We start from the raw sequence: 142063 nt of genomic DNA, 5'->3' as shown, positions 1-142063 counted from the left end.
ACAGGTTCAACCCGGAGTAGCTGAAACAGAGTCCTATGCCTCATTTTAGGAGTTATATGCAAGATACTGGGATGCTGCCTTCTTCCACTCTGAAATTCAAATGAAAGTTAACCAATTAGATCTCGATAAACATCAAGTTGATTAAGTTTTTTTTTTTTTTTTAACTTTTCTTCCGTTTTCTAACATATGTTAAGTAAAGACAGGTTAAGTTACATGTTCAGGTTCAGTAATACGCTATGGATTGGATAGGATTGATGTATATTTTCTTTAAAAAAAGTTTGGTCCTCATTTCTTTTTACGTTTTTATTTTGTTCGGCAATAATATTTTGTCCTCCATAAAATTTTAGTTTTGTTTTCATTTTTGTTGATTTTTTATTTTATTTTAAGTGATAACTTATATGTTAAGTGATCACGTTAGTGTATTAGTAATATTAAATGATCATATTAGTATGTAAGTAACATGTATATTTAAAATTACTTTGTTTAACTCTGAAATAGTTCATTAATATGAAAAAGGTAATGTTTAGTTCTTTCAATTAGGGTTTGCGGTTTTTTTCAGCGTTTTTTTTACATAAAAAGGGAATTCAAAGAAATAATGCATGAAGAAACCTTGTTTAAAGAAAATAACATTGTTTTTACTATATTAATTAATTCTTTAAACCAAATTATTTTTTAAAAGGTTTAATCCTTTTCGACATCCCTATTTATGTACGAATGTCTCAATTGGGTCCTCGTTTTCTAAAGTGTATCAAAATGGTCCCTAATTTTGAAAATTGATAGCAATTGAGTCCTTTCCGTTAAGTTGGCTGAACGGCGTCAAAAAAATTGCTGAGTGGATACTGAGATGACGAACGAACGCTCGTCCACCAGCGAACGAACGCTCGTCCACCAGCGAACGAACGCTCGTCGACCACCGAACGAACGGTCGTCCAACAGTAAGAGGTCGACGAGCGTTCGTTCTCTGGTGGACGAGCGTTCGTTCTCTGGTGGACGAGCGTTCGTTCGCTGGTGGACGAGCGTTCGTTCGCTGGTGGACGAGCGTTCGTTCGTCATCTCAGCATCCACTCAGCAATTTTTTTAACGCTGTTCAGCCAACTTAACGGAAAGGACTCAATTGTTATCAATTTTCAAAATTAGGGACCATTTTGATACACTTTAGAAAACGAGGACCCAATTGAGACATTCGTACATAAATAGGGATGTCGAAAAGGATTAAACCTTTTTAAAAAGTACAAAGGTTATCTTACTGAAAATAAATTATTTTTCTTAAGGATCATTAAAAATTTATTCGAGTGTAAAAGTAAATGTGCTAGATTTTCTTCTAACATATGTTACGAACGCCATTTCCAAACAACAGGCCGAACACTATTTGGACGAACGTCACCAAAACGATATGGACGAACGCTATCTGTCGACAGATGTATTGCCGAACGCTATACTATTTGGACGGACGCTATGAGATCAAAGGTATCATCCCGAACGCTACAAACCGAGCACTTATGCTGGACGCTAAATCTCCAAACACTAATAGACAGAATACTATTTGGTCGAACGCCATTGAACGAACGTTAAGTTCGAGCACTTAGTCTTAACGGTAAAACAGCGAACTCTGTTAAACTGAATACTACTATCCGGAGACTATTTGGACGATCACTCAAAGATCAAACATCACTAATATCGGACACTAAGTTTTGACGAGCACTACCTGCGGGCAAACATCATAGAGGACGAACGTTCTCTATGGACAATCACTAACAGTATGAACCTCCTCAAAACCGAACGCCTAAGATTGAAGCTTGAGACTATCTGATCAAGATCTACACCAAAACCGAACGCTTACAATCTAAACACCAGAATACCTGATCCAGGTCGAACGCTATAAATCGCTATTAAGACCGAACGCTCAAGATTCCATACTTAAGATTATCGAATTCGGACCGAACGCTCAAGATTACTACCCGAGAATACCAAGTTAAGAACGAACGCTTATACTCACTAATAGACCAAGGCCGAACGTTTAAGATTCGAACATAGAATATCAAATGATGACCAAGCGCTTGCTTACACATCAAAACCGAACGTTCAAGATTTTAAACCTAAGAATATTAGATGAAGGCCGAACGCTACATTCACTAATTCACCAAAACGGACGTTCAAGATTCAAGCCTTAGAATTCGAATTAAGACCGAACGCTCACTTTCTGAACCTGCGAATATCTCATCAAACCGAACGCTTATAATTTCTAATACAGAACCCAGACCGAACGCTAAATATCACTTTCTGAGGATACCATTTGGCGGGCGAACGCCTACGATCACTATTTCACCAACACCGAACGTTCAATATATAAACATAAGTACATCAGATTTAAGACCGAACGCTATGATAACTAATTTACCAAAACGCACGTTCAAGCTCTTAAACTAAGAATATCAAATTATACTAATACACCCAAAAACGAACGTTCCAGATTTAAACCTAAGAATATCAAATTTAGATCGAACGGTTAAATCACTGAAACATCAAAACCGAACGTTCAAGATTTAAGCCTATTCATACTAAATTTAGTCAAACACTACAGTCGCCCATACACGAAGACTGATCTACGAACGCTCACCAACACAAGCATAGAACGAACGATAACGCTCGTTATTGGAGGACACAAGACCAAACGGTTATTTGGCCGACCACTGCTGGTCGAGCACTGCACGGACGAACGTTCCAATTTGGCTGATTTGGGCGAACGATCAGAAGAAATACCGAACGTTCAGAAATTGGCCGACCACTATTTGGTCGAACACCGTTTGGACGAGCGCGCGTTTCTGGAGAATTCTGCAGAATCGCATCAGGTTTTCCAGAAACCCAGAAACTCCATTTTTCATCCCCAAATTCCCAGATTTGCATCAAATACAGTATATTTCAACAATCAAACAAAAGATCTAGCTCCCCTTACCTCTTGAAGACTTCCTTGGATCTTAAAATGCAGTGTCTTGATCTCCTTCCAAATCCAAAAGCTCTCCCCTTCTCCTCTCCCAGAACTTGCAGCAAGCTTTCACTCCTCCAGAAATTCAGAACCCAGCCCCCCTTGAATTCATGGAGTCTTCTCTTAAATTTCTTGTTTCTGCGGAATTGGACCGGGGAAGTTTCCAGCCGCCTCCGTCCTGAAACACTCCTTCTCCTGCGTTCTGAGCTCCTTCCCTCGCCTCTGTGCTCCTCCTCCTGCTACCGGCATCGGTGAAATGGGGGGTGGAGCTGCAATAAACACTCCGACGCTCAAGTCAGAATGGTTTTTCAGCAGTGTATCATTATATCAGAAAAGATGTCATACCTTCGTCGTTTACCCCTTATTTATACTAGTTTAAGGAATATTCCCCAATCATTTCTGAAAGATGAAAGTAAAGACGAGATTTCCCGTAATAGCTGGAGAAATAAAGGTGAAGGGTCCCTCCACTGTCTCCTTCAATTATTTGCTAATTACACATTCATTGTGCATTAACTGTCAAGACCGACCGCAGAAGACCGACCGCGGAGGCTATGTCGAGACCGACCGCGGAAGCTGTCGAGACCGATCGGAAGCTGTCGGGACCGATCGGAAGCTGTCGGGATCGATCGGCGGACTGTTTAGAATGTATTCCGGTCGGTTGTCCAAGCATGCTGGGTATTCCGGGCGGTTGTTCGTCCATGGTAGTAACATAAGCCCCCCAAGCCCTAGCAAAATTATGATATTGCGTTGGGTTTGTAATGTTATATCAATCGGTAGTAGATTTTACCTGAGTTTAATACGCTAGCATGCGTTCCTTATCACCTGAGCGGGTTTTGCGCTAATAGTTCCCTGGCGAGAGTTCATAAAAGAGCTTGCTTGAGCTTGCTTTGCTGCATGATTTAGGTCTTAGAAGCTCTCGAGGAGCGTGTTCTAAGCCAAGGTGAGAGCTCACGAAGAGACTGCCTCACCTGCTCGGTGTGAGAGCTCACGAAGAGACTGCCTCACCCGCTCGGTTTAGGTCTTAGAAGCTATTCGTGGATCGTGCTCTAAGACCAAGGTGGGAGCTCACGAAGAGACTGCCCCACCCGCTCGGTTTAGGTCTTAGAAGCTATTCGTGGATCGTGCTCTAAGACCAAGGTGGGAGCTCACGAAGAGACTGCCCCACCCGCTCGGTTTAGGTCTTAGAAGCTATTCGTGGATCGTGCTCTAAGACCAAGGTGGGAGCTCACGAAGAGACTGCCCCACCCGCTTGGTTGCTCAAGGAGTGCCAAGTTTGTATACAGTTGTCATCTGCATCAAAGAAAAAATAACGCACAGATTTTGAACGGTTAGAAATATGTAGCTAAATTTAGTTGAGGGGTTTTATCAAACAAGTGAGACCGTTCGGTCTTCAATTGAATGTTTATGCCACTGCCTTAGTGCCTTGTGACCTATAAGATAATATGAGCTTGTTGAGGCCGAACAGCCGAGAATAAATTGAGGCCGAGCGGCCAAGAAGTCATTGAGGCCGAGCGGCCGACAATAAGCTGAGGCCGAGCGGCCAATAATATGTTGAGGCCGAACAGCCAATAATATGTTGAGGCCGAACGACCAAATAAGCTGTTGAGGCCGAACGGCCAAATAAGATGTTGAGGCCGAACGACCAATAATAGTTTGAGGCCGAGCGGCCAATAATATGTTGAGGCCGAACGACCAATAATACGTTGAGGCCGAACGGCCAAATAAGATGTTGAGGTTGAGCGGCCAATAATATGTTGAGGCCGAACGGCCAATAATATGTTGAGGCCGAACGGCCAATAATACGTTGAGGCCGAACGGCCAAATAAGATGTTGAGGCCGAGCGGCCAATAATATGTTGAGGCCGAACGGCCATAATCAAGATGAGGCCGAACGGCCAGTAATATGTTGAGGCCGAACGACAGAATAAGCTGTTGAGGCCGAACGACCGAGAATAAATTGAGGCCGAACGACCAAGAATCCATTGAGGCCGAGCGGCCGAGAATACGCTGAGGCCGAGCGGCCAATAATACGCTGAGGCCGAACGGCCCATAATATGTTGAGGCCGACAACTCTTTACTCATGTCAAGGTAACCCTCTTATAGAGACTGCCTGGGATATTCAGGAGTTGAAGACCTTCACCTGTCATTGTGATACGCTGGAATGCTCCGAACGGGTGAGTTGGAAGATCCGACAAGCGTTATATTTTCTGGAACCCTCCAATACTACTGTAGCGCTGCCTCCGAGGTCAACCAAGGTACACTCCAGCATCGTCAGCACCTGTACGGGCGAGAAGCTTCTGGACCCTGCCCTCGGCGATAATCGTGAAGGACTAAAGATCTAAGACCACGCTCTAACAGCGGAGCCGAACGATGAACACAGCGGCCTGGCCATGGATGGATGTCTTCCTCCGGCAGAAGCTGTAAAACCCGTAATTTTAGGCATGGTGGGGACATGGTGGTCACCCACCTCTTGCATTATTAGGAAGCATTTATTGGAGGTATTGGGTTACGGGGGAAAGGCTCAGCAAAGGAGAGCTTTCATTTTGGCATGTGAGAAGGAGAGAGAGGCTTATCTTTGGAATAAGGGAGAGCTTCCAGAAGAAGGGAACCCTTCCTCCCTTTCGTTTCCAGCCGTTCTAGGAGCTTCCATGGGAAGCTGTTCCAACTTCTGAAGGCCTGAGAGGAGGATCTGGTTGAGCATCTGGTGAGAGGGGAGTCCTTGCAGCAAGATCTGGGAGAAGAAGTGAAGAATTGTTGAGGTTGCAAGGAGATCTTGATCTGCACATCTGGGAGGAGATAGATCCCAAAATTTTCAAGGAAGTCTTCAAGAGGTAAGGGGAGTTTGATTTATTTCATTAATTGTTGGTATAATCTGTATTTTGATGCAAATTTGGGAAGAAGGGGTTGAAAATGGGGTTTTCTGGGTTTCTCTGGAATCTGCGCGATTCTGCAGAATTCTGCAGAATGCGCGTTCGTCCAATTTTGGTGAGTCAAAATTGGACGTTCGTCCCAACAGTGCTCGACCAATTAGTGGTCGGCCTAACATTCGTCCAATTCTGGTGAAATTGGACGTTCGTCCAAATTGCTCAGTGGTGAACGTTCAGTTCTAAACGAACGTCTGGGTTCGTTCGTCCTTGGTGTAGTGAGCGTTCGTCCTTGGTGTAGTGAGCGTTCGTCCTTGATGTAGTGAGCGTTCGTCCTTGGTGTAGTGAGCGTTCGTCCTTGGCGTAGTGAGCGTTCGTCCTTGGTGTAGTGAGCGTTCGTCCTTGTAGTGAGCGTTCGTCCTTGTAGTGGGCGTTCGTCCTTGTAGTGAGCGTTCGTCCTTGGTGTAGTGAGCGTTCGTCCTTGGTGTAGTGAGCGTTCGTCCTTGGTATTGTGAGCGTTCGTCCTTAGTGTTGTGAGCGTTCGTCCTTGGTGTTGTGAGCGTTCGGCCTTGGTTTGTGAGCGTTCGGCCTGTGATGAGGATTGATTTCAGAACGTTCGTTCAGACAGCATCAGAGTTGGAAATAACGTTCGGCAATAATGCATAAATCCATGGGTGTATTTTGATGTAATTATTGAGAATTGTTGGTTATTTCCTTGATCCAATATTGGTTTAGTTATACATATTATTGAGAATATGTATGACTTCGTGATTGAGCACGTTTATTCTATTGGTTTAGTTATACATATTGTTGAGAATATGTATGACTTCGTGATTGAGCACGTTTATTCTGTTAGAGGTGGTACATACACTATGTTATTTACTTGTAACTTTGTCTGTCTTTTAAGCATTTTTGCTAGTCTCACGCGTGAGACTGAGATTCGAGTGTCACCTTCTTCTGCGCGAGGAGGTGAATGTCTCGCCCAATGACTTCAGCTCGTGTTGAGTATAGTGCATCATTACGCGTAGTATCGATGTTTTTACTCGTTAGTCCTTGAGGAGTCGGGGAGATAGGTCTGAAGTCGCGATGGATGACGGCTCGGGTCGCCTGTTATTGAGAGCAGGTTATGACGACGAATTACAAGTAAACGACATCAGTTTATGAAAGACTAGTCTGCAGTGTCATGTGAGTCGATTTATCGTGGGAATTGTTATAGTATTTGTAGTGGGTTTATAGTGTGATAATTCTGGTTATTCATCTTGCATGTTGTGGCTGTGGTTTCTAACCGTGATGGTCGTACGGATACGAGAGAGATGGTAGTGTAGATAAAGTTGGATTTGGAATACTTCGAGAGAGAGACGGGAAGTAAAACTTGTTGAGTCTATAGGTAGTAACGAGCGTTCTTACTAGTGACGTTCGGTCTTGGTGTTAATTATTTTCAGGTAGCGAGCGTTATTAGATAACAGTTGATCTTGATGCTAGTGGATCTGAGGTAGCTAGCGTCCGATCTTAATTTGGTAACCTGAGGTTTAGTTTGATTACGTTCGGTCAATACTGAGGTGTTCAGCAGAGTACTCTAGGCGTTTAACCCAGACTCAAGCGTTCCTTATTATAGTGTTCTGTCTAGTAGCGATGGTTCTTAGGGAATGATCTTTATTGGTGATGTTGCTCTGAGGTTGTAATCATTTATAGGAAGTGACCGGCTTTGATAGTCGTTGAGGTATCGATCGATTGATAAATAGTGATTAGTCGTGATGATACATGATTCAGGGAGTGATCATTCATAGGTAGTGCTCGGGTCGGATGATGCCTGTCTCAGGTAAGGATCATTAATAGTTAGTGGTTGTACGTATGGAACATCCGGTCTCGATGAGGTTACTCTCTGATAGAATTAAATTCAGCAAAGTGATCAATTAAGTGTTCGTCCGAATGTTACTTAATCTGTGGTGTGCGAGATTTGATCTTTGAGCAATCGTTCGAATAGTGTTCGAAATAATAGTAATTGTCTAGTAGAGTACACTGTCTTAACGTGAAGTCTAAGTACTTGATCTTAATTAGCGTTTGATCTTTTGGTATTCGACCTAATGGTATTCGGTATAATGGCGTTTGATGCCCAGTTTCTAGCTTAAGTGATCAATCTTAATGTTCGTGTAAACAGTGTCCGATGTAATATAAGTTCGTTGATTTATCGTTTGATTCAGTAATGTTTTGATATCTGGGTATGTATTGAGGTTGAGGGTACTGTAGTAGGATGTCTTGATCTGTGGTTGATTGTGGACATATTGAGGAGACTAAGAATGAAATCACAAGTGGGGCACCTTCCGTTGATTTGCTCATCAGCGTATCATCCGGATGAGAGTTTATTGTGTATTGGGTTGATTATTAGGTACTATGGAATGAGTGTCCAACAGGAATTGTGGTACGTTGGTTTGAGGATGTCGGATTTTATTATTATATGATATTTGTATTGAAATAACTATGCATGTTTTTTTAAATGATGTGTTTCAGGTTAGCTCACCCTTACTTTGCTTGTTTGTGCATGTGAATGCGATGATCGTATAATGTGTGATGTTATACGGGAGCAGTTGAAGGATTGTCACGTAATCCTGTGCAAATGGAGGAAGAGATGGAAGATCGAATTAGAAGGTTTCAAGGTTATCTTTGCTGTTGCGTTTGAGCTTAAGACTGATGTATCGATTTTAGTTTTTGTTCGGGATGTATGTATTATTACAACATTTAAGTTTTGAAAAAAAAAATTTTTTAGGGTGAATTTTTGGGATGTTACAGAAGCTATCAGACTGGCCTTCTCGGCCACTTACTGAGAGGACGAGGCCGTATTTGTCAGTCATGAAATAATGGGGTCAAAACTTCTCAAGTTTGAATTGTCTGCCAACGGGTGAGGGATGGTTGCCCTCATTGTCTGTGAACATCTATGTGCAATTAGTAAGATACATGATACTCCGAGAATAAATGCCAGATTTTCATCTTCTCTGTTGTAGCTACCATATTCTGGAAACCAGGTGAATGCTTCGTTTCGTGTCAACCTAGTAATCAAAAATGTCTATTGTTGTTTGGCATCGTGTGAGGGAAATGATGAAACCAGATGCCAAGATAATTGTCACAGTTCTTCTGATCTTGAGTGTAGAAAAGAGAAAGTAATTATTTATTTTATTTTGGGTTCCTGCTTCTTCCCGTATATTACCCACGGGTTCCACCTTTACCTTTTCTCCCTGCCGCCAGCATGGGAAGATGGATAGACCAGACCGAACGTCCGAGTTCCCAATGAGGCCGAACGGCCGAGATCACTCTAAGACCGAGCGGCTGAGAGAAATGATGAGGCCGAGCGGTCGAGCAGATATTTGAGGCCGAACGGCCGAAAAGATGTTTGAGGCCGAACGGCTAAACAGATATTTGAGGCCGAACGGCTGAGAATTAAATAAGGCCGAGCATGACCGCTCGGGCAAAATGTACCTCGTTTAGAGTCTTATGACCTGCATAAAATATGACCTATAAGATAATATCAGCATATATGCTAGTCCATTCGGTCTTTTGGTAGACCCTTCGACCTATCTTTGGTCATTTGAAGTATTCATGAGGATATGTCAACTATAGTGCCGTCTTGTGACCTGCAAAATATTGTATAATATTACTGGGAAATGATAAAGGAGACCAGGCCGAACGGCCTGTTGGGTAAACGTTAAATGGATGGGACCCACTTGTTGAATAAGGAAGCCAATGTTCCCCACTTTCTAAAGTTGAGGATTTTGAGGAAAGTGTCTTTCCTTTGTATGCGGAAAATCTGCACCAATGCTTCTTGGAGTTTAGCTCTTTTATTGGTTATAAAAGGAGAGTAAGGTGTGCAAAGAAAAACACTACCACCGAGAAAGAAGTGGGCATCCTTGCAAAGAGAAGAAAGAGAGGAATATTGAGTGTGTGAAAGAGAGAAAGCTAGAAGAGTGTGGTGTGTGTAGCGTGAAATTCCAGAGAAGGAAAAAGAGTGGGATTGTACTTTGTGTGTTGGGTTAAGTTATTGTGAGTTGTGATGATTGTGTGCAACACTGTGAGAGAAAAGAGTGATTGTTGTATTTCTGAAAGCTTTTATTTTCAATAAAAGTATATTTGGTACCAACAAATTGGTATCAGAACTGTGAGAACTTGAGTGTCCGAGAAATAAAAAAAAAGAGTGAGAAATGGCAAACTTTGCAAACAGTGTGTCCCTTCCTCAATTGACAAAGAAAGTCAACTTTGATAATTGGAGTGTGCAGATGAGAGCTCTTCTTGAATCCCAAGACGTATGGGATGTAGTGGAGAGTGGGTACGAAGAACCCACAGACGACGAAGGACAGACGGTTGCCCAACTTGCAGCGTTGAAGAAAACGCGTGTGAAGGATAAATCAGCTCTATACATATTGTACCGAGCTGTGGATGAATCTGGCTTTGAGAAGATAGTAAATGCAAAATCTACAAAAGAAGCATGGCAGATTCTGGAGAAAGTATACAAAGGTGACAACCGAGTCAAGCAAATCAGGCTCCAAACTCTTAGAGGCGAGTTTGAAAGTTTGAGAATGGAGGAAAAAGAAAGAGTAACCGAGTATATATCTCGGGTGGAAGCAGTGGCAAATCAAATCTGTAGAAACGGAGAGGAGTTACCAGCCAGTCGGGTTGTGGAGAAAATTCTGAGATCGTTAACAGATGATTTTGAGAGCATTGTGTGTGCCATTGAAGAGTCAAAGGACTTGTCAAAACTCTCGGTTGAAGAGCTTGCAGGATCTTTGGAGGCGCACGAACAACGGAGAAGAAAGTTGTATCAACCACTTGATCAGGCACTTCAGACAAAGTTTGATCTGAGGAGAGGAGCTCGGAACACTCAAGGCCGAGGTGATCCTGGAGGAAGAGGCCAAGGACGAAGTGGTCAAGGACAAAGTGATTATGAAGATGAGGAAGAGCAAACCGGTCGACAGAATTGGCGTGCGAGGACAATGGAAAGGCCGAGGAGATCGGTCAAGTGTAGAGTGCTTTAGATGTGGTAAGCACGGCCATTATGCATATGACTGTAGATCGGCTGAGTGCTATAATTGTGGTAAGCCCGGTCATATAGCAAAATATTGTAGGGCTGAGAAAAAGGAGGAGATGAATCTCCATACAGAGGAAGCGGAGAAAGAAAGTGAAGAGTTAGGAATTTTGTTGATGGCAAGGAGCCCAGACGCAACGTTGCCGAGAAAGAGCCCGGACACTGCATTGAGGAGTTGGAGATCGAATGCTGAACTGTGTCCAAGTTGCGTGAAGATGTGGAAACCGGATGCCGAGATGCGTCCGAGGTGTGAAGAGTTGTGGAGATCGGATGTCGAGACGCATCCAGATTATGCAAAGTCATGGAGATCAGACAGTCCAGAAAGGTGTTTGGTCAGTTTGTATAGCTCGAAGGAGCTTGTAGAGAGCGTGGTGGATAGCTCAACAGAAAGCACAATGGAGAGTTTGCTGATGATTTTGCCAGATAGCGTAGAGGAGCAGGTGGAGAGTCCGGAAAGTCCATCAGAGAAAGTGGGAAACTCAGATTATGTTTCTGTAGAGAAATTTCAAAAGGTTCTTGCAGAGCTGGATCGAGAGCGTCGAGCCCGTGTTGCCGCGGAAAATACGATGTCCGAATTGCATGATTCATTAAAGCAATTAAAGATGATGGATCAGGATGCCACAAAGAAGCGTGATAAAATTGACCACTTAGGAGATGATATTTTTCGTGAGAAGAAAGAAATGACGAAGCAACTAGAAGAAAGTGCAACGGAAAGTGTCACACTGCGATCGGAGGCTGAAAACTTCAGCAGTATGGCGAATAAAATAGATGAAAGTGTAGAGATGAATCCAATTAGTGAAAAATCAGTTATGGTCAAGAAGAAGAGAGTCAAGGTCAAGAAGAAGACTACCGAAGCAAAAGAGATGTTCGACAGGAAGAATCCAAGTAATAATGGAATGAGTAAATTTGGTGTAGGATGAGAAAAACTCAAGACCCATTTACGTTTACGGGGGAATTTTGTTGGGTAAACGTTAAATGGATGGGACCCACTTGTTGAATAAGGAAGCCAATGTTCCCTACTTTCTAAAGTTGAGGATTTTGAGGAAAGTGTCTTTCCTTTGTATGCGGAAAATCTGCACCAATGCTTCTTGGAGTTTAGCTCTTTTATTGGTTATAAAAGGAGAGTAAGGTGTGCAAAGAAAAACACTACCACCGAGAAAGAAGTGGGCATCCTTGCAAAGAGAAGAAAGAGAGGAATATTGAGTGTGTGAAAGAGAGAAAGCTAGAAGAGTGTGGTGTGTGTAGCGTGAAATTCCAGAGAAGGAAAAAGAGTGGGATTGTACTTTGTGTGTTGGGTTAAGTTATTGTGAGTTGTGATGATTGTGTGCAACACTGTGAGAGAAAAGAGTGATTGTTGTATTTCTGAAAGCTTTTATTTTCAATAAAAGTATATTTGGTACCAACAAATTGGTATCAGAACTGTGAGAACTTGAGTGTCCGAGAAATAAAAAAAAAAAGAGTGAGAAATGGCAAACTTTGCAAACAGTGTGTCCCTTCCTCAATTGATAAGCAAAATAAGAAATAACTGTTGGAACAATCGGTACCGTTATAGAGTCGCGCAGCGGAATAAAATATAGATAGCGGAAAGCGTGTAACGATCACAACACAAGTTAAAATAATCGGTTTCAAAAATTGATTTTCTTAGTGAACTTTTATCGAACGGTTGATGTGCTAAGAGTTTAGGGATAAAGAAAATCAACACAGAATTTTTATCCTGGTTCGAATCAAAAGATTCTACGTCCAGTCGTTAATCACTATAAATAGTGATTAACCTTTTTCACTAAAAATATGGTTTGCAGATTACAATCAGATAATCAAAATAAGCAAGGAATAGAAAACACCTTCCTTCGACAAACGAACAGAAGAACCTGCTCAGCCAACTTGAAGAGAACCGCTCCGACCTTTGACACACAAAACGCGAGCTTCTCCTATTCACAAGACCAGGCAAGAGCACTCTATCACTTTGAGAACTTCCTCAGACAAACTGTATTCTCAAAATGGCATAGATCCTTTTCACTCACAGAGAGCTTCCCTTAGGCACAACAAAGCTCTAATACTCTCAATTGAAAAGTTCTTTCTAAGAGCTTTGAAGACCTCTATTTATAAGCCTAGTTTCGTGCAGGGTCAAAAACTGAAAAGACATCTCCCAACTGCCACTGATAATTGATTATCAAAAGTGATAATCGATTATTTGTGTCCGTTATGGGGTTTACAAAAAAGTGATAATCGATTATATGATGTGATAATCGATTATTCCTGTATGACTCTGTGATAATCGATTATTGTCATTCCATAATCGATTATTGCAGTTAAAAATGCAAGTTTACAAAGTTTACAAGAATTTCCTACTACATTTAATCTCTACAAATTGCTTTTAACAAATTCTAATATCTTCTTCAACTAAAACTTCTTGCAGCATCATCAAAACAAATTTCTTCAAGATTTACCAATACTCCTTATTGGTAACAATAACCACCTTACCTAAAAATGTGGTTAGTGGCTTTATAAATATCTTAGATATTTTATGTGATAAATATAATATTTAAGATAAAATATCTTACTACATAACATGCCCCCCAAGTCCTAGTTAACCGTTCCGTTTTACGAACGTGGTAACTATAGGACTTATGAGTTTGATGGAGGTTGTATTCGCTGTATTAGAGAGCGTGAACCAAGGAGGACCGAGCAGTAGAGGCTGTATAGCCGAAGGTCACAGAAGCTGAATGCTTGAGGCCACGGACGGTAGAGGTCGAGTGGCATGTGAGGCCGAATGATTGAAGCCAAGCGGACGAACGTCAATGAGGCCGAATGGACAACATTAATGGCGTCGAACGGCCGAATACTTGAATGCAATACTTGAACGCTCGTACACAGGAATTGTCGAGCGGTTGAAATCAAAAGGAGGCCGAACGGTCGACTGCTAGAGCGCTCGTACAGAGATTGTCGAGCGGTTGAAAGCAAAGGGCAAACATCTTTGAGGCCGAACGGCCGAATGTTGAACGCTCGTCCGGATGGATTGTCGAGCGGTTGAAATCAAAGGTCGAACATCTTTGAGGCCGAACGGCCGAATGTTGAACGCTCGTCCGGATGGATTGTCGAGCGGTTGAAATCAAAGGTCGAGCACCTTTAAGGCCGAACGGCCGACTTTGTGAGCGTTCGTTGACATTGATGGTCGAGCGTTGAGGCCGAATGACGAACGCTTTCGATGTCGAACGACAGAATCTTTGAAAATTTTATGTTCTAGGGCGAACATAAGCTAGGCTAGAGGATGGTCCCCTAGGTTTGATGGTCTGGGTGTTCTAGGGCGAACATCTACCAGCGGGAGTGTGTCCCTTTGTTCAATGCGCCTGGGTGTTCTAGGGCGAACATCTACCAGGTCTAGGAGTGCTTCAGGATGAACGGCTTTCAGGTATCCGCTTTTATGTACAAGATATGCTTATCTGCACTGTAAGAAATAATATTAAGCATATAGGTGAGACCGTTTGGTCTAGTTGCAAACCTGGTGTCCGAACGCCAGTGAGTCCGAATGACCGAACGCTTCCTCCGTGAATTGCCGAACGTTAATAAGCGATTGGCCGAACGGTTGAAGCCAAGATGCCGAACGTCAGGAGGTCGAACAAGAGTTAGGCCGAGTGTTGGAGCGTTCGTGTTGAAGTATGGTCGACTTGGAAAGTGGCGAACGGCAATGGGGAGGAATGATGGACGCTGTGGGCCACGGAAAGCCGGACCATTGAGGCGGGTTGGCCGAACGTCAGGGAGAGTGAGTGTTGGGCGCTTCGAATCCGAAGGATGAGGCCGAACGGCCGACTGTTTGGCATCGATGTTGAGCGAAGCGACGAACGCTCCAAGTCGAGCGTCCGTGAGATCTAATGACCGAACGATTTATCCCAAGAGAACGAACGTCGTTGGCGTCGAGTGGCCGAAGGTTGGAGCGCTCGTAGCCGTGAATTGTCGAGCGGTTGAAATCAAAAGGAGGCCGAACGGTCGAATGTTTTAACGCTCGACACAGTGATTGTCGAGGGGTTGAAACCAAAAGGAGGCCGAACGGTCGACTGCTAGAACGCTCGTACAGAGATTGTCGAGCGGTTGAAAGCAAAGGTCAAACATCTTTGAGGCCGATCGGCCGACTGCTTGAATGCTCGTACAGAGATTGTCGAGCGGTTGAAAGCAAAGGTCGAACATCTTTGAGGCCAAACGGCCGAATGTTGAACGCTCGTCCGCATGGATTGTCGAGCGTTCGAATCCGATGGTCGAGGACGGTCTTTTGTTTGAACGCTCGTCCACATTAAGTGTCGAGCGTTCAAATCCAAAGACGAGGACGAACGGCTGATTGCTTGAACGCTCGTCCACAGGAATTGTAGAGCGTTCGAATCCGAGGGTCGAGGACGCACGGTCTTTTATTTGAACGCTCGTCCACATTATGTGTCGAGCGTTCGAATCCAAAGACGAGGACGAACGGCTGATTGCTTGAACGCTCGTCCACAAGCATTGTCGAGCGTTCGAGTCCAAAGGGCAAGGACGCACGGTCTTTTGTTTGAACGCTCGTCCAAATTAAGTGTCGAGCGTTCGAATCCAAAGACGAGGACGAACGGCTGATCGATTGAACGCTCGTCCAAAGGCATTGTCGAGCGTTCGAGTCCAAAGGGCAAGGACGCACGGTCTTTTGTTTGAACGCTCGTCCAAATTAAGTGTCGAGCGTTCGAATCCAAAGACGAGGACGAACGGCTGATTGCTTGAACGCTCGTCCACAGGCATTGTTGAGCGTTCGAGTCCAAAGGGCGAGGACGAACGGCTGATTGCTTGAACGCTCGTCCACAGGCGTTGTCGAGCGTTCGAATCGAGGACGAACGACTTATTTCTTGAACGCTCGTCCACAGGCATTGTCGAGCGTTCGAATCCGATGGTCGAGGACGCACGGTCTTTTGTTTGAACGCTCGTCCACATTAAGTGTCGAGCGTTCGAATCCAAAGACGAGGACGAACGGCTGATTGCTTGAACGCTCGTCCACAGGCATTGTCGAGCGTTCGTGTCGGGCGAGGACGAACGGATGATTGCTTGAACGCTCGTCCACAGGCGTTGTCGAGCGTTCGAGTCCAAAGGTCGAGGACGCACGGTCGATTACTTCAACGCTCGTCCACAGGGATTGTCGAGCGTTCGACTCCTTGAACGTTCGTGTGGTACGTGAGGTCGATTGTTCGAGCGTCCTCGTAGCCGAAAGGCAGAACGTTTGGCGAGGCTGATTGCTGGACGCTTGAAGCCGCACGTCCGTTAGGTGAAATTGCCGATCATGTGGAGGCAGAACCAAACGAGGCGTGGATGGAGCGAGTCTTGCGGAAGACGTGGAGAATGGGTCTGACAATGCAGCAGACCTGGAGGCGCCGAAAGGGCTTGTCTCTGATTTGGGAATTTAGGGTTTTCGGTTTTGCGGATTGTGCGATCCTGGTCAGAGTTTTTCTCGTTGGGGATTTTGGGGTCCTTCCGTTCTCATTCTTGATTCTGATTTTAGGGTTCCGATTCGCAATTTTGAATGCATGAAGATGGCGAGGGCAGCGACGCAGTGATTTGAAAAAGTGGCGGCGCCATTGAGCTTTGGGTTTAGGGTTCCTGCTGTTCTCCGATTTTGGGGTTTGGGATTTTGTGGAAATTGGAAAATTAGGGATTTCTGTTGTAATTGGGTTTTCATTGATTGGAATTGTGGTTTTGATCTTCGCAGCGGCGATGATGAAGGCGGCAGCCCTCTCCGACGAAGATTTCCCACGTTTACCGACAAAGGAGACGGTGAAGCCAGATACAGTTCCGATGCGTCACAGTCCCTGCACCAGTCTTCCACCCGTTCTTGAATAATTGGATTGGGACATTGTTGTTTCCTCCAAATGGAAGGGAAAACTGGGGTGACGGCGTCGAGATTAAAAGAGGCAGTGAAAGAAGTTTTCTCTCCCGCAAAGGGTGTGATTTAGCGGAGGTGCTCACTGGCGCGATTTCGCAGAGGTGCTCGCGGTGGCGTCAATGGCTCGCGGGGGAGATTCCTGGCAGTGATGCGGCAGTAGCTTTATCTGAAGAAGGGATTCGTCAAGGCCGAGGCTCCTCTTGCGGTTTTTGTGAGATGACACTCGGCCCCACGGTGGGCGCCAAAATGTTTCGGTATAGATATTTTCCGGTGTGTCTTTGTTGCTCCTGACTGTCTGGGACGCTTGCTCTTCTCCAATTGTTGTTGTTCATACTCGCTAAAGGAGGGGGAGGTACCTGCAAAGATACTCCGACGCTCAAGTCAGATGTGAGTTATGGAGCTTTAGCTCTCAAGAGAGTAATTGGATACTGCTCTGAAATAATATTTAGGATCTCTAGAGCATAAAGAGAACGTACCTGGACCTTGGCCATGTTACTGTATTTATAAGCAAAATAAGAAATAACCACCTTACCTAAAAATGTGGTTAGTGGCTTTATAAATATCTTAGATATTTTATGTGATAAATATAATATTTAAGATAAAATATCTTACTACATAACAGTATTGATTCTAACTCTTATATAATACATGATTTTTAAGTATTATTAGGACCATTACGTTCTAGATATTACTAACATTTAAATTTAGATTTCGATATATACCTAAATATTGCTTAAATGATTATTTGTTTCATTAAGAAAATGATGAATAGAAACTTGTTTTAAATGTTGACTTTTATGTTAGAATAGATTTTGAATATTTACAATATATAATATATTGAATTAATTTTATAAAAAAATATTAATTGCTTGAACCATGTTTGGTATGTTATCCTAGTTATACTTTTTTTTAATGTTTTTATATGTGTTGTAAATAATAGACATGATAGAAAATATTTCTAATATTGTCATAGTAATTAGGAAAAAATATCTTTAAAGTTTTTAATTGTTAGAAATTTAAATGTGACTTAAATCTGACATAGACTAAATATGATGATGTTGAGTAAAAAATCATAATGAACACCCACAAATTTTATTTTAAATTAAAGGTTGTATCAATTTTTATGTGGTTTTGATTTGTTTTGTTGTTATAAAATCTTCTCGAAAAACCTAATAATGGTATTAAAATTAATGACTGACTTAAAGAATGAGTATATAATATTATTTTTTATGGATTCCTTGAATTAAAAGTCTTTTTGATTAGGATTGACGAATTCAAATTCTTTATTAAGTTTTTGGTGTTATCTCTCTATTGAGCCTTCAAAATATATTATTGTCAGTATATTAAAAAAATTAATATATTTCAAAATATCAATAAAAAAAGTTAGTAGTATCCAAGGAGATTATTTCTATTTTTAAATTTAACGGAAAATCCACTTTTTTAATTATCTGAAAATGAGTTTTAGGTAACCAATTCTTCTCAGATCAGTCTCATTTCATTTTCATATACAAGTTGTGTTCACTTAAGGAAGTTTAGAGAAAATGATTTAAGAAAAAATGATCAAATGGATTTGAGGAGATTTGAGGGTAAATATTTTGTGTTTATTTAAGTGAATTTGGAAGTAAGTGAATTTAGAGGTAAAGTTTGATTGATGTGACAATTTTAAAAAATCTGTTTAATTGATAGAAATTAAATATTATCAAAATGCCCCTACTTATTAAAGTAATATAAAATTATAATTGTTAATGTTATATTTAATTGTAAAAATGTTTATAAAGAGTAAAAAATTTAAAAATAATTATTAAAATTAAAAATATTTATAAGATTAATGAGGTGTATAAACAACTAGGTATCGGTAATAAACATAAAAGGACCCAGCCAATATGGAGGTGCAAAGCATTAGTTGGGATGTGTAAAAATCAAATATGACCCAGGCCTAAATACAACAAGCTCATTCTTCATCCAGACCGCCCCCCTCTCTTCTCCATTTATTGGTTTTCACGCATCTCCATCTCTCCGGTAGCTGCTTACCACTTCTTCCGAGCATCTCCTCCACCTGGCCGTTGCCACGCCATTGATCGAAGCTCGCCACGCTGTCGCAAGAGGCATCACGCACCTCCACTTCCATCTCCTTTGGCCTCACGAAACCCCAACACCAGCTTCCAGGGGCAACCATCGTGCCTTACCCAGTTCGCTAGAGTCATCGGCGGCGACACCAATCGCCTCTGAAAAATCTTGTTGGCGTCGTCTAGAAACGGATTCGCGCTGCAACGTCCCCAACACAGTAGCTCGTAATCGAATACACCCGCTGCTACCCGAATACACCTCTTGGGAATCGAATATGCTGGACGGGAACCGAATACGGTTTCGCATGCTTTTCTTCAGACGCCTATAATCGGATATGCCGTCTTCGAACCGAATACAGTTTCAACGTTCTTCGTCTTCTCCAGCTTCGCAGAGTCCTCTTCTTCATCAACCACTTTCTTCTTCATCTCCTCCAGCCATCCACCTTATCTTCTTCATCTACCACCAACCCTACAACGTAAAAAAAAAAAACAAATACGGTCTAAAACAACTACAATCATACCTGACCAAACACACCTGCAGCTCCTTGGTTCACTTGCACAAGACAATTAAACATGCTTACGAGGTAGAATCAATTATATTAAACATGCAAAACCTGGACGTGGAATTATGAAATTGTAGAGGGACATATCAGACTTTTACACTATTATCTCTCCAAATCGTCTCTACTTAGCGCGTGATGAAAAAACAGCAAATCCCGCAATTCAATTGCATTCCTTCTTCGCAATTCCCTTCAAGCGAACATGAGTTTCTCTTGTATTCTTCGCTCGGTGTTATATGTAAACAGTAAATCAACCCTAAGTGAACACAACCTAAGAGAAGTGATATTCTAATTTCTCTTTACCTCATTTTAAGTCAAATAATTTGTAGTAATTTTATGAGATTTAGAAATATAATTAATTTTTTAATATTTATAATATGTAATCATATTTTATTATTGTAATAGTTGTTGCTTATTTGGCTCCTTTTTAACAATCAACATAGGGAAAAGTAATTAATCAAATTTTTAACATAAATTAGTCAAACACAAAATTATAATAGTATAACACAAGATGAATTATACTAAAATGTTTATGTGAAAAGAGATAAATGCGATAGAACATGGTTCTGAAAATTTCAAAATAACAGTACGAGTGCATCTACTATGAGTGTGATAACGTTTTGAAGTAAAGAAAATGGCACCAAAATCTAAAAGCTTGTTGGGGAACAAACAAAATAAAAGTATTGATTATTGCATAATCGAAAAGTGTAAGCCGACAAATTACATAAAAATTCGCAGGTAATAATGGAACACACGGAAACGAAAAAAAGAAACCTTATTTTTGTGCAAGTTGAAAATTAATGAGCAATCACATAAATGCTCCAAACTCTTGTAGCATTGTTGCTTTCAGTTTCAGTATTGGGAGACACTCTTGGATGCATCAATATGAGATCAATTTATGAATTCTGCATTACCAATAGATTTATGTACTGACATTGAATGATTTACATTGGAGAGGAAAAGATTCTTATCAACTTAAATATGAATTTCATGATTCACATTCTAGTAGAAAATCGTTAGAAAGTTAGATAATAAAACTATTGGAAACATCTGGATAATACAATTTTATAATATATAAATAGATATAATAACTATTATAAGTTAATAAGTTAATTTTATGAAATTAAATTTAAAATTTAATTTTTAATATAATATCATAATCATAAATTAAAATCTATCTTAATAAAGTTTGTAATATATTAAATTTATTATTTCATCTAATATCAAATTATTGTTGAATTATTTATTAATATTTAGTCTTAAGATGTATATAATTTTACATAAAATATTTATATTGAAAATCTCATCTCCATTAAAGATAAAACAATTTCACAATAAATAAATATATACTTTATTTTATAAGTTAATTTTATAAAATTGGATTACTTAAAATTTAAATTCAAGTCTAAATTTTATATAAATTAGAAATAAGAAAATTTTATAACATATTTTATAAAATTGAAAATAGTATCAATTTTTATATAAATTTAAATGATTTAGTATCTATAAATCTTTTATATATAAGTTTTGATATTATAATTAACCATTTGGTACCCTAACTCTAATAATGTTTCTTTTAAAGACTTAATTATTATATACAATTGTGCGTGTGTTTATATTCCTTTTGTTCCTATCATTCCACACTTCTTATTCCTAACTCCACTGATGGGACAAACCACATTCCTATAATGTCTTATATATCATATATTATACATAATATATATATATATATATATATATATATATATATATATATATATATATATTCACATAGAAATTCCATTAATATAAAAAATTTAAATCACATCAGATCCATGGCTTCTATAATTGAGAATGCAAAGCATCAATATCGATGATGGCCTGCAACATTAGCGTTCCAAAATTGAAGAGCTTCTGCAACATGTTCTCTTATACGAGTCATATAATATATTATATATATATTTATTGTTTCTTATGACAATAATTATTGCAAAGGTTCTCAAGAAGGAAGAAGGACAAATAAAAAAATGAGATGTGTAAATTATAATTTTATATAAAGAGCAAGATGAAAATCAAATATAAGAATTATTATTTGAATTATGTGGTTAAAATTTGTATATTAATTGAACAACTGAATTATTTGGTGGAATACTATATTATTTTAACTGAGTATCTAGAGTCATCAACATATGTTATTGTGTTAAATGATTGAAAATAAATAAATAAAAAGTATTAAATTGCTTTAAGAAAAGAGTTTATTAAATCAGTGCATATGTAAAATATGCTTATTTTTTAATCTAGCAAGAAATACTTATTTTTTTACACTTACTTAGCTTTCTCATGAGAATTAAAGCCTAAGATATTGATTAAGATCAGAATCCCTTTTGTCTGTCTTTACAATTGCTACCTAACATTTCAAACTTTTCCGACATCATGCGCATAAAGCTGATAAAAATGGTGAAAAAATCTTAACCGATTAGGGCATGTCTATTGTAAATGATAGATATTCTAACTTATCTAATAAGACATAATAGTTGTTTTATATATATATATATATATATATATATATATATATATATATATATATATATATATATATATATATATATATATATATATATATATATATAAATCTTTAATAATATTGCTTGATCTGATTGGGTGGATTATTCATGAAAATAGAATTTGAGAAAAGTGGGGTTATCTGATTCTGTGATATGATTGTGAAAGAGAGGTATAGGTTCCCTATCACTCCATCAACAACAATATTGCTACTTTTCATCTACAAATCCTTATCTTACATCCTAAAAATCTTCATTTTTTATTGTACACTATAATCAAAAACGAAAAGTGATAGCTAAAATATGCATAGTGGAAGATGCAAAATGCTTAGTGAGAGTATTTTATTTTCTCTTTTGGAACATGGGATGAAACAACAACACAAATTTTATGGTTTTTTGTGTATCTCGTATCTCGTAAGATCTTGATTGATTGGTGTGTTTATAATTATTATTATTATTATTGATTGTGGAGTAATTTTGAACCAATAACAAAATAACATGTAGATAATGTTAAAATGTTGTTAAAAAAATGTTGTCAAAGTATCATTATTCTTTATAAAATATGTTGGTTATGTCAAATGGCTTGTTTCTTCTAGAAAAAAGGTTTGAAATAGTAAATAAATAATGAGGGCATTCTTCTCTTTTGCTATAATTTTGTTTTGATTGGCTTCAAATTGTAAAATAAATGAAAAAAGAGAGTGTAAATTAATTGAAACAAAAAAGAAAATCAGTTTTTCAAATATAACCAATTCAGCACATTAGCTGCATCTATTTTAACAAATTTAACTTATACTTAATTAGTTTTTAACCATTGGAATCTTAATGGTTAGAATGTGATTGGAAAAATGATGAAAATTCACTTTAAAAAGCCATGAAGGTAGATAAAATCCCCAAAAAAAAAATGTTATAAAAATAGTAACTTATAAACAAATAATTAACTAATTAAAATTCTAACTTATATCCTTAAAAGATACATATATAAGTTAAAATTTTAATTATTTAATTATGAAATTTACTGTTTTATATATGTAAGTTAAAATTGTTTACATTTTATCATTCTAAAATAATAATTTCTAAAGAGTAAAATACTTTGATTTTTCTAAAGTTTTGTAAAAGTTAATCTTAATATAGTAAACTAAAAATATTATGTTTATGGTCTGGATGTGCTAGCACAGAATAGTTTTTACAATTTTTTGTACTAGTTGTAATTATAATAGGTATAGAAAGTGAGTGTGATAACATTTTTATAATATAAAAAATTATATCAATTTTAGTTATAACTATCATAGAAATTGACGCAGTGACATTTTTATAATAAATAAGAAAACTTTCTATATTTATAACCGATTTAGAAAGTAAATGTGATGATATTTTTATAATAAATAAGAAAAAATTTCTATATTGGTTATAATTATAATTGATATATAGAGTGGATGTGGTGACAATTTTTGTAATTAATAAGAAATCTTTATATATTATTTCTAATTATAGCCCGTATAGAAAGTGGATGCGGTGACATTTTTATAATAAATGAGAAAGTTTTTTATACCGATCTAATTATAACCAGGATAAAAATATTTTTCTACACTAATATATATATATATATATATATATATATATATATATATATATATATATATATATATATGATTTGAATAAAATTACCATTTGTTATTTATTGTAAATTGGGCTTAACATCGATTTACATAGTTATTATTAAGCGCAAATTAGCTCTTGAAAGTTTATTAATGACTTAATGTTAATTTTACATACTAATAAAGTCACAAGAATACATAAAAGTATGATATAATTAACACTTCATAAGAGTTGAAAAAAATATGAAGTTTTTTTATACAATTAATTTCAGTTCAATATTAACTATATGTTTATTTATATAAAATTTCATATTCTCATCTCTATATATCTATTGATATTTTTATATACACTTAAGATATTTTCAATACTTCATTGTTTTATTTATGTATTAATTATTACTGATAAAAAATAATTATATATCTACACTGTGACAGTAATCTTACTTTGTTGTCTAATCATAAGCTTAGAGTAACTATTGTAGAAATAATAACTATTTTATATTGTTATTGATATTTTTCTTAATCGTGCTCTAAGCCAATAGTTAAATAGAATAAGATAGACAGAAAGAAAAAAAAATGAAAATGAAGAATTAATATATATATTTGACATTATTAAGTGGTAGACTTGGTTGAAGTTTGATTGAAAGCAATGTTGAAACTTGGCTTAAGATCACACACGTATGAAGAAAAAGTGTGGTTAGAGTTTAAAAAGTTGGTCAACTGTCCGTACACTACCATGTATTATTTATTCTATAAAAATCAACATCAAAAGTCTTTGTTTTCTTCAAATACAAACGTTTTTCATTGTTTGAGATTATCACAATAATTGACTTCACATAATGTTCCAATGTCAACTCTCTCACACCTCATGTGCCATGTGAATGCCTAATGACTCTCAAATCAATTCAGTCAAATCTCACAATTTCAATCTTACATTCATGGCTTAATTAGGGTTTCAACAAACCTTAGTTTAATATTGAAATCAAGATCATTCAAAGGAAAAAAAACAAATATCTTATGTATATATTGTTTTAACTTTTTTTGTTTGTTTTAGATTTAGTTTTTTATTACTTTCTGAAATTTAGGATAAAATGGGTTTTGATATGTGAAATTAGAAAAAAAAAATAACATTTTAGCTCTTCATTTTTTTTCAAAATAGCAAATACATTCAATTTCTCAAATTTAGTGTTTAAGAACTGAAATATATATTTTTTTTCTGATTTGAGGGAATGAAGTGTTTTTTCTTTTTCAAAAATATTTTATTTTTAATTTTTAAAACTTGATTTACCACATATTTTAAAGACTTAAAAACATAGTTATTATTAATTGAAATCCATTGAAACACTAAAAAAAATATATTATATATGTTAAAACAATTTATCAATAAAAATTTAAATGTTTGTGTTACTGTTAAAAAGGAAAAAAATTGCTAAATATTAAAATTGTAAATCTTAATTAATGATTACATTTTTCTTTTAGTTTTTCTTAATAAACTTTGATTAATAATACTAACTCTCTTACTTTGAAGAAAAGGTATATATAAGACTTCAGTGTTTGAAGTTGTTGAATCTTTGGGAGAAATTATATAGTATTGATGTTGGTTAAGATGTGAACAAAACTATTGTCTTTGACTAAAAAATAATGTATTATTATTATTTGGTAAAAGCCAACTCAGTGAAGAATTTTCAAGTATTACACTGAATCAGTATTCCGACAATTTGGGAGGAATCTATTATGAGTGTAAAGAAGACAGTTTAATGTGAAACAAAGAATATGAATACACTCATTATGGTCAGTAATATTCAAGATTCAAGAATTGGTAAAGTTTACTTTTTTAAAAAATTATAAGAAAAATAATTGAAAAAGTAGGGTCATTTGAGTATGTAAAACAAGTAATATAAAAAGGGTTGAACTTTAATAGTTGAAAAACTCTCAGATAAAGACACTGCTAAAAAAAATTGCATATTTCTTGCCAATTTATTTTAGAATTTTTGTACCCAGTAAATACCTATAGATTTAGCTATGAATATTAATTTGCAAGAAATTATTATTCTTTTTTTTTTTGCAAAAATGTTTTGCTTGCCAAATTTACTGTAGTTTTACTTATTACTTATTTATTTATTTTATTTTATTTTGTGGATTAAAAAATGCGAATAAGTTGCATTCATGAATATTTTCTTGGAAAAAGAAATAGGCAAATAAACGTTATAATATCTTAAAATTGACAAGAAATCTACAGTATATTTTATATGCAGTTCTCTTATGGATATTTTTCCGAAGAAAAATATACTACTAGAAAAATGCTTAATACTTACAAATATTTTTACGAAAATATTTTAGCAAAATTTCTTGCATATATATATATATATATATATATATATATATATATATATATATATATGTATGTATTTAAATATTTTAACATGAAATTCATTTGGTTTTAAATATAAAATTTATCTTTCAGGAAATATTTAGGAATTTTATAGTGCAATTTTTTTTGTATGAAATACTTGTAAATTTTTATGTAAAATTTCGTTATGTAACATATTTGTAAATTCTATAATAGTTTATATTTAGTTTGGTCCAATATTATTACGGAATGAATTGATTTAATTATGGTTTAAAGGGAAAAATATTAATTTAGTTTGAAATAATTCGATAAAATTGTCGGTTCCAAAACTATCGAAAAGTTTATATAGCATAGATAGAAAAAAAATAAAAATAAAAGGGTCATTTGGATCCTATAACAAGTCAAGTTTAACATAACTAGCTTTAAAAATTTAGATAAGACTATGTATATTAAATGACTTTTCAACTTTATCTATATATATTAAGCTGCCTTAATTGATAACTATAAGTATTAAGTTTCCTTATTTGATAACTCTAAGTTTCTAGTCAATAAATATAAAATCTTAGGTATATTTAATGCCACAAAATTTAGTGATAAGACTTTGTGGATTTTTCCTTTAGGTACTAAATCTCAAGGATTTGAAAGATTTATATCTCTCACTAATCAAGTTCAAACACAATTTTTGTGAAAAGTTAAATGTTTTCAATGTGATAATAGACGTGAGTACAAAATGCATTGTTTCATCAATTTTGTGATGATAATGGTCTTCGATTTTGGTACATTTTTCCCACACGTCTTTTCAAAATGGTAAAGTAGAACACAAAATATGAACCATTAAAAACATGATGATTCTCACTTTCCTCGCTCATTTGTTTGTTCCCCTTCATTTTGGCATTGCACCATTCAAATGACCACTTATATCCATAATATACTTCCTCATAAGGCCTTGTCTAATCGGTCTCTCACTTAATTTTTGTATCAAACATATATATATATATATATATATATATATATATATATATATATATATTATCCTACTTTTTAATTAGATATTATGAATGTATTTTTGTGCGTCTCCATTATTCTGATCTTAAATCACTAAAAACATCTTTAATTTATTTATTATCATTTTGAAACAAATACACTTACAATTCCTTCCATCTATTATTTGAAATTAAAAAAAAAGGTATGTTGTTATTCTACATTAAAATCTTTTATAATATTTTATTTCTTTTGTTTTATAAAGAAATGTGTTATAAAACTTGGGCTACGTATAGGTGTGCATATTTGACAAAGAAAAAAAATAGAGATGAAATAAAACACTCTTACTCATTAAACATTGGATATAAAAATGAATTGTTTTAATGAAGAATGAAAATGGGTATAATTACCTCTATTATCCATTTTATACAATACGTATAGAAATACACAATTTGATCCAAATCTTTTGTCGTACATGATGAGTCATAAGATCCTGGTTTTGAGAAGCCATTCCTTCTTACATTGCTTGCGGCGATGGCAACGATGTTGTTGTTGATGTTGTAGATTTCTCCAATTACAAAGAAATCATAGTCTAGGTCTTACCAATTCAACAACCTTATTTGTCTTTTTATCAAAGGGGGCTTTTTCGCATTCAATTTCCCTAAAATATCAAATCTTTCACACACCAACTAGCCAAACCAGCACGAGATTCATGTGTTCACTAAAAATATATATACTAATTACAAACACAAAAATAAAAAATTGGTGAGTCAAGGTTTGACCACTGTTTACATTACTATTCCTATTAACTCTATAATTAATTAATTAATTAATTAATTAATTAATAATCCTTGTTCGTAATTAGTAGCTGTGGAATTTTTGACCTTTTATCAGAAGATCAAAAGGATAATTTTGTGGTTGTGGATTGATGCTAGCTGGAGGCTTTAGAACTCCTTTGACTTTTCATTTGAATGCATTTTAATTCAATTAAAAAGGAAGAAAGTTGCAGCTTATTATTATTCACACCAGTGAAAACATAGTTTCTTTTAATGCAAACTCCATCACTTTTAATTATGGTCCTACCACAAAATAAATTTTACAAAACAAAATATATATATATATATATATATATATATATATATATATATATATATATATATATATATATATTTATAATATTGTGTAAGATGTGATATGATACTATAGGATATACTGGTTGAGGCTAAGTTTAAACTATGTTAAAATTCACACAAAGGATTAATATGATTTAGATGATAAAAGCATATATAAGAGATTTTTATTTTTTATTTTATAAAAGATATTAAATATATTTCAAGTATTTATCAAATTAAAAATGGTAATCATCAAGGTCACATGTAACTATGAAGTTTAATAAATTTATTTTGAAATTTGATATTTTTACTGGTTGTATTTTCGTGAAATTTTGTGTTAAAAAGTAAAATAAATTTCAATAAGTAATTTTACTTTATTGAATTATCTTTTGAGATAATAATAGTCAAACCACCGTCGAACAATCACTTTTTAAGAAAGTTAAAATTCAGAAGAAGAAAATTGTGTATCCCATTAAAAGTTATAACTCTGAAAAAAAAGCTATAGTTAGTCTTACATAAAAAAGTAATTAAGATGATACCAAAAGAATATCTTTATAAATATCTCTTTCACCATTCTTTACAAAATATCCGTATTTTTAAATAAAATAAAATAAAATAAAATAAAATAATATTATAAATTGAATTTATCTTTAGTTAATATAAAACTAAATATTAATACATAAAGTGAAACACAAATCAACACCAATAAATTTAATTAAAACAAATAGTAATTTATAATTCTCACATCAGAGATTAAAGAACAAGCTTAAGTCTAATCTAACCTTAAAAATGAATATAATTTATGATTTGATTTTAGCTATATTCCATGTAACAATTCTTACCGAAAAAAATCAAAATTATTTTATATTAAAAAGTATAAAAAAAATTGAATGTTGAATAAACCAAAATATTTTATTAAAAACTGACTTAAGAATATTTAAAGTTATAAAAAATTTATAAAATAATATTTTGTTAGACGTAAGAAATTGTGTGAGAGTTCCTTAGTTTTGTGTTTGAATAGCTAAACAGTGGGCTGAAAGCTGAAAAAGCACTTGACCTGGACTCAGTTATTTGTTTTCTTCTGCTTATTCAACCAATTAAAAATTGACTAAGGAGATTGATTTTGAACCTTTCGTACACATCATGAGCCACTTTATTTTAATTTCTAAAATATCTTCATGCAAATAAATAAATAAATAAATAAATAAACCATGTCATAGCCACCCTCAATTAAACTGTGTGAAAACTAAATATTTTAACACTTCAAAATTAACAAAAGGAAGTTTCTCATTAAGCACATTTCAAAGACTAACTTTTTGCTTATTGAGTGCCATCATTCAATGAACAGGTCCTTCTTTCTTCCTTCATCAGTCTACAAAGTTGAATAGTATTGCCTCCATACAAGAATTCAACCAATTATATCATATTACCTAACATATTAATTAAGGGATAATCATGTTTATTCATTAAATATATTTTCTATTTTGTCTTTATACCTAAACTTTATTAAATTCATAGAATGTTATCCATTAGTGTTCTCCTCATGCTATTGTTAGAGTTTAATTCCACATGACAAAGATAAAATATTAGAAAATCTAATTAGCTTTTCTAAGAGTTAATTAAATTTAAATATAAATTTATATATATGGATGAATATTTAATATAGATGAATTGAAATCCACATAACATTAATAATCATTTTTAAGAAATTAAAGCGTACTTTAGTATTTTATAATTTGTTAGTGTTTAAGTGATAATAGAAAACTACAATAATAAAAATGAAAATTTAATTTGAGAATTGTTACTACAATCTATTAAGTATATGAGAAATTTAAATAATTGTTATTATTAGAAAATTTGTAATTTTATCTAGAAAAACCTGTATGAGAAGATTTTTGTCTGTTGAACAGAAAGTCTTTGAAATGTCAAATCACATTTAATCTGTTATGCTTTTATTTATGTATGTGTTTGTGTTCTAAGATATTATTTTCTTATTATATAATTTTTAATAATATTTTTGTATGAATTTTATAGAATTACGTGAGAGATGAGAAAAAAAGTAAAACTCAATAGATAATGTGATATGATGAAAAAACAAAAATGAGTTATAAAATACAAAAAAGAAAATCTCATAATTAACTTTTTCTAATAGTTAACTAAATCTAAATATAAATTGATATATGTGAATGGATATTTAGGATAAATAATTTGAAATTTACATAACATATGTTGGCATTAATGAGAGGGATTTGGATAATTGCATGTCATTCAAGAATTTACAATTTTGTCTAAAAAATTACATAAGAAAATTTTGTAATTTTTGTTTAAAACAATTGTAGGATGATTTGTAATATTTATTAAAAAAATTACATGTTGAATAATTAAAAAATTTTTGAAAGTGTCAAATCACATTAAATTTTAATGTGGTATTGTGAGATCTCGAAAATTTAAACATAACTAAATGTCAAATCTGTACTTATTGCACTGCTGAGTCACCTGTCAGCCTCCTTGAATGCGTCTCGTCACACGTTCAGTGCATTAAAAACGCACTCACCGCTGCATGCACGAGCGCCACTTGTCACGTTGGAAGGTTCTGAAGTCAGAGTGAGTGTGCAGGTGTCGGATCGGGAGACGTTCGTCCGCACGAACGTGGATTGAACAAAATGAGTTTTCGAAAAACCCTTCCACTCACCTGTACCACTCATCTTCTTCCTCAGCAACCTCAACTCTTCATCTTCTCCAACTTCTCTCTAGAACATCCCAAACTTCTCTCTTCTGTAACTCACCGTTTCCTTCTCCGATCACGTTTCAGAACCGTAGGAACGTTCGTCCAGCTGTGATCTTCCTTTTGGACCGAACAGAATTTGGATCGGAATTGGTAAGTTCTCGTCGTTAACCGTTCATCTTTTCTGGTTTCATGCGAACCCTAGTTTTGGTTGCATGCATGGGTTCTAGGTCTGAGTTATTCTGATTTTTGGTGTTTTAGACTAAGTGGAAGTTGTTGAGTGAACCTGAGTGTAGAACGCTGTTAGAGGTCGAACCAAAAACCTTGCAATTGGGAGTACACTGCTATCCAGGTAAGGGAAGCTTAATAATTTGATCCATACGTATATGATTGTGTGCGAGCCTGATAGAAATAGAATGTATGAGATGCATGTTGTGTTTGATTATGCTTGAATGATCGCTGTTATGCATGAATAAATATGGTATGCGCTGGCTGATATGCATGAATTGAATACTGGACAATTTTTGTATAGTATGATTTAATGTGAAATCTATATAGTATGGGAATTAAATGATGAAACGGAAGTTATAAGATTATGAATCGTATGAGAAATGTTAAGCTTAGATTAAGATGAAAATATGAAATATAATGATCCTGTCATATGATAAAATACGTTCGTTATCGTACGGTCATATACCGTTCGGTTTCTCTGAAAATGATTTAGAGTGAAATTCTTTCACTTGGAAAGGGTTCTGTTTTAGAACGAGCGTCCCCAGTTGAAATGTTAATTAAGCGTTCGTCTTAAAGTAGCGTTCAGTCTTATACTGAGCATTCGTTCTAATAGCGCTCGGTCTTACACCTAGCGTTCGTCCTAATAAGCGCTCGGTTTATGCCAAGCGTTCGTCTTAAAGTAGCGTACAGTCTTATACTGAGCGTTCGTCCTAATAGCGATCGGTATTATTCTTAGCGTGCGTCCTAAGAAGTGTACGGTCTTATACCGAACGCTCGTCAATATCCTTGATTCCAGAACGTACGTAAATAGCGTTCGTCTCAGAGTTTTATTAAAATGAATATTCGCTTGCGGTCATTGACTGGCGGTTGATCCTGTTAAATAATTGTCCTCAGAGTACCAAATATATTTTCTGGTAGTATCCTTATCATTTTGAATTTAGTCCCAAGTCTTTAAATTTAAATTATTCTGTAATACTTATATTATATAGCTATGAATCGGTTCATTCAACTGATTCTAGCAAAAGTAACGTTCGTCATGTTCAGCGCGTCAACTTTATTGTTTTGAAAAGAAACCCCACGGTATCACTCCTGACGTTCATCCTCGCAGAGGATTGAACGCTCGTCTTTTTATGGAAGTGGAACATAGAATGAAAATGTGAATAAAAAGAAGTATTAAGGTATGCGAACACTATATGAAGTGAAATTATGATTTTGGTATTTGAACGAGCGTTCCAAGGAGGGACGACTCTGATGTATATTGAATATTAAATTTGGTAAAGTATGACTGTGGATAAGTTAAGACTCGCTGTCCATCCTGATGTTTCGTGAATACTATCTTCATGTAGAGGAAGTATGTCATGTGTGGGAACGGCGGGAGGTCCTTAGTCCATACGTTAACATGGGCGACGTAAGAACGGACTGACCTCGAGTGGCAGCTGTTTGGTGTATCCTAGTTACTACACCACTCGGGTGCAAGGACGCTTGTAACTACACAGATTCATACAGTCCGGACGGTCGGTCTAGCGTTTATATATTTATGTTTTGGATGATGATATATGTATTGAAGTTGTGTGTTTGTTTGAATAGAAATGTTTAAGTATGAATTTAAATTACTTAAGCTTACCCTTTCGTTTCTCCTTGTGTTGTCATCTTGTATATGTACGTTCGTCTTGTCCTTGCAATGATCATCCGTGTGGATGTGAGCAGATGGTGGTGCGTCACTTGAAGAAGTGCTAGAAGAAGAAATTTTGGAGGACGCAAATCTGGTGGATGTTGAAGTTAAAGCTGAACCTTAGAACGCTCGCTCGTGTGTTTTAGCTTTGTTAAGTTTACTTTGTGGACGTTCGGTTATAGTTTTGTAAAGCCGTTCATCCTTGAACTCTTGTATGTTTTAGCGTTCGTTATTTCTGTATGTTTATGCCGTTCGACTTTTAACGCTCGTTCGATTTTTGTAAGACTGCACTGTTTTAATTGCTTAATGTAATTAATTCTGATTATGGTAATTACTATATATTTTGGGATGTTACAGGTACTTTTATTTTTATTTTTATTTATCAATGTGTTTATATGTGTGATTTTCAATGATATTTTTATAAGAATTTTATAGAGTTAAGTGAGAGACAAAAATGAAAAGTAAAACTCAATGGATAATAATATGATATGATGAAAAATCAAAATGAGATATAAAGTGTTGGAACAATATATTGTAAGAATAAAGTAACTCTATCCTTTCTAGTTTTCCATAAATTTATAACGAAAAGGAAGATTTCCTTAAATATGTTGAATCACGCTTATGCATCTAAGCACTACAAACCTTCCTATAAAGTGTCTTTCTTTTGTAACTTAATTATGTTTATTAAGCAAAAGATTATCATTATAATAAACAATAAAGGAGATTATGGAAGAACCTAATATAATGGTAAAGGTGATTGCCCATTCTTGCAACCAAACCAAAGAACACCAAATATGTACTTGAATCATTCATCCTTAAACCAAGTTTATCACTTTTCTGATGAATTTTAACAAAGTGATGGAAATCTAAATGTGAGTCTGAAATCCTATATTAAATAAAAATGAAAAAATATAAAAGTGAAAGACCCATTAATTAATTCATTGTTTTAAGATTTTGAAGAGGATAATATAAATATTTTATCTAGTTATTTATAGTATTACTAAAAAAACGTTAATGAATGCACTTTCTGTATTGAGTAGCATGCATAAAGAAAGTCAGATTCAGAAACACACATTCTTAAGTTTGGCCAATTCACGGGGTAATATATGTTTCGTCAAAGGGAAGATTTTGAAGAAAAAAGAGATGAGAAAAAGACAAAACATTATAATGGACCACTTTATGTCATCGTGGTATCATCGTTATAACGAACAAACATAAGGGCATTAATCTCGCAACACAAAACTACATAAATATATCTCAAAGGTATCACATTATAACCTTAGCTTTCATCATCTGCTCAACTCTTCTCTTCTCCTTAATTCTGTGTAAACAATTTTCAGCTCTGATACAAACTCTTCAAGCTCAACAACCTTAGCTTCTTTGCACTCTTAACAAGCCAAAATTTTTTGAGCTGCATGTATGCCCCTTCTGTTGATTTATTTTCCTTTTGAGCTGTTTTTTCATTTTTTTAAAGATTTATGATCCAAAAGCTGCTACTCCTGTTATGGTAGGAACAGAATTCAAGAAAGATTGTAACAGGAAACAATGTTTCTCATTCTGTATGAATCACACTTTTTTTTTTCTGACTCTTGTCAGATTCTGCTGCTTTAAACTTTGCTGTGGACAGAATTTTCATTGCCCTTTGGAATTTTGGTCTTGAATTTTCCAGGCAGTATCGGTGACCAAGGTAATTACACAACAACCATGAACAAATTTTCCATGACAGAAACATGGTTAAACAAAAGGAAACATAAAGATGGTTTCTTTTTCTTTTCTTTTTCTTTGGGGTGCTTTTCATTTTCTGGGAAAGCCATTGCTCAGTGTTAAGATATGGTTATTGGTTCCGAAAACATACCATGATAATTTTTGGTGTTGTTTTCAGGTAACTGTGGAGATAAGATGAGCATTGTGTATAGCCATGCTGTGAAGTATTCCCAAGAAGTGACAAGGATGAACACAGACATGGATTCAAATATCGGTCAACATTGTCACCAGCAAAATTCTGGGCTAATGAGGTACCGTTCTGCCCCAAGCTCATTGCTCACAAATCTTGTGAACAATAACAACCACAACGTCAACAACAATATCAACAACAACAACATTGGATGTGTCAATGATGAAACTTTCAGAAGTGACCGTAATAACCATCAGCAGCAGCAGCAGAGCTATCATCCCTCCACAAGTTCTGAAATGGAGACCATGTTGGCCAAGTTGATTTCTTCCGATGATTCTGAGCCTTTGCAAGAGTTTGGAGGGAAGCCAGTGAAGGAAGAAGCAGGGGACAGTGGTTACTCTTTCGGATCTTCACCTCAGATAATGTACCAAACTCAGCAAGTTCAAGGCTTTTCTATGCCAAATGGTTCTTTAAGGCCTGCAGGGAATGGTTTTGATGGCTCATTCAGTGCAGTGAATTCCATGGCTTCTCAGAATTCCACACAAACCAAAATGGTTGCTTCCACCAATTGCTCCAATCTCATTAGGCAAAAGAGTTCCCCTGCAGGGTTTTTCTCCAACTACTCAGTTGATAACAGTAAGACCTTTTCTTTCACTGTCATGGAATTTCATTTCAGTTAAACTTTCATATAAAGATTCTTACAATTTCTTAAGAAGTAACCAAAATATGCTTTTCAAAATAATTACTGTGAAACTAAACAACCTTACCATATATGAAAATCTATAATTGGTTTCATGTTGTTAGAGTATTCTATTACAGTCATTTCATTCTGTGTAAATTTTCTTCATCCTATGAATGATAATGTGTTCTCTCATATGGGTTAAATTCAAAAGGATTTTCCATGGAATTAATTTGGTCATGTGAATAGAAGAGGTTATTGGATCATATCTGATCTAAGATTCACATAAATTTTAAATTACTATTCTGCAAACTTTGCTGATTAATTAATTGGCTTCAAGTCAAGTCAGATCCCTTTTTCTCCAGCAGTGTTACTGAATATAGTATAGCAATTTGGGGGGTTGCTTGTGCAGAATATAAAACCGAATATCCATTTTCCTGCATAGAGAGTTGACTTTTGTTTTCACTGAGAAATTAAAATCTTTGAATAAGAAGAAAACTAATCATATAGTACGTTTGGGGAAAAGAAGATGTGAAGGGAAGAAATATCATGAAAGAATCCGAGAAATAAAAGCACTAGAGTTAGCTGTAAAAAGTACTAAAAAATCTGGGTCACAAGGGGAATCCTGCAATTGTATGTATTTTCTTTTTCCTTTTGGGTATCAGTGGAAGATTCCAATCTCATGAATTGAGAAACAGACTTTAATAAACAGTTTCTCTCTCCAGTGTTAAACTCCCTCTCTTTCCTTTATCATTTTCTCTCTCAAAACTTCGTTATATACCTTAAATTCATTTTAAGGTAAGTTTTGTATCCAGTTATATATTATAAACTTGTTTTATATTTAATCGAGATTTTTGCTGACAGTTGAAGTGATATTTAGTGATGTAAAGAGTGTAAACGTTTTGTTTTGGATGCAAATCTTGCAGCAATGAGAGAGGTGGGAAGTTTTAGAGGCTGTGATGTATCAAATGGGCAAGCTATTGCATCCGGTAGTGGGTTGCATGGTACTTTGAACTTCTCATCAAGGATATCATCATCTTCTTGCTCCACCAGAATGCCACAGATTGCTGAAAATGGAAATGAAGTTGTGGAACCAAATTGTGTTGAAAGCAGAAACCTGAGGAATGACAGTGGCAACACTAAGTGTTACATGCCTAGTTTCACCTCTGACTTCTGGGATGGTTCTGCAATCAGTGCCTCCAGAACAGCTACTAACAACTGTGAAATATCATTTTCCACTTCAAATGCAATGGATATTCAGGTATTGAATGAATGAGACATTGTGTGATGATTCATGTAGCCAAACTCAGTTAGCAAATGTTGTTGATATGTGAAAACTTATGTTCCCAGAATGCAGATTTTGGATATCAGAAACTTGGTCTGACCCATCATTTGAGTCTTCCTAGCTCTTCTACCAGAATGACTACCATGGAGAAGTTATACCAAACTCAAGGAACTGTTCCATGCAAAATTCGTGCCAAGAGAGGTTTTGCCACTCACCCAAGAAGCATTGCTGAAAGGGTAAAAATCTCATACGGTTCTACTGATCCTCTTCATTTGCCTAGTGCTGATCTTCTTCTTGTGTTATCTTGATGTGCATATTTCAGGAAAGAAGAACAAGAATCAGTGCAAGAATCAAGAAATTGCAAGACCTTTTCCCAAAATCAGACAAGGTAAACTAACTCTCTCACTAGAAAGTCACATTGTTGATTAAGGCTTTTCCATGTACACTTTGATGACTTAATGCTTCCCACTTGGCAGCAAACAAGCACAGCGGATATGTTGGATTTGGCTGTTGAGTACATCAAAGACCTGCAGAAACAAGTTAAGGTACTGCAGAATTTTAATCTTCACTTAAATCCTTATAGAAAAGCAATCCCTTCACCATAATCTTCATTTTCTAACTAATCAAATAATTAACTGATGTTGCAGATGCTGGCTGACACTAGGGCAAAGTGCACTTGTACAAGTAACCAGAAGCAATAATATTGTAGAACTTGTGCCTGATTTATGTCATTGTAGATAAAAGAAAGAAGAAGCTTCTTTTTTGTACTGATATAAAAAATTTAGGGTCATTGTGATTATGTAGAATAGTGCTGATATCTGGTAGTATCAAAGAAGTTATTATAGGCTCAGCTCTATGTGAATCTCTTCAGTTTTGTTTTCCATTTTCCTTCATTATTTCCTTCTTTCTTTCCACTGCTTGATTTAAGGATCATGATGTAATAGCTAGTTTAGAAAGAATCACTGTAACTGCTCTTTCTACTTATCAGAGGTTTCATGGTTCCACAAAACAAATTTCAGTCCTCCTGAGAAACTGTCAAGACCAACTTTCATGTCTTAAGTAGTTAATATATATATATATATCAGTACAGATTTTCTACTGATTTTTTGGCGTTGCCATCTGATAAGACACAATAAAAACAATAGAATAGAATTCAAATTCATATTTATACATAAATTTAATCTGTGAAGAGAGAATCATACACATGTGTTGGATATGTATGATTTACAAATATGACAAGTAGGATTTAGATTCTACCCGTGATAGAGGAAGAATTTGTAAGATCAATGAATAGAAAAGTGGAAATTACAACAAACAAAGAAAAGTGTACATATCTAGTAAGAGTAATGCATATCTAGTAAGAATAATGGTAATATGATACACTTTTACGTTCATTTAACACAGAATAATAAGGATAAAATAATCATAAAAATATAAATTTTTGTATTTTTTCATGAAAGAAGAGAGTAAAAAGTAGAGAAGAAAAAATATTAAGTGTGTCAAAGAATATTTTTCATCTGGTAACTATACAATATTATTTTCTGCAACATTACTCTGGTTTTTTATCTGTGTATTTTTTATTTCTATGTCAGAAAACCTCACTGAATATATAGTTTGGTTGCAATGTACCTTTTCTTCCATAAGGAGTGCATTGCATATTAACAGGTTTTAGTTTAGACTATTATTGAAGCCAGATGTGTGAAAAAGAAAATAAACTTATTCCAAATTTGATGTACTAAAAAGGTTTAATGTCTCGGTAGGTCCCTATTTTCGGCGTGAATCTCAAATAGGTCTCTTTTCTTTTCGACGTCTCAATTGGGTTCTTTTTTGTGTAAAATTGTAACAATTAGGGGTCTGCCGTTAAATTGAACAAACGCCGTTAAGGAGAGTATTACGTGGCATGTTGACGGTGTAGTTTTAATTTATGTGGCATTAAAAACGTGTGTCAATTATATTTTTTTAATTTTTGAATTAAAAAATTAAATGTACATTTGTTTCTTTTGCTTGAATCAAGAATTTCAGCGTTAGAAGCGCTTTCTTTTTCTATTCATTTGCTTTAACCGCAACGTAGAGAGATTTCTTCTGTGGAGATGGCGTGACCAAGCGGCTTTTGTGGTGGTTTGCGACAACATGTTGGACATTCTTCTTCTTTTTCCCTTTCCCTCTTTTCTTGCGCTGATTCGCGTCGTAAGGGAGGGAGTTTCTTCCGTTTTCTTTTTCTGGTTTAGTTCTGGATGCAGGAAGGAGGATGCGAAACCGGCGGATCACACGCAACGTTCATCACTCGCGACGACGATGCCTCTATGGTTACGAGGGTTTCTGCGTTTCATGGCAAGGGTTTTCATTTGGGGTTTTTGAGTTCTCTGTTCTCGCATGTGGCCCGCGAATTGGGGGTGATGGTTTTTGATTCTCTTTCTGCAGATTGTAAAATGATTTGGAATTCAACTATTGCAATTTTGGGGTTAGGTTATGAAATTGGATTTGGAAATTTCTTTGAAGAGCTTGAATTGGGGAATTATTGGGGTTTCTTTTTCTCTCCCACGAACCCTAATTTGGAGTCCAATTTTTTTCCCCAATCTGATTTCGATTTCTCAGTTGCAGGGCTGCACATAATTATTTTTCCCAGTTTGTCCTTAAGTTACATGATTTAACATCTGTGCAATCCATTTTTTAATAAAAAAATCAATTCATACTCGTTTTTTTAATGTCACGTGTGATTAATCAATACAGTCATCATGCCACCAAACCCAAACTTAAACGGCCGTTTGTTCAATTTAACGGCAGACCCCTAATTGCTACAATTTTACACAAAAAAAGACCCAATTGAGACGCAGGGACCTATTTGAGATTCACGCCGAAAATAAGGACCTACCGAGACATTAAACCTACTAGCATTTCATATTTTATTGCATTATGATTATTCTTGTTTTAAATTGAATTTTACTTCATAATTATTTTAGATTATTTCATGAAATAAAAGTCATTAAATAATTAATTTTTTAGGTTATGATCAAATTTGAACTAATTGATAGTTTTAAGTTAATAGTGTCTTCAATTTTGGATTGATGTCAATCATTGGTGTAAATTGTTTTCATGATTCAGTAAATATTACTCATTTAATTCCATATTCAACTTCATTTTTTATTATTCTAATTGTAAGTTAAACCATTTCCTAAAATATAACATTATTGATTTAAATTATTTTCATAAATAAATGACCGTTATATATTCAATTATATCACGATGCTTTATTCTGCTGAATCCAATCATTTCTCAAAACATTTTCAATATTTAATTATTTACAAAAAAAATTAATACTAAATTACTAATGTAAATAATAATCTAATTTTAATTAATGAAAATTTTAAATTAATAAATTAATATTCCATTAAATTTTGGATCGATATTAATCAACGATTTAATTTATTTCTACAAATAATGGAAATTCTGTATTTTACTCCTCTTTAATTCAATTACAATTTTTTATTTTAAAATTGAATTATTTGAAAAAGAAAACAAATGTCCATTTTAAATATATATTTGAATTGTTCATATTAAACTAATGGTTGCTTAGTTCTTAGAGTCATTTTAAACAATAGTTTTATGGTGATACATTGTTTGGTTGCAGATAGATTATTATATCAATACAAATAGATTTTGTATATAATATTGATGAAGAAAAACCCAAATAAATTTCAAGATCTCCAATAATGTGTAGTTCTTAAGACGCCTAATATAAACTTTTCATATAAATACAAATAATATTTTACCAAAATACTTTTTTAAAGAAACTTAACTTTAAATTATAAACAGTTTTAAACATGTTATTTACTTATTTCACTAAAATACATTTGTTTCATGTAAATAATAAATTTAAACTTATTACTTTTAAAATGTGAAAAAGCATAAATTATTTTTAAATATTTTTCCAAAATATTTTATCCTGTATAATATTAAATAAATAAATTAAGTACTAAAATACATTTGTTTCATGTAAATAATAAATTTAAACTTATTACTTTTAAAATGTGAAAAAGCATAAATTATTTTTAAATGTTTTTCCAAAATATTTTATCCTGTATAATATTAAATAAATAAATTAACTACCAATTAAAAAATATTAAATAACTTCTATATTTTTCAATATTTTTAGAAGACTGAAAAAATAATTTAAATAGACATAATTATTAAATCATTTCATTAATGTGTAATTGACACAATATTTAATCATTTTAGTAAAATAGAATTAACAATATTTTTTTATCATTTAACTGATGTTCTTATATTTACTATAGTGAAAATTTTAAAAATAAACTATATTTCTTTAATTTTGTAAAATAATCAAGTATTTAAAAAAAACTTAGGTCTTGCATATAAATAACCTAATGTATTGTGAAGCACTCAGATTGACAATTTTAATTAAAAATATAAAATAATATTTCAGGTTGAGTTGAAAAGGTAATTGTATGATTAACTTGTTTATAATAAGAATCTATTTTTCAATTTTTTTTCTATGGATATATGTCACTTAGTTTTAAGAGTTTTGTTGTATGAAAAGTGTTTGATTCGGATTCTCTAATAAGGAAAACGTAAGTGAAAAAAAGAATAGAAAATATGTTTTAAATTCCTATCAGAATAATTTATATCCATACAAATTGGCCATTTTTTTTTTAATTTTGAGGATATGAATTAGGAGAATAAATCCATAATTTTTTTTAAAAAAAATTGAAGGTCAAATTCATATTCATCCATATAAAAATATAAGAATCTTAATCACTTTTAATCAAGAATATAAAAACTAGAAAAATCAAAGGTTTGTCACCATACAAACATGAATTACCGTAAAAGTAAAGAAAATATTAATATTTTTAATAATTACTTTTAGAATAATCCCTACGATTATTTCTAATTAGCTAATAATATAAATATTTTTATGCTAAAAGTGTGTTTAGCTTTATAGGATAGTCACGCATTCATCATTTTATTTAAATAGAGATAATTAGTTTACTCGGACATGATTCTTTGATAATTATTTTAAGAATCATTCCTACAATTATTTTATTACTAATTATTTATTTTGTAAATTATGAAAAAGAAATTTAAATTGGGATAAATGCCATTTTAACCATAAACAAGCAACAATTTATAATGTGAAACAACGAAAAATCTAATTTAAAATAAAAATTAATTTCTAAACTTTAGAATTCAACATCAAATTAAACATTAAAACATATAATTTCATACTAAATTTATCCTTAAATCATCATAATTAAATATGGTAATGTATACATTATACATATTAAGTAATTAAATAAATTAAATTATCATCATGATACATTTTTTAAATAAAAATTTACTATGTTAGATTGAAATTGTGTGTGATGATGAACACTTACAACATTGCAAGTGAAAATATTTCATTTTCAGTTGTTAGAAAAGTGTGAATATCCCAATCTTCCTTTCTTGTCGTGTGTTCCAAGTTGCTGTCGAAATTCTAAACTGTGAACTCTGTTTTCCTCTGCTTTCAGCAAAGAACGCTTTTCAGAGGCAACACAAAACCAACATTGATGAATGAAACTGATTGACATGCCATTTTTCGCTTACCCAATTGCCTCTCCAACCACAACCAACCACCCCTTTTTCCCTTCCCTATTAAACTACCTTCCTTCCAGCCACAGAAACCGTGTGCACATACAAAGAAAAAAAAGGTCTCGTTTTTATGCAGAAAAAAAATCTGGGGTTTGCATTGTTGAGTTCACTTTTCAAAAGGGTTATTTCTTGAAGCGTAATGGCTCAGTGGCAGGGTGATGCTGATGAGGGCATAGACTACATGTTCAAGATTGTGATGGTTGGTGACTCTGGGGTTGGAAAGTCTCAGCTTTTGAATCGGTTTGTGAAGAACGAATTCCATATGAAATCGAAACCCACAATTGGGGTGGAGTTTCTGACAAGGACACTCGTCATGGACCACAAGCTTGTCAAGGCACAGATTTGGGACACTGCTGGTCAAGAAAGGTCCAGCATTTTTTCTACTGTGCATTCATTTTCAAAGCTGGTTACTTTTTTTAGTATTATTATGTGGTTTTGTGCCAGAGTTTCTCACTCTGCTTGTGCTGAGCTGAAATTGTTAATTTTCTTAGGAAAATGATTAAGAATACATGTAAGATCTGAGAGGTAGAGATTGAGATCTCATAAGATCTTTTGAGTTCATAAAAACAGCATAATTTTTTCAATTTAATATTACCAAACCAGAAGATGCATGTGGGGGAATTGTGGTACTTCAACTAGGTATGATAATCATCAAATGTTTACCATTTGATGGCTTCTTGGTTGGCTCAATTGTTACATTTTTCTGCATCAGAATAGGGATGTGTGTGATGAGTTTTAACCAAGGTTTTTAAAAACTGTCCATGACAGTGAGTTCAGCAGCAACATCAAGATTTTGGGTCTTTTTGTGATTGCAGTTGTGGTTGCATCGGCTGAATCTTTCTACAATTTCCCTTAATTTCTAGAATCACTAATAAATTACAATTTCAACTGCCGACAAGCTCTTGGTTGGATTGGTACTGAACTTGGTCCCCTCCAGAAAGTTTAGGTCCAATCCAAGCCTAAATTAGTCAAATTTTGAAATTTCAACTGCCAAATTCAACTTACCATGAACTGCATAACCATATGCCTGTTAACTAATTTTAACTAGTCTACCAGTTGACATGATTCTGTGTTTTATTGTTTATATATATGTGGTTGATTTGGTTCCTGGAAAGTGTCTTTAAAATGTATGTCTGTTTCATTTTCATGTGACAATGTTGGCATATCACAGGTACCAGGCAATTACAACAGCCTATTACAGGGGTGCAATTGGTGCGTTACTAGCATACGACATAACCAAGCAGCAAACCTTTGATCATGTTGAGAAGTGGTTGGATGAGCTGCGGATACACGCTGATCGAAATATACTTGTCATGCTTGTTGGCAACAAATCTGACCTGAGTTCTCTTCGAGCAGTGCCTGTTGAAGTGGCTAGAGAGTTCGCACAGCAAGAGGGTCTATTCTTTCTGGAGACATCTGCTCTTGACTCCAGCAATGTGGAATCAGCTTTCGTTGGTCTCCTCTCTCAAGTATATAGAACAGTCAGTAGGAAGCAAATCATTGTGGATGGACATGAAGCAAATTGGGACAAAGTAAACCTTGGACTTGAAGGAACAAACATTAAGATGCCATTTCAAGAACCTGAATGCCACAATGCTAAAAAGAGATCCAATTGCTGCAGTATTCTTTAGAATTTTGTGTTCACCTAGAGCCACCTTTATCTTGGGTAAAGACTATTTTGCTCTCTTCCCATGTTGTGGCGCATTAATGTAGACTTTGCCATCTATTTTTCCTTCCTTTACCTTTCAGGATATTTGTTAGGCATAGTTTTACAAACTCAAGAATGATATGATGAATTTGAGTAGTCTGTTCGAAATGTATCTAGAAGTGAAGCTTTTGCCTGGACTAATGCTCAATGCTGCTTCCCAAGAATGCAAATAGGACTTTTTTCTCTTAGTGCTTCTAAAACAATTCATGCTGATATTGAATGAAGTTTGATCATCCATGGAACATTCAAGCATATCCTTGCTAAAGTTGTTGTTATCCCCTTTTTCCAGGCACTGGATTTTTATGTTGTTTTAATTGCATACCCACTTGATCTCAGCATATTCCGGTTGATGTGATCATAAGTTTTCATTTAGGATTTATATGTTACAATTGGAACAACCCATTGCTAATTTCTTTAGTCCAGCAACCAGTGTGAATGAGGGTTGCAGAAGATAAAGTTTCTAATGAGTTTGTAGGAGACTTTCAATAATGTTGAATCTGACAAATGTTTATGTTCCTCTGCATTGGAATTATTGTTCATATATTTAGGTTTGTGACAGATGAATCTCAATCTTTTACTTCCTGCTCCTGTTAAAGTAAAAAACTGTTCCTGAAATTAAAAGAAAGGGTTTAAGTTTTTTGAACAATCATTGCAAAAGTTAACAGATTTATCATACATGCTTGTTTATGATTGAATGATGGTATAGAAAACTTTTACAGTATCAATGCATGCACTCTTTGCTTAAAAACAAAGAGCACCATGAAGGTACACTGTAAAAAAATTATAGTAAATGTAAAGAACAGTTTTGAATGTAAATGATAAAATGGGTGATAGTTTCAATTGTTGAAAATCTCGACTAAAGATAAAACAAATTTATGATATATAATTAGAGTATAAACCTGATTATGTAAGTCAATTTTGTATTATAAAAATCACTTTTTAACATCAATTTGTTGAGGTCTGTGTTGTGAGTATTTCTTACGTATTGGAATAGAATGGCAACTGATTATTGATCATAGTTGCCATTTCAGATAACAAAGTTGTGCTGTATATGCTTTCTCTCTCTCTCTCTGCTTCTCCTTTTCCCAAACCAGTTTTATTTTTTTTGTTTAAAAAAACCATTATCAAACTCTAATGCATGGATAAATATTAGTCTAATTTTCCCAAAATATCAAATGCAATATAGGCCACACAGCTGACTCAAGACGACTCAATAGTTAGTTAGTTGCATCCAATTTCTGCCAATTTGATGTATTTATGAGTTGAGTATTATTTATTTTATTTCAAAGTTGAATATATTTTTTTTGTCTCCATCTAATTCTTAAATTTGATTTTTTTTTTCAAAAATTGCACGTGGGTTGTCTTTCATTAATTTTGCATGTGCGAAATAAATTAATCATGATTTGTTAAGAGATCTCAAAGTGGGTTATTAGTCAAATCACTTGTTCATAGAGGCTATAATGGGTTCACTCTTAAAAAATTTATATGAAATTTGGATTTTTCTGTTAAATTCTTCTGTACGGTTCTTCAGCTGTGTCTTCAAAATATATCAATATTTATGTATTTTTAATACTTAGCAGAAGATGAGATAGAAAATGTAGCCTCATGGCATAGTAAATATAGTGATAGCTGCATAACAGAAGTTTGTCTATGGAGTTTGTTCATTATACATATGGATTAAAATGTAGTACTGGAACACAGAGAAGGGGTTGAGCCATGCTCAAAGACAAGCCAGATGAACCAGATTGCATATTGACCTTTTTTCCTTTTCCATCTTCACCAATCTTCCAATCAAAGCACTGCACCATAGCAGCCACTGCAGTGTGTATGAAGATGAAAGCAAGTTCTGTTCCTGGACAGCCTCTCCTTCCACCTCCAAATGGAACAAAATTCAACTTCATTCTCTCATCCTCCTCTTGCAAGAAGAACCTTTCAGGGACAAACTCATTCGGATTGTCCCAGGAATCAGGGTCCCTCATTATGGCATACAAATTTATTGCCACTGCTGTCTTTGGTGCCACGTCAAACCCATTTATCTTGCACTGTTGCCGACACTCTCTTGTCGTCACTGGTGCTGGTGGATGGAGTCTCAGTGTTTCCTTCACAACTGCTCGCAAATATGGCATTTTTCCAACATCTGACTCCTCAACTAGCCTTCCATTCTCGGTCACCAACTCTATCTCCTTTCTCACTTTTTCAAAGGCTTCAGGGTTGTTCAGCAGCTCAGCCATCGCCCATTGCGTGCCTTCTGCTGAGGTGTTTGTGCCTGCAATGAAGAGATCCTTCTCGTCCCACAACAGGAAAATTCATTACATGTTTCTAGATTTTAATCATGAATGTGAAATTGAAAGAGGGTTATACCAAGAAGAAGGCTTTGATATGAGTTCTTGTGATCTTGAACTCTGCATGAGGATCGTGGTGAACATCAAGCAGAATGTCCATCAAATCCCTTTCGTTTTCTGCATGACGTGATGATCTTTTGTGTTCATGCTCCTTCAGCACCTTCTCCAACAACTCATCGTACCTTTTGCTCACATCCAATGCCTTCTTCCCATACACCCAGAAACTCAACTGCTTCGGCTTTTGCACCATACTAGGCAAAAATGAGGAATTTATTACGGATCTAGGCAAAAATTGACCAAAAGTGAAGTCGTGGGGGGTAATAACGACTTCAAAAGAAGAAGTCGTGCCCCCCCTGCACGACTTCACACTGTTCATAGCAACAGTGTTGAAGTCGTGCACCCCAAAAACGACTTCTGGGTCCTGTAATCGATTACCATTTTTTGGTAATCGATTACACAATGTTGAAATCCTGACCCCTGCAAGACTGGAAATGTGAAGGCAGAAAACGTACTGGTAATCGATTACACCATTTTGGTAATCCATTACCAGGTGGGTTATGTTGGAAGAAGCACTCTTGCGTGAAACTTTCTGGAAAAATCGCGCCGGGCGGACGATCTGTATGTGGACGAGCATTCACTGAAAATGGACGAGCATTCACTGAAAATGGACGAGCGTCCACTTCTCCTACCGAGCGTCCACTGAGCGCATCTCGACGAGCGTCATCTTAGCTAGATGGACGAACGTCCTCTTAGCTTTCGGGACGAGCGTTCTCTCTGCCTGGCTGGACGAGCGTCCTCTTCTGCTTGGACGAGCGTCCTCTTCTGCCTGGACGAGCGTCGCTTCTGCCTGGACGGGCGTCCGCTTCTGCTTGGACGAGCGTCCGCTTCTGCTTGGATGAGCGTCCGCTTCTGCCTGGACGAGCGTCCGCTTCTGCCTGGACGAGCGTCCGCTTCTGCCTTGCACCAAAACAACCTGGTAATCGATTACACATGATTTGTAATCGATTACCAGTGCTTTTGGTGGCATACAAATTTGAAGTCGTGCAGGGTGGTCATGATTTCAACACTGTGTAATCGATTACCATTACATTGTAATCGATTACAAAGTCTTGAAGTCGTTTTTGGGGTGCACGACTTCAACACTGTTGCTATGAACAGTGTGAAGTCGTGCAGGGGGGCACGACTTCTTCATTTGAAGTCGTTTGGGCCCCCCACGACTTCCCCATTTACGTAAATTTGTTTGACTTTGCCTATTTTGGTAATATAAGAGGCAAATTTGCCCATTCTCGTGCAAAAGCCTAAGAAATGCAACTGCAAAGCATCCCATGTGAATATCACTTCTATACCTAATAAGCATATCATTGACAACAAATTCTGACATATGTAATGTGACATAAGGAAAGTTTTTATGTATGTAATGTGATTTTGATTCTTAAGGGGTTTCATGGGTGCTGCACCTGATGCGGGTCAGCTAATGGCCATGTTCTTGAAGGTTTCGAATGCTAAAAAGACAATAGAAGTTGGAGTTTTTACTGGATACTCTCTTCTCCTCACTGCACTCACAATTCCAGATGATGGAAAAGTTAGTATATATATACTGCTTGTTATGTGCCATGTGTGTTATGTTGTTAGCTCCATATTCATTTATTATGTGGTTGCTGCTGTAGATTATAGCGATGGATCCAGACAGAAAAGCTTATGAGATAGGGCTACCATTTTCCTTTAGGAAAATGTTATTCCAACAACGCTTTTTTAACACAGTTTTGACAACGTGCACGTGGCAGCTTGCCATTGGCTCAGTAATTTGAAAATGGAACAGAGAAGGGGTTACGGTCATAGGGGTATTTTGGGCTTTCCAAATTAAATTTTGACAAAATTTGGGTTTCGCGGTTTAGGGTGCCACAGACGTTCGTTCAAGCCTTCGTTCTTCTCGTTCGTTCAAGCCTTCTCTGTCGTCCGTCTTCTCTCTCGCTGTGTCGTCCGTCTTCTCGTTCGTTCAAGCCTTCGTTCTCTTGCCGTGTTCGAAGCTTCCATCCTCGGTTTCGTTCTGTCCTCCTTCTTCAAAACGTGCGTTGAAACCCTTACATTTTGGTGTAAGTAAAAATGGGCGAGCCCTGACATTGTGTTTTACTCTGTGTTTTTGGTTTTCATTATGTTGAATGATATAACTGAGTGTGGAATGTTGTCTTCTTAGGGCCGTTGCAATGGAAGGGAAAAAAGCAAGTGTAAGAAAAAAATTTTTTTTTTTTTATATATTATTTAATTATCTTACGGATTGTAGTTAGTAATAAATTTTTATGATTTTTTTTGTAGTGGCGACTTCTTATCTCGATGGATTCATCCATCATTATTGAAATGAATCGTTTGCTCCGACAGTGTCATGTGGATCGGATTAGGATGACACCATTTATGTGGTGTGTGAATATTAATAACCCTGTGGAGGTGAATTTAAAATTATTGAAGGTTATGGTTAGCAGGTGGGTTGGAAATGATAACAGTTTTAGAGTTCGTCAAAAGTTGGTGCCGTTTAGAGTTGTTGATGTGTTGATGAGCTTAGGTTTAGAAATAGGTGGTTTAGAGATTCCCTTTGATGAAGTAGTTGGTGGATTGGTTGGTGAATTGTTCAAATCAAAAACCATCAGTTTGAAGGACTTGACAGACATGTTTAATGTCATTGTTGATGATAAAAACATTGAAGTCGATGTAGTGTGTAGGTTATATATATTAGTTTGTTTGGTTGTTTTCTATTTCCCTAGGAAATCAAGGCATGTTTGTAACATGCCTTTTGGAGTGTTAGATGACTTAGACCGTTTGTGTCTATATGATTGGTGCACCGGTGTACATAAACACATTGTAGAGAATTTAAATAAATGTAAGAAGAAAATTATGGGAGCAGGTATCCCCCAGTCAGTCACTCTCAGTGGCAATGTGGCAGTGTTGCAGGTAATATGATATGTAGTTCACTATTTTGATGTAGTGCAGAACATTGTGAATTATGTTTGATGAAATAATTTTATGATGTTTTAGGCTTGGGCGGTTGAGAGACTTTCTTTGCATGGTCATCCTTCGCACCGGTTTTTCCCCCGCATAATGAGATGGTTCCCGTTTAAATCAAGGACCGAAAAAATTGAAAATATTTTTATGACCGGAGATGTAAGTGTTTTGTTTTTCGTTATTTTGTATGTTAAAATGGATTGTGTATATTGTCTAAATTTGTTGTGTGCTATTGGTGCAGTTAAATATGGAGTGGTATATACGAAATGAAGATCGTCATAGGCCGGAAATCCGTGCAGCCTTCAACATGGATGACGGAGGAATGAGTGAAGGATCCAAGGTTGACCAAGACGATGATGAAGACGAAAGCTCTGATGACGGGGCATGGGAAGCAGTTGCGGAGGAGAGATTGAGGAAAAATAACGAACATATCAGAGCATTGAATGCCAAGATTGGAGTTCTGACTAGGGAGCTATTTGAAATTTATCAAAATCCAATCTTTCATGAAGAAGATGCATGTGCCACTGATGAAGAGGTTGGGGGTGGAGTTGGAGGTGAGGAGAATGCTCAAGTTGGGGGAGAAGAAGAAGGTGATGGACATGGAGTTGGAGGTGAGGAGAATGCTGAAGTTGGGGGAGAAGAAGAAGGTGATGGAAATGAAGTTGATGACCCCCTAGGTGCACATGCCGAAGTAAGAGGGGATGATGAAACTGTTCGTAACATTAATTTTATTGAAATAGAAGATGATGCTGATGAAGGAGAACCAGAGGTCGTTCCATTGGCTATACCCCCATTGCGGAGTTTTGTTGGTGATCCAAGCACTAGTGTTGATGTTAACCAATTGTATACAGCAGTCAGCATCAGAGAGATGAACGTACACAGGTATGTGGTATGAATTGTAGTTGTGGTTGAGGAATATGTATTGTTTGTCATTGACTAATATTTGTATGTTTAGGGTTGTAAGCGAGATAATTGGCCAAAGCTTGAGCACGACTTCAATTTACACTTTGGCCCCATTGAAATACGTTGATAACATGGTTAGTATTGTCACATTTGGTTGTGTTTCATGTTATAGTTTATTTTAGTAATGTGAAAATTTTTTATTGTGTAGGTGGTGTTCTTTGCTTGTACGGTCTTTATGTACTTTGAGAAAAGGTTGTGCGGTGTTGTTAAGAGGTTTCATTTTAGTCCGTTATACTCGGTAAATAAAATTTGATATTGTCTCATATTTATGATTGAAGAAAGTATTTTTGATCGAATTTTTATTGATGATTTTGAAATTGTCCACAGCACCATATTCTTACAGATTATAGGAAACGTCCACAGAATCGCCATGTATTCACGCTTCATAACTATAACACTTATTTGCGTTCCGATCATTTTGGACTTGAAGAATTACCCACGGCGGACTTTGTGAGTAACCTTGAATTTCCAAATCTTGTCGACTTTTGGTTGTAAATGTGTTACTGAAATTGTTTATATTTTTTGTAGTTGTTTCTGCCATTTGTCCACGATGATCATTGGTGGTGTTATTCAGTGAAGTTGAGGTCAATGGAGATTTTTGTGATCGATTCATTGGGGAAGGGGATCAGAGACCGCAAAAGGATAGACACAGCCGTTGTAAGATTCGACATCTTTCATTGTTGATTACCGTGTGATTATGACATAACCCTGCATTGTTTAAGTATTTATTGTTTTTGTTAACTGGTAGGCTGAAAATATGGCACGGTTTTTTTGCATCCTGATGAATATACCGGAAGGTAGTATTGCTCCTTTGACAGTTAAACAAGCAAATATCCCATCCCAACCAAACTTGTAAGTTTCTTGAACTGTAGTGCCGGATTATATTGTGATGTATATGGGCAAAAGTAATCTGATGTTGTGGGTATATTATTTCAGACATGATTGTGGAGTAATAATGTTGAAAGCAATGGAAATCTGGGATGGAGATGAAAAATACAACGGGAAAAGCATGCCTGAATATACAACTGTAAGTTGGAACTGTGTGTTTGATAATATTCTTGTATGTCCTGGTTTCTAATGTGGAAAATGTTGGTTTCAGGAGGAGCTGCTTGGGATTAGAAAGAAATATGTGTGTGACTGGATCCTGGACAACGAGAACACTAGCAGAATGGAAGCCCTATATCTATACGACATTGTCTAGGATTGCTTAGAAATTATCAAATTTTGACATGTATAAGATGTTCAAATATGTACCTAATGTTATTTGACAATTTTGACATGTATAAGATGTTGAAATATGTACCTAATGTTATTTGACAATGTACAGTATGTGTTTGTAATAAGAATAGTGGTTGGATTTCGAAATGAATTGTTTTTACTTTGCGTTTGTGTTTGTTATAATGACAAAATTAGTGATTGAAAAATGAACGCAGCATTATAATAAAAATTTGAAAAGTACGAGAGCTTTTTCACTAAAATTAATGGTAATTAATGCGAAGGATTTGATCAATTTCTGAGTGGGGAGATGGGTGTTGGTGATTGATGTGAACGCAAGAAGCGTGGAGTTACCCGTGATGAGTAGGGGGACGAAGTAGTGCAAGGAATGAGTGAGACTGCTGAAAAAAAGCTCTGGTCATCGTTTACAGGACCCCTGTAAACGATTACCCGAGAGAAATTGCCCATTTGTACAGAAAGTCCAACACAGGTACTCAGTCAGATGAACACAGGTCACCATTGCAAAAAAAAAAGTGACTTTTAGGCAGTTCTGCACCTGTCTGAGGCTGGTGCAGGTGTTGCACTGGTGGGAGAGGGTGGGTGGTGATGTGATGTGAGTCCAAGGAGGCTGGGGAGACCCTTCATGAGTTGGTGGGAGAGGGTGGGTGGTGATGTGATGTGAGTCCAAGGAGGCTGGGGAGACCCCTCATGAGTTGGTGGAGCAACCTGTGCAAGGAATGAGTGAGACTGCTGAAAAAAGGGGCTGGTAATCGTTTACAGCACCCCGGTAAACGATTACCCGAGAGAAATTGCCAATTTGTACAGAAAGTCCAACACAGGTACTCAGTCAGATGAACACAGGTCACCATTGGACAAAAAACTGACTTTTAGGCACTTCTGCAACTGTCTGAGGCTTGTGCAGGTGTTCCAGTGGTGGGAGAGGGTGGATGGTGATGTGATGTGAGTCCAAGGAGGGTGGGGAGACCCCTCATGAGTTGGTGGAGCAACCTGTGCAAGGAATGAGTGAGAGTGTTCAAAAAGGGCTCGGGTAATCGTTTACAGGAACCCTGTAAACGATTACCCGGGAGAAATTGCCAATTTGTACAGAAAGTCCAACACAGGTCATCAGTCAGGTAAACACAGGTCACCATTCGAAAAAACACTGACTTTTATGGTAATCTGCACCTGTCTGAGGCTTGTGCAGGTGTTCCAGTGGTGGGAGAGGGTGGATGGTGATGTGATGTGAGTCCAAGGAGGGTGGGGAGACCCCTCATGAGTTGGAGGAGCAAGCTGTGCAAGGAATGAGTGAGAGTGCTGAAAAAAGGGACTGGTAATCGTTTACAGCACCCCTGTAAACGATTACCCGTGAGAAATTTGGAATTGGTACAGAAAGTCCAACACAGGTACTCAGTCAGGTGAACACAGGTCACCATTGGCAAAAAAAGTGACTTTTAGGCACTTATGCACCTGTCTGAGGCTTGTGCAGGTGTTCCAGTGGTGGGAGAGGGTGGATGGTGATGTGATGTGAGTCCAAGGAGGGTGGGGAGACCCCTCATGAGTTGGAGGAGCAAGCTGTGCAAGGAATGAGTGCGAGTGCTGAAAAAAGGGGCGGGTAATCGTTTACAGCACCCCTGTAAACGATTACCCGAGAGAAATTTGGAATTTGTACAGAAAGTCCAACACAGGTCATCAGTCAGGTGAACACAGGTCACCATTCTTAAAAAAACTGACTTTTATGGTAATCTGCACCTGTCTGAGGCTTGTGCAGGTGTTCCAGTGGTGGGAGAGGGTGGATGGTGATGTGATGTGCAAACGTTTTTATGAACCACGGATGCAAAGATACAAACTGTTGTGCAAACGTTTTTATGAAATTGCTGAAGTTGCATGTGAGTCTGAGGAAGCTAGTACAGAATTGGAAAAAGAACTTAATTGTTTGGGTACAAAATTTGGATTCAGTTCTTCCATGACAAATAACATCATCAGTGATGCAGGCCAACTAAGATACGATACTGGTGCATGCACGTCAATACCACTTACTCCAGTCGGAACATCTGATGTCCTTGTACACAGTCCTGCAACTGTTAAGCGAAAAGGACGTCCACGCACAAATAGGCTGAAGTCCACTGTTGAGAAAAAAACCAAAAGAAGAAAGTCAACTTCATTGACAACCACTTCAACACCACCCACCGAACAATGCGTGAGTCATTATTTACGGTCAAAATATTTATTAAATAGTTTTTAGTCTATCAATTATGTTTAACTTAGTAGTTGTGTTGTTTCAGGGCGAAAGACCAAGTAATGTTCTTGAATGTGATCACCGTGAACAATTTGAAGCGGACACTATCCAACTATCACAAGATACCGAAATGGGTCATTTTGGATTTATGTCGTTGTTGTCAGCTGTACATAACAATTTCGATAACAACATCAACTGATATATACAACTTGTTTGCTGCTTATTTTGTAACTTTTTTCTGTTTTCCAAAGTTAAAATGGTATTCCATGAAATTCCTGTAATGAATGTATGTGATGCATATGACCACACCAGTATTTGTTATTGTAATCGATTACGACGCTCTGGTAATCGATTACGAGGCCATTGTAATCGATTACATGGCTCTGGTAATCGATTACTGTGTTCAGTTAATTAAACCAAGTTATCCCACTGCATAACGTGTATAAATGGCAATCGTGTTCATAACCGCCCAAAACACATCCTTCCTCAAATTCGTTTCGAAAACCTCTCTTCTCTCAGTGCAAAACCCTAAACGAAATACAATGGCTGATCGGGGAACGAAGAAACAAAAGGCATCTTCTTCCGTTGGTGGACGTCGCCGTCGCCGGAGTCCAACCCCATCACCATCGTCATCCCCTCCTCCGCCTACCAATGATCTCTTCTCGTCGGATGAGCAACAGGAGAAATATGCCCAACATTTCGTAAATCGGGAAATTTTGGAGAGTAAGTATCTAGAGGACGAATACTTTCAAGGAAAAAATTTTCAATTCTATGACATATTACACGAAGCTGGGCTGACTGAATTTGTGTGTTTAAGAAGACATTACCACCCACAATTAGTCAGAGTGTTCTATAGCAACATGTCAATATCGGATACGGGGGTTATTCGAAGCGAAGTTAGAGGGGTCAAAATTAGGGTGAGCCCTAATCTTTTTCAACAACTGACTAATCTCCCATCTGATGGTGTTTGTTACGAAGGCAAAGTTGTAGATGAGTGGAAAGAACAATACGATTCTGTCACTGCAAAGCAGCTAGTGTGTAGAGATGATGCAGCCATACAATCTAGAATACTAGCGGGGCAAATGAAGGTTCAACCAAGGATACTTCATTACGTTCTCACTAGGGTATTAATTCCTCGCGCAACCAATATTGGTCAGGCATCCGAAGAGGATATTATGCTGCTATGGGCATTTCTCAATTCCATTCAAATTAACTGGGGACATCTTATTAGATATAAGATGAAAAGAGCATTAAGGGAGAACGCAAAGTTGCCATATCCACATTTGATAACCATCTTCATGGAACACTTTGAAGTGCCAACTGAAAGTTATCCCATTTCAGAACTGAAGTTCAAGCAAAGAATTGGTTGTGAAGTTGTAGCATCATTTGGTTATATGCAAAATGATGAAGGAGAATGGGTTCCCAAAGGCAATGCCCCCCATCCCCCCTTACAAGAAGGTCAACAGAATCAAGGACAAGATGATGAACAAGGCAGTTCATCTACAACACTAGATAATGTAATCAACCGCATAGAACAACTTCAAACCTTTGTTGGTACAAGATTTGATGCCTTTGAAACTCGATTTGATGCCCTTGAAACAAGATTTGGAAACATGGACATGGTCATCACTACAAGGTTTGATGCGTTGCAATCGCGTGTTGGGAACATTGAAGAACAACTGCAACACTTGCCAAGTGCTTCTGGAAACAATCCTCAGACTTAAAATTGCTTGTTTAGGCTTTCTTTACTGCATTTTAAAGAACTCTGTACTCCAGTTCCTGCTTTGATCATTTCAAGTATTTAATAAAATGAAGTTGTTTAGTTTCAAAATGGTTCCTCAACTCTCGAAATTTATTATGTCATGTTCAATTTATGATACACTTAATACCATGGCAGTTGTGAGTATAAGTCAGTAACGAATACCACTTAATACTAACCAATAACACTAACCAATACCACTTAATAACAATACCACTTAATAACACTGAAGTTGTCTGTAAAACTAAAAGTCACTTTTTTTGCCAATGGTGACCTGTGTTCACCTGACTGAGTACCTGTGCTGGACTTTCTGTACAAATTGGCAATTTCTCTCGGGTAATCGTTTACAGGGGTGCTGTAAACGATTACCAGCCCCTTTTTTCAGCACTCTCACTCATTCCTTGCACAGCTTGCTCCTCCAACTCATGAGGGGTCTCCCCACCCTCCTTGGCCTCACATCACATCACCATCCACCCTCTCCCACCACTGGAACACCAGCACAAGCCTCAGACAGGTGCCGATTACCATAAAAGTCAGTTTTTTGCCCAATGGTGACCTGTGTTCACCTGACTTAGTACCTGTGTTGGACTTTCTGTACAAATTGGCAATTTCTAACGGGTAATCGTTTACAGGGGTCCTGTAAACGATTACCAGCCCCTTTTTTCAGCACTCTCACTCATTCCTTGCACAACTTGCTCCTCCAACTCATGAGGGGTCTCCCCACCCTCCTTGGCCTCACATCACATCACCATCCACCCTCTCCCACCACTGGAACACCTGCACAAGCCTCAGACAGGTGCAGATTACCATAAAAGTCAGTGTTTTTTCGAATGGTGACCTGTGTTTACCTGACTGATGACCTGTGTTGGACTTTCTGTACAAATTGGCAATTTCTCCCGGGTAATCGTTTACAGGGTTTCTGTAAACGATTACCCGAGCCCTTTTTGAACACTCTCACTCATTCCTTGCACAGGTTGCTCCACCAACTCATGAGGGGTCTCCCCACCCTCCATGGACTCACATCACATTACCATCCACCCTCTCGCACCACTGGAACACCTGCACAAGCCTCAGACAGGTGCAGATTACCATAAAAGTCAGTTTTTTGCCCAATGGTGACCTGTGTTCACCTGACTGAGTACCTGTGTTGGACTTTCTGTACAAATTCCAAACTTCTCTCGGGTAATCGTTTATAGGTGTCCTGTAAACGATTACCAACCCCTTTTTTCAGCACTCTCACTCATTCCTTGCACAGCATGCTCCTCCAACTCATGAGGGGTCTCCCCACCCTCCTTGGCCTCACATAACATCACCATCCACCCTCTCCCACCACTGGAACACCTGCACAAGCCTCAGACAGGTGCAGATTACCATAAAAGTCAGTTTTTTGCCCAATGGTGACCTGTGTTCATCTGACTGAGTACCTGTGTTGGACTTTCTGTACAAATGCGAATTTGTCTCGGGTAATCCTTTACAGGGGTCCTGTAAACGATTACCAGCCCCTTTTTTCAGCACTCTCACTCATTCCTTGCACAACTTGCTCCTCCAACTCATGAGGGGTCTCCCCACCCTCCTTGGCCTCACATCACATCACCATCCACCCTCTCTCACCACTGGAACACCTGCACAAGCCTCAGACAGGTGCAGATTACCATAAAAGTCAGTTTTTTGCCCAATGGTGACCTGTGTTTACCTGACTGAGTACCTGTGTTGGACTTTCTGTACAAATGCCAAACTTCTCTCGGGTAATCGTTTACAGGTGTCCTGTAAACGATTACCAGCCCCTTTTTTCAGCACTCTCACTCATTCCTTGCATAGCTTGCTCCTCCAACTCATGAGGGGTCTCCCCACCCTCCTTGGCCTCACATAACATCACCATCCACTCTCTCCCACCACTGGAACACCTGCACAAGCCTCAGACAGGTGCAGATTACCATAAAAGTCAGTTTTTTGCCCAATGGTGACCTGTGTTCATCTGACTGAGTACCTGTGTTGGACTTTCTGTACAAATGCCGAATTTGTCTCGGGTAATCCTTTACAGGGGTCCTGTAAACGATTACCAGCCCCTTTTTTCAGCAGTCTCACTCATTCCCTGCACAGCTTGCTCCTCCAACTCATGAGGGGTCTCCCCACCCTCCTTGGCCTCACATCACATCACCACCCACCCTCTCCCACCACTGCAACACCTGCACCAGCCTAAGACAGGTGCAGAAGTGCCTAAAAGTCACTTTTTTTGCCAATGGTGACCTGTGTTCACCTGACTGAGTACCTGTGTTGGACTTTCTGTACAACTTGGCAATTTCTCTCGGGTAATCGTTTACAGGGGTCCTGTAAACGATTAGCAGAGCCCTTTTTGAACACTCTCACTCATTCCTTGCACAGGTTGCTCCACCAACTCATGGGGGGTCTCCCCAGCCTCCTTGGACTCACATCACATCACCACCCACCCTCTCCCACCACTGGAACACCTGCACCAGCCTCAGACAGGTGCAGAACTGCATAAAAGTCACTTTTGTTTCCAATGGTTACCTGTGTTCACCTGACTGAGTACTTGTATTGGACTTTCTGTACAAATTGGCAATTTCTCTCGGGTAATCGTTTACAGGGGTCCTGTAAACGATTACCAGAGCCCTTTTTTCAGCACTCTCACTCATTCCTTGCACAGCTTGCTCCCCCAACTCATGAGGGGTCACCCCACACTCCTTGGACTCACATCACATCACATGTTACTCAAAATGACCACTCAAACACCAACATGTTACAAACAAGCCTGCAACTTAGGAGACAAAAAAAATTACGACATTCTGAAATCGACAAACCCACAACTCATAATAACAATGGTATTGAATAGATAAAATATGAGACCAATTCAAACCAAAACTCAAATTTTATTTCATTGAACCAAATCGGATACATTGAACATTGTTTTCTTAATCTATTTACAATGATTACAATTTTCATTACTTTCCAAATAACATTTTCAATCAACTAAATACACAGATCACTCGTTTTTTATTCTAAGCGCTACGGTCCCGGTGTATGGAGTCCTAAGTGCTCTTCCCTTGTAACGCCTTCGTGATCCAACCCTAACATACGTCTTCAAAGGTTGTTTATTTCCGTCAATGTCAGTAGGGGATACAAAACCAGTGTTCACAGATGGTTCTGTACGAGGCACACTTTGTCCAACGTCATCTTTATTTTGCCTTCTTGCCTTCTCTTCAGCCAATTGTGCCTCCAAAGTTGCAACCCTCCTTTTAAGTTCTTCAATTAGAAATTCTTGTTCCTCTAAGGCACGCATAAAAGTTTCTCTGCGAGCTCTTTTTTGTTTCTTCTTTCCTCTTGGTTTAGCATCCTTTCTTTTAGGTGTTGGTCTGTATTCCTCCTTATCCTTCGTTGAAGGACCACCATAAACATCGTCAACAACCTGAAATTTAACAACACATTACAGATTACACAACTTTGGTCAATATATGAAAACATAACAAAACTTTCGATAACAAACAACTTACCAAACCTGTCTCCATACACCGTTTAACGAACTTGTCTCCAACACTTATATTCATCCAATGCAATATTCGTGGAAATTTATCAATATGACCTTTTGGTGGAACAAACAGCTCAAAAAACCATACCTAAGACAAATAAATCATCTTAACTTGTAACAAACTTAATTCAAATAACATTTTAAGTAAGTACATCAAATACTATTAATTACCTGCAGCATGTACACACAACCGTTGACGTAAACGTTTGAAATACCTTTTCCTTTCTTCAAGCCTTTTGAAGCTTTGCACAAACTATGTAACAGAAAACGATAAACTAGACTACCCCAACAATAACTACCCAAAGCACTTAAGTTGTCAACAACATTAAACATTACGGGAAACACTTTCCCGCTACGTTTTGGAAATAAAATCTCACTTATCCCTACCAGGAGGTAAAGGCTACAAAAATGAGAACAAGGAATCTTCTTCTTTTGTTTTCGCATTAGAATTTTGTATATTGAATTCAATTCCTTTGTTCCTTTGGCTATGTATTTCACACATTCACTATTGCCCAGCTCTTCCTTTAAGTTAATGTTTGCACCATCTGTACTCAGTCCCAACCCTAAATAAATATCATTTTCATTTATATTCAAAACTTTATTCCCAACTATAAAACCACTACTACAGTCGTCCCACTTACCCAATAACTCACTCAGTATATTTCTACCTACTTTAACATTGACATTGACATCTAAAAACCAAGCAAATGGAGTTGTCGCAATCAATGATCGATGCTCCTTTGTTAAGCGTTCGTTCAAAGTACATATATACTTTGTCGAAAAAGAGTGACGAACACTCAACTGCATAAACCAAAATCAAATCATCAAAACAACGAAACCCAATAACCCAAGCACCACAACACAACGATACGAACCCCAAACATTAACCCAAATCAAATAACCATGCTACGTGATGCCCAAACCGAATAACCAAGCTACGACATGGAATGGAAAACCACTTACCTTAGTCGTCGGACAATCGTCACCGGAACTTGCCATTACGCACGATAACAGGAGACCAAACTGGCCGGAGACAACAGGATGCAAATGGAACGAAGCGAGACGAAACGCGACCTTCGTCCTCTCAAGAGAACGGACCTTTTGCAATGGAACAGAGAAAGGGAAAGGCAATGGAACAGAGAAAGGGAAAGGGGTATTTTAGGATTTTCACTCAAAATAAGGGTTACGGTCATAGGTTTAAAAAAAAACAAAAATTAAACGAACCAATGAGGTGGCGACACGTGGCGTTGTCAAAAGAGTGTTAAAAATCTGTTGTTGGAATATCGCGGTCCCTTTATTTTTCCATCTCAATCAAGACAAATGACATAATATTTGAACCTATGTACAAATCACATGCTATAATTTAATACAATAATAGTTAATATTCTTGTTATGTTGTTTGTTTCTGAAATCCAACATTAAAAATAAAATTAATTTACAATATAAAAATAAATAAGGCTTCATTTTATTTGATAATTTTATAGAATTAAATTAGATTCAATATTCATTTTTATAATAATTTTAGAGTTATATTTGTAACATCCCGATTATATAATAATAAATATTACATAATAAAGACGTCAACATTCAAATATAGAGAACAGTCAGAATATGACGTGTAATTTAATTGTTAAATTTCAATCATCCAATTAAAAGGAGTGAAAATTTAAACTTGAACAGTTGGAAAGGATTGATCGCTACAAATGATCAATCAGGAAACTTCTAAGAAGATTACTTTGCAACATCCGCAACCTCCAGCTCCTACTCCAAGGGAAACTCTCTTCGACGACCTCTGCTCCCATCCAAGTGGATGATCATCGCCGAATAACATAATCCAAATTGGCACACAACACAAACAATGCAAGGGTGAGCTAGATATAAAAACATGTTATCTCCTAGCACAATTAATTCATGCAATCATTCATAGGTTCATATAAAATAACAATTAAAGCATACTCATTGATCCATATTCACACACTCCCATGACATGTAAACATTCATCCAAACATGGTAAACTGACATCACAAGACTTGTTACTTTATACCCCGACTTGTTCCTTTATAGACCGACTCGTCCGGACTAGAATGATTACCGAGCTATGGCGGGTCTTGCACCCGTGGTGGCTTTATGAAACTTGGGCACTACCGCCTGGTGAAACTTTGGGGCACTACCGCCCGGCCACAGTCACGAGGTTAATCCGTTATCACTCACCTTGGGTCATATGGAAGCACCCAAGACTAGGACCTCCTGCTACTCCTCACCACATGGTTCAATCCTCTCTACATGAGAAGAAAGACCATTGGAGCTTCAGGATGACCCCCAAAACTAAGCTACCATGTAATCATTCTATACAACCCCCCAAAACACCACCATGTATCCTCTCCTTGAAGATCATGGAATTACGTCCATGAATCATATTGTTACTTTGAAACTTAACCACAATTATGAATATTCAGATACCACCATATTATCACAACAAATCCAACATATTTCATACATTCACATATTTTCAAATAAATCACGTCACAGACAATATTCCAACCATTGGTACACATAATTCAACCCAAGAGCAAAGGAACTTGGAATCCAACTTATTTGTAAAATACTATTTGGACGAGCACTATTCACCACCCAGGACGAACGCTATTAAGTGAACACCACGGACGAACGCTAATTGCCAAATGGACGAACGCTAATTGCCAAACATCGGACGAACGCTAATAACCAATCAATAGGCCGAACGCTATTTGGACGGACGATATCAAACCCTATACTATCAGGCCGAACGCTATTTACTAACAGGCCGAACGCTATTTCACTGATCACACCATTAGGTCGAACGCTGGGATTGATACTTAGGACGAACGCTATTTCACCGAAAGCACTTTAAGAACGAACGCTAAGATTGATACTTAGGCCGAACGCTGGGATCGAGTACTTAGGCCGAACGCTATTTTATCGAACACCATATTGGACGAACGCTAAATCCGAATCCTAAAAGAACAAACGCTACAATTTCTAGTACACTAAGACCGAACGTTCATGATCCATCCTTACGAATATCAATTTACAACCGAACGTTCCAGATCTAAATTAAGGATTCTGAATTTAAAACCGAACGCACACTAATACATCAAAACCGAACGTTCAAGATTAATTCTTAAGAATACTACTTAAGATCGAACACTGAAATAGAGAACTTAGACCGAACGCTGAGATCTAGTACTTGGGCCGAACGCTATGAGATTAAACGCTACAGGGTCGAACGCTAAACCATTGAATACCCTATTGAATTAAACACTATTTGACCTAGCGCTTAAATATCAAGGCCGAACACCATATGAACGAACGTTTAAGATTGGAAATCGAATTAAGGCCGAACGCTCACAATCAGATTGAAACCAAGACCGAACGCTCAAAATGAGAATTTAAACTACAACTGAATGCTCAACAGAACAAGACCGAACGCTCCAGATTTAAACTTAAAACTATCGAATTATTACCGAACGCTCACATCACAATTAGACAAAAACCGTTCGCTCAATATCCAAACCTAAGAGCACCCACAAAAACGTACGCTCACAGTTTCAATTGAATAAGGCCGAACGTCTAATATCCACACCTTAGAACACCCAATAAAAACCGAACGCTCACTATTACTCTTTCATCAAAACCGAACATTTAAAATGTTTGGACGAACGCTAACACCCACAAAACCGAACGTCTAGTATAACTTTTTCAAAAAGACCGAACGCTGTACAGGATTGAAGTACGAACGCTAACCCTGAACTAAAAACCGAACGCTCAGCATAATTTGGCCGACCACTAATTGGTCGAGCCGTTATGGACGAACGCGCCAATATCTTGGCCGACCACTAATTGGTCGAGCCATTTTGGACGAACGTCCAATTTTCATCAAATTGGACGAACGCGCGTTTCTGCAGAATTCTGCAGAATCGCAGGTTTTCCAGAAGGAAAATGATACTTAGACAACAAATTTTGACAACATTTGGACACAGCACACGTGTCAGCGTTTGAGAGGGCCACGTTTTGAGGGAAAAAAGCTGCTGCGTTCTGAGCATTTCTGATCAAGCCTGCTTCAAATTTGACGTGAGGACGGGCACGGGCAGTGTTGGGTGTGCGTTTCAGAAATTAAAATGAAAATGAAATATCACTTGGAAAGGGAGCGGTCAGGGGTATTTGTTTGGCGTTTGAAATTTGAATTTCATTTTTGAACAATTTTAGAGAGAAGTGAAGGTTGAGAGAGAGAGTCTAACCTAGAGAGAGCCCGAGAGAGTTGGAGAAAGGGAGTTCGAGAGAGAGAGGTCCGACGGAGTGCTTGCCGGAATGCCGCCGGACAACGTTGAAGGCCGTGTCGGAGCTATTCAACTCCTCCAGCCGGTTCCGATTCACGGTCGCCGCAGCTCCGACGTTGGCCAACGAAACGAAGGCGGCATCGTCTTCCCTCCAACCCAGCGAACTAGGGGCGCGTTCTGAGTCTCGATTCGTCCCACCTGCTTCCCTCCCTGTGCCGGACCTTTGCATTCACCGCCGGAGCATCGCCGGAGTGCCGCCGGAGTGTCGACTGTTCGGTGGACGAAAAAGAGGGGTTTAGGTTTAGGTTTCTTTCCCATTTGGGGAGGTTTAGGGTTTGGTTTCTTTCCCATTTTCATGTATTGAACTGAGTCTCTTTGAAATTTTCTAGTTGAATCTGTTTCTCCACTCAAGTTTCTTATTCATTTTACGCTTTAACTGTGCATTGTGCTGCAAGTTTTATTGTTCATCATCTCTTTCACGCTGCCATGGTAGGATTTTATTGTTCATGCTTGCTTTCAGTCGCTGGTTCCATTCAAGTTTGTGTTTCTGGGTTTGCGTTTTATGCTTAAGTTTAATTTGTGCATGAACGTAAGGTCATACTACGCGTTTTATGGTTCCATTCAAACTTTGATGTTTCAGCCTAAGCGTTCGGTTTTGGTGTTTTAGACTGAGCACGGTGGCAGCAACTTGGCGGTTTGGGTGGAAGGTTTCCGAGGAAGATGATGACGGTGTTGGACTGGTCACGGTGGAGAGTTACAGTGGTGCAATGGTGATGAAGGTGCTAGACGGTAGTATTGAGGATGGCAATGGTGGCTGAGGGGGCTTGGGATGATGACGGCTGTGACTCAAAGATGGGTTCCTGGTGGTCCCGTGGAGGTGCAACCTGGTGGCTGATGAGTGAAGTGGTCACGGTATTTGGCGGGGGTCAGAGGTGGTGATTGAAGGATTATGCCGTGAAAATGGATAATGATGTTGGTGGTGGAGTTCGGTTTGAATATGCCCAGGTGACCTTGCTGGAGATTCCGTTTCATACCGAACGCTAACAGTCTGAATCATACCGAACGCTCACAATCAGTAACACAGAACCAAGAGCGAGCGTTAAAAGCATATGCAATTTCGAGCGTTCGTTCGTTTTGGTTTAGTGATCGGGCGTTCGTCCTTAAAGAGACCGAACGTTCAATCACACAGTACAAAGAATGGTTCCTTGGGCATTGTCAACACTCAATTTCGTCCAGGTTGATTAATAAATTTACTTTCATCATAAAGAAAAAATAAAATAAAAATAAATAAAATAAAATAAAATAAATAAAATAAAATAAAAAAAATTAATAAAAAAAAGAAGGAAGAAAGGACGTTCGGCTTTTGACTGTTGCTGTGACCGTTCGTCCTCAACTGTGAGCCGTTAGGACGTTAGGAGCGCATCATTTGGCTGTCAGCATCGAGAAGAGAACGCCCATCCAACAGCAAGGCAGGACGCTCGTCCAGCGCGCAGCGCAGAGGACGCTCGGCCAGCGCTCAGAGAAGGCTCGTCCAGCGCGCAGAGGACGCTCGTCCAGAAAGTGGACGCTCGTCCAGAGAGCGGAGATCGCTCGCCCAGCTAGCGGAGAACGCTCGCCCAGACGCTTGTCGCCCAGAGGGGACGCTCGTCCAGCGCGCAGGGGACGCTCGTCCAGCAAGAGGACGCTCGTCCAGCAAGTGGACGCTCGTCCAGTAAGTGGACGCTCGTCCAGAGAGCGGAGATCGCTCGCCCAGCTAGCGGACAACGCTGGCTGAGGACGCTCGTCCAGACGCTTGTCGCCCAGAGGGGACGGTCGTCCAGCGCGCACAGAGGAGGCTCGTCCAGCGCGCAGAGGACGCTCATCCTATCAACCATTTACAGCAGATATGTGGTGTGCTACGACTGTCTCATTTTTTGTGGTTGGAATTGTTATATGATAACCTTTTACGGCCAGTTTATTGAATTTGGTGCAGCAATAGGTGCCCCAATGTTCATCTTTTGTTTAAGATTCTAAATCCATTTAACGAGTTATTGATGATTTGAATTAATGCAGTATAGACTAGGAAGTATTGCGGTTCAGTCATAGATGACACACGAAAAAAAGGGGGGGTTTTTTTTGGATTGTTTTGCAAGGAAAATTAAATTAATTAAAAGTTGAAAGTTAAAAACAATTGACAAAAGACCGAACGGTCCAAAGCACAGAACGAAAGGTTGAAGTATAAATTGCACAGAAGTAAAAACCGAGCTGTAATAACATTGAGAGCATGTTATCTCACCCAAGTTGCTCACCTCATAAACATTGTTTTTTTCCTCCATCATGGGGTGCCAAAACATCACTTCCCACCACTAAAACACCAGGACCAGCCTAAGACAAGATCAAAAGTGCTTAAAACTCACTTATTTTGACAATGGTCACCCATGTTAACCTGACTGACTACCTCTGTTGGACTTTCTGTACAAAATCCAATTTTCTCTCGGGTAATCGTTTACAGTGTCCTTGTAATCGATTACAGTGTCAAAGAAGGTGTAAACTTGATTTCTAAGGCATAATTTGAAAGGTCTTTGAGTATAGATTCCAACAAAACAAGAATCAACTCATTTGGAGTTCGGTGGAGAAAGCTATGAGCAAAAGAACAAGCAAAGGTCAGAGTTGGCAAAAATATATGAAACGCTAACTTGAAACAATAAACTGTACCAACTCAGATGTCCAAAAATTACAAATTAGTAGTCATTGGAAAGAGTTTTGAGTCTAGTTTCTAATAAAAAAAGAATCACATCATTTGGAGGTCGGTGGGAAAAGTTATCAGTAAAATAGCCAACAAAGGTCAAAGTTGACAGCATGTCCTCTCACCCAAGTTGCTCATCTCATAAACATTGTTTTTTCCCTCCATCATGGGGTGCCAAAACATCACTTTCCTCCATCATTGGGACATAATCACATCACTAACCTCCCTCTCCCACCACTGAAACACATGGAATAGCCTAAGACAAGTGCAAAAGTGCCTAAAAGTCACTTCTTTTTCCAATGGTGACCCCTGTTCACCTGACTGAGTACCTGTGTTGGACTTTCTGTACAAATTCCAATTTTCTCTCGGGTAATCGTTTACAGGAATGGTGTAAACGATTACCAGACCCTTTTTTCAACACCCTCACTCATCCCTTGCACACCTTGCTCCTCCAACTGATGAGGGGTCACCCCACACTCCTTGGCCTCACATCACATCACCAACCACCCTATTCCAGCACTCAAACACCTGGACCAGCCTCAGATAGGTGCAGAAGTGCCTAAAAGTCACCTTTTTTCCAATGGTGACCCCTGTTCACCTGACTGAGTACCTGTGTTGGACTTTCTGTACAAAATCCAATTTCCTCTCGGGTAATCGTTTACAGGGATGCTGTAAACGATTACCAGACCCTTTTTTGAACACCCTCATTCATCCCTTGCACACCTTGCTCCTCCAACTGATGATGGGTCACCCCACACTCCTTGGCCTCACATCACATCACCAACCACCCTCTCCCACCACTGAAACACCTGGACCAGCCTCAGACAGGTGCAAAATTGCATAAAAGTCACCTTTTTTTTTAATGGTGACCCTTGTTCACCTGACTGAGTACCTGTGTTGGACTTTTTGTACAAAATCCAATTTCCTCTCGGGTAATCGTTTACAGGGATGCTGTAAATGATTACCAGACCCTTTTTTCAACACCCTCACTCATCCCTTGCATACCTTGCTCCTCCAACTGATGAGGGGTCACCCCACACTCCTTGGCCTCACATCACATCACCCCCACTCAAATTGTCCTTCAATTAAACTAGTTTTGACATTCGTCACCCATGTTACCCAGAAAGACCACTCAAACACGAACATCTTACAAACAACCCTGCAACTTAGGAGACACAAAAAATGACCACATTCTGAAATCCAGAAACCCACAACTCATAATAACAATGGTATTGAATAAATAAAATATGAGACCAATTCAAAACCAAAACTCAAATTTTATTTCATTGAACTAAATCGGATACATTAAACATTGTTTTCTTAATCTATTTACAATGATTACAATTATCATTACTTTCCAAATAACATTTTCCATCAACTAAATACACAAATCACTCATTTTTTATTCTAAGCACTACGGTTCCGGTGTATGGAGTCCTAACTGCTCTTCCCTTGTAACGCCTTCGTGATCGAACCCTAACATACGTCTTCAAAGGTTGTTCATTTCCGTCAATGTCAGTAGGGGATACAAAACCAGTGTTCCCAGGTGGTTCTGTACGAGGCACACTTTGTCGAACGTCATCTTTATTTTGCCTTCTTGCCTTCTCTTCAGCCAATTGTGCCTCCAAACTTCCAACCCTCCTTTTAAGTTCTTCAATTAGAAATTCTTGTTCCTCTAAGGCACGCAATCAATGACCGATGCTCGTCTGTCAAGCGTTCGTTCAAAGTACATATATACTTTGTCGAAAAAGAGTGACGAACACTCAACTGCATAAAGCAAAATAAAATCATCAAAATACTTGGTCGGTCATGTGTTAAGTTTTGACCATTCGACCATGATTCTAGACGATCGTGAAGAACGCTATGTGTTCGACCAAGACTCTAAACGTTCGTCCTAGTTATGTCAGAGCTTTAACTTTCGATCTTGGTTCTGTTTTAATGCTTGTGAGCGTTTGAATTTTAAGGGTCCGGTTTTGTGTTCTCAGGTAACGAGCGTTAGCGTTCGATCTTGGCATGTATTAGTGATTGTTTGCGTTCGACCTGGATCGGAGTGTACCTTTTGAACGTTCGGTCTGTGTGTTAGTGAGTGTTAGAGCGTTCGGTCGTGTAATGTGAACGGTCGTTCGTTTTCGTAGCGTTTTCCGTATTGCCCGAGCGTCCAAAAAGTAGTGGTGTCTAACACTAACCGCGTTCGGTCGTGTAATGTGAACGGTCGTTCGTTTTCGGTAGCGAACGCTCAGTCTAAAACATCAAAACCGAACGCTCAGTCTAAAACACCAAAACCAAACGCTTAGGCTGAAACATCAAAATTTGAATGGAACCATAAAACGCGTAGTATGACCTTACGTTCATGCACAAATTAAACTTAAGCATAAAACGCAAACCCAGAAACACAAACTTGAATGGAACCAGCGACTGAAAGCAAGCATGAACAATAAAATCCTACCATGGCAGCGTGAAAGAGATGATGAACAGTAAAACTTGCAGCACAATGAACAGTTAAAGCGTAAAATGAATAAGAAACTTGAGTGGAGAAACAGATTCAACTAGAAAATTTCAAAGAGACTCAGTTCAATACATGAAAATGGGAAAGAAACCAAACCCTAAACCTCCCCAAATGGGAAAGAAACCTAAACCTAAACCCCTCTTTTTCGTCCACCGAACAGTCGACACTCCGGCGGCACTCCGGCGATGCTCCGGCGGTGAATGCAAAGGTCCGGCACAGGGAGGGAAGCAGGTGGGACGAATCGAGACTCAGAACGCGCCCCTAGTTCGCTGGGTTGGAGGGAAGACGATGCCGCCTTCGTTTCGTTGGCCAACGTCGGAGCTGCGGCGACCGTGAATCGGAACCGGCTGGAGGAGTTGAATAGCTCCGACACGGCCTTCAACGTTGTCCGGCGGCATTCCGGCAAGCACTCCGTCGGACCTCTCTCTCTCGAACTCCCTTTCTCCAACTCTCTCGGGCTCTCTCTAGGTTAGACTCTCTCTCTCAACCTTCACTTCTCTCTAAAATTGTTCAAAAATGAAATTCAAATTTCAAACGCCAAACAAATACCCCTGACCGCTCCCTTTCCAAGTGATATTTCATTTTCATTTTAATTTCTGAAACGCACACCCAACACTGCCCGTGCCCGTCCTCACGTCAAATTTGAAGCAGGCTTGATCAGAAATGCTCAGAACGCAGCAGCTTTTTTCCCTCAAAACGTGGCCCTCTCAAACGCTGACACGTGTGCTGTGTCCAAATGCTGTCAAAATTTGTTGTCTAAGTATCATTTTCCGGTCCGGAAAACCCAGAAAACCCAGAAATCCCAATTTTTCATCCCTTCCTTCCCAGATTTGCATTACACACAACATATATCATCAATCAAACAAAAGATCTAGCTCCCCTTACCTCTTGAAGACTTCCTTGAATCACTTCCAGAGAGTTTGATTTCCTTCCAACTCCAAAAGTTCTCCTCCTCTTCTTTTCCCCAACTTGCAGAACCAAACCTTGCTTGCAGCTTCAACTTCACCTCTCTCAGAAACTTGGCAGCAATGATTTCCCTCCCTAAGTGCAGACCCATACCCCTTTTTATCTCCCACGAGCCTCCCAAACTCTTCCCTCTTCCCCTCTTCTTCTCTTTCCTTTTCTTGTTTTCTTTTGGTTTTGTTTTCAAAGGGGAAGCAACGTTCACTGCCCCTTTGTGGCAGCGCACGTCCCTTCCTCCCCGTTCTCTTTTGTTTTTTTTTTTTTTTTTTTTTAATTACGATTCCTTACAATATATTAGTGTAAACTTTAATTTTGATTTATTTGAAATTATTATAATTTTACAATATTAATATATTCATTTTTATTATAAAATGTTTTATTATATTCCTAGTTTTATCAAGAGTACGTTATAAACGTCTCCTCTTAAATTATAAAAGATTTGTAGCACCGAACTTGTTTAAGAAACTAATAATTTAAATTTTTTTTATTTACCTAGTCATGTTTACGAGGACAAACGAGTTGCTTACAACGTATATTCTATCTGTTTCGGTAGATATTTTTGGGACCGAGAGACTAACCTGCTGACGCGTCTGGGCCGCTCGCTCGCCTCCAAACTCCAGCTGTTGGCCGATCGGTGTTGGCGCAAGCCGATCGGTCTTCTTTTGGACGGGGTGGATGTACCTGCAAAAGGTACTCCGACGCTCAAGTTAGGCGTATGATTTTGAGGAGCCTCGGCTCTTGGTTGAATATTTAGTGAATAGTTATCACTATTGAGTATTTGAGAGTAGCGTAGAGTGAATAATGCGTAAGTGGAACCTCCCTGGCCTTTGGCCCTGGCTTTGTATTTATAATTTACCTCATGGATCCTAAGCTGATATAAGCCCAATAAAATATAAACAGAATAAGATATAAACAGATTACCTGAATATCTGGTTGGTTGTTTGTAACCACTCGGTTAATATTTTATACTATACATTATGCCCCCCAAGTCCGAGTTAAGCGGTTGGCTTTAGCCGTGGTTAACTATAGGACTGATGAGTTTGAGGGAGGCTGCGTTGGCGGAACTGAAAGCGTTTTACCGCTCGACCTTCAATAGTAACCGAGCGGAATTTACCGCTCGGTCTTCGACATTTGTCGAGAGGGTTTTACCTCTTGACCGTCGACATTAACCGAGCGGGATTTACCGCTCGTCCTTCAACAGGAACCGAGGGGAATTTACCTCTCGGTCTTCGACATTTGTCGAGAGGGTTTTACCTCTCGACCTTCGACAGTAACCGAGCGGGATTTGCCGCTCGTCCTTTAACAGGAACCGAGAGGAATTTACCTCTCGGCCTTCGACATTTGTCGAGAGGGTTTTACCTCTCGACCTTCGACAGTAACCGAGAGGGGTTTACCTCTCGACCTTCGACTTTAACCGGGAGGGATTTACCTCTCGACCTTCGACTTTAACCGAGAGGGGTTTACCTCTCGACCTTCGACTTTAACCGAGAGGGGTTTACCTCTTGACCTTCGACATTAACCGAGCGGGATTTACCGCTCGTCCTTCAACAGGAACCGAGAGGAATTTACCTCTCGGTCTTCGACATTTGTCGAGAGGGTTTTACCTCTCGACCTTCAACAGTAACCGAGCGGGATTTGCCGCTCGTCCTTTAACAGGAACCGAGAGGAATTTACCTCTCGGCCTTCGACATTTGTCGAGAGGGTTTTACCTCTCGACCTTCGACAGTAACCGAGAGGGGTTTACCTCTCGACCTTCGACTTTAACCGGGAGGGATTTACCTCTCGACCTTCGACTTTAACCGAGAGGGGTTTACCTCTCGACCTTCGACTTTAACCGAGAGGGGTTTACCTCTTGACCTTCGACATTAACCGAGCGGGATTTACCCCTCGTCCTTCAACAGGAATCGAGAGGAATTTACCTCTCGGTCTTCGACATTTGTCGAGAGGGTTTTACCTCTCGACCTTCGACAGTAACCGAGCGGGATTTGCCGCTCGTCCTTTAACAGGAACCGAGAGGAATTTACCTCTCGGCCTTCGACGTTTGTCGAGAGGGTTTTACCTCTCGACCTTCGACAGTAACCGAGAGGGGTTTACCTCTCGACCTTCGACTTTAACCGAGAGGGGTTTACCTCTCGACCTTCAACCTTAACCGAGAGGGGTTTACCTCTCGACCTTCGACTTTAACCGAGAGGGGTTTACCTCTCGACCTTCAACTTTAACCGAGAGGGATTTACCTCTCGACCTTCGACCTTAACCGAGAGGGATTTTCCTCTCGACCTTCGACATTAACCGAGAGGGATTTACCTCTCGACCTTCGACTTTAACCGAGAGGGGTTTACCTCTCGACCTTCAACTTTAACCGAGAGGGGTTTACCTCTCGACCTTCAACTTTAACCGAGAGGGATTTACCTCTCGACCTTCGACCTTAACCGAGAGGGATTTTCCTCTCGACCTTCGACATTAACCGAGAGGGATTTACCTCTCGACCTTCGACATTAACCGAGAGGGATTTACCTCTGCTTTGAGCTAGGAGTGTTGCCTAGTGAACGAGATTTACCGTTCATCGTTGAGAGGGTTTTACCTCTCTCCCGAGGGGGATTTACCGCTCGGTCTTCGACCTAGGAGTGCTTCCTAGGGAACGGGCTTTACCGTTCGGCTTTGGGAGGGTTTTACCTCTGCTTTGAGCTAGGAGTGCTTCCTAGTGAACGGAATTTACCGTTCATCGTTGAGAGGGCTTTACCTCTCTCCCGAGGGGGATTTACCGCTCGGTCTTCGACCTAGGAGTGCTTCCTAGGGAACGGGCTTTACCGTTCGACTTTGGGAGGGTTTTACCTCTGCTTTGAGCTAGGAGTGCTTCCTAGTGAACGGAATTTACCGTTCATCGTTGAGAGGGCTTTACCTCTCTCCCGAGGGGGATTTACCGCTCGGTCTTCGACCTAGGAGTGCTTCCTAGGGAACGGGCTTTACCGTTCGACTTTGGGAGGGTTTTACCTCTGTTGGCTGAAATTCTTGATCGACATTGGTAACCAATGATCGAGCGTGAATTGCTTGGTTTTATTCATTGCACAACGAAAGTTTAATAACAAAAGTCTAAATCAAAAATTTAAAGATGACATTAAATAGAGATTTGGATTGCTATCTTCAGTTTATAACTCCGCGAACCGATCGTTCACGATGGCGGGCAGGACTGCGACTATAGTCTCGCCTGCGTTCGTTCTTCCGATACGCTCGTTCGGGACTTCTTCTTGTTTCTTGTATGTAATTACGGAGGTGTCCTGCCCGAATGAGACGTTCTATTTCGTTTTTCAGCGTAATGCATTCTTCTGTGGTATGCCCCCGATTCTGATGGAAATGACAACTCTTCCTTTCATCTGCGTATCTTGGAGATGGCTTCGTTTGGAGTGTGAGAAGTTCAGCGTTTAGAGCTTCTTCAAGAACTTTTGCCCTAGGTGTGTTGAGGGGTGTATAGTGATTAAATTTAAATGTTCGGGAAAACTCCCCGCTTTTACCATTATTGCCGAACGGTCGTTTACCGTCCTTTCTACCTCCACTTGCCTCAGCTTCTTGTTGTCGCTTTCTTTGTGAAATTCGCATGTCCTCCATGCGGATGAATTCGGCTATCCGTTCTTGGAGCTCCTCCATTGTTTTTGGCGGTCGTGCATACAATTTCTCAGCAAAATACCCTGGTTTTAGACAGGAAGGCAAAGTGGTGATGATAAAAGATTGACTTACCTCTTTAACTCGTCGTGCAGTTTCCATATACCTTTTCATAAAGGCCTTCAAAGTTTCTCCCTTTTCTTGTTTAGTATTTACCAATTCCGCTAGCGTTACCTCCTGACTACGATTGGAGGCGTATTGCCTTTTAAAAAGGTTTTCCACAGTGGCGAAGCAATCCACTGTGTTTGGGGGAAGAGTGTTATACCACTCTAATGCTTCGTCCTTAAGTGATAAGGAGAAGGCTCTGCACATAACCGGATCACTGTCCGTGTAGAACACCATTGCATTGGTGAAAATCCTGAGATGATTGTCGGGATCCGTCGAGCCATCATACTTATCCAATACAGGAGGGTTCTTCTCTGGCATTGGAGTTTGCATGATGATCGCAGTGAAAGGGAGCAGATTGGAGGGCCGATCGGTCCGTAAGGGGGATGGTTCCCTTCTTTCCCGATCGTTCGGGTCAGTATGCCGAGATGGCTGCTGATTACGACTTCCAACGTTATCATTGTGTTGGATGTTATCCCGATCGGCTGTGGACTCCGAGTGTTGAGCTGACCGTTCGGCACGACCTCGCTCTGCTCTCAACATTGTAATTTCTTCTGCGTGCCTTCGCTGCATCTCTTGTTGTGCTTGCGTTTGTGCTTGTATGGTTCTGGCCTGTGCCTGTATTTGCGCCTGCATCTGCGCTATTAAATCTCTGGTGTGTTTTTCTTCCTCCATGCTCCTCGTGGTCACCATTTGGGTTTACCGCTCGGCCCCACGGTGGGCGCCAAAATGTTTCGGTAGATATTTTTGGGACCGAGAGACTAACCTGCTGACGCGTCTGGGCCGCTCGCTCGCCTCCAAACTCCAGCTGTTGGCCGATCGGTGTTGGCGCAAGCCGATCGGTCTCCTTTTGGACGGGGTGGATGTACCTGCAAAAGGTACTCCGACGCTCAAGTTAGGCGTATGATTTTGAGGAGCCTCGGCTCTTGGTTGAATATTTAGTGAATAGTTATCACTATTGAGTATTTGAGAGTAGCGTAGAGTGAATAATGCGTAAGTGGAACCTCCCTGGCCTTTGGCCCTGGCTTTGTATTTATAATTTACCTCATGGATCCTAAGCTGATATAAGCCCAATAAAATATAAACAGAATAAGATATAAACAGATTACCTGAATATCTGGTTGGTTGTTTGTAACCACTCGGTTAATATTTTATACTATACACTATCAATTGCAAATTTTTATTTTCAAATGATGATCCGATCACATGTATGCACATTACAAATAGAATGGCTGGGGCCATAATAATGTCCATAACAAACATATTTTTTTGACATTATTATCAATGTAACTTTTCAACTTTTTACATATTATATATAAAAAATATAAAAGTTTATCTTCTCTCACATTCCTCCCCTTCTATTATTTTTTCTTCTTTTTTGTTTATAATAACTTCTCTCACATTCCTCTCTAACTGTTCAATTTCTTTAATTTTAAATTTAAATCTTTTAAACAATGTCTCAATTTGAAAAATATACATAAAAATAAATAAGCTATAAAAAATATGCATTACAAACAAAGTAATAAAAAGTATATCAATATTAAATTTTTAATTCATAAAATAAAATAATATGATAATAAAGCAGATACAAATAAGCATCTTATTTCCGCCTTAGTATGAAATTTATATATCGTCAATTAATTAAAAGTAAAAGAGTATTTATCCATTAAAATATGCTTTAGTTATACTCTTATTACAAAATAAAAAGTTTCACAATAATATTTAATGATTATATCATGCACACTAATTAGTTAGTTTTTTTGTCCAAAGTCGGATGTGATAAACTTAGGTTAATCATTTTTTAGGTATTATTTGCTTTCATGTTTGGAATTTAGTAACAATTTTATTCTTAAAAGACTTCTTGAGAAAATGAGAGGAGTTTTCATTTACCTCAATTCTTAAGGAGTGTGAATTGGGTGTATCCGAATAAACCTAATTCTTAAGCGATGTGAATTGGGTGTACTAGAACAAACCTCCTAGTCTCATATCGACTAGAAGTAAAATCAATTTAAAATATATAAGTGAGTACAAATTTCTTTTTACAAGTTAGTTTTGTAGAGTTGGTCAGGATTTAAAGTCCACTTTTTATATATATATCAAAGTCATGGCTTAAAGCATATCTTAGCGATAAATTTATTGGTTGTCGGACATATTTAATTAGTTTCTAGTCTCATACTCAAGACTTAAAGTTCACTTTTTAACATAGGGCTAGAGGAGTTTTTGTTTCCATAAATGGTGTCAATGTTTTGGTTTTAAGTTTGTCAAGTGACATCTCAATCGTATCCAGGTATTCCACTTTAAAGTTTGGAACTCCCTCATAGTTTTGTCCTTAAAATATGACTTGAATGTGAAAGGAGAAAGAAATATTTAAATCACACCAAAATAATACTTTTTTTATTTATAATTTATAATAATCATTTAGTAATGGAGTTCAATCCATCGTGATTAAAATATGTTTTTGTGTATCGGATCAAGTGTCCACCTAAAAATGTTTTTTACACTCATTATCTTTTTTTCTTCGTGTCAAATACTCTAACCAATCAAGTGTACCTGGTAAAGATACTATAATATTAAGTTAACTCAGTATTTGATCATTTAAGCAATTAATGTTGCATGAGAAAGCTTACATAGCATTTGAAAACATGAAAATGGAAGGTATTAAACCTTCTGTAGAAACCTACAATACTTTACTAGATGTGCTTAGGCGGGCAGGTGAAGCTCAAATACTTATGGAAATATGGAAGTTGATGAAGAATGACAAAACCGAACCGACACGGACAACGTTCAACATTCTTGTTGATGGTTTTGCTAAACAAGGTCTCTACATGGAGGCAAGAGGCATAATATCTGAGTTTGGAAAGCTTGGAATGCAACCAACAGTGGTGACATACAATATGCTGATAAATGCACATGCAAAGGGAGGGCAACTCTCAAAACTGCCACAGATATTCAAAGAGATGGCAGTTCTTAAATTACAACCAGATTCTGTAACTTACTCGACTATGATATTTGCCTTTGTCAGATTTCATGATTTTAAGCGGGCATTTCTTTATCACAAGCAGATGGTCAAGAATAAACAGACTATGGATGTCAGTTCTTATCAGACTCTTCTGGCCATTCTGGAGGCCAGAGCTGCTCGGAAAAACAAGGATTGGAGAGCCTTGCTTGCTCAGATTAAAAGTAAGACTGGTGTGAAAGTGATTAGGCAGAAAGATGAGTTTTGGAAGTACTACAAGAAAAGACATGTAAGAAAAAATAGTTCTGATGTAAGTGTACAGTAAGTTAAGGATACAATGCTCTGTAAGAATTGTAGGTTCAATTTTGGCACACTTTTATTTTCTCTAAAGAATCAATATTAGGAGTTTCTTGATATTAGCTGTGAAGAATATATGTCAGTATATGCTGCCTCTTCAATCAGCAATATCTTTCACATTATATTTGTATGTTGACATTGAGTATCAACAACGATAAATAGTACAGATTAATGTAGTCAAAGACGTGTTATGTTTCGGATAATATTGATATTTAGATTATGGAAATCTTGGGTTGGCTCTCTCATCATACTCAAACTAAAAATTGTTAAATTTTGTCTGCAAGATCGTACATGGTCACTTTTAATTCTTTTAGAAAGCTTTTGCCTTGTTCACGCTATGCTTTGCGGGTATATGGTCAACCTAATGAAGGTTGGCGTTGGATACCTCACATCACTTAACATGGTTAACTTGGTTTCATACTTACCATTGTTCCCAACTTATGTTCGTCTTTGGTTCAACATAACAGACAAGAATAAAAAACATGTAATAGAAATAGAAACCTTAAACAAACATTCTATGACGTGATTGCCACACTACCTTTTTTTTAAACATATGATCAGAGATTTCCGTGCATAGAGAAAAATGTGTTCTTAGAAAAGTAACTTAATAAATGTATCTGAATACCTCAAGAAAAATAATTTTTGTTTGTTGGCCAAAGAATATCCTTGGTTAATATGAAAAACTAAACATGTAGAAACAAACTTCTAAAAAAAGTATAACATGGTTATAGTTAAGAAGTGGTTGTTAATGGTGGACATTTTTCACCTCATCCTGCACCCCCAAAATTACCTATATATCCTTCATTTAATTAATTAAAAGTCAAAACCTTCATTTAATTAAAAGTCAAAACCTTCATTTAATTAAAAGTCAAAACCGTAATTAATAAATTAAATTTTTTTAACCCCCAACCATTTTTCTAACTCCCAACCACATTCCCTTTTTATAAACCCTGAGCTGCCTTAGGTGCGTGCACTGTTCATGGTTTTTTTACTGTACAACTCCATTGAAATGGCACATAAACTTTGTGCATATTTTAATTAAAACTCCATACTAATTGTTTTTCTTTCTAATCCTTGGGTTTATTATATTTTTAAACTTCGAATGCAATGCACGTTAATTATTTCGTGTGTAAAAGTAAAAGACAGACACGCCCCCATGTCACAATGTGGAAAGAAGTACAAGAAGATAGCCTCTGCATTTACAGAGACGAAACATGTCTCCGAACCTCATCCACCTTAAACCTCTTTCTTCTTCTTCTACTTCTTCTTCCATCTTCTGCTTTCACTCTTACTCTTCACTCTTTACTCATACTCTTTCAAAACCTTTCTCGCTCTCACAATCCATAACCTCTTTGTCCTCTCTCTCTCTACGTGCAGCTCAATCTGATGCCCATCACTCTTCAACAACCCCCATTTCCCTCCCACATCTCCAGCAACCACAACACCAAGAAGACACAGAACACGAAGAAGGTCATGACCCAGATGATCCAAACTACAATTTCTCCGACAATGACGCATGGGTTTCCTCCCAAGACCCTCAAGACGGAGAAAAATTGTACCTTGAGGAGAACCCTTTTACCTCGTGGCATATCGATGAAGAGCCTGAAATGAGTTTGGAGATTGATGAAATGGGGTGTTGTCAAAAGAGGGAATTGCGTGAGGCTGAGGGCGTTGTGGGGGAAATTGTTCAACTTGCAAGGAACTTGCCTCAAAATATGACTCTGGAGGAGGCTTTGGGTGAGTATGAAGGAAGGGTCAATGAGAAAGATTGTTGGGAGGTTCTAGAAATACTTGGGGAGGAGCGCCTCTTGCTGTGTTGTGTATGTTTCTTTCAGTGGATGAGGTTGCAGGAATCATCACTTGTTACACCTAGGGCCTGTATTGTGTTGCTTCCGCTGTTGGGAAAAGGGGGGATGGGTGATGAGGTGATGGGTTTGTTCAGAAACTTGCCATCTAGCATGGAGTTCAGAGATGTTCATGTTTATAATGCCACAATTTCAGGACTTCTGTACGGTGGCAGGTATACCGTTCTTGCACAATTATATGGTTTGCTTTGTTTCTTCCTTGCTGCTTTTGTGCTTCCTACGACTGGTAAGATTAGCTTAAGTAACAAGGATTCTAATCAAAAATAAAAATGCTTGTACCTTTTTCTGAGGTTTTTTAAACTCTGTAGCAGCTTGATTGAGTTCCTTGTTATACGCTTGGAATTGTGGTTGAAATGTGATTGTGGAGACCCCAAAATCCTTGACATTGCTATCACGATCAGTCTTGGATCATATTTTAAAACCTCTGTCTTTTGCTTAGATAAGATATATCACATTTTCCTTGCATACTATTTCAGTTGTCACTATTATAATTTTTCTAATTGTCCTTCTCCCATCTCCTGGAAAATGTAGAAAATAATTGTGTGCAACATGTCTGTTATCTTATCATTCCTGTAATTCTAATTAATGCTGATATCTAGAAAACTGAACAAAGACCAAACAAGATGATGTTGTGACTTGTGACATGCATATTCTCTCGCTGTTCTGATGCTAGTGCATCAGTTTTGGCATGATGTTTTAGGTTGTCTATATTCTTTTCAAATTCTCTTAAAGGGGTATAATTTTGCTTCCAAACTCCATTAATCCTGTGGTGAGAAACATTGTTTTTGTGTATTGCTCTATTAAGGCAGAACCAGAAGTTCATATTTTCTTAAATGTCTTTGTTTTCTAAATGTTTCTGTATTTCTGTTACAAGTGTCCAATTGTGGAAATATGGTTTTTGATAGAATATAATTTAAAATTTTAATTGAATGTTAAACATTAGTTGGTTACCACGTTGATGATTTGCCTTTCTGGGGTTTGAGCAAATCATAAGCATTTCTCTTCTACCAATTTAGTTTTTCCCTTATGGCAGATGAAAATCTTCTTGTTTACCTCTTGGGTGTTTGGTCTTATGACGTGGTTATTTTGTTACTAAGAAAACTTATAAATGACTATAAAGTTTATGAAACTTAATTTTCTACATGTCAAAAAATTATGATATTTCACATCACTTCACATGTTTAGGCGCTGCTTTCCAACATAATACTGTGCTACGTTGGGGGAATACTAATTAAGTATCGTAAACACATTTAATTCCTTACCAAGAACTTGATGTTACAAAAAGTTATTTCATCTCTTCCTACTACAAATTATCTTACTCTGTTTTGGTCAGCATTTTTTTTATGAAATGCTATACAATGTATTGTGTAAGATTTTATCGTGTTCTTATTTTAGGTACGAAGATGCTTGGAAAGTGTATGAGTCGATGGAAATAGAGAATATTCATCCAGATCATGCGACATGTTCTCTTATGATTACCGTTATGAGAAAACTTGGCCATAGTGCAAAAGATGCATGGCAATTTTTTGAGAAAATGAATAGAAAAGGGGTCAAATGGAATGAAGAAGTCCTATGTGCATTAGTAAAGTCTTTTTGTGATGAGGGTCTGATGCGGGTAGCTCTGGTCATTCAATCCGAAATGGAGCAAAAAGGGGTTTCTTCAAATGCAATTGTGTACAACACTCTGATGGATTCATACTGTAAATACAACCATGTAGAAGCAGCTGAAGGGCTTTTTGTGGAGATGAGAGCCAAAGGGATTAAGCCTACTGTAGCTACCTTCAACATTCTAATGCATGCATACAGCAGAAGAATGCAACCCAAGATTGTAGAAAAGCTAATGGCAGAAATGAAAGATGTTGGCTTGAAGCCAAATGCCGAATCATATACTTGTCTAATCAGTGCATATGGTAAGCAAAAAACCCCGAGTGACCTGGCAGCTGCAGATGCATTCTTGAGGATGAAGGAAGTTGGTATAAAATCCACCTCACATTCTTATACAGCACTAATCCATGCATATTCAATTAATGGCTTGCATGAGAAAGCTTACATAGCATTTGAAAACATGAAAATGGAAGGTATTAAACCTTCTGTAGAAACCTACAATACTTTACTAGATGTGCTTAGGCGGGCAGGTGAAGCTCAAATACTTATGGAAATATGGAAGTTGATGAAGAATGACAAAACCGAACCGACACGGACAACGTTCAACATTCTTGTTGATGGTTTTGCTAAACAAGGTCTCTACATGGAGGCAAGAGGCATAATATCTGAGTTTGGAAAGCTTGGAATGCAACCAACAGTGGTGACATACAATATGCTGATAAATGCACATGCAAAGGGAGGGCAACTCTCAAAACTGCCACAGATATTCAAAGAGATGGCAGTTCTTAAATTACAACCAGATTCTGTAACTTACTCGACTATGATATTTGCCTTTGTCAGATTTCATGATTTTAAGCGGGCATTTCTTTATCACAAGCAGATGGTCAAGAATAAACAGACTATGGATGTCAGTTCTTATCAGACTCTTCTGGCCATTCTGGAGGCCAGAGCTGCTCGGAAAAACAAGGATTGGAGAGCCTTGCTTGCTCAGATTAAAAGTAAGACTGGTGTGAAAGTGATTAGGCAGAAAGATGAGTTTTGGAAGTACTACAAGAAAAGACATGTAAGAAAAAATAGTTCTGATGTAAGTGTACAGTAAGTTAAGGATACAATGCTCTGTAAGAATTGTAGGTTCAATTTTGGCACACTTTTATTTTCTCTAAAGAATCAATATTAGGAGTTTCTTGATTTTAGCTGTGAAGAATATATGTCAGTATATGCTGCCTCTTCAATCAGCAATATCTTTCACATTATATTTGTATGTTGACATTGAGTATCAACAACGATAAATAGTACAGATTAATGTAGTCAAAGACGTGTTATGTTTCGGATAATATTGATATTTAGATTATGGAAATCTTGGGTTGGCTCTCTCATCATACTCAAACTAAAAATTGTTAAATTTTGTCTGCAAGATCGTACATGGTCACTTTTAATTCTTTTAGAAAGCTTTTGCCTTGTTCACGCTATGCTTTGCGGGTATATGGTCAACCTAATGAAGGTTGGCGTTGGATACCTCACATCACTTAACATGGTTAACTTGGTTTCATACTTACCATTGTTCCCAACTTATGTTCGTCTTTGGTTCAACATAACAGACAAGAATAAAAAACATGTAATAGAAATAGAAACCTTAAACAAACATTCTATGACGTGATTGCCACACTACCTTTTTTTTAAACATATGATCAGAGATTTCCGTGCATAGAGAAAAATGTGTTCTGAGAAAAGTAACTTAATAAATGTATCTGAATACCTCAAGAAAAATAATTTTTGTTTGTTGGCCAAAGAATATCCTTGGTTAATATGAAAAACTAAACATGTAGAAACAAACTTCTAAAAAAAGTATAACATGGTTATAGTTAAGAAGTGGTTGTTAATGGTGGACATTTTTCACCTTAACTGGGCTGTGATCCAATAATAAACAGTTTTATACGAAAATGTATGTTTGTTCACTGAATTGGGTGACCTAAATAATTAGGAAAGCTGCTTGACCACAACCAGAAAAGAGACTAAAAGTTGGGATGAATTAATGGTCCTTCAAGTAAAAACATGTCAAATGCCATACAATCCGTGACTGTAAATCCTTCCTCTTCCTTTTTTGGTACACATTCTTCATAACTGAAAACATCAAGGCATGATGAAACACATGAAGTACTTTAGAAGAAATGATAATGCTCGTTTTATTAATAAATTTAATCTAAGTAAGAAAAAATAACCAATTTGGTTATAACTCAAAGATAAGGGGAAAACAAAAAAAAAATTATAAGACTTAGATAAGATGAATATGGTCTTTCAAATTCTAAGATTCTGAAAGGATTACTTAAATTTTGAAAAGAAAAAAAAATCCTTACTACTGCACAGGTAAGCATAATTTATTAATACTCCAGTGGTGGGAGAAGGTGGATGGTGATGTGATGTGAGGCCAAGGAGGGTGGGGAGACCCCTCATGAGTTGGTGGAGCAAGCTGTGCAAGGAATGAGTGAGACTGCTGAAAAAAGGCTCTGGTAATCGTTTACAGGAACCCTGTAAACGATTACCCGAGAGAAATTGGGAATTTGTACAGAAAGTCCAACACAGGTACTCAGTCAGATGAACACAGGTCACCATTGGACAAAAAACTGACTTTTAGGCACTTCTGCAACTGTCTGAGGCTTGTGCAGGTGTTCCAGTGGTGGGAGAGGGTGGATGGTGATGTGATGTGAGTCCAAGGAGGGTGGGGAGACCCCTCATGAGTTGGTGGAGCAAGCTGTGCAAGGAATGAGTGAGACTGCTGAAAAAAGGCTCTGGTAATCGTTTACAGGACCCCTGTAAACGATTACCCGTGAGAAATTGCCAATGTGTACAGAAAGTCCAACACCGCTACTCCATCAGGTGAACACAGGTCACCATTGGAAAAACAAGTGACTTTTAGCCACTTCTGCAACTGTCTGAGGCTTGTGCAGGTGTTCCAGTGGTGGGAGAGGGTGGATGGTGATGTGATGTGAGTCCAAGGAGGGTGGGGAGACCCCTCATGAGTTGGTGGAGCAAGCTGTTCAAGGAATGAGTGAGACTGCTGAAAAAAGGCTCTGGTAATCGTTTACAGGACCCCTGTAAAACATTACCCGAAAGAAATTGCCAATTTGTACAGAAAGTCCAACACAGCTACTCCGTCAGGTGAACACAGGTCACCATTGGAAAAAAAAGTGACTTTTAGGCACTTGTGCAACTGTCTGAGGCTTGTGCAGGTGTTCCAGTGGTGGGAGAGGGTGGATGCTGATGTGATGTGAGTCCAAGGAGGGTGGGGAGACCCCTCATGAGTTGGTGGAGCAAGCTGTGCAAGGAATGAGTGAGACTGCTGAAAAAAGGCTCTGGTAATCGTTTACAGGACCCCGGTAAACGATTACCCGAGAGAAATTGCCAATTTGTACAGAAAGTCCAACACAGGTACTCAGTCAGGTGAACACAGGTCACCATTAGACAAAAAACTGACTTTTAGGCACTTCTGCAACTGTCTGAGGCTTGTGCAGGTGTTCCAGTGGTGGGAGAGGGTGAATGGTGATGTGATGTGAGTCCAAGGAGGGTGGGGAGACCCCTCATGAGTTGGTGGAGCAAGCTGTGCAAGGAATGAGTGAGACTGCTGAAAAAAGGCTCTGGTAATCGTTTATAGGACCCCTGTAAACGATTACCCGTGAGAAATTGCCAATGTGTACAGAAAGTCCAACACCGCTACTCCATCAGGTGAACACAGGTCACCATTGGAAAAACAAGTGACTTTTAGCCACTTCTGCAACTGTCTGAGGCTTGTGCAGGTGTTCCAGTGGTGGGAGAGGGTGGATGGTGATGTGATGTGAGTCCAAGGAGGGTGGGGAGACCCCTCATGAGTTGGTGGAGCAAGCTGTTCAAGGAATGAGTGAGACTGCTGAAAAAAGGCTCTGGTAATCGTTTACAGGACCCCTGTAAAACATTACCCGAAAGAAATTGCCAATTTGTACAGAAAGTCCAACACAGCTACTCCGTCAGGTGAACACAGGTCACCATTGGAAACAAAAGTGACTTTTAGGCACTTCTGCAACTGTCTGAGGCTTGTGCAGGTGTTCCAGTGGTGGGAGAGGGTGGATGGTGATGTGATGTGAGTCCAAGGAGGGTGGGGAGACCCCTCATGAGTTGGTGGAGCAAGCTGTGCAAGGAATGAGTGAGACTGCTGAAAAAAGGCTCTGGTAATCGTTTATAGGACCCCTGTAAACGATTACCCGTGAGAAATTTCCAATGTGTACAGAAAGTCCAACACCGCTACTCCATCAGGTGAACACAGGTCACCATTGGAAAAACAAGTGACTTTTAGCCACTTCTGCAACTGTCTGAGGCTTGTGCAGGTGTTCCAGTGGTGGGAGAGGGTGGATGGTGATGTGATGTGAGTCCAAGGAGGGTGGGGAGACCCCTCATGAGTTGGTGGAGCAAGCTGTTCAAGGAATGAGTGAGACTGCTGAAAAAAGGCTCTGGTAATCGTTTACAGGACCCCTGTAAAACATTACCCGAAAGAAATTGCCAATTTGTACAGAAAGTCCAACACAGCTACTCCGTCAGGTGAACACAGGTCACCATTGGAAAAACAAGTGACTTTTAGCCACTTCTGCAACTGTCTGAGGCTTGTGCAGGTGTTCCAGTGGTGGGAGAGGGTGGATGGTGATGTGATGTGAGTCCAAGGAGGGTGGGGAGACCCCTCATGAGTTGGTGGAGCAAGCTGTTCAAGGAATGAGTGAGACTGCTGAAAAAAGGCTCTGGTAATCGTTTACAGGACCCCTGTAAAACATTACCCGAAAGAAATTGCCAATTTGTACAGAAAGTCCAACACAGCTACTCCGTCAGGTGAACACAGGTCACCATTGGAAAAAAAAAGTGACTTTTAGGCACTTCTGCAACTGTCTGAGGCTTGTGCAGGTGTTCCGGTGGTGGGAGAGGGTGGATGCTGATGTGATGTGAGTTCAAGGAGGGTGGGGAGACCCCTCATGAGTTGGTGGAGCAAGCTGTGCAAGGAATGAGTGAGACTGCTGAAAAAAGGCTCTGGTAATCGTTTACAGGACCCCGGTAAACGATTACCCGAGAGAAATTGCGAATTTGTACCGAAATTCCAACACAGGTACTCAGTCAGGTGAACACAGGTCACCATTGGAAAAAAAAGTGACTTTTAGGCACTTCTGCAACTGTCCGATTCTTGTGCAGGTCTTCCAGTGGTGGGAGAGGGTGGATGGTGATGTGATGTGAGTCCAAGGAGGGTGGGGAGACCCCTCATGAGTTGGTGGAGCAATCTGTGCAAAGAATGAGTGAGACCGCTGAAAAAAGGCTCTGGTAATCGTTTACAGGACCCCTGTAAACGATTACCCGATAGAAATTGCCAATTTGTACAGAAAGTCCAACACAGGTACTCAGTCAGGTGAACACAGGTCACCATTGGAAAAAAAAGTGACTTTTAGGCACTTCTGCAACTGTCCGAGGCTTGTGCAGGTGTTCCAGTGGTGGGAGAGGGTGGATGGTGATGTGATGTGAGGCCAAGGAGGGTGGGGAGACCCCTCATGAGTTGGTGGAGCAAGCTGTTCAAGGAATGACTGAGACTGCTGAAAAAAGGCTCTGGTAATCGTTTACAGGACCCCTGTAAATGATTACCCGTGAGAAATTGCCAATGTGTACAGAAAGTCCAACACCGCTACTCCATCAGGTGAACACAGGTCACCATTGCAAAAACAAGTGACTTTTAGCCACTTCTGCAACTGTCTGAGGCTTGTGCAGGTGTTCTAGTGGTGGGAGAGGGTGCATGGTGATGTGATGTGAGGCCAAGGAGGGTGGGGAGACCCCTCATGAGTTGGAGGAGCAAGCTGTGCAAGGAATGAGTGAGAGTGCTGGAAAAAGGCTCGGGTAATCGTTTACAGGGCCCCTGTAAACGATTACCCGAGAGAAATTGCCAATTTGTACAGAAAGACCAACACAGATACTCAGTCAGTTGAACACAGGTCACCATTGGACAAATAACTGACTTTTATGCTAATCTGCACCTGTCTGAGGCTTGTGCAGGTGTTCCAGTGGTGGGAGAGGGTGCATGGTGATGTGATGTGAGGCCAAGGAGGGTGGGGAGACCCCTCATGAGTTTGAGGAGCAAGCTGTGCAAGGAATGAGTGAGACTGCTGAAAAAAGGGGCTGGTAATCGTTTACAGGGTTCCTGTAAACGATTACCAGAGCCTTTTTCCAGCACTCTCACTCATTCCTTGCACTACTTCGTCCCCCTACTCATCACGGGTCACTCCACGCTTCTTGCGTTCACATCAATCACCAACACCCATCTCCCCACTCAGAAATTTATCAAATCCTTCGCATTAATTACCATTAATTTTAGTGAAAATGGTCTCGTACTGTTCAAATTTTTATTATAATGCTGCGTTGATTTTTCAATCACTAATTTTGTCATTATAACAACCACAAACGCAAAGTAAAAACAATTCATTTCGAAATCCAACCACTATTCTTATTACAAACACATACTGTACATTGTCAAATAACATTAGGTACATATTTGAACATCTTATACATGTCAAAATTTGATAATTTCTTAGGAATCCTAGACAATGCCGTATAGATGTAGGGCTTCCATTCTGCTAATGTTCTCATTGTCCAGGATCCAGTCACACATATTTCTTTCTAATCCCAAGCAGCTCCTCCTGAAACCAACATTTTCCACATTAGAAACCAGGACATACAAGAATATTATCAAACACACAGTTCCAACTTACAGTTGTATATTCAGGCATGCTTTTCCCGTTGTATTTTTCATCTCCATCCCAGATTTCCATTGCTTTCAACATTATTACTCCACAATCATGTCTGAAATAATATACCCACAACATCAGATAACTTTTGCCCATATACATCACAATATAATCCGGCAGTACAGTTCAAGAAACTTACAAGTTTGGTTGGGATGGGATATTTGCTTGTTTAACTGTCAAAGGACCAATACTACCTTCCGGTATATTCATCAGGATGCAAAAAAACCGTGCCATATTTTCAGCCTACCAATTAACAAAAACAATAAATACTTAAACAATGCAGGGTTATGTCATAATCACACGGTAATCAACAATGAAAGATGTCGAATCTTACAACGGCTGTGTCTATCCTTTTGCGGTCTCTGATCCCCTTCCCCAATGAATCAATCACAAAAATCTCCATTGACCTCAATTTAACTGAATAACACCACCAATGATCATCGTGGACAAATGGCAGAAACAACTACAAAAAATATAAACAATTTCAGTAACACATTTACAACCAAAAGTCGACAAGATTTGCAAATTCAAGGTTACTCACAAAGTCCGCCGTGGGTAATTCTTCAAGTCCAAAATGATCAGAACGCAAATAAGTGTTATAGTTATGAAGCGTGAATACATGCCGATTCTGTGGACGTTTCCTATAATCTGTAAGAATATGGTGCTGTGGACAATTTCAAAATCATCAATAAAAAATCGATCAAAAATACTTTCTTCAATCATAAATATGACACAATATCAAATTTTATTTACCGAGTATAACGGACTAAAATGAAACCTCTTAACAACACCGGACAGCCTTTTCTCAAAGTACATAAAGACCGTACAAGCAAATAACACCACCTACACAATAAAAAATTTTCACATTACTAAAATAAACTATAACATGAAACACAACCAAATGTGACAATACTAACCATGTTATCAACGTATTTCATTGGGGCCAAAGTGTAAATTGAAGTCGTGCTCAAGCTTTGGCCAATTATCTCGCTTACAACCCTAAACATACAAATATTAGTCAATTACAAACAATACATATTCCTCAACCACAACTACAATTCATACCACATACCTGTGTACGTTCATCTCTCTGATGCTGACTGCTGTATACAATTGGTTTGCATCAACACTAGCTTGGATCACCAACAAAACTCCGCAATGGGGGTATAGCCAATGGCACGACCTCTGGTTCTCCTTCATCAGCATCATCTTCTATTTCAATAAAATTAATGTTACGCCCAGTTTCATCATCCCCTCTTACTTCAGCATGTGCACCTAGGGGGTCATCAACTTCATTTCCATAACCTTCTTCTTCTCCCCCAACTTCAGCATTCTCCTCACCTCCAACTCCATGTCCATCACCTTCTTCTTCTCCCCCAACTTTAGCATTATACTCACCTCCAACTCCACCCCCCAACCTCTTCATCAGTGGCACATGCATCTTCTTCATGAAAGATTGGAGTTTGATAAATTTCAAATAGCTCCCTAGTCAAAACTCCAATCTTGGCATTCAATGCTCTGATATGTTCGTTATTTTTCCTCAATCTCTCCTCCGCACCTGCTTCCCATGCCCCGTCATCAGAGCTTTCGTCTTCATCATCGTCTTTGTCAACCTTGGATCCTTCACCCAAGGATCCTTCGTCATCCAAGTTGAAAGCTGCACGGATTTCCGGCCTATGACGATCTTCATTTCGTATATACCACTCCATATTTAACTGCACCAATAGCACACAACAAATTCAGACAAAATACACAATCCATTTTAACATACAAAATAACGAAAAACAAAACACTTACATCTCCGGTCATAAAAATATTTTCAATTTTTTCGGTCCTTGATTTAAACGGGAACCATCTCATTATGCGCGGGAAAAACCGGTGCGAAGGATGACCATGCAAAGAAAGTCTCTCAACCGCCCAAGCCTAAAACATCATAAAATTATTTCATCAAACATAATTCAGAATGTTCTGCACTACATCAAAATAGTGAACTACATATCATATTACCTGCAACACTGCCACATTGCCACTGAGAGTGACTGACTGGGGGATACCTGCTCCCATAATTTTCTTCTTACATTTATTTAAATTCTCTACAATGTGTTTATGTACACCGGTGCACCAATCATATAGACACAAACGGTCTAAGTCATCTAACACTCCAAAAGGCATGTTACAAACATGCCTTGATTTCCTAGGGAAATAGAAAACAACCAAACAAACTAATATATATAACCTACACACTACATCGACTTCAATGTTTTTATCATCAACAATGACATTAAACATGTCTGTCAAGTCCTTCAAACTGATGGTTTTTGATTTGAACATTTCACCAACCAATCCACCAACTACTTCATCAAAGGGAATCTCTAAACCACCTATTTCTAAACCTAAGCTCATCAACACATCAACAACTCTAAAGGGCACCAACTTTTGACTAACTCTAAAACTGTTATCATTTCCAACCCACCTGCTAACCATAACCTTCAATAATTTTAAATTCACCTCCACAGGGTTATTAATATTCACACACCACATAAATGGTGTCATCCTAATCCGATCCACATGACACTGTCGGAGTAAACGATTCATTTCAATAATGATAGATGAATCCATCGAGATAAGAAGTCGCCACTACAAAAAAAATCATAAAAATTTATTACTAACTACAATCCGTAAGATAATTAAATAATATATAAACAAAAAATTTAATTTTTTTCTTACACTTGCTTTTTTCCCTTCCATTGCAACGGCCCTAAGAAGACAACATTCCACACTCAGTTATATCATTCAACTTAATGAAAACCAAAAACACAGAGTAAAACACAATGTCAGGGCTCGCCCATTTTTACTTACACTAATTAAAATGTAAGGGTTGAACGCTGTGGGTAGGGTAAAGATGGAACACACAGCCACAGAGATCCTCCAAGGTTTCAACGCACGTTTTGAAGAAGGAGGAGAGAAGGAAACCGAGGATGGAAGCTTCGAAGACGGAAAGAGAACGAAGGCTTCAACGAACGAGAAGACGGACGACACAGCGAGAGAGAAGACGGACGAGAGAGAAGGCTTGAACGAAGAGAGAAGGCTTGAACGAACGAGAAGAAGCAAGGCTTGAACTTTCGCACCCTAAACCGCCAAACCCAAATGTTAAAAATTTAATCTAGAAAACCCAAAATACCCCTCGCCCCGGTTCACTTTCTCTGGTTTGTTTTCAATTCACAGCCAATGCACAGCTGCCACGTGGCCGTTGTCAAAACTGTGTTAAAAGAGCGTTGTTGGAATAACATTTTCCTATTTTATTATTATATTTTTTATTAAAACGGCAATAAGAGAAAAGACGAACGCCCCACCAAACGCACGAGTATAGAACGGCCGTTCACTATGGACACAGAAAAACATATCAAGACCGAACGTTCAACTACCAAAGAAAAATGACCGAACGCTATCAATATGAACAGGTAACGACGAACGACCGAAAGTATTTGAGGTCGAATGGTTTGAGGCCGAACGGCCGAAAAGGCTGAGCTACCTGGGCGAGCGCAAGAAGAGGGGGAACGAGCGGCAGAAGAGGGAGAACGAGCGCACAGGGCATAGGACGAGCGTTCAAAACCGAACGTTCAGTTAATAATATACAATTCATGACCGAACGTTCAACATCAAGACCGAACGTTCACTAAGAATAAACGTAACCGAACGTTCAATAACACATAATATGACGGAACGTTTGAACAACACAAGGCCGAACGTCCAACTCTGAATAGGCAAATCTAGGCCGAACGTTCAAAACATCAAGACCGAACGTTCAGTAACAAACATATCAAGGCCGAACGTTCAACTGAGAATAAAGACAACAAGACCGAACGTTGAAAACATAAGAAAGTGACCGAACGCTATTTTCTGATTGAATTGTATTTCAGCGAACGGCAGAAGATCATGGACCACTAGGCCGAACGTTCAAAACCGAACGCTATATTAAACTCAAAACCATTAGGCCAAGACCGAACGCTCGCTACCTCAGAGGCTGAATGGTCGAACGACGGAACGCTTAGAGTGAGGATTACCGAACGTCAATGAGAATAAACTGGCCGAACGTCTGAGGACGAGCGTCGGAACAGTTGGAATGCGTGAGGATTACCGAACGTCAATGACACCAAATGGCTGAACGATTGAGGACGAGTGACCGAACGGTTGAAGCTGAGAATTGCCGAACGTCCGAGAGGTTTAATGGACGAACGGTTGAATAAGGCAAAGGACAAACGGTCGTGCAGGGCAGAGGACGAACGGTGGAGGGCGAATGCTTTTTATTTTTATTTTTTATTATTTTTTTTATTTTTATTTATATATATATATTTTTTGTTTATTTTTAATTTGTATATATTTTTTTTATTTTATTATTCATTATTATTTATTTTCTTTTTTTTATTTTATTTTTTTTATTTTACAATCATGATGAAAATAAATACAACAAACCTAAAAGTCAATCCGGACGAAATTGGGTGTTCACAACAATATTGAACTATTTTTCACGTGCTTTCAATTTGATTATGCTATTAGATAGTTTATGAGTTTAACCATGCCAATAGTGTAAAACAAGTTTTATATAATTATTTTGTATAGTTGTCCAGTCACACACAGAACGGGTTTTCAAGGAGATTAATTCTAATGATAAATAATTTAAAATAAAATGTGATTACTGTGTTCTGATTAGGTTATTATTAATCAAATCTATAAATATAAATCTATAAATATATAAGGTAAAAAAAATAGGTAATTGTATTTAATACTTATTTAATAATTAAATTGTTTTTAACATGAAAACACCTCCTGACACTGTAAAACAAATGACTACTATGAATTAGGAGACCATAACTATCACATACATATTAGACCTTAATCTCAATTACCATGTCGAAACAATTATAAATGATTTTATATATAATTTTTAAAAAGTTATTGAAAATTAAACAAATTTATTATATAATAATTTATAGGCTTAATTACTTACTTAGTCCCCATGTTCGGAGGTAATTTGCTGTTTAGTACCCGGTTTTAAAAATGTAGGCATTTGATACCTATGTTTTGAAATTTGTATCAATTGAATCCTACCCACTTAACGCCGTTATAAATCTAACGTTTTTCTGACATCAACTTTGAATTGTGGACGAGCGGTTGTGGACGATCGTCCAAACAGAGGAGGACGCTCGTCCAACAGTGGAGGACGCTCGTCCAAAAGTGGAGGACGCTCGTCCAAACAGAGGAGGACGCTCGTCCAACAGTGGAGGACGCTCGTTGAACAGTGGAGGACGCTCGTCCAAACAGAGGAGGACGCTCGTCCAAAAGTGGAGGACGCTCGTCCAACAGTGGAGGACGCTCGTCCAAACAGAGGAGGACGCTCGTCCAACAGTGGAGGACGCTCGTCCAACAGAAGAGGACGCTCGTCCAACGATGCTCGGACGCTCGTCCACTACCGCTCGTCCACAATTCAAAGTTGATGTCAGAAAAACGTTAGATTTATAACGGCGTTAAGTGGGTAGGATTCAATTGATACAAATTTCAAAACATAGGTATCAAATGCCTACATTTTAAAACCGGGTACTAAACAGCAAATTACCTACGAACATGGGGACTAAGTAGGTAATTAAGCCTAATTTATATTTAGATAATAATATAAAACTATTTTCCAAACTAATGTCATAACGTTTTCTTTTCTTTTTATAAAAAGTTTGACCGTTTATTTATTTTATCTTAGTCGTATTTATGGCTCAATCTTCTATATATTTCATTTATTTTTATTTTTGGATTGAGTTTTGGAAAATTAAATAAAAAGGGGAAGTAAAAATTTATAAAATTATTTGAATTAATGAAAGAGAAGAAAATAAATAAGAAATAAGTTTTTTTATTATAATGAATATTAACAAAATACTAACTTATTTAGTGTTTTTTAAGTTAATGTTCGTCAAATTTTATCAATGCTAGTAAAATAAGTTTTACGTAAAGGTCAACCATATTTGTTTTTGCGAAGTCTCCAATTTTGTTTGCAAGGTTATAATAATAATTTTTGTATTTTGTATTTTGTATTTTTATATTTGGTAATATTTGAAACATTTTATTTAAGAAAATTAAAATTTAATAAATTTGAATTGTTCTATCCAAATGAAATATTTCAAAGAATAAATAATTTAAAATAAAAGCAATTCAAATATACAATATTTAATTTTTGTTTCAAAAAAATTGAAAAATTTCGTATCAAAGCTAAGGATTTTAATGGAATAGGGAGGTGAAGGCAGTAATTACAGCGGGGCTAGAAGTAACAGCCCGAGCCATTGTTTGGTGACAGTGAGTGGGGACGTGCGCTTTCAACCGTCGTTTCAAGGAGAGAGAGAAAAGGAAGAAAGTGTGGTGTTTAGCGCCGGTGGTATCCACAGCCATGAGGATCGTTCGCAGAGACATCGTTCCTAATGGACCTGGTAGCGTTAAGGTTCAATTCCTATTCTCCACACTTCAGTTTCCTTAGTTCCATGAAATTTCTTCTTCACGTTTATTCTGTGCACTATGCAGATGGTGGCGGTGGATTCCGATGATCTGTGGTTTGCGTATAACTTGATTGCTCCCGGAGACTCTGTCATGGCCGTTACTGTTAGGTGCTATTTTCTCTCAATTCTTGCTTTCTTTGATCGCATAATCTGTTTTTCAATTTTCATATTTCTTTCGTTTTCTTGCTTGTTGTAACTTTAATAGGAAGGTTGTTAGAGAGGCCGCTCATGGCGGTCGAGATGCAGAGCGCGTTAAGCTCAAACTGGAAATTAAAGTCGAAGAGGTATTTGTGCTATCAGTAGGATTTCTGTTCGGTTTTTCAGGTTGTGTTATCTTGATTTTGTTTTATACTAGGTTGCTGATTATGACAAAGAAGGTTCTATTCTGCGTGTTCGTGGAAAGAACATTTTAGAGAATGAACATGTCAAGGTAGTGAACTGCGACTGTCATCCAGATTTCTTCTCCAAATTGTTACTGCCGAACTTAAGTTTTCATCTTTGTAACTCGTTGCAGATAGGAGCTTTCCATACTCTAGAACTTGAACTGCAGCGACCGTTTGTGGTCAGAAAGGTATTTTCTCTTGAATCATTGTGCTTCTTGTTACAAATCATTTCGCAATGTTAAACTCGTGCTTCATATGCATATAAGCCAGGCCTTTTGCTTGTATTTATCACTGTGCCATTATGGTTAGAATAGAAAATGTAACCTAAGAAATGAGTGGTGAGGAATCTTTATGAAAATCACATTGTGATATAGTTCGCAGCCCACTGGTACCTTTTTGAATCACAATTACTGAATATTATATTCTGCCTCTTGTAGGATGTTTGGGATTCTTTGGCTTTGGAGGTGCTACAGCAGGCCTCTGGTACGTATCAAATTATATGAATGTCTCAATTCTTTTATAGATATTTATAATTATGGAAATTTTAGTGGCGTAGTCTGTTTGCGTGGAAATTACAAAATATTCTAATTTGAAGAATGAAGATATTACTTTACCTATTTTCACTTGATAAAATTGTTGAATTTCTACTTTATCAGATGTCTTAAATCTCCTGCACACCTTTAAATAGTTGTTTTAGAAAAATGGTGGAAAGAATGAAATAAATTATCATATAGAACCAGTCATGTTTTTCAAGCAAACAAAGGGTTAACAATCCTCGTGTGGTCATTTGTTGTCTGACTGTTGGTGTAAATCTTAGTAATCAAAATTGTGAATGAAAATCCCATGCATATTTTGCAGATCCTGGTGCAAGTGCTGATCTAGCAGTGGTGTTGATGCAGGAAGGATTAGCTCATATCCTCCTTGTTGGTAGAAGGTTGGCTATAAATTTACTAGGTTTCATTTATATGTATTACTTATAATAGCATTTTATCCATAAGATAATTTGCTCAGCACTCATATTAAACTTGGTCACTGTTATTTTTATTTTGATTTCTGTGGGTAACCACAAACACTGGAAATTAAATACACGTTCTGCTTCTTGTTGATACTCTAGTTTATGTTTTCCATGTAATTGTGTCATTACAATGAAATGATTCATCGTATTAATCCAATAAAACAGTATGACTGTTACTCGATCGCGGATAGAAACATCTATTCCTCGCAAGCATGGGCCTGCAATTGCTGGTTATGAGAAAGTAAGATCTGTCACCCTATTGTAAGACGTCAGTGAATGAATTATATAACTTGAGTGATACAATTCTAAAGCATCCCTCCATTTTGTAGGCTTTGGATAAGTTCTTCGAGAATGTTATGCAGGTAAATAAGGAATTAAATTTCTTATCTTTAGCATTTATTCTCATTAGTGATACATATTCCACATTAAAAAAATTGAAATGGATTTACTATGATTTATAATTTTTTTTTCAATTAAGGTGTTTCTGAAATTAAAGCTAATGCTATAATGCAAATTCAAACACCCCTCAAAGCTATATCACCTGATTCTTATTATGTTATATATGTGTAGCTAGTTTTGAATTGGTGTTATTCATTAGTTGACTTATAGCCACTTCCTTTCCCCGAGCAATGAGATACTCACGGTAATAATATCATACCCATGCACCAAATATGGGCATCTTGTTGGATAATATTAGATGCCTGGATGAGAATGAGAATGCCAGTTATCAAATATCTCCTTATTGTATGAATGAATGTATTTTATATGTTTCTTTACTCTTGGTTAAGAGGATATTATCATGATCTTTTGCCCTAGTATTTCTTTCTTATATTTAATCATATATATTTTACATTCAACAAAAAGTGTAAAAGGCGCATTGACAAATATACTGGAATTCTACGAATCTGTTTAGGCTTTCTTGAAACATATCGATTTCAACGTGGTTCGTTGTGCTGTAATTGCAAGTCCAGGATTTACAAAGGTGAGCAATTATTTCCTGTTTGCTTTATTCGTGGTGAATATTTACAAATTTGATTGTGTGTTTGCATGTATTATTATTAATAGTATAAAATCATCTTTAGTGGTTTTTGCTTCCTTAAGTGAAGACAGGATTTTGAAATTCTGTTTCTGTTTCAGGATCAGTTTCATCGTCACTTATTTTTGGAGGCAGAACGAAGACAGTTGCGAGCTATTATTGAAAACAAATCACGCATCATTCTTGTGCATACAACTTCAGGATACAAGTATGGTTGCTTTCTTTATTTGCATATTTTCCTACTTTTTTAGTATGCTACAAAAGCCTCGTAAGGTAATTAGAATTAACATGAACATGTGAAGATTGTTGTGCTTGCTGATCAATTAACTGTGGCTTGACTTACTTAATCTTTCTTCTGTGTAATATTCTTATGTGTATTGACTTAAAAAATATGGCTGCAAACATAGAGTAACTGACTCTTATTTTAAGGATTAACTTTTAAGTTCAATTGCTTGTGGGCACTGCTGTATTTTCTTTATCTTATCTCTTTAGCCTAATTATTTATTATCTGTAGGCATAGTTTAAGGGAGGTTTTGGATGCTCCAAATGTCATGAATTTGATAAAAGATACTAAAGCAGCACAAGAGGTACCATCAAAGCCCGTATCTTTTACTTTTCTCTTTAGCACTGCTGAAAAAATTCCGTATTATGTTTACTTATTTTATATTGAGTGTGGGTTAAGCTTTTATTTCCTTGTTTTTCAGGTTCGAGTTATGAAGGATTTCTTCAAAATGCTTTCAAATGTCAGGTTTTCTTTTCAGATGCATTTGTTAACCTTGCCTATTTTTATGATTAGAATGCCATGTAGTTAGATGTTTACTTTATTGAATTGCATGAGAAGCATATCTTCCATCAAATTTGCTTTCTGTTTTTCATTCTAAGATTTTTATTAGGTGTTTAAAATTCAAATAACATCATACTTTTATCGAAAGTAAAAGTTATCTCAATTATATTGTGCTAATACTTTCTCCTTATTATACTTCTTACGTAATGATGTTTAGTATTTGTTGAACCCAATCTGAGAGTTACCAATGTAACTGGGTGGATGCTGGGTAAGCTAAAAAAAGTCATGTTCCAGAGGATTTATCATGGGAAACCATTATTTTTCTGTCTGTTCTACAAAAGTACATTTTTTTTTCTTATTCTTGTGCACAAAAAGTATTAAAAATCTGGTTTAGAGTGAGAATAAAAAATCTAAAGGAAGTATCACCTTAGCATAAAAGGAGTACTCATGTTTCTCCCTTGGATTATTGTCTCTTCAAAGCTGTAGAAACAGCTTACCTAAATATTGCATTTTCAGAAATATAGGAAATCCTGATTGAATATGTATTTGATGTGGAACAGGATCCATCACGCGCATGTTATGGAATGAAACATGTTGAGGTTGCCAATGAACGCCTAGCTGTACAAACTCTTCTCATCACAGATGATCTTTTCAGGTTTGCATGATATAATCGCAAAATATTCTTAAATGAAAGACAAAATGCCGGATTGATCTATCAGATTCATACTTTGGCTTCCTGCGTCTTTTTTCTTTTTGTTTGTTTTATTTTAACCGTGTATCTTATGTATCTCTTTGTTCATCTTTGAAACTGGTTTAGATCAAACTTCTTTGCAAACTACCTTTTACTTCAGGTTTTGTTTTAAAGAAAGATATTTTGGTTTTTACTTTTGAGCCCGTATAGCATTATCACTTAACTTTATCTTTGCATTTGCTTTCGCATCCTATTTGTTAACTTGGGATTTGGAATTTAATCCTGAAAATTCTCTGTTTGATGTTGCCATGGAGTTGTGTCTTCACTATTTGCTTTTGGTTATAGGAATTCAGATATATCAACAAGACAAAAGTTTGTTAACTTGGTCAACTCTGTTAAGGATTCAGGAGGATCTGTCCATGTATTTTCATCCATGCATGTCTCTGGAGAGCGTAAGTTTTACTAATTTCATTATTCTTTAACTTTTTGGGATATTATTGATCCTAGAAATTCATTGACTGAGAATGGTGAACAATTATTGAAAAAGGTAAAATAAAAGTAATAAGATCACAATATATAAACTAAAACGTTATGCCTTTTTTTCTTCCCCCTTTTGTTATTTAGAGCTGCTTCACGGAAATAAATGAAATTTCTGAACAAACATTTTATGTTCTAATTTCCTGTCTGTTTGAAATTGAATATGTCAACTTTATATTACTGGACAGAACTAGCCCAGATAAGTGGCATTGCTGCAATTCTTCGGTTTCCTCTCCCAGATCTTGAAGACATTGAGATGTGATGGATAATGTTGGTCAAGCATGTTAGTGTTGGCCATGGGCTTTTGCACGAGAATGGGCAAATTTGCCTCTTATATTACCAAAATAGGCAAAGTCAAATAAATTTACGTAAATGGGGAAGTCGTGGGGGGCTCAAACGACTTCAAATGAAGAAGTCGTGCCCCCCTGCACGACTTCACACTGTTCATAGCAACAGTGTTGAAGTCGTGCACCCCAAAAACGACTTCAAGACTTTGTAATCGATTACAATGTAATGGTAATCGATTACAGAGTGTTGAAATCATGACCACCCTGCACGACTTCAAATTTGTATGCCACCAAAAGCACTGGTAATCGATTACAAAACATGTGTAATCGATTACCAGGTTGCTTTGGTGCAAGGCAGAAGCGGACGCTCGTCCAGGCAGAAGCGGACGCTCGTCCAGGCAGAAGCGGACGCTCGTCCAGGCAGAAGCGACGCTCGTCCAGGCAGAAGAGGACGCTCGTCCAGCCAGGCAGAGAGAACGCTCGTCCCGAAAGCTAAGAGGACGTTCGTCCATCTAGCTAAGAGGACGCTCGTCGAGATGCGCTCAGTGGACGCTCGGTAGGAGAAGTGGACGCTCGTCCATTTTCAGTGAACGCTCGTCCACATACAGATCGTCCGCCCGGCGCGATTTTTCCAGAAAGTTTCACGCAAGAGTGCTTCTTCCAACATAACCCACCTGGTAATCGATTACCAAAATGGTGTAATCGATTACCAGTACGTTTTCTGCCTTCACAATTCCAGTCTTGCAGGGTCAGGATTTCAACATTGTGTAATCGATTACCAAAAAATGGTAATCGATTACAGGACCCAGAAGTCGTTTTTGGGGTGCACGACTTCAACACTGTTGCTATGAACAGTGTGAAGTCGTGCAGGGGGGGCACGACTTCTTCTTTTGAAGTCGTTATTACCCCCCACGACTTCACTTTTGGTCAATTTTTGCCTAGATCCGTAATAAATTCCTCATTTTTGCCTAGTATGGTGCAAAAGCCGTTGGCCATGGCTCCTCTCTGTTTTATTGTACTGGACTGGTGTTCCATCATTCCCTGGTGTTTTATTATACTGGACTGCGGATTTCTGGATAATTGAACGAGGAATTTGTACTATAAACCACAATGCCAATTAATAGTTGCAAGTCATTTATCACCCAGTGTTCCATATTTTTGGGTGAATTCCTTTGCTCATTGGTCTTTGTATTGAAAATTGATACTTTTCAATTTCCCATCATGTATATGAATCTGTTGAGTAATTATGATTGTAAACAGTCCTGTAATCCCTAGCTAAAGGGGATAATTGTTGATGTTCAAATGCTAAAAGCTATGGAGTGAGCAAATTGGTTTAGGAGAACCGAGTTTTTCTGGAGATTGTGGCAAGCGTGCAACTGTCTAAAATAATAGACTAGTAGTTGGCTAATATATTGTTATTGGAAATGAATGTTTATAATTTTGTTTTTTAAAATCCTGTTTGTGTATTTTTGAAAATTAATATTTAAAAGTACATTCATTCAGTCACAGCAAACATGTATAAGTTGGTCGTTAGTTTGTTATTCGAGGCAATCTTATTTCATTTATAAAATTATTTGTAATTTAAGTCGACCATCAATAGCTGTAAAGTAGACCATCAATAGCTGTAAAGTAGAAAATCTTACTGGCTTAATTTTTTATATATAGTGTTCTTATAAGGACCATATCTAATCTAGGATTTAAGGCAAAAATTGTATTAAGCTTATTCTATTAAGGCAAAAAAACTTATTTCTTATTTATTTTCTTCTCTTTCATTAATTCAAATAATTTTATAAATTTTTACTTCCCCTTTTTATTTAATTTTCCAAAACTCAATCCAAAAATAAAAATAAATGAAATATATAGAAGATTGAGCCATAAATACGATTAAGATAAAATAAATAAACGGTCAAACTTTTTATAAAAAGAAAAGAAAACGTTATGACATTAGTTTGGAAAATAGTTTTATATTATTATCTAAATATAAATTATTATATAATAAATTTGTTTAATTTTCAATAACTTTTTAAAAATTATATATAAAATCATTTATAATTGTTTCGACATGGTAATTGAGATTAAGGTCTAATATCTATGTGATAGTTATGGTCTCCTAATTCATAGTAGTCATTTGTTTTACAGTGTCAGGAGGTGTTTTCATGTTAAAAACAATTTAATTATTAAATAAGTATTAAATACAATTACCTATTTTTTTTACCTTATATATATTTATAGATTTATATTTATAGATTTGATTAATAATAACAGAACACAGTAATTACATTTTATTTTAAATTATTTATCATTAGAATTAATCTCCTTGAAAACCCGTTCTGTGTGTGACTGGACAACTATACAAAATAATTATATAAAACTTGTTTTACACTATTGGCATGGTTAAACTCAAACTATCTAATAGCATAATCAAATTGAAAGCACGTGAAAAATAGTTCAATATTATTGTCAACACCCAATTTCGTCCGGATTGACTTTTAGGTTTGTTGTATTTATTTTCATCATGATTGTAAAATAAAAAAAATAAAATAAAAAAAAGAAAATAAATAGTAATGAATAATAAAATAAAAAAATATATACTGTGAGAACCTGATTAATTAACGCACACTAATCCACACTCTGAGCACCATTTAATGCACCGTGCCACGTCAAAACGCACTCACACTTCCACTGCATGCGTCTGCCAAGTGTCACGGTTGGAGCATTCTGAGAACGTTAGTGGAAGACAAGTGGCGTGTGGAGGATGGGAGTTCGTTCTGTGTGGGAAGGAAGAGAATTTTCAGAAAAACTCTTCCCATTCTCTGCATGCAATCACCTTCTTCCTCACGAAACTCTGACCTTCCTGTTACCAATAAGGAGTATTGGTAAATCTTGAAGAAATTTGTTTTGATGATGCTACAAGAAGTTTTAGTTGAAGAAGATATTAGAATTAGTTAAAAGCAATTTGTAGAAATTAAATGTAGTAGGAAATTCTTGTAAACCTTGTAAACTTGCATTTTTAACTGCAATAATCGATTATGGAATGGCAATAATCGATTATCACAAAGTCATACAGGAATAATCGATTATCTCTTCATATAATCGATTATCACATTTTGAAAACCCTGTAACGGACTTGAATAATCGATTATCACTTACAATAATCGATTATTCATGGCAGTTGGGAGCTAACCTTTGGCATTCAGTGTACTTGGCTATATATTTTGATTTGGAGAAATAAAAAAAAAAATGTTGTTGAACAGAAGCTCTAGCAGAATACTGTTTGTCAGAGGAAGTTCTCAGAAGCTATAGTTCAAGTTCCCTTGCTTGGTCTCGTGAACAGGAGAGGCTCGCGTTTCGTGTGTCGATTGTCGGAGCAAGCTCTCTTCGAGTTAGCAAGGTGCTCTGCCTGGTCTCGTGAATAGGAGAAGCTCGCGTTTCGTTTGTCGATAGTCGGAGCGGTTCTCTTCGAGTTGGCAGAGTGTTCTTCTTCCGGTTCGTTCGTCGAAGGAAGGTTTATTTATCTGCTTTATTAACTATTTGTTGTAATCTGTTAAACCATTTTTAGTGAAAAAGGTTAATCACTATTTATAGTGATTAACGACTGGACGTAGAATCTTTTGATTCGAACCAGGATAAAAATTCTGTGTTGTTCTTCTTATTCCCTGCACTCATTTTATTTTACGTATATCAACTGTTTGATAAATTTTCTCAAAGAAAATTATTTTTACTAAAAGGACCAAATTAATTTTAATTGTGATCGAACACGCTTTCCACTCTCTTTCAAGTTTTTAATTCCGCTGTGCGACTCTATAACGGTACCGATTGTTCCAACAATTGGTATCAGAGCTTGCTTTGATAGTTTTTCAAAATTTGCGAAAATGGCCGGTCACAATCAAAACCATGTATATGCTGAGGGTGCTTCCATTAACAGACCTCCATTGTTTACTGGTGATAACTATGCTTTTTGGAAAGTGAGAATGGAGATTTTTATGGGGTCTGTTGATAGAGGTATCTGGGAAGCTGTACAAAATGGCCCTTATATTCCTATGAATACTGTTGATGGTGTAGAGACTGAAAAACCTTATTTTAATTGGACTGCTGAAGAAAATAGACGAGCTCAGTTTGATATTAAGGCTCGGAATATAATTTTATTTGCACTAACCATTGATGATTTTTTCAAAGTATCTGTTTATAAAAGTGCTCAGGAAATGTGGAAATTTTTAAGAGTCACTCATGATGAAGTATTGAATGTGGCTAAGTTGACTTGTTCGAACTCATGGTCTACATTAAACTCCTCAAGCTCAAGCGATTCTAATGAGCAAGAAAATCTATGCTTGATGGCCAACGATAAATCATCTGAAAGCAAAATCTTGAAGGAAAAGAAGGACTATCAAGGTTCCTCTTCAAGCTTCAAATGTTATGGATGTGGTGAAAGAGGCCATCTGAAAGCTGACTGTTCAAGCAACAAAAGAAGTAAAGAAAGAAAAGAAAAGAAAATTCACAAGAAGAAGAAGGTTCACATTGCCTCGAAGGATAATGCATCAACCACCTCTAGTTCAAGTGATTCTGTTGAAGAAATAAACTTGTGTTTGACAGCTAATTTTGATGATGCTGGAAGCCAAGTAAGTAATTCTAGCTATGAATCTAATGAATTTGATTTACAAAAGGCGTTTCTTGAATTACTTGATGAATCTGAAACATTGAATGCTGCTTATAAAAATATGAAAAAGGAATTTAAAGAATTGAAATGGAAATATGAAAATGCATTAGATGAGGAAGTCATATTAAGAAACAAAGTTAGTAATCTTGAAACAAAATTGTCTGAATCTAATTCAAATGAAAAACCTGTTGAGTGTTTATCTTGTAAAAGTCATATGTTTAACATTGACATACTTGAAAATTTACTTTCTAAAGCAACCAAGTCTGTCTCACATGTTTTTAGAAGGAGCAATGTTAGAAATAAAGAAGTGCATCATAAAAAGTCTAAAGTTAAGAGAACTCGTAGAGTTTGGGTTGAAAAAGGAACAACTGTAAAAACCAAACTGCATGGTGTTTGTTGCTTCTATTGTATGAAAAAAGGACATACTTCAAATAAATGTAGTATCAAACATTTTGATGTTCCTGATGGAAAATGTGCTTGGATTCCCATTATAAAGTAATTTGTCTCTAACCCTGAGGACCCAAATGAGATTATGGGCACCAAACCTCTCTTGGATGGTTTTGCAGGTTAAGTTCTCAAAAAGAGAGGAGAGATCCATGGTATTATGCTTTCGGAAATAATGATCTAAGAGCAGGAAGTGAATCCATCAAATGGCATTCAAAGCCTTGGTTCGAACTCCATGTGATTGAGCTAAGTGTTGTTTGAACTGTGTTATTGCACTTTGTTCTGGTTATCTTTCTAATTTTCCATTATTTGATTATTGTTATATTCATTTAAATGAGTTGGTTGATAGATTTTCATTGGCATTTTTAGATAATTAAGTTATTTGATGATTGAATTAGCATTTCCGTTTCAAAGATGTTTTCTGTGGAGATCTATTTATATGCATGCCATATGAGCTATGATTTGCTCCACATAAAGCTTGATTACAAACTGTGAAAATCACTGTAGAATAGTCTTTAAAAGCAGTTGTCAAAACTACATTTCCTTGTTTGAGTCAATTTTCCAGTTTTAAATTCTGGTTTGCCAATATTTCATGGATAAAATCCATTGAACCAAGATAAACAATGTTATTGAATTAAATCTGATTACTGCATATTGATGTTTTAATTTTTATATATGTTGTTTTATATGCAGAGTTGAATTCATTGGGTTGAACAGATTGGGATATGAGAGTGCATGAATCATAGCTGTTGTTTTGAAAGTTGTAAATTGTGTTGTCAAAGTTAGTTTTTTGAACTGATTGTGCTAGCTGAAATGCTTTCATATCAAACCTGTAGCAGCTGTGATAATTTCCATTTAAGCTACTGTTGCATTCATTTTAGTTTATAAATTGGTTGCTTAATCATTGATATCTTAATTGTTTGAAAAATGGTTGTTGATTTCGTGGGTTAATTGAGTATGCTAAAAGTTAAATTTGAATTGCATATTTAAGGGGGTATCTTTACTTTATGAACTTAGAAGAGAGGTTGGAGTGTTAGACATATCTTAGAATCAAAATCTATGCAAATTTTTGCATTTTTCGTAAACTTAACGCTTCATAATCGATTATCATCAAGTCATAATCGATTATTCATGCATTAAAATCAATTCTGGAAAATCTTGAGCAGATAATCGATTATCATTATGCATAATCGATTATCATGCAATTCTGGGCAGTAATTATTGAACTGATAATCGATTATCACAAGCCATAATCGATTATCACGCTGACATGTTCAAAAATAGAGTCGTTGGAGCATCCCATAACGGCTATAAACGACCATAAACGGCTAGTTTGTCCATTCTTCTTATAATGTAATATTTATTTTCATAAATAAAATGATCTCTTGATTATATGCATCCTTTGATTAATTGAGGGGGAGATCATATTTAGGGGGAGCCTTCAACATCCGATCTTTTTGCTTCTGATCAAAAAGGGGGAGAAGAATAATACAAGGGGAGAAGTATAAATTATTACAGGTATTGCTAACCTTGTTGTTGTTTGTTAGCTTGTATGTTTTGCAGGTAAGCCAAACTTGCTTTTAAAATTGCATTTTTGATCATCATCAAAAAGGGGGAGATTGTTACCAATAAGGAGTATTGGTAAATCTTGAAGAAATTTGTTTTGATGATGCTACAAGAAGTTTTAGTTGAAGAAGATATTAGAATTAGTTAAAAGCAATTTGTAGAAATTAAATGTAGTAGGAAATTCTTGTAAACCTTGTAAACTTGCATTTTTAACTGCAATAATCGATTATGGAATGGCAATAATCGATTATCACAAAGTCATACAGGAATAATCGATTATCTCTTCATATAATCGATTATCACATTTTGAAAACCCTGTAACGGACTTGAATAATCGATTATCACTTACAATAATCGATTATTCATGGCAGTTGGGAGCTAACCTTTGGCATTCAGTGTACTTGGCTATATATTTTGATTTGGAGAAATAAAAAAAAAAATGTTGTTGAACAGAAGCTCTAGCAGAATACTGTTTGTCAGAGGAAGTTCTCAGAAGCTATAGTTCAAGTTCCCTTGCTTGGTCTCGTGAACAGGAGAGGCTCGCGTTTCGTGTGTCGATTGTCGGAGCAAGCTCTCTTCGAGTTAGCAAGGTGCTCTGCCTGGTCTCGTGAATAGGAGAAGCTCGCGTTTCGTTTGTCGATAGTCGGAGCGGTTCTCTTCGAGTTGGCAGAGTGTTCTTCTTCCGGTTCGTTCGTCGAAGGAAGGTTTATTTATCTGCTTTATTAACTATTTGTTGTAATCTGTTAAACCATTTTTAGTGAAAAAGGTTAATCACTATTTATAGTGATTAACGACTGGACGTAGAATCTTTTGATTCGAACCAGGATAAAAATTCTGTGTTGTTCTTCTTATTCCCTGCACTCATTTTATTTTACGTATATCAACTGTTTGATAAATTTTCTCAAAGAAAATTATTTTTACTAAAAGGACCAAATTAATTTTAATTGTGATCGAACACGCTTTCCACTCTCTTTCAAGTTTTTAATTCCGCTGTGCGACTCTATAACGGTACCGATTGTTCCAACACTTCCTTCTTCTCTGCCTTCTCTCTAAACTCTTTTCATCTTCTCTCTAAGATCACTCACCACCAGCATCTCTGCTTCCATTTCAGAAACCGTAGAATCATTCACGGTGTTGTAAGCTTTCATTTGAACCGAACAAGTTAGAATTTTGTGACTGGTAAGTTCTCGTCCCTGAACGTTCTCCTCTTCTGTTTCTGCGAACCAAACTCTGGTTGCATGCATGAGTTATAGGTCTGAACTGTATGTGATTTTGGTATCTTAGATTAAGTGGAAAATCGTGGAGTGACTCGTTGGGTAGAAAGCTGTGAGAGAACGAGAGAACCCTAAGCATTTGGAAGTGCACTATTAAACCAGGTAAGGGAAGCTTTAGTAATTTAATTTATACTGGTATGGTGTGTATGAAAGCATGAATTGAATTGAAATTATGAAATGTATGATGGTTTAAGCATGCGTGAACGAACTCTGTTGTTGTACTGGATGTATATTTGTAAGATTGGTTGCACTGTATGTTGAGAATGAAACGTATGATCTGGAATATGATTGAATTCTGTATGAGATGAAATGATAATATGAATTCTGTAATGTCTGAGATTTATGGTGGAGATAAATTATAAGTTATAAAAACTGTGAAGTTATCGTGTATGAAAAATCTGGAAAATATCATAGTCTTTGCTTGATAATGCACGCTCGTCATCGAACGGTCTTATACCGTTCGGTTTCCCTGGAAAATAACTTAGAATAAGAATTCTTTCATTTGGAAAGGATCTTGACTGAGAACGAGCGTCCTTTGTGTGAAGGGTTAGGTTTGAGCGTTCGGCTCAGCCTAGCGTGTCCAACGATTGAAAATAAATTGAAGTGTATTTAGACCGCTCGGTTTTGTTCACCAGCGTTCGTCATAAGTAGCGCTTAGTATTATACTGAGCGTTCGTCCAAATGAACCCTCGATCTTAGACTGAGCGTTCGTCCTAAGTTAGCGTTCGGTCTAATACCGAACGTCCGTTCTAAAAGCGCGTCCGTTCTATTTGAGTGCTCGGTCATTGACTTAGCGTCCGTCCAAAGCAGTGTTCGGTTTTATAACTGAACGCTCGTCCTTATCATTGCTTCCTGAGCGAACGTAACTAGCGTTCGTCCGAATTCTTAATTGACGTTCGGTCATTGACTGGCAGTGTTCGTTTCCGAATTTAATAATTGTGAAACCCTAAATACTTAACGCACTAAAATCCACTCTTTAATCACCATTAAACCCATTTTGACACGTCAAACCCAATCTGCATGCGCCTGCCATGTGTCACTGAGGGAGCGTTCCAGATCGTTGGTGGAAAACAAGTGGCATGCAGAGAATGGACGTTCGTGCTGCGGGAACACTCTCTGCAGTCTGCATGCGCTGACGCCATTCTGTCACGTCAGAAGCTTCTAAAAGCGGTAGTGGAAACCAGGTGGCAGGACGTGAGTTGCATGGCCGTTTGACGTGGGAGAGAAATGATTTCTCTGAAAAACACTTTCTCTCATTTCTGCACTCATCTTCTTCCTTACGAAGCTCTAGCCATTTCTTTTCTCCAGCTTCTCTCTAAACTCTTGCATCTTCTCTCTAAGATCACTCACCACCAGCACCTCTGCTTCCATTTCAGAAACCGTAGGATCGTTCACGGTGTCTGGAGCTTTCGATCGAACCGAACACGTTAGAGTTCTGTAACTGGTAAGTTCTCATCTCTGCACTTCGTCCATTCAGTTCATGCGAACCAAAATTCTGGTTGCATGCGTGGGTTAGGGGTCTGATCTGTCTACGATTTTGGGTGGATTAGATTAAGTGGAAGTTGTTGAGTAAACTTCTGGATAGGAAGCTGTGAGAGCAAGAGTGAAACCCTAGCATTTGGAAGTTCACTACTGGACCAGGTAAGGGAAGCTTTAGTAATTTAATTTATACTGGTATGGTGTGTATGAAAGCATGAATTGAATTGAATTTATGAAATGTATGATGGTTTAAGCATGCGTGAACGAACTCTGTTGTTGTATTAGATGTATATTTGTAAGATTGGTTGCACTGTATGTTGAGAATGAAACGTATGATCTTGAATATGATTAAATTCTGTATGAGATGAAATGATAATATGAATTCTGTAATGTATGAGATTTATGGTGGAGAGAAATCATAAGTTAGGGATCGTATAAAAATCTGTAAAGTCATTGTAAACTGAAAAGTTTGGAAAAATATCATTTTCTCTGATTGATCAATTACGCTCGTCCTTGTACGGTCATATACCGTTCGTTTTCTCTAAATTTGAATTAGAGTGAAATTCTTTCATTTGGAAAGGATTCTGTCTTAAGACGAGCGTCCCCATTTGAAATGCTAATTGAGCGTTCGTCCTAAGTGGCGTTCGGTCTTAGACCGAACGCTCGTTCAAAAAGGTAAATGGTTGGTAGCGTTCGACCTTATGTCGAGCGTCCGTCTTTGATAGCGTTCGACCTTATGTCGAGCGTTCGTCTTTGATAGCGTTCGACCTTATGTCGAGCGTTCGTCTTTGATAGTGTTCGACCTTATGTCGAGCGTTTGTCTTTGATAGCGTTCGACCTTATGTCGAGCGTTCGTCTTAAACGGCGCACGGTATTCTACCAAGCGTTCGTCCGAAATAGCGCTCGGCCTTATAACGAGCGTCCGTTCTAAATCGCGCAAGGTCTTCTATCCAGCGCTCGTGCAAATTGAATAATTATTGATTTTTGAAAACGTTCGTCCTGATTCTAAATAGCGTTCGACCTAAATTCTAAATAGCGTTCGTTCCGATTCTCAAATAGCGTTCGTCTATACAGCGAATTAACGTTCGTCTTTTTAAAGAAGTGTAACTAAGAATGAAAATGAAATGTTGAGGGAATTATAAAGTGTGCGAACCATATATGAGATGAGATTATGATTTTGGAATTTGAACGAACGTTCCAAGGAGGAACGTCTCTATGATTGATTATGATGAATTGTAAAGTGTGACCATGGTAAAATCGCTGATGGCTGATCATCCTGATATTCCATGAGTACTCGTCCTCATGTAGAGGAGAGTAGATCATGCGTGGGAATGGCAGGAGGCCCTAGCCCTATTGAGTACTTTGAGGCTGATAGGGTTAACCTCGGTTGGCAGCTGATGAGGGTTCCAGTTACTACACCAACCGGGTGCACGAACGCCTGCGGTTACATGGATTCACACAGTCCGGACGGTCGGTCTTATGATAGTTGGATGAATTATATTATGCTTTGATGTATTGATGCATGTCTTGTGTGTTAAATTCCTATGTTAAATTGTATGTGTGATGTATGAATTGAATTACCTAAGCTTACCCTTGCAATTCCTTGTGTTGTCTACTGTTTATGTACGTCCGTCTTGTCAATGCAATGATCATCCGTTGTGGATGTGAGCAGATGAGGAGGCGCCACTTGAGGCTATGCTGGAAGAAGAAAATTTGGAGGACGCCAACCTAGTAGAAGTGGAGGTTAAGGCCGAGCAGTAGATCGCTCGCTCTTTGGTAGCTGTTGTAGTTTATAAATGTTTTAGGATGTTCGGTTACGTATGTTGTAAAACCGTTCGTTGTTAGCGTTCGTTATTTTGTTTTTGGGGCTCGACTTTGTAACGCTGAAACTCCTAGCCGTTCGGCTTGTGTTCTCTGATTAGCTGTAAAGACTGTTGACTGTTTGCTGTTAATTGTAATTAATTCTAATTAATGGTAATTACTATTTATTGGGATGTTACAATAATACTCTGGTTATTTATTTAAATATATTTAAAATGTATTTATCCTTCTGATTTAACCTCAAGTCTGTATACTTAGAATTTTTACTAAGTATTATTCAGATCTTCTAGACTCAATCTCATTTAAATTATTAAGTATTCTTAACGTCCGTAAGTGGATAAGGGTTCGTTTCTTTTGTTCAGAAACGAGGTTGCAGTGTACTGTAATACGTTCGTCTTGATCTATTAAAGGATGGACGTTCTTTAAATTAAGAGAGTGGAACACAGAATGAAAATGTGAATAAGAGAACTGGTTAATATGTGCGAATGGTATTCTGAATGAATTTTATTGAAGTGGATTGTGAATGAGCGTTCCAAGGAGGAACGTCTCCATAATGTGAATATGAGAAGTTATGTAGTATGACCATGGTAAAGCTGCTGATGGCTGTTCATCCTGATATTCCGTGAGTGCTCATCCTCATGTAGAGGGGAGTAGGTCATGCGTGGGAATGGCAGGAGGCCCTAGTCCTACTGAGTACTTTGGACTGATAGGGTTAACCTCGGGTGGCAGCTGTTGAGTGTATCCCAGTTACCACACCACCCGGGTGCAAGAACGCCTGTAGATACATGGATTCATACAGTCCGGACAGTCGTTAATTATGAGAGTTTGGATGATTGATTTTATACTCGTATGTACTATTGTATGATTTGTATGATTTATTTCATATGTTAAAGTTTCTGTTGGTTGTATGAATTAAATTACCTAAGCTTACCCTTGCAATTCCTTGTGTTGTCTACTGTTTATGTACGTCCGTCTTGTCAATGCAATGATCATCCGTTGTGGATGTGAGCAGATGGTGAGGCACCACTTGAAGTAATGCTGGAAGAAGAAAATTTGGAGGATGCCAACATGGTAGAAGTAGAGGTTAAAGCTGAGCAGTAGAGTGCTCGTTCTTTAGAAATTGCTAGTGTTTCTGTACGGTATTTTGGGACATTCGGTTATCTGTTTTTGTAAGACCGTTCGTCCAGATTTTTGATGCTTGGTAGCTAGATTCCGAACACTGTAAATGTTGTACGTTCGGTTTTTATTTAAGCAGCTGTTGTAAATATTAAGACTGCACTGTAATTTTCTGTAAATGTGATTAGTTCTAATTAATGGTAATTACTATTTATTGGGATGTTACATATACAAATTAAAAATAAACAAAAAAAATATATATATATAAATAAAATAAAAAAAATAATAAAAAATAAAAATAAAAAGCATTCGCCCTCCACCGTTCGTCCTCTGCCCTGCACGACCGTTTGTCCTTTGCCTTATTCGACCGTTCGTCCATTAAACTCTCGGACGTTCGGCAATTTTCAGCTTCAACCGTTCGGTCACTCGTCCTCAATCGTTCAGCCATTTGGTGTCATTGACGTTCGGCAATTTTCAGCGTCACGCATTCCAACTGTTCCGACGCTCGTCCTCAGACGTTCGGCCAGTTTATTCTCATTGACGTTCGGTAATCCTCACTCTAAGCGTTCCGTCGTTCGACCATTCAGCCTCTGAGGTAGCGAGCGTTCGGTCTTGGCCTAATGGTTTTTAGTTTAATATGGCGTTCGGTTTTGAACGTTCGGCCTAGTGGTGCATGATCTTCTGCCGTTCGCTGAAATACAATTCAATCAGAAAATAGCGTTCGGTCACTTTCTTATGTTTTCAACGTTCGGTCTTGTTGTCTTTATTCTCAGTTGAACGTTCGGCCTTGATGTGTTTGTTACTGAACGTTCGGTCTTGATGTTTTGAACGTTCGGCCTTGATTTGCCTATTCAGAGTTGGACGTTCGGCCTTGTGTTGTTCAAACGTTCCGTCATATTATGTGTTAGTGAACGTTCGGTTACGTTTATTCTTAGTGAACGTTCGGTCTTGATGTTGAACGTTCGGTCATGAATTGTATATTATTAACTGAACGTTCGGCTTTGAACGCTCGTCCTATGCCCTGTGCGCTCGTTCTCCCTCTTCTGCCGCTCGTTCCCCCTCTTCTTGCGCTCGCCCAGGTAGCTCAGCCTTTTCGGCCATTCGGCCTCAAACCATTCGACCTCAAATACTTTCGGTCGTTCGTCGTTACCTGTTCATATTGATAGCGTTCGGTCATTTTTCTTTGGTAGTTGAACGTTCGGTCTTGATATGTTTTTCTGTGTCCATAGTGAACGGCCGTTCTATACTCGTGCGTTTGATGGGGCGTTCGTCTTTTCTCTTATTGCCGTTTTAATAAAAAATATAATAATAAAATAACAAAAAATAACAAATAAAAATAATAAAAGAAATAAAAACAAAAATCCCAAATCTGGAACGTGTATCACCTCCTAGGAAGTAAAAAAAAAAAACAAAACAAGGAAAGTCCCATGTCACAGAATGTGTCTGAGCTCCTGGGAAGTGAACAAGAAGAAAAGGGAAACGAAGTTTCGGATTACGGAATTAGTTGAACAATGTTTTTTCTTTTGTCTCACCAAAGAAAAAGACGAGGTAAGATCCCGGATCAGGGAATAGGTGATGAAGATGCAAAGTGTTTTTAAATGGTTTTGGGAGAGAGCAGAGGGGGCGGTTAATTTCCGGAGACGAAAAAAAAGCAATAACGGAGGGAGGCTTCTTCATCTTGAAGCATTGTCCACTGCTGAGGAGGATCCATCCTCCATATTCACACACAGTTACTGGGGGGATCTTCTTCATTTTACTCTTCAATCATCATTCACCCAGTGCCACAACCAAGGCCTTTGCCTTTCACGACCATCCCCAATACACACACGGCTACTGGGAACACCCATGGCTATCAACCTCAAACTCCTTGACTCCCTTCACCCGTAACCACCTCTGCCCACTGTAACCATAAAAAACCTCAACCTTTGACTACTCTTCATCTTCTTTATCATTTTCGTCACCAACACCCTAGATCTCCAACACTCGTTCAAGACTTACCACGGCCCAACCTCACCTCTAGCACCCATCAAACACAGCCAAACACTCATCCCCATATTCACACGCCCACGGATATACCCGTAACCACCAAACTTCAACTTCATCTTTCAACCGTCAAAGAAACCAAAGCCATTTTCATTTTTTTTCACACAGACAGTAAAACACCACTACCGACACCCCACGGCCAACATCCATCATCTATCAGACACTTCTCAGACCATTCTCCAACCCCTCTGCTCCTCTCACCCGTAATCATCCCAACCATTTCTTCTTCACAACTCACTCACTACCTCCAATACATTTCCCGTCACCATATCACCCATTCTTACCATTTTTCAATTACCCAAGCCAAGAGGGAAACTCACTCACTCACCGAATAGCCTCCACCCAATCCCTCTCCATTCTCTCTTAACTCCGAAAACCCCTATTCATCAATCATCTCCAAAACCTCTCACACCATCACCCATAAACTAACCACAACACAACCAAATAACCCAACCCATTCCCAAATCACCATCAATAGCGGGGAGGGGGCAAGATCTGACGCTGCGGCCAGTGGCGGCCTTGGAAACGCCTGGGAACTGCCGGCGACATTAGAGATCAGGCGGAGGACTCTTCGCGGCAGCCGGCTTGGCAGAGACGGCCTCACGCACGCGAGGGGAAGGAAAAAAAGGGAGCGAGGACTCCAGCGGTGAGCGGCGGTGGTCAGCGTACCGGCGATGGCTCGGACTGCAGCTGGCGGAAGTCGGTTTTGGCGGAGGCAGTGGCGTCGCGTGCGGTGGCCGTTTGAACACCTTTGCTTCTTTTGGTAAGAATGGGAGGAATCCCTAAGGGTCTCATGAACCGAAAAATGGAAAGGCCTTGGGCCTGCAGCTCTCACTAATAAGCCAAAAACAAAAATAAAATAAATAAAATAAAATAAAATAAAAACATTGTTTCCTTCACGCACCCCCGGTTTTCACCCGTACACCTCCTTTCATTTGGGCTTAAGCCCATCCATTTCTGCAAACAAAAATAAAAAAAAAGAATTGGGCCGGACAAGCAGATACTCAATGCACCTCCAGTTTCATCTTGACACCCCTGGCGGACACAAAGTCAAAAAGAGGGGATTTTGGCCCAAACTAAGGGAGCTCCAATTTTACTCCGCATGCAACACTGGTTTTTATCTCTGCACCCCCTATTCTTGTTGGTTTGTTTCTCTCGCTTTGTTCTTAAATTTTTATTTCTTTATTATTTGTTTTTTTTTCCTGTATGTAGCCCTTTGTGTGATAACTCCACTCTTGTATATTGCATCTTATATTTTGTTGGATTTGTTCATAAAAAATATAAATAAAAATATAAAATAAAACAAACAAAGCCGTGTGAGTACTCGTGCGATCGTACGCATCAGCCTAGTGCTCATTATGCAAATAATAAGAAAAAAAGCCGTGTGAGTACTCGTGCGATCATACGCATCAGCCTAGTGCTCATTACGCAAAATTAAAAGATAAATTAAAAATCAAAAAAATATGCTTTAAAGGTCAAGCACATGTGTGATCATTCGCATCGTCCTTGTGCTAGACATCTTTCCATTTTATAAAAATATTAAGCACATGTGTGATCGCACGCATCGTCCTTGTGCTGAAAACATTTTCTGTCTTTTATAAAAATACCAAAAATATATAAAATCTTCAAAAACTAAAAACATTCACATTTTCAATCAACAAACAATCTTTCTAGCCAGAACTACGTGATCCTTGATTCTCCATCAAAAGTGGAGATACGTAGGAGCAAGGCCAGTCCTTGTCAGGTTCACTTTCCCAAAAATCCAAAATCATTTTACAAACAAAATTCTCAATCAATTTTCAAACAAATTTTCAAACAGTTTTCTAAAAGAACTACGGAACCCTGATTTCTCATTCTTAATGAGAATACGTAGGAGCAAGGTCAATCCTTGTCGGGCCCAAAAAACTAAAAAATACATGTTGTTTCTTTAGAATCTTATTTTAGGGGATAGTTAAATATTTTGAAAACCACATCATATTCGCATATTTAGTTAAAGGTACTGCCTTAGGGCAGGCGTTGTAGGGTACTAATACCTTCCCTACACGTAACCGACTCCCGAACCAAGAATCAAGTTATACGCAAACCACAGATCATCGGAATCCACCGCCACCATCTGCGTAGTGCATAGAATAAACGTGAAGAAGAAATTTCATGGAACTAAGGAAACTGAAGTGTGGAGAATAGGAATTGAACCTTAACGCTACCAGGTCCATTAGGAACGATGTCTCTGCGAACGATCCTCATGGCTGTGGATACCACCGGCGCTAAACACCACACTTTCTTCCTTTTCTCTCTCTCCTTGAAACGACGGTTGTGACATCCCAAATATATACGTCATGCATATATAATAAAGACGTCATCATGCATAATATAGGAAAGCAGTCAAGAGTAATTTAAGGATTACAATCATCCTCAAAATAGTGCAGAAATTGACAATACGATTATTAGAATCTTCAATGGAAATCACGGAAAATTTTAAACTTAAAATACACACAAATGTAATTAAACGAGTTCACGAAATAAGAATTAGTAATGCTAGGTTGCAGCACTGCCGTCTCCATCAAGAGCTGCTCCCAAGGTATCCTCCCCGCCATCTGCTCCCATCCAAGTGGATGATCATCGCCAAATAACATATCCAAATTGGCACACAACACAAACAATGCAAGGGTGAGCTAGATATAAAAAGCATGTTATCATACATAGATTCATATGAAAGAACAGTAAATTGACATTACAAGACTTGTTACTTTATACCCGACTCGTTACTTTATAGACCGACTCGTCCGGACTAGAATGATTACCGAGCTATGGCGGGTCTTGCACCCGTGGTGGCTTTATGAAACTTGGGCACTACCGCCCTGGCACTACCGCCTGGTGAAACTTTGGGGCACTACCGCCCGGCCACAGTCACGAGGTTAATCCGTTATCTCTCACCTTGGGTCATATGGAAGCACCCAAGACTAGGACCTCCTGCTACTCCTCACCACATGGTTCAATCCTCTCTACATGAGAAGAAAGACCATTGGAGCTTCAGGATGACCCCCAAAACTGAGCTACCATGTAATCATTCTATACAACCCCAAAACACCACCATGTATCCTCTCCTTGAGGATCATGGAATTACGTCCATGAATCATATTATTACTTTGAAACTTAACCACAATTATGAATATTCCGATACCACCATATTATCACAACAAATCCAACATATTTCATACATTCACATATATTCAAATAAATCACGTCACAGACAATATTCCAACCATTGGTACACATAATTCAACCCAAGAGCAAAGGAACTTGGAATCCAACTTATTTGAAAAATACTATTTGGACGAGCACTATTCACCACCCAGGACGAACGCTATTAAGCCAAAAGGACGAACGCTAATTTTCAAATGAACGAATGCGAAATACCGAATGGACGAACGCTAATCACCTTGGACGAACGCTCAACGCACCACTTCTTTGGACGAACGCTCAGGCCGAGGACGAACGCTACACTCAGAATTTAAATAATACCGAACGCTCACAAACTAAGGCCGAACACTCACAAACTAAGGCCGAACGCTCAAGATCAATTACTTAGGCCGAACGCTCAACTACCGAACACCAAATTCAATACTGGACGAGCGCTCAAAGATCAAACCTTGACAAGACCGAACGCTTACTATTTATACATACAGAAACAAAATCTACTAAGACGGAACGCTAATATCACTAAAACTCAACAAGAACGAACGCTAACGAACTCCTAACAGTATGAGACCGAACGCGCAACTTGGACGAATGTTCAATATCTGGACGAACGTTCTTAGGCATTTGGACGAACGCTTAGCAGGCCTCTTCCTTGGACGAACGTTCAGTGACTTGGACGAACGTCCAATTCTTAACAAATTGGACGAACGCTAATCTGAAAACCATAAATGGACAAACGTTCCTAGCTATTGTGGACAAACGTCCAATTTGAAACCAAATTGGACGAACGCTCGAAAATTTGGACGAACGTCCAATTTGAAGCCAAATTGGACGAACGCGCCTGCAGAATTTCAGAATTTGCAGAAACCCAGAAACGAAACCAGAACCCAAATATCCATCCCATTCTTCCCAGATTTGCATCAAATACAACATATATCATCAATTAAACAAAAGATCTAGCTCCCCTTACCTCTTGAAGACTTCCTTGAATCACTTCCAGAGAGTTTGATCTCCTTCCAACTTCAAAAGTTCTTTACTTCTCCTCTTTCCCAGAACCTCCAGCCACTCTTCAACTCTTCCAAATGCACCACCAAAGCCTCCTTGCAGCTTCAACAGCAGCTCCCACTTCTCCCCTCTCAAATTTGGCAGCAAGAATTTCCAACCCCGAGTGCAGAACCCCAAAGCTTCCTTTTAACTTCCCAAACTCTTCCCTCTTCCCCTCTTCTTCTCTTTTTTTTTTTTTGGTTTAATGTCTCCGTAGGTCCCTATTTTGGTCATGAATTTCAAATAGGTCCTCGTCTTTTTCGGCGTATCAATTGAGTCCTTGTTTTTGTAAAATTGAATCAATTACAGGCCTGCCGTTAATTTGGACAAACGGCCGTTACGGTATTGGTTAGGTGGCATGGTTGAGTGCAGACGTGGCATTTAAAACGATTATTGTATAAAATAATTGGTATGCACGTGTGTTTATTCAGTTTTGGGTAAGGGTAAAGTAGGAAATTTGAAAAAATTAAAAGGGCAACTGAGATTGGGGAAAGAATTATACGTTTTTATTGTTAGGGTTCGCGTGAGAGGCCAAAAATCGCGATCGTAATTTCGAGACTGAAGCGGCAGAGTGCATGCAGTGGGCGGTGTCTGTGGGTCCTTTTGTTGTTGGAAGGAAGAAGCTGAAGCACGTGGTCAGTGGAGGTAAGTGTTTCTGCTTTATTGTATTCGTTTTGATTCAATCGAAACTACAATCACTTGTGGTGGTCCCCCATTGCTGTATGGTTTGGTCTCTGGTTTTGATTGCATTTTGGTGGTCCCCCATGTATGTTTAAAGTTATTTGACTTTGTCTGAGTGCGTATGTTTAAAGTTATTTGATCTCTGTGCCTGTTTTAATATATATTTTTTTTGTCGTGATATGTTTTCATAATAGGTCTGTAGATATATTTATTTTGTGTTGTGCGTAATGGAGGACGCTATTGTGTGTGTGTTCCACCATGGAGGAAAGTTCATTAATGATAGTACCCTAAAGTATGAAGGGGAGACAACAACTTTGTCCTTTGACCCTAACACGTGGAGTTTTTTTGTGATTGTCAGTGTAGTCAAAAGTTTAGGATATGAGAATTTTAAAGAGTTATGGTACTGTTTAGGAGGCGGTTTAGTGTTGAAAAATAGGTTGGAACAATTGATTGATGACAGAGGTGCCATGCATATGGCTAACTTAGCTAGGCTTAATGGTGAAGTTCACTTATACGTTGTACATGTAGTTTCTGATCCCGAAGTCATTCATATGCTTGAAGACATTACTAATGATGAAGGAGAAGTTGAAGGTAATGGTACAGTACAAAAAGAGGTTGAAGAAGATGGTGATTCTGTTAAAGTAAATGGTGAAGGTGATGGTGACTTACAAGAGGTCAATGTTTGTGAAGAAGATGGTGACAGTGTTGAAGTAAATGATGTAGTTGATGGTGAGTTACAAGAGGTGAACGAGGGTGAAGAAGATGGTGGTGCTGTTGAAGTAGAGGTTGAAGGTCATGGTCACGTAGAAGAGTTGCATGAGGTTGAAGAAGAGCAAGAGTTGAATGTGTGTGAAGGAGTCGTGGAGGATGAAGTTTATGTTTGTAGTTGGAGTACATCTACTGAAGAAGGTGATGTACATGGAATTAATGAGTGCTTAGAGGGCCTAGTAGATGTGAGTGTTGAATGTGATATAGATGGTGATGTAGATTGTAATGTCGAAGCAGAAGTAGAAGTAGAAAGTCTTTATGATAGTGATGATGACCGTGATAATGTCAGTGTTGAATGTGATGATCATGACGATAGAGGATTGTCAGATTTTGAGTGGAAATCTGAGGAATTTCTTAGTGCAACAGATAGTGATGAAGAGGTTAATGACACTGAAGGTTATGGTAGGTTTGGTATTTTTTGTATGCCAAAAAGTATGGTAGACTTTACATGGGAAGTTGGGACTTTTTTTGCAGAAAAGCAAGATATTTTAGATGCTGTAAAAGGGTATGCCTTGGAAAATGGGAGGAATATAAAGTTTGTAAAAAATGACAAGAGAAGATTGAGGATGAAGTGCTTTGGTGCAAAAGGAGAATGCCCATGGACCATATACTTTGGTTATATGGAGGCTGTAAAATCATGGCAGCTCAGAACTAAAAAAGACATTCATACATGCAGCAGGGAGTTCAACCTGAAGTTAGTTGACGCCAAGTGGTTGAGCAAAAAGTTGGTGAAAACAGTTCACGAAAATCCTAAGATGAAGGGTGTTGATATTCGTGAAAAAGTTCAAAGGAAGTGGAACATAGGTATATCAAGGTCTATGGCTTATAGAGCCAAAGCTATTGCTTCTAATGAAATTGATGGGTCCTTTAATGAACAATATAAGAGGATATATGATTATGCGCATGAGTTGTTGGAAAGAAATCCAGGATCTACAGTTAAGGTCCATGTTGAGAATAATGACGGTGAGTTAATTTTCAAGAGATTTTACTGTTGTCTGAAGGCATGCAAAGACAGTTTTGTCTGCTGTAGGCCAATAATTGGATTAGATGGAGCCTTTTTGAAAGGGAAGTATGGTGGTGAGCTGTTGACGGCTGTTGGGAGGGATGGAAATGATCAAATGTTGCCCATTGCATATGCGGTGGTAGAAGTCGAAAACAAAGATTCATGGATGTGGTTTTTGGAACTTTTAATTGATGATCTTGGTGGTGGAGAAGTGTGTTCTTCAATTACTTTTGTCTCGGACCAACAAAAGGTAATAATGATATTTAAATTGCTTCTTTCGTATATTGGTTGATTAATTTGATATGGTGATAAGTCATTTACGTTAACACCACAGGGTCTACTACCAGCCATACAACAGTTACTCCCAGGTGTTGACCAGAGATTTTGTGTAAGACACTTATATTCAAACTTTAGGAAAAAGTTTCCTGGTAAAAATCTGAAACAGCTGATGTGGAGGGCAGCTACTGCCACTCATCCACAAAACTGGGAAAGGGAGATGAGAAACATTAAAGATATAAATGAAGACGCATTCAAGCATTTGATTGCCATCCCTCCAAGGTTGACAATTTGTATTAATTATTTTTGCCCTTTCTATATTATTTTATGTTTGTCCATATTAGTTGCAGTTTTAACATGTGTATATATCATCTGTTGTAGATATTGGTCAAGGTCCAGATTCAGTCCAACACCAAAATGTGACACATTGGTCAACAATATCAGTGAGGCTTTCAACAGTGTCTTGGTTCACACCAGGACTAAACCAATCATAACAATGCTGGAAGAAATTAGGGTATACATAATGCAAAGATGGGCAAAAAACAGGGCTAAGATACAATCATTTTCAGGACCAATTTGTCCAAAGATGCAGGCCAGATTTACAAAGGAATCCCAAGCAACCAAGAATTGGATACCTAGGTAACTCTGTTCATAAATGTTTATTCATTCCTTGGTAAACTTTATGTCAGACACTAAAATGTGTTGTTTAAATTTTTTATTTGTTTATAGCTGGTCAGCACACAAACTGTTTGAAGTAAGACACGTCTCCCAAAGTGGAGAAAAATTTGTTGTAAACATAGACGAGTTCTCATGCTCCTGCAGGAGATGGACCATCACAAGAATTCCATGTTGTCACTCCCTTGCCGCAATGAAGTTTCTTAATATTATGGCCAGCAGTTCATTCCAGCTTGCTTTCTAAGGTCCAGCGATCTAGTAGTTGGACGAGCGCTACACAGGGGAAGACGACCACAACGAACGCTCGTCCAGCGATCTAGTAGTTGGACGAGCGCTACACAGGGGAAGACGACCACACCGAACGCTCTTCAGCACGCACGTAGTTGGACGACCGCTACACAGGGGAAGACGACCACAACGAACGCTCGTCCAGCGAGGACGTAGTTGGACGAGCGCTACACAAGGGAACACGACCAGACCGAACGCTCTTCAGCACGCACGTAGAGGGCGCTCGTAATTTAGCTATCAAATGAAACTGCTTATTCAATAGTATCTCAGCAATGTAACAATCAAATTGTGGTCTGATCAGGATAACAATGCTGTAATTTAGCATTTCAACAATGAAACTGCTTATTCTATAAATATGATTTACCATTATAACAATTGTGTAATTTAGCAGTAATTTTGTACACAGTATATGGACTGAATTTATAACAACTCTTCCATTTCATTCATTTCATTAATTTCATTACAACAGACCAAACCTACAACAAAGTTACAAGGAATCATCCTTTCGTCATCAACATTGAAACTAAAACTATCTGTATTACACATAAAACAGACACCAACAACATCACCACCTTCATCAACTTTTCAACAATGAAAACTGATTTTTGTAAATTCAGTATGATTTTCCTAGTACTATCCATGTCTTGACTCTTCACTAGTGTTTCTTTCTTTCCTTCACTGTTGAACAAACTTCCCCTTTCGTCACCACCAATATCATTGCACCATTCGAAGAAGTTGCAACCACTTTCTTCACCACCATTCTGTAAAGACAGCATTCAACTTCATTAGGGAGTACCACCTTCTTCTCACAAACAGTACCAGAACTTGATTACGTTGAGTTGAATCTAACATACCTTATACTTCGAGCATCCCCAAAATTGCTTGCCCCGATTCTTCGTAGTTTTGGCAGTTCTCACCACACAACTTTGACCACAGTAGCAGATCGGTGAAGGCGTACCATTTTCCTTCCGCCTGGCACTGCAACTCGATGAATACCAAGAGTGCTCCTTCGACATTCTCTTCGAACAACTAGTACTACACCCAGCTGCGTCGCAAAACTACAACTTCGACCTCGTACTTCGAATCGAACAAAGAACGCGCACCCTCCCACTTCGAATCGAACAAAGAACGCGCACCCTCCAACTTCAAATCGAACAAAGAACGCGCACCCTCCAACTTCAAATCGAACAAAGAACGCGCACCCTCCCACTTCGAATCCTACAAAGAACGCGCACTGATGAGTCAATATTGTCTCAATTTCACTTAGCTTATTGTGCCGAATTTAATCAGGGAATTGTGCTAAAATGTCCGATATTTTCCCGTTTTTACTAATTGTGCTTAAATTGACCAATAATTCTTATTTTAATTAATTTGAATTATCTAAAGTAATTATTTGCATTAGTAATTGCGGGGAAAATTTTGGAAATATAAATTGGGACATTTGGAAAAACATTCACACACTGTGTTTGGAACAAGCTACACTGTATTTATTTATTCTGTGTGTTGATAAATATTTTTCTTGAATTTGCAATAGCTAAGGTCCATTGGAAAATTAATTTGTTGAAAGAAGACCACATGGACTCAAGGGAGCTCACGGTTTTTGTTTTTGAAGAAAGCTGCTGCCATTGTTCAAGCATTCACGGCCAACACATGCATGGAACTGGAAGGGATTAAATTGAAGTGGGAAACACATTCTCATGTAGGTGCATGGTCTTTGGAAGCAAGTGGAAATCAGAAAAACACCAAGCTAACTCACGGCTATCATCACACAAATGAGGAGTCTTCTTTCTTTTAGATGGGAGACAACATAAAAGAAGTAGGGGCCACCACCATTGGTTGAAGAAGAAATCAAAGTGGCTTAGAAAGACAACACCACACGGCATAACACATTTGCACCTCATGGCCAAAAACATTTCTCACGCATAAGACAAAAACAAATGAAGAAATGGGAGACAACAAAGTAGAAAAATGGGGGCCACCATTACAAGAGCTTCTCACGGTTTTTTGTTGAAAGGATGACTTGGCAAAGCTCAACAAAATTAAGGAGTTTCCAGCTGGCCACATTCCACACGGTTTGCAACATTGGCAAGTCAACAAAAGGTAAAAAAAAGGGGGCACACTTACTCTTGGCTGGAACGTTTAGGAGGAGAGAGCAAATTCAGAATTTGGAGAAGCACAACATCACACGGCTAGCAGCAAAACAAAAGAGGAGAACAAAAACCAACACATGGAGAAGAGAGCTACACGGTCAGCAGCAAACACAAGAAGCATTTGGAAGTCCAGCTGCCACTTGATGATTGGAAGGGGGACTGCATGCTTGCTGAAGAACATCTCTCGGTCCATGGATTCTAGGGAAAAGGAGAGAATGTTTTTCTTGGGAGAGGATGCAGAGGAGAAGAAAAGGAAGTGGACGGCTTAGAGTCAGGGGGCTCTCTCCGGAACTTCTCTTTGGAGGGCTCTGGTATTTTCTTCCACTTCCATTATTCTACACACAGAGAAGATACAAGGAGTACACACAACATGGTTTGAGAAAGGAAGAAAGGTGCTGGTGTGAGATGTTTCATGTCCAGAGAGCTGGAAGAAGTAGGCAGATTGTGTTTGATTATTGAAGCCACTGCTGTCACATACTTGAAGGAGGCACACGGCCAAGGCAGCCAGTTTGTTTCTTTTTACTTTGTTAATTTCTTTGTACCTTGAATATTTTTCTTTGAGAGAACTGGAAACAATTGCATTATGAATGTATGGGTGATGTTTATTCCTTTTGTTATTGCATCTTTCGTTTGGTTTTCTGCACATTTATTCAATCTCCATTCTGTAACTTTTGGGAAAGAGGTGCACGGTTTTGTAAAACCACAGAGCTAGTTCATTTATTTTGCTTTAGCAGTAGAGTAACCGATAGATTTCAATCACCCAGTCAGTAAAAGAAAATAACACAAAAAGAAAGTTGTTTATTTGATGAGGGAGTTCTCGGTTTCTTTCATTTACAGAAGCATGGTTTCACTTATTTTAGTTCCTTAGATGATAGAGAAGAGTAGGATGGTATTACTTAAAAGAAATGAACCAAAAAAATTGTCAATTTTGAGAAGAAGCTCTCGGTGTAGAGGAGAAGAGATCCGTGTGCAACCTTGGAGGTGTTGATTTGTTTTTGCTGGTTTTCTTTGCTGGAAGAAAGCACATCTAGAGAGGAGGAGAATGACTTCTTACGAAAAGGAGAAGATGTTTTGGTAAGAATGGAAGCTTTGTTGAAGAAGGAGGAACGGAGTGCATGGTTGGAAATAAGACATAAGTAGAAGGCATGAGCAATTTGGAATAGAACGTGAGTTTATTGCAGTAAGGATAAGTTTAGTATTCATTTAGCTAGAAGACAAATGGAGTTATGTATGTGAAGAGTGCAGCTACAAGAAGTCAGAAAGTTTAGGTAGAAACCAAAGGTGGTGGAGCCGTGAAGAATGTTTCTTTAGTGAAGGAAGAAGACAAAAGTTTTGGAGCATTTTCAATTTGGATGCATATTAACTTGGAAAGAAGATGAGAACCGTGAATGGAGAAGTGGCCCACGGCCCCTTTTTGCATTTCTTTGTCTCTTTTGGAATGGAAATGACTAGTTGGGAGAGTTAGTTGCACGTAGAAAGCTTTCTTTTCAATGGTTTTTAATTGCTTTTGCAAATGAGTGGACCATGTGTGTAAGATGGAATTTGATGTAGGCAACCAATTTGTTTTGATTTTATTTTGCTTTGCTTGCAATTGAGCTCACGCCAAGAGGAACCTACCATTTCACTTGTTTAATTCTTTTAAGGAAACTAAAAGAGTGTCACGGCCTTGGAGTAGTTTTTTTTGCCATTTTCAATTTCTTTTGATAGATGAATTGGTCACAGTTAATAGTAGAGAAGTTTTACTGTCTTTCCATTTCTTTTGCATTAAAATATTTTATATTTTATATGTTGAAATGATTTTCTGTAATTCTGTTTTGCTGTTATTAATTATTGCTGTAATTTATTTTCTGTTTTTACTGTTTTCTGTATTTACTATTTTCTGTATTTTCGTTTTCTGTATTTTTATTTTCTGTTCCAGATTTATTTTTACTGTTTTATGTTGCTGTAATTTCGTTTTTACTGTTTTAATTTCGTTTTACTGTTTTGAATTTTATTTCAACGCTTTTTAATTTATCCGCAAACAAAACTTTCACAAACCCCCCCACTATGTGTGTGATCTGAGACTGAACCGCAAATTGGTCCCTGAGAGACGACCTAGGAGTCACTTCCTAGTACTGTACTGCATTCTTTTATGCAAACAACTTTTGTGTACGGTGCGACCCGTTCATCAAAATGGCGCCGCTGCCGGGGATCAATAGTGGTTCGGTCTTAGGTTTTTGTTGTGTTAGTTGTGTTGTTATATGATGTTCTGTTTTGTGTATGCATGTCGTATGTGTTTTGTTTTTGTGTGTATTATGTTTTGTATTTAGTTGTTGTTTCTTAAAAAAAAAAATATTTTTAGTTTTGATGTTCTGTTTTCTGTGTATGTGTTGCATGTATAAATGTGTTGTGTTTTATTTGTTTTGTAATTTTTAGTATTTTCTTTTTCCATGTCTACCTATTATAGTTATGAGAATAGTGCTTATTCTGTGAGTGCCTTTGATTATGATTCTCCTTCTGCATGGTACTCTGATTGTAATTCTGCTGACTTTTATGTTGAGAAAAATAGGGCTCATCCTCCAACTTCTGAGAGTGCTCCTAGTGAGCCAGTTTCACTTAATGAGGATGATGTTCATTGTGTTGTTACCTCTGGACTGATAAATTTGCTGCCTAGGTTTCATGGTTTTACAGGTGAATGCCCACATAGACATTTGGATGAATTCCACATCATGTGCTCTTCAATGAAACCTCCACATGTCCAGGATGACGATATGTTCTTAAAGGCATTTCCGCAATCATTACAAGGAGCAGCAAGGGATTGGCTTTATTGTCTTCCTTCAGGGTGTATCACTTCTTGGGAAGATCTTAAGCGATTGTTCTTGGATGAATTCTTCCCTGCTCAGTATGGTTACAACAATAATCCTGGATGGAATGACACTAACTTGGGATGGCAAGGTACCCCACAGCAACATCATTATCAAGAACCACCATTCCAGAGTACTTGTATGCCTCCACCAGTCCAGGAGCTACAACAGCTGCAGTCTTATGAGTCTGCCCAAGCAGCTCCTCAGCCTTCTACTTCTGAGCCTACATTGCAGGAGTTGATGAAGCAGATGACCATGCAGAACCTTCAGTTTCAGCAAGAGAACATGCAATTTCAGCAAGAGACCAGAGCATCCATTCAGAGCCTGAATGACCAAATAGGGCAGATGGCCACGCAACTCAATCAGGAACAGTCTCAAGATTTAGAGGAATCACCATTTCAAACTGTTCAGATTCCAGATGATGATGACAGTGCCATCAACATAGGAGATGAGAACCAAAGTCACATACTCACTACACCACCTACTTTCACATCGTCCTATGTTCCTGCTCTTGCACCTGAGGAGACTACTAAAGATTTTGAGGACCAGGCAAGAATAAGCAGTAGTTCTGAACCAGGTAGACCACCTTCATCTTCCCACACTTTAGCAATCTTCAAGGAAGTGGAGGTAAGCATACCACAAATTAAAAACATGCTCAGCAACAATATAATCATCAGCATACCAATTAACAGTACAATCAACAAAATAATCTCATGTGCATTCGTCAATTAAAACCTGTTGGCCTTCAATTTTTTCAAATTTCCTAGTATGCCCTTACCCAAAACTGAATAATCAGACGTGCTTACCAATTATTTAATACAAAAACCGTTTTAAATGCCACGTCTGATTAGTTACTGCAGTCAACCATGCCACCTAACCAATACCGTAACGGCCGTTTGTCCAAATTAACGGCAGGCCTGTAATTGATTCAATTTTACAAAAACAAGGACTCAATTGATACGCCGAAAAAGACGAGGACCTATTTCAAATTCATGACCAAAATAGGGACCTACGGAGACATTAAACCATAAATAAATGATAACTTCCAACATAAAAAGAATAAGATGTGGTCTACCTCGTGATGCTCGTGCTTTTTTAAGTAATAATTGGTGATGATACATGTTTATATTCACAGTTAAATATGGTTTTAGTCCCTAAACTATTTGACGTTTCTGGTTTTCGTTCTTCTTTCAAAATAAAGTATAATTTGGTCTTCATTCTTTTCGAAACGTTCGTTTTAGTCCTTGGAATTTTGGTTTTAGTCCTCGTTTTGTTGACTAAATGAGGACCAAATTTTTAACTATGTTAGTTTTTGAGGACTAAAACGAATGTTTCGAAAAGAATGAGGACCAAATTGTACCTTATTTTGAAAGAGGGACGAAAATCAGAAACGACCAATAGTTTAGGGACTAAAAACATATTTAACCCTTATATTTATTTTATATACATTGTTACTATCAAGTAGGATTGACCGACCGGGCATGTTTAGACCATACCGAGTATGCGGGAACGACAGTCCAATATGTCCGGTCGGGCCTCTACCAAGTAGGATTGACCGACTGGGCGTGTTTAGACGATACCGAGTATGCGGGAACGACAGTCTAATCTGTCCGGTCGGGCCTCTCCAGTCGTTTGCTGGAGACAGCGTTTGAATGTTCATGAATGCGCAATTAATGAGGTAACAGTCATTGTCGAGTAGTTAAGGTGAACATTGAACGTCATTAAGAGGTAAATTAATGGATAATATTCTCTGAAACCATATAAATAACAATCGATTGAGAAGGTAAACTCTCTGTTTTGACTAAATTTCGATAGACTTGTAAGGACAAATTCTGACTTGAGCGTCAGAGTGTTTTCTGCAGGTCACCCAATATTTGAGATTGAGAGAGCGAGAGTCAGGAAGGAAGGAGGAAGTGAGAAGGACCGACCGGAAGAGGAGGAGCGTTCCCGAGCTGTTGCAGCAAGAGTTGCCCTCGGTCCCTTTCAGCAGAAACATTTTGGCGCCCACCGTGGGGCCGAGGATCATCGAAGACAACCTATTAGGACCATAAGGATGGAGTAGGACCCGGTAGCGTTTATGCAGGAGATGAGAAGAAGGATGGAGGCAATGCAGGCTGAGATTGAAACCCTTAGGGGCGAGCATGATGCGACAAGAGGGGCGAAAGCTAATCGTCAATCTTTCGCGCGCGCCCCAACACCACCAATTGTAGAGATGCCGGAAACGGAGCCGGACTCAGAAGAAGACACAAATCCTACCCATGACAGTCATTATCATGGGGAGGATCAGAGTGAGGCTGGCTCGCATCGGACTACAAACCGTCTGGTCCCAGCCGACCGAGCCAGAGCCCTGCATCCATTCACAGCGGCCGTTATGGAGGAATAGATTCCGGAGAGGGCATTCCCGGCCTTGGAGAAGTATGATGGGTCAGGTGATCCGGAGGAGCATTTGAGATCCTTCGTTGATGCCATGACCATTTACTCCCCCAGTAAAAATGTGTGGTGTAGAGTCTTCTCCCTATCGATAAAGGGAGAAGCGTTAGCATGGTTCCATTCTTTGAGACCTCGAACCATCGGAAATTTCGCCACCTTGAGGGACATGTTCGAACGGCAGTTCTCTGCGGGTAAAGCGCGAAATTTGACGTATCTGGAGTTGACGAATATAAAGCAAGAGAAGGGAGAAAGTCTTAGAGACTTCATGGACAGGTTTAATCGGACCGCTCGGCAAGTGAGGGGGGTAGGAAAGAAGTTTACCATTAGCACTCTAGCTACCGCGTTGAGACCCTCCCCTTTCGTTGACAACTTGTTCGCGGAGCCCCCATTAACCCTGGACGAGTTACAGGAGAGAGTCGCTCAGTTCATCAGAATAGAAGAGATGTGGGCGGTTCAGAGGCGACAACAGGAGCAAAGCTCGAGTTCAAGGCAAGAGAAGACGGAAGGCAAGAAACCGTTCGTACCTAGCAAGCGGCCAAAGGGCCAGAAGTACAGAGATGGCCCGAAAGAGGCTAGGTACGAAAAGTACACTCCATTAAATGTGCCAAGGGCTAGAGTGTTGGAAGAAGCCCTGAATGCAGATCTGATTCGGGTGAGATCTTCTCGGTCATCACCCAAGGCGGACGGAACTAAACATTGCACCTATAATCTAAACATAGGGCATAACACCGAGGACTGCACGGTGTTGAAAGAAAAGGTGGAAGAGCTGATCCGGGCGGGTCACCTGAAGAAATTTTTCAAGGAGGAACGGAGGACGAGAAGCCCACCCAAGAGGGCTAGGGTGGAACGAAGTGATAGGAGAGAAGACAGGCGCCCCGATCGTAGGCGGAGTAGAAGTCGCAGCCATGACCGATCGCTGCGTGGCACAATAAACACCATTTCTGGAGGTTCCGCTGGAGGGTCGTCAGCGTCAGCAAGAAAGAGAAACTTGAGGGAGCTAAAAAGTGTTCACAAGGTAGATGTGAGGAAGCGCTCTATGCCGCCAATCATGTTTACCGATGAAGATTTCCATGCTCCTGATCTGGATCAGGACGACCCGATGGTAATAACAGCTGTTATTCGGTACAGCGTGGGAAAGGTGTTGGTGGATCAAGGAAGTTCTGTTAACATTCTTTACTGGAAGACGTTCCAACAGATGAACAAATCCAAGGATCTGATAACCCGTATAACGAGCAGATAGTAGGATTTTCGGGGGAAAGGGTGGATACGAGAGGATATGTAGACCTGAGAACTTGCTTGGGAACCGAGCGTAATAAGGAGCTGAGGACCAGGTTTTTGCCGGTAGATGCAAACACATCGTATAATGTGTTGTTGGGCCGACCATGCTTAAATGCATTTGGGGCGATTGTTTCCACGCCCCACCTCACACTCAAATTCCCGTCGGACAGTGGAACCATTTGCACCGTTCGGTCCGATCAGAGGGTCGCCAGAGAATGCTATGTAGTTGGGCTGAAGGTTCAACCATCATCCTCTGATCCACCTAATCGGCAAAGGAGAAGACGATCGGAGGTGGTCATTGCGGATTTAGATCCGAGAACCAATACCGACGATCGGATGGAACCAATGGGAGAAACCAAGCCTTTCAGCCTTGGGCGGAAGGAGGAGCAGGTTACTACCATTGGAAGTGAGCTGGAGGAAGAGCAAGCCAGGGCAATAGGAGCGGAGTTGAAGAAAAACAGGGATTTGTTTGCCTGGACTGCAGCCGATATGCCAGGAATCCACCCAAAGATTATGTCGCATAAGCTGGCATTGTTTAAAGAAGCCCGAGCGGTGGCTCAGAAGAAGAGAAGATTGGGGGAAGAAAAGAGGTTGGCGGTGGCAGTTGAGGTGAAGAAGTTATTGGAAGCTAACTTCATCCGGGAAATCAAATATACAACGTGGCTGGCGAACGTTGTGATGGTGAAAAAGTCGAGCGGGCAGTGGAGAATGTGCACGGACTTTACGGACCTTAACAAAGCTTGCCCCAAGGACTCTTATCCGCTACCAAGTATTGATGCGTTAGTGGATGGGGCTCTGGGGTTCCAAGTGTTAAGTTTCCTGGATGTGTATTCCGGATACAATCAGATTCCTATGTTTCCTCCGGACAATGATAAGGCAGCCTTCATCACCGAACGGTCTAACTATTGTTATGAGGTTATGTCGTTCGGTCTGAAGAATGCGGGGGTTACCTACCAACGGTTGATGGATAGAGTCTTCTCTAGTCAGATAGGTAAGTGCATGGAGGTCTATGTGGATGACATGGTGGTGAGAAGTCGTTCGGTAGAGGAGCATGTAAGGGATCTTGCGGAGGTTTTTCATCAAGTGCGAAAGTACAATATGCGCCTTAATCTGGCCAAATGCACTTTCGGGGTACCGGCGGGAAAGTTTCTAGGCTTCCTGCTAACAACCAGAGGAATAGAGGCGAACCCCGATAAGTGCAGGACGATACTTGAGATGAGAAGCCCTCAGAAATTGAAGGAGGTTCAGAGGTTGGTAGGAAGGTTAACATCACTGTCGCGCTTTATTCCAAAGATGGCCGAGTGGATCAAGCCGATTGTGAGAATCATGAAGAAGAGTGCGGGTATTGATTGGGATGACCAGTGTGAGCAAGCTTTCAACGAGGTTAAGAGTACACTAGTCACCCCACCGATCATGGGACGGCCTGATTCAGGGCATGTATTACAGTTGTTCCTAGAAGTTTCGGAGGACACGGTCAGTTCGGCCTTGGTGCAGGAGCAACCCGAGTTTAAACTCGTGTACTTTGTTAGCAGAACGTTGCAACCCGCGGAAACAAGGTACAAGCGAGTCGAGAAGATCGTGTTGGCCCTAGTGATGGCAGCACGGCGCCTAAGGCCATACTTTCAAAGTCACCAGGTGGTAGTTAGAATGGACCACCCGATCGCAAAAATCCTGCGAAAGCCAAACCTGGCAGGGAGAATAGTAGGATGGTCGGTGGAATTATCCGAATTTGGGTTACAATTCGAGCCACGAGGGTCAGTCCGAGGACAACACTTGGCTGATTTTGCGGTTGAGTTACCCTGTGAGGAAGAATGTTCCCGAGAGTGGACTTTATATGTGGATGGTTCATCCGAGCGGTCCGGTGGAGGAGCAGGAATCATATTGGAGGGACCGGACGATTTTGTCGTTGAGCAGGCAATCGTCTTTCCGGTTCAAGATAAGCAACAACCAGGCTGAGTATGAAGCAGTGATAGCCGGGCTCGAACTGGCTAAGGACTTAGGGGCGGTTTCAGTCAAATGCCGGACTGATTCCCAATTGGTGGTGGGACAGCTGAATGAGAGTTTCCAAACCAAGGATGATCAGCTGCTTCGTTATTACCATAAGGTTAAAGAATTGGCGAAGCAATTCCGGACAGTGGAATTCAAGCATGTGCCGAGAGAATAAAATGTGAGGGCGGATGTCTTATCCAAACTCGCCAATTGCAAGGGGAATGATCACTTGTCGTCGGTCATAAGGCAAGTTATGATAGGTCCTTCGGTGGAATGCATGGCAATACATGAGGTTTCCAGCCAACCAGATTGGAGGAAGGACATCAGGGAGATTATCCAGAGGCAGGAGAGCGGCGCACATATCTGAGCGGTTGAAGCCAAGAAGGCCACTCGGTTCCTGTTAATAGGGGAGGATCTTTACAAAAGAGGTTTCTCTTTACCGTTATTAAAGTGTGTGTCCACGGAGGAGGCCGAATATGTAATGAGGGAGCTGCACGAGGGGGCATGTGGGATGCACACCGGGCAGCGAGTGCTTCGAGCGAAGATTTCTTTTGCGAACTCTCACCTTGGTCACAGGGCACACTTCTAGAGAGCTCCTAAGACCTAAACCGAGCGGGTGAGGCAAATTTCTTTTGTGAACTCTCACCTTGATCTTAGGACACGCTTCTAGAGAGCTCCTAAGACCTAAACCGAGTGAGTGAGGCAGATTTCTTTCGTGAACTCTCACCTTGGTCTTAGGACACGCTTCTAGAGAGCTCCTACGACCTAAATCGAGCGGGTGAGACAGATTTCTTTCGTGAACTCTCACCTTGGTCTTAGGGCACGCTTATAGAGGCGATGCTTATAGAGAGCTCCTAAGACCTAAACCGAGCGGCATCAAAGGACAACTCACGAAGACGTGCTAAATAAAACATGAAAGTAAAGGAGGCGTACGCGTCCGGAAAGAGCGGAAAGATAAAGTTCATTACAAGCAATAAAGGACAATAGGTGTGTTTATTTAAAATAAGTTCATTACAAAGTACAAAGAAAAAAGCGATAAGATCCTATGTCAAGGACCTAGAGCTGGACATCAGCCCCTTCAGTCTCGGCAATCACTTCAGCAGCAGCTTCAACATTGGAGACGGTCGTAGGTGGGGGTGGAGGAACATGGATCGGAACTAGCTTATCATCCACCACCATCATACTCACGTCAAGGCGGGGATCGTCGGTAGGCACTTGAAAGAGGAGGTTGCACTGGGCAAGCGCTTTATCAAACCCGAGCAGATGCTCGTTTACCACCTCATCGCCTAGAAGTTTGTTTTCTGCCTCCAATTTTGTCACCCGATCCTGGAGTGAATCCCGCTCGGCCGTCAACTTCGTGTTGGAAGTGGTGGCTTTTTGGAGGTCGAGTTTGGCATCGTCTAAAGACCGTTGCATACGGCGCTGGGTAGCACGGGCCTCGGCCAATAGAGTGCTGGCTTTCTTCTTGTCCTCCTCCGCCATTCTCTCGGTTTCGGCCAGGCGGAGGGTCAGGTCCTGGTTGGACTTGACGGCGGCATCGAACTTCTCTTGAAGAGCTTGAAGTTCTGTGGAAGCCGAGGCTCTCTTCTGGGCGGCGTAGGCCAAGCACATAGTCGACCGAGCGGCCAACTCCATAGCCATGTTGGAGGCCTCTTCCTCGGTCATCCCACTAACTAAAGCCTTTTCCTCAACGAAAAGGTCGAAATGGATGCGTTTTGCCACCCATGAGTTTGGACTCAGCAGCCCAGAGAGAGGAGGCCCATCGGGCAAACTCCTCTTGGCATGTTTGGACTTAGCCGAAGTTTCCCGAACGGCCTTTCGTTTGCCCTTCTTCTTCGGGATGGACTCCGACTAGGGAACCTGGTCGGCAGGAATCTCGACCGGGGGCGGAGGAATGGGCGCATGTTGGACTGGCAGGGATGTTGCTGGAACGACAGTAGTGGTCGGGGCGCGGGACGAGCTCCCTCCCGGTTTCCTTATATCGCCCCCCATTTGAGCGAACAGGCGGGCGAAGGTGCTGCCCTTGGATGGATCCATCTGGGACAGATAATCTGCACATCAAAAATAAATTCAGATAAGTCCTAAAGGGCTGCTCAACAAAAGGTGGCCAAAGGTAGCTTATCGAACACGTTAGATGACAGGTTTTTCCTAGAAAACTGATCAGAGCGTGGCAAGAGGACTTGGGGGGCAGTTGAGACAGCTGATTTATTAAATCCAGATCCTCGGGTGTCATCTGGGGTTTGGGCCAGGATATAACCTTCTTTGGATCCTTGGTCCAATAGAAGGGAAACTTACCTTCTCCGTTCGGGAAACAGAAGCTTTCATACCCAGCTTCCAAAGGCACGACTTTAAAGAAGTGCCCCTTAAAGTCCTTATACGAACTATTGAAGAGGGTCAGCAAGTGTCTATTCCCGATCGTGCGAAGGGAAACCCAAGGCTTGGACGAATGAGGCTGTACATGGAAGAAATAGAGGAAAGCCGTAGGGGTCGGGCGAAGCGCTAAGCTCGAACAGATAGCAGAGAACGCTTGCATGAATGCCCAGCCGTTCAGGTGCAGTTGCGTCGAAGCCACGTTAAGCGTCCTCAGTACACCCATTTGGAAATCCAAGAAGGGGAGAAGAACCTTCAGGTCTTTGAACATAGTAGCATAAACGTAAAAGAAGTCGGAGGGATAGCTACCCCGATCGTGGCAGACGCGCTCGGTCATCTGGTAGATGACTAGTTTAAAATGCCTAGCGTCTTCAGCCGCCTTGACCAAAGAGATAGGGCCGAGCAAATCCCTGAAGGGGCGGCGATGGTGGAAAGAGGAAGAAATTTGTCTAACCTCATGAGAAGCCCAGTCGTAGCCGGGGACAACTGGCCAAACTCGGGGTTTCCCATCCCAAGCGCCAGTGGAGTCTACGTTGATGGCGACTTACTTCTTCAGGAGCATCGCTATCCGTTAGGAGATCGGAGGAGTTCCCTGAAGGAGAAGCCCCAACACCATGACCCGTCATGGCACCCAAGGAAGAGGATGGACTGTTAACATCGTCGTCGGCGTACCCCCTGCCCTCTTCGCAGGAGAAGTCGGAAGACATAATTACCTGAGAATACGAGATTAAGGAAGATAGGAACGGGGTTGTGAAGCGGAAGACAGTGGCGACAGCGAGTAGAAGTGAGTAAAAAATTAGGGTAAACGTGTGGCTATTTATACAAGGTAAAAGGCGGTTCACCAGGCAGATCTGAAGCGTCAAACGCCAAAAGATCTGACAGTCGGGGTAATCTGACGGTTCATTCGCAGAAAGATTTGACGGTCCGAGGGACTCGATGATTCATTTGCGGAAAGATTTGACGGTTTAGGCGATTTGACGCTTCATTTTTACCTTTCCCGCTTAAAGTTTACAGTCGTGACTCTACGATTTCCCGCCATTATGAATATAAACAATTACGATTGAAGGCCTGGACAAGGGAAGAGGCGCACCGATCGGAGACCACTTCAAAACCCTACGCAAAAAATATTTTGCTAGGGCTTGGGGGACTTGTGTTACTACCAAGTAGGATTGACTGACCGGGCATGTTTAGACGATACCGAGTATGCGGGAACGACAGTCCAATCTGTCCGGTCGGGCCTCTCCAGCCGTTTGCTGGAGACAGCGTTTGAATGTTCATGAAGCGCAATTAATGAGGTAACGATAATTGTCGAGTAGTTAAGGTGAGCATTGAATGTCATTAAGAAGTAAATCAATGGATAATATTCACTGAAACCATATAAATAACAATCGATTGAGAAGGTAAACTCCCTGTTTTGACTAAATTTCGATAGACTTGCAAGGACAAATTCTGACTTGAGTTTTCTGCAGGTCATCCCATATTTGAGATTGAGAGAGCGAGAGTCAGGAAGGAAGTGAGAAGAACCGACCGGAAGAGGAGGAGCGTTCCCGAGCGATTGCAGCAGGAGTTGCCCTCGATCCCTTTGAACATAAACATACATTATTAAAGGAAAATAATTATTAAAAAAAAAACTACATGAAGGCATGCAGAACCGAAAAAGAACACGAACACGAACATGGCATTGGAGCTAAAGAAGTGTTTGGCTTCTGGCTGTCGGTCGTTGAAGAAAGTGAAGCAATGCCATTGTCGCCTTCTCCGACTTGGTCTCAACGAAGACACCTTTCTCATTAACACCCTCTTGCGCTCTTCCCTCAACCTCCGTGCCACGCAATACGCCACCCTCGTTTTCGCCCAAATCCCGCACCCCAACATCTTCCTCTACAACACCCTCATTCGCGGCCTCGTCTCAAACGATGCCTTTCACGACGCCGTTTCGCTCTACGCTTCTATGCGCCAGTGCAGCACCGTTGTCCCCGATAACTTCACCTTCCCCTTCGTCCTCAAAGCGTGCGCCAGGCTCAAAAACACCCACCTGGGTCTCACCCTTCACTCTCTCGTTATCAAAACAGGTTTCGAAAATGACGTGTTTGTTAATACTGGCCTAGTTTGTTTCTACTCCAAAAACGGGTTTTTGAGTCATGCACGCGGGGTGTTTGATGAAATTCCTGAAAAAAATGTTGTCTCTTGGACTGCCATCATTTGTGGGTACATTGAGTTTGGTTATTGTGAGGAGGCAGTTGGGTTATTTAGAGGGTTGTTGGAAATGGGTGTGAGACCGGATAGTTTTACGTTGGTTCGGGTTTTGTATGCGTGTTCGAGGACGGGGGACTTGGCTAGTGGACGGTGGATTGATGAGTATATGAGGGAGAATGGGTTGTGTGGGAATGTGTTTGTGGCAACCTCTTTGGTTGATATGTACACGAAGTGCGGGAGCATGGAGGAAGCGCGGATAGTGTTTGACGGGATGGTGGAGAAGGATGTTGTGTGTTGGAGTGCCTTGATTCAGGGGTATGTTTCCAATGGGATGCCGAAGAAAGCACTTGAGGTGTTTTTTGAGATGCAGAGGGAGAATGTGAGGCCGGATTGTTATGCCATGGTGGGGTTTCTTTCTGCATGTGCGAGGCTGGGGGCGTTGGAGTTGGGGAATTGGGCTAGGGGTTTGGTGGATGGCGATGAGTTTTTGTGTAATCCTGTGTTGGGTACTGCATTGATTGACTTTTATGCCAAATGTGGAAGTGTGGCCCGGGCATTGGAGATTTTTAAGAGTATGAGGAGGAAGGATCGTGTGGTGTTCAATGCTGTTATTTCTGGGCTGGCTATGTGTGGACATGTTGGGGCTGCCTTTGGGGTGTTTAGCCAAATGGGAAAGGTTGGAATGCGGCCTGATGGGAACACTTTTGTTGGTTTGCTTTGTGGGTGTACTCATGCTGGTTTGGTTGATGATGGTCGGCGTTATTTTAGTCACATGAGTTGTGTTTTTTATGTGACTCCTACTATAGAGCATTATGGATGCATGGTGGATCTTTTGGCTCGTGCAGGTTTGTTGACTGAGGCACGGGATCTGATCAAGAGTATGCCAATGAAGGCAAATGCTATTGTCTGGGGAGCACTGTTGGGAGGATGTAGGTTACACAAGGATACCCAATTGGCTGAACAAGTGTTGATGCAACTCATTGAGTTAGAACCGTGGAATTCAGGACATTATGTTCTCTTATCGAATATATATTCAGCGAGCCGTCGATGGGATCAAGCAGAAAAAATCAGGTCAAGTTTGAGTGAGAAAGGGATGCAGAAATTACCTGGGTGTAGTTGGGTTGAAGTTGATGGGGTTGTTCACGAATTCCGTGTAGGAGACACTTCCCATCCTTTAACACACAAGATATATGAAAAACTTGAAAGTTTATTTAAGGACTTGAGAGAAGCTGGCTATACTCCAACCACTGAGTTTGTGCTCTTTGATGTAGAAGAGGAGGAGAAGGAATACTTCCTTGGTTGTCATAGTGAGAAGTTAGCTGTTGCATTTGCACTGATCAGTACCAGTGTTAAAGATGTGATTCGTGTTGTTAAAAACCTTCGTGTTTGTGGTGATTGTCATGAAGCTATAAAACTTGTTTCAAAAGTTACAGAGAGAGAGATTATTATTAGAGATAATAACAGATTCCATCATTTCAGTGAAGGCTCATGCTCTTGTCGAGATTATTGGTAAAAAATTTGTATATGCATTCTGAGATGTGAAGTCTAAATTCGTTGTGATGGTGATGAGGGTATAGACTACATGGGATAGTTGGGGGCTCAGGTAAGAAAAGTCTCGGCTTTTTGAATCGGTTTGTGAAAAACGAACTCTGACTCATGGATCACAAGTTTGTCAAGGCACAGATTTGGTACACTGCTGGTCAAGAAAGGTCCAACATTTTTCTACCTCGAGTTCATTTCCAAATGTTACGTAAACTTTTCTTTTATTTTGCCATAGTCTCACTCTGCTTGTGTTTAGCTGAAATTATTATTTTTCTAAGGATAGTGATTAGGAATACAACTAAGATCTGAGAGGTCGAGATTGAGATCTGATAAGATCTTTTGAGATACAAAAAGAAGCATAGTATTTTTAATCAAACCAAAACACACGTGGCTGAATTATGGTCCTTCAGCTAAAAATGATAATCATAAAATGTTTACCATTTGGTGACTTCTTGATGGGCTCAATTGTTGCATTTTGCTGCAATAGAATATCAAAGTGTGATGAGTTTTAACCAAGTTTTGAACTTTTAACAAGCCAAAATATTTTATTGCATGTATGCCCTTTATTGTGTTTCAATTTACTAATTTCTCTTCCTTTTACTTTTTTTAAAGATTTATGGTCCAAAACTACCCCTGTTATGGTAGGAGCAGAATTCAAAAAAGTTTGTAACAAGAAATAATATTTCTTATTCTGTAAGAATGACACTTTTTTTTTTCTGACCTTCCTGCTTTAAACTCTTTTGTGAACCGAATTTCCATTTCCCTTTCGAATTTTGGTCTTAAATTTTCGTGGCCATCTCGGTGACCGAAGGTAATTTCACAACCATGTACAAATTTCCCATGAAAGAAACATAACTAGTTAAACAAAGGAAACTTATTATGTTCTTTCTCTTTGGGTTCATTTTTATTTTCTAATGAAGAAAACCACAAACTGGTAAAGCAAGCTATTGCTTAGTATTAAGATATGATTATTGATTCCGAAAGTATAGAATGAGAGTTTTCCTTGTTATTTTCAGGTAATTGTGAAGATAAGATGAGTATTGTGCATGCTGTGAAGTATCCCAAAGTGTTGATGTGAGACCCTAGAAATTAACTCTGTAAATTACTTATCATATCATCATTAATGCAACCCACAATCAATGTGTAATCCCCTTAAAAACCCACTCCCAACTCTGATTTCATTTCTGCTGTGCATGAAAAGCTGAGCCAAAATCATTCCTCTGGAAAACATTAAAAACGCACCAATCTTTGCATGCACGCACGCCACGTGTCACGGGAGAAGCTTCCAAAGCAGGGTTTGGTGTGCAGGTGGCAGGATGGGAGACGCTCATCCGTTTTGACGTGGCAATCCACAAAATCGGAGTTTTGAGAAACTCTCTCTCACTTGCATGCACACTTCGTCTTCCCCTAGAACCTAACACCTCCATTTTTCTCCAACTTCTCTCTAAAACCAGCAAACTTCTCTCTACTGTAACCTCTCATTTTCTTCTCCAAATCCCATTTCAGAACCATAGGAACGTTTCCAGAGACGCGGACGTTAGTTTGAACCGAACAGAATTTGATTCTAAGCTGGTAAGTTCCTTCCTCTAGTAGTTCGTCCATTAGGGTTTCATTCTAAACCATGTCTTCAGTTCATGCATGGACTGTTTCTGAGAAATCTCTGATTTTTGGTGTTTGGATAAAGGGTTAGATTTAGTAGAAAGAACTTGAGTGGCTGTTGCGTATAAAAGAGCTGTAGTTGGACGTGTGGAAGTTATATTTTAGGGCGTACACTGCTATCCAGGTAAGGGAAGCTTATATGTTTAATTTATACCTGCATGTTGTGTAAATTGGATTGCATGTATGAAAAGTATGAGGTTGAGCTGTATGAACGATTGCTGATATCTGGTATGAAATCTGGTTTTGATTTATTTGTCATGAACGAGCCCTGCCTGTATGTATTGAATACGTTGTGGACTTTGATTGAAATGCATGTTGGTTTGATACGTATGAAAAATGGATGTTTTGTTGTGTGAAGTAAATCTGAATGTTGATGTTGAATATGAAGTTACTGGAATGAAATTATAAAGTTCATAAATTTGAGAATCCTATGAATTATAAAGTATAAAGTTTAAATGTTGAAATCTGGAAAATTTGCTAAGGTTGAAAAATCTGGAATTTTATTCATCCCTATTGATAAATGACGCTCGTCACTGTACGGTCTTAAACCGTTCGGTTTCCCCTTAAAATAACTTAGAATGAAATTCCTTCATTTGGAAAGAATTATGTTTGTGAGCGAGCGTCCCCATTTGAATATTCGAGAACGTTCGACCTCATGTCGAGCGTTCGTCTTTGAGAGCGTTCGACTTCATGTCGAGCGTTCGTTTTCGAGAGCGTTCGACCTCATGTCGAGCGTTCGTATTTGAGAGCGTTCGACTTCATGTCGAGCGTTCGTTTTCGAGAGCGTTCGACCTCATGTCGAGCGTTCGTCTTTGAGAGCGTTCGACTTCATGTCGAGCGTTCGTTTTCGAGAGCGTTCGACCTCATGTCGAGCGTTCGTCTTTGAGAGCGTTCGACTTCATGTCGAGCGTTCGTTTTCGAGAGCGTTCGACCTCATGTCGAGCGTTCGTCTTTGAGAGCGTTCGACCTCATGTCGAGCGTTCGTCTTTGAGAGCGTTCGACCTCATGTCGAGCGATCGCCTTCGAGAGCGTTCGACTTTATGTCGAGCGTTCGCCTTTGATAGCGTTCGGCCCTATGTCGAGCGTGCGTCTTTGATAGCGTTCGGCCTCTTTGATGAACGTTCGTCCTTATTCTCAATTTCTTATTTAGCATTCTTCTTATATTGAATCTGGTCCAAGGTATTTATTTTGAAATCTTCTAAGTACCAATACACTTCAAATTGAGTCAGTGCAATTGACTGGTCAAACAGAGAGTCACGTATGATCATCCAGTACTATGCTTGAACGCTCGTCCTATTTCTTCAAAGGACTGAACGTTCGTTCTTTTGTGCTCTTAAAGTTAAACATGAGATTGGTTTTGAATTATGATAAATTACAGTGCGAACGTTATATCAGGTGATTTTATGATTTTGGAATTTGAACGAGCGTTCCAAGGAGGAACGTCTCAGTTATATTAAATATTAAATTTGATAAAGTATGAACATGGATAAGTTAGTCCAGGCTTGGTCCATCCTGATGTTCCGTGATACTCATCTTCACGTAGAATGGGGTAGTCATGCGTGGGAATGGCAGGAGGTTCTTCGTCCATCGCTTAGATATGGGCGAAGGATTAACCTCGAGTGGCAGCTGTTGAGGGTATCCCAGTTACTACATCACTCGGGTGCAAGGACGCTTGTAACTACATGGTTCATACAGTCCGGACGGTCGTCTATTAGTCATATAAATTACTATGTTACATTACGTTAAATTGTATGTTGTGCGTGTGCATCTAAATGTTGATTGTGTATGTTGAACGTATGAATTAAATATCATAAGCTTACCCTTGCATTTTCCTTTGTGTTGTATACTGTCCATGTATCTCCCGTCTTGTCAAAATGCAATGATCATCCGTTGTGGGTGTGAGCAGATGTTGGTGCATCTCTTGGAGAAATGCTGGAAGAAGAAAATTTGGAAGATGCAAATCTGGTCGAGGTAGAAGTCAAGGCCGAGCCTTAGAACGCTCGTTAGATTAGTGATGTAAATGGTAGAGTAGTTGGACGTTCGGTTAAGTGTTTTTGTAAAACCGTTCGTCCTGTTTATATCGGAATTTTATTTTGAGCGTACGTTCTTCTGTACTAAGCCGTTCGGCTTCTTTTTAATTCTGGGTTAATGCAAAGACTGTTTAGGTTACTGTTAATTGTAATTAATTCTGAATTATAGTAATTACTGTATTTTGGGATGTTACATTAGTGGTATCAGAGCAGTTTTGTGCTTTTAAGGACACTGTAGGGTTATGAGTGCACTGTGTTTTTGCTGTGTGCTTATTTTATGTTTAATGAGTTATTATTGTTTTAACTCTTGGACATAACTAACGCTCGTTTTCCTCCATATCCAGATAACTAATGGCACCTAGATTGCCTCCCCCTCCTCAACCGAATGAACCTGATGCTTCCAACAACTCTAGATTGTTGGAGAACGTCATTGAGAGACTCCAACAACAAAATACCACCCTCATGGAACAAAACGCCACGTTGATGCATCAAAACCAAGCTGCCATGCAGAGTCTGGAGGCCTCTCGTGCAAATTCTGAAACCACGCAGAGGCAGTTGATGGAGATACTTGCAGCCACTAGAGGTGCGTCTGGAGCATCCTCTTCAAACGCTGCTCAACCAAATGCTGAATGGAGTTTGGAGAGTTTTCTCCAGCATCACCCGGCTAAATTCAATGGTAAGGGCCTCCCTGATGAGGCGGACCAGTGGCTAAGGGACGTGGAGAAGATCTTCAATGCCAAGAGATGTCCGGACGAGAATCGCTTGGCGTACACTGAATACTTGCTTACTGGAGAAGCGAGCCACTGGTGGGCGAGCGCAAGGACTATTCTGGCTGACGCTCGACAACAGATCACTTGGGAAGTGTTCAGGAACAAGTTTTATGAAGAATACTTCCCTGACAGCGTCCGTTTTGCAAAAGAAGTTGAATTTCTACAGCTCGTCCAAGGTAGTATGACAGTTTCAGAGTATACCAACAAATTCAAACACCTTGTGAGATTCTATACGATGGCCACCAGTGAAGAGTGGCAATGTAGAAAATTTGAGAACGGCTTAAGGAGTGACTTGAAAGTTATGATTTCAAGCTTGTGCATAAGGACGTTTCCTGCTATGGTGGAGAGGGCCAAGGTGTTGGAAAAGAACATGGCGGAAGCTGAACGACACAAGAAACAACAACAAGTGAGTAGGGGACCGATAGTGTCCAGAGGAGGTATGGTTCAGAGGCGG

The 142063-nt window shown here is 38.8% G+C and overlaps 15 protein-coding genes and 1 long non-coding RNA gene across 17 annotated transcripts in view; 10 read left to right on the top strand and 6 right to left on the bottom strand.

Annotated features, from left to right (window-relative positions):
• LOC108322772 (3-dehydrosphinganine reductase TSC10A) overlaps positions 1-298 on the top strand; it is a 7540-nt gene extending 7242 nt beyond the window's left edge. Inside the window, exon 4 of the mRNA XM_017555008.2 lies at positions 5-298. Within this exon, the coding sequence (XP_017410497.1) occupies positions 5-24 (20 nt within the window). The 3' untranslated portion in view covers positions 25-298. The remainder of the gene's footprint in view (positions 1-4) is intronic.
• Positions 299-10036: 9738 nt separating this feature from the next.
• LOC108322762 (uncharacterized) lies at positions 10037-11837 on the top strand. Its single transcript, XM_017554993.2, has 2 exons — positions 10037-10851; positions 10958-11837. The coding sequence occupies exons 1-2, from the start codon at positions 10037-10039 to the stop codon at positions 11835-11837; spliced, it is 1695 nt and encodes a 564-aa protein (XP_017410482.2).
• Positions 11838-33911: 22074 nt separating this feature from the next.
• LOC108322769 (transcription factor bHLH130) lies at positions 33912-37507 on the top strand. The gene is made up of 8 exons (XM_017555005.2): positions 33912-34053; positions 34233-34323; positions 34519-35166; positions 36136-36470; positions 36560-36730; positions 36817-36882; positions 36971-37039; positions 37142-37507. Exons 3-8 carry the CDS (start codon positions 34536-34538, stop codon positions 37193-37195), a joined length of 1326 nt encoding a protein of 441 aa, XP_017410494.1. The 5' UTR covers positions 33912-34053; positions 34233-34323; positions 34519-34535; the 3' UTR covers positions 37196-37507.
• Positions 37508-41909: 4402 nt separating this feature from the next.
• LOC108322760 (ras-related protein RABA4d) lies at positions 41910-44039 on the top strand. Its single transcript, XM_017554991.2, has 2 exons — positions 41910-42509; positions 43315-44039. Exons 1-2 carry the CDS (start codon positions 42283-42285, stop codon positions 43772-43774), a joined length of 687 nt encoding a protein of 228 aa, XP_017410480.1. The 5' UTR covers positions 41910-42282; the 3' UTR covers positions 43775-44039.
• Positions 44040-45458: 1419 nt separating this feature from the next.
• On the bottom strand, positions 45459-46443 carry LOC108322763 (cytochrome P450 705A12). Its single transcript, XM_017554995.2, has 2 exons — positions 46213-46443; positions 45459-46133 (listed from the first exon to the last, which is right to left on the bottom strand). Exons 1-2 carry the CDS (start codon positions 46441-46443, stop codon positions 45516-45518), a joined length of 849 nt encoding a protein of 282 aa, XP_017410484.2. The 3' UTR covers positions 45459-45515.
• A 1484-nt stretch (positions 46444-47927) lies between these two features.
• LOC128196498 (uncharacterized) lies at positions 47928-50293 on the top strand. Its single transcript, XM_052877571.1, has 6 exons — positions 47928-48286; positions 48388-48418; positions 48507-49136; positions 49221-49346; positions 49429-50069; positions 50143-50293. Exons 2-6 carry the CDS (start codon positions 48398-48400, stop codon positions 50270-50272), a joined length of 1548 nt encoding a protein of 515 aa, XP_052733531.1. The 5' UTR covers positions 47928-48286; positions 48388-48397; the 3' UTR covers positions 50273-50293.
• A 32-nt stretch (positions 50294-50325) lies between these two features.
• On the top strand, positions 50326-51395 carry LOC128196792 (uncharacterized). The gene is made up of 6 exons (XM_052878433.1): positions 50326-50388; positions 50478-50600; positions 50679-50807; positions 50899-51002; positions 51087-51177; positions 51250-51395. The coding sequence occupies exons 1-6, from the start codon at positions 50326-50328 to the stop codon at positions 51349-51351; spliced, it is 612 nt and encodes a 203-aa protein (XP_052734393.1). The 3' UTR covers positions 51352-51395.
• Positions 51396-58218: 6823 nt separating this feature from the next.
• Positions 58219-60047, bottom strand: LOC108322764 (uncharacterized). 2 transcript variants are annotated; one of them, XM_052878432.1, is made up of 4 exons: positions 59868-60047; positions 59076-59705; positions 58870-58992; positions 58220-58784 (listed from the first exon to the last, which is right to left on the bottom strand). In XM_052878432.1, the coding sequence occupies exons 1-4, from the start codon at positions 59901-59903 to the stop codon at positions 58362-58364; spliced, it is 1212 nt and encodes a 403-aa protein (XP_052734392.1). In that variant the 5' UTR covers positions 59904-60047; the 3' UTR covers positions 58220-58361. The 2 variants fall into 2 exon arrangements, with proteins under 2 accessions (XP_017410485.2, XP_052734392.1); XM_017554996.2 differs by lacking the exon at positions 58870-58992 and having other exon boundaries at positions 58219-58784.
• Positions 60048-68474: 8427 nt separating this feature from the next.
• Positions 68475-69649, bottom strand: LOC128196791 (uncharacterized). Its single transcript, XR_008249168.1, has 2 exons — positions 69337-69649; positions 68475-69190 (listed from the first exon to the last, which is right to left on the bottom strand). It is a non-coding gene; the product is annotated as an uncharacterized LOC128196791 (long non-coding RNA).
• Positions 69650-72555: 2906 nt separating this feature from the next.
• Positions 72556-73812, bottom strand: LOC128196497 (uncharacterized). The gene has a single exon (XM_052877570.1). The coding sequence runs from the start codon at positions 73810-73812 to the stop codon at positions 72556-72558; it is 1257 nt and encodes a 418-aa protein (XP_052733530.1).
• Positions 73813-77643: 3831 nt separating this feature from the next.
• Positions 77644-81269, top strand: LOC108322565 (pentatricopeptide repeat-containing protein At5g50280, chloroplastic). Its single transcript, XM_017554700.2, has 2 exons — positions 77644-78509; positions 79750-81269. Exons 1-2 carry the CDS (start codon positions 77704-77706, stop codon positions 81056-81058), a joined length of 2115 nt encoding a protein of 704 aa, XP_017410189.2. The 5' UTR covers positions 77644-77703; the 3' UTR covers positions 81059-81269.
• A 5368-nt stretch (positions 81270-86637) lies between these two features.
• On the bottom strand, positions 86638-87572 carry LOC128196495 (uncharacterized). The gene is made up of 5 exons (XM_052877568.1): positions 87510-87572; positions 87298-87420; positions 87091-87219; positions 86896-86999; positions 86638-86811 (listed from the first exon to the last, which is right to left on the bottom strand). The coding sequence occupies exons 1-5, from the start codon at positions 87570-87572 to the stop codon at positions 86670-86672; spliced, it is 561 nt and encodes a 186-aa protein (XP_052733528.1). The 3' UTR covers positions 86638-86669.
• Positions 87573-88150: 578 nt separating this feature from the next.
• On the bottom strand, positions 88151-89606 carry LOC108332553 (uncharacterized). The gene is made up of 3 exons (XM_052877566.1): positions 88764-89606; positions 88554-88679; positions 88151-88471 (listed from the first exon to the last, which is right to left on the bottom strand). Exons 1-3 carry the CDS (start codon positions 89373-89375, stop codon positions 88151-88153), a joined length of 1059 nt encoding a protein of 352 aa, XP_052733526.1. The 5' UTR covers positions 89376-89606.
• A 3470-nt stretch (positions 89607-93076) lies between these two features.
• On the top strand, positions 93077-99367 carry LOC128196790 (protein PELOTA 1-like). Its single transcript, XM_052878431.1, has 16 exons — positions 93077-93237; positions 93318-93400; positions 93498-93576; positions 93648-93722; positions 93807-93863; positions 94113-94158; positions 94534-94609; positions 94856-94931; positions 95020-95052; positions 95604-95672; positions 95828-95934; positions 96241-96313; positions 96431-96469; positions 97071-97165; positions 97547-97653; positions 97927-99367. Exons 1-16 carry the CDS (start codon positions 93187-93189, stop codon positions 97998-98000), a joined length of 1140 nt encoding a protein of 379 aa, XP_052734391.1. The 5' UTR covers positions 93077-93186; the 3' UTR covers positions 98001-99367.
• A 19495-nt stretch (positions 99368-118862) lies between these two features.
• On the top strand, positions 118863-120596 carry LOC128196789 (uncharacterized). Its single transcript, XM_052878430.1, has 4 exons — positions 118863-119366; positions 119451-119674; positions 119774-120031; positions 120122-120596. Exons 1-4 carry the CDS (start codon positions 118869-118871, stop codon positions 120309-120311), a joined length of 1170 nt encoding a protein of 389 aa, XP_052734390.1. The 5' UTR covers positions 118863-118868; the 3' UTR covers positions 120312-120596.
• A 14171-nt stretch (positions 120597-134767) lies between these two features.
• LOC108320735 (putative pentatricopeptide repeat-containing protein At3g08820) lies at positions 134768-140947 on the top strand. The gene is made up of 4 exons (XM_052878429.1): positions 134768-137317; positions 138167-138722; positions 138835-138933; positions 140716-140947. Exon 1 carries the CDS (start codon positions 135091-135093, stop codon positions 137119-137121), a length of 2031 nt encoding a protein of 676 aa, XP_052734389.1. The 5' UTR covers positions 134768-135090; the 3' UTR covers positions 137122-137317; positions 138167-138722; positions 138835-138933; positions 140716-140947.
• The last annotated feature ends 1116 nt before the right edge of the window (positions 140948-142063 follow it).

This window comes from Vigna angularis, chromosome 5 (assembly GCF_016808095.1).
Source record: "Vigna angularis cultivar LongXiaoDou No.4 chromosome 5, ASM1680809v1, whole genome shotgun sequence".
NCBI classification, from domain to species: Eukaryota; Viridiplantae; Streptophyta; class Magnoliopsida; order Fabales; family Fabaceae; genus Vigna; species Vigna angularis.
Note: the sequence above shows the minus strand (reverse complement) of the source record. Positions and strands in the feature narration are given on the sequence as shown.

Coding starts and splice junctions, on each gene's coding strand:
- LOC108322760 (XM_017554991.2), top strand. CDS start 42,283: ATGGCTCAGTGGCAGGGTGATGCTGATGAGGGCATAGACTACATGTTC. Junction 42,510..43,314: donor GACACTGCTGGTCAAGAAAG/GTCCAGCATTTT, acceptor GGCATATCACAG/GTACCAGGCAATTACAACAG.
- LOC128196497 (XM_052877570.1), bottom strand. CDS start 73,812: ATGCAGGCGCAAATACAGGCACAGGCCAGAACCATACAAGCACAAACG.
- LOC128196495 (XM_052877568.1), bottom strand. CDS start 87,572: ATGTACTTTGAGAAAAGGCTGTCCGGTGTTGTTAAGAGGTTTCATTTT. Junction 87,000..87,090: donor AAAGGATAGACACAGCCGTT/GTAAGATTCGAC, acceptor GTTAATTGGTAG/GCTGAAAATATGGCACGGTT. Junction 86,812..86,895: donor ATCCCATCCCAACCAAACTT/GTAAGTTTCTTG, acceptor ATATTATTTCAG/ACATGATTGTGGAGTAATAA.
- LOC108322763 (XM_017554995.2), bottom strand. CDS start 46,443: ATGGTGCAAAAGCCGAAGCAGTTGAGTTTCTGGGTGTATGGGAAGAAG. Junction 46,134..46,212: donor ATATCAAAGCCTTCTTCTTG/GTATAACCCTCT, acceptor TGGGACGAGAAG/GATCTCTTCATTGCAGGCAC.
- LOC108322565 (XM_017554700.2), top strand. CDS start 77,704: ATGTCTCCGAACCTCATCCACCTTAAACCTCTTTCTTCTTCTTCTACT. Junction 78,510..79,749: donor GGACTTCTGTACGGTGGCAG/GTATACCGTTCT, acceptor TTCTTATTTTAG/GTACGAAGATGCTTGGAAAG.
- LOC108332553 (XM_052877566.1), bottom strand. CDS start 89,375: ATGGATTCATCTATCATTATTGAAATGAATCGTTTACTCCGACAGTGT. Junction 88,680..88,763: donor GCAATGTGGCAGTGTTGCAG/GTAATATGATAT, acceptor ATGATGTTTTAG/GCTTGGGCGGTTGAGAGACT. Junction 88,472..88,553: donor ATATTTTTATGACCGGAGAT/GTAAGTGTTTTG, acceptor CTATTGGTGCAG/TTAAATATGGAGTGGTATAT.
- LOC108322769 (XM_017555005.2), top strand. CDS start 34,536: ATGAGCATTGTGTATAGCCATGCTGTGAAGTATTCCCAAGAAGTGACA. Junction 36,731..36,816: donor CAAGAAGCATTGCTGAAAGG/GTAAAAATCTCA, acceptor TGCATATTTCAG/GAAAGAAGAACAAGAATCAG. Junction 37,040..37,141: donor ACCTGCAGAAACAAGTTAAG/GTACTGCAGAAT, acceptor CTGATGTTGCAG/ATGCTGGCTGACACTAGGGC.
- LOC128196792 (XM_052878433.1), top strand. CDS start 50,326: ATGTACTTTGAGAAAAGGTTGTGCGGTGTTGTTAAGAGGTTTCATTTT. Junction 51,003..51,086: donor ATCCCATCCCAACCAAACTT/GTAAGTTTCTTG, acceptor ATATTATTTCAG/ACATGATTGTGGAGTAATAA. Junction 51,178..51,249: donor GCATGCCTGAATATACAACT/GTAAGTTGGAAC, acceptor TGTTGGTTTCAG/GAGGAGCTGCTTGGGATTAG.
- LOC128196789 (XM_052878430.1), top strand. CDS start 118,869: ATGAAGGGTGTTGATATTCGTGAAAAAGTTCAAAGGAAGTGGAACATA. Junction 119,675..119,773: donor TTGATTGCCATCCCTCCAAG/GTTGACAATTTG, acceptor CATCTGTTGTAG/ATATTGGTCAAGGTCCAGAT. Junction 120,032..120,121: donor ACCAAGAATTGGATACCTAG/GTAACTCTGTTC, acceptor ATTTGTTTATAG/CTGGTCAGCACACAAACTGT.
- LOC108322764 (XM_052878432.1), bottom strand. CDS start 59,903: ATGGCAAGTTCCGGTGACGATTGTCCGACGACTAAG. Junction 59,706..59,867: donor ACGATTGTCCGACGACTAAG/GTAAGTGGTTTT, acceptor TGGTTTATGCAG/TTGAGTGTTCGTCACTCTTT. Junction 58,993..59,075: donor GTTGTGTGTACATGCTGCAG/GTAATTAATAGT, acceptor TATTTGTCTTAG/GTATGGTTTTTTGAGCTGTT.
- LOC108320735 (XM_052878429.1), top strand. CDS start 135,091: ATGGCATTGGAGCTAAAGAAGTGTTTGGCTTCTGGCTGTCGGTCGTTG.
- LOC128196498 (XM_052877571.1), top strand. CDS start 48,398: ATGGAAGGGAAAAAAGCAAGT. Junction 48,419..48,506: donor TGGAAGGGAAAAAAGCAAGT/GTAAGAAAAAAA, acceptor TTTTTTTTGTAG/TGGCGACTTCTTATCTCGAT. Junction 50,070..50,142: donor AGAGAGATGAACGTACACAG/GTATGTGGTATG, acceptor TTGTATGTTTAG/GGTTGTAAGCGAGATAATTG.
- LOC128196790 (XM_052878431.1), top strand. CDS start 93,187: ATGAGGATCGTTCGCAGAGACATCGTTCCTAATGGACCTGGTAGCGTT. Junction 93,238..93,317: donor ATGGACCTGGTAGCGTTAAG/GTTCAATTCCTA, acceptor TGCACTATGCAG/ATGGTGGCGGTGGATTCCGA. Junction 93,864..94,112: donor GACCGTTTGTGGTCAGAAAG/GTATTTTCTCTT, acceptor TGCCTCTTGTAG/GATGTTTGGGATTCTTTGGC.
- LOC108322762 (XM_017554993.2), top strand. CDS start 10,037: ATGGCAAACTTTGCAAACAGTGTGTCCCTTCCTCAATTGACAAAGAAA. Junction 10,852..10,957: donor AGGCCGAGGAGATCGGTCAA/GTGTAGAGTGCT, acceptor AAAATATTGTAG/GGCTGAGAAAAAGGAGGAGA.